Here is a 113,017-nt window from a genome sequence, read left to right as displayed (position 1 = left end):
ATTCATATATCAATGGAAAACGTACACAGAAGGGTCCGCTAAATTCATATACTCCCCCACCCTCTCCCCTGTTCAGAAAATGCACTGTTCGTACAGTACTTAGTATGTATTCCTCCTGTTGCAGATGGTTCGGTAATATGGATCAATCAAATACATGTACTTATTTACCGCCTATATACATTTTTGCTGTGAATATAGCCAGCCCTCGTTAGTGGAGGCTATAGACATGGCCTTCGTATATATAGTTACATCGTATATAAACACCGTCTAGTTCAGAGTATTTTTTTAAAATGTAACAATTCCTATCCCAAGTCAGCTGTTATGGCATATTTTGTATAATAATGAATTTGACAAGGTGAAAAATGACGATGTTTGTGACGATGATCCAGATGTTTAGTTTTTCGCGTACGACTAACGATAAATTTACCTATAGATGCAAAGGCCTAACTAGTCAGGATTGTCGACGTTTAACATGCTTCTGTTACTAAAATAAATTAATGTATAAGTTTATTATCATTCAGTACATATTTTTATTATTTTTTAATAACTTATTTTCATTTTTTTTCTTTCTATTTAGCCTACGTCGCAGAGGACGGTCAAGCGTTCTCGTTACACGAGCTTGGTAAATCGTTTTGGTCCGTCACGTGACTCAAAATAATACGTCACACCAGAATTATGGACCGTACCCATAATTCAATTATTTTTATAAAATATCAATAATAAGTGTGATATGGTGGTTATGTTCAATAAAGTACTTTTAGGTACAAATCAAATGTATATAGGTAGTACTAAACCAAATAACTTCCGGCCATAACATAAGGTCGTGGTATGTGCCATCCTGTCTGTGGGATAGTGCATATAATAATATACTAATAGAAAAATGAAGCGGGTTTCCTCTCTAAAGACTGTTTGTCAAACCAATAACCGATGATAAATAAATCAAGGTGCTCTTATGGTGTCGTTAAACAAAAACAAACTTTACCTTTTAAACTTATAATGGCAGCCAGTGTGTCTGTTTCTTTACTTCCAGGTTAGTGACCACGGAGTGGATGTTATCAAACGCCCTGTGACGTCATCTGACCTGACAACCGAAGTACATGTCCTCTTTGACAACACTGTCGTTAAGTTAAGATTCGTCTACTGAAGAGCAGCGAACTCGTGAACCGCCTTACCTACACGCAGAGCTCACACCAACTTCCTCTGATTAGTGCCATCCTTTTCCCACCTTGTTTCATCTTCTTTACCCCCCCCCCCCCCATATGACCTTGTATTCCTGGGCCCCGTTCCACGAAGCGATCTTAGCACTAGTAGTAGCAGTAGTAGTAGTAGTAGCAGCAGTAGTAATAGTAGTAGCAGCAGTAGTAGTAGCAGCAGCAGCAGTAATAGTAGCAGCAGTAGTAGTAGTAGTAGTAGCAGTAGTAGCAGCAGTAGTAGTAGTAGTAGCAGTAGTAGCAGCAGCAGAAGTAGTAGTAGCAGTAGTAGCAGCAGCAACAGTAGTAGTAGCAGTAGTAGCAGCAGCAACAGTAATAGTAGCAGCAGTAGTAGTAGTAGCAGTAATAGCAGTAGCAGCAGTAGTAGTAGCAGCAGTAGCAGCAGTAGTAGCAGCAGCAGCAGCAGCAGTAGTAGTAGCAGCAGTAGTAGTAGTAGCAGCAGCAGCAGTAGTAGTAGTAGCAGTAGTAGCAGCAGCAACAGTAATAGTAGCAGCAGTAGTAGTAGTAGCAGTAATAGCAGTAGCAGCAGTAGTAGTAGCAGCAGTAGCAGCAGTAGTAGCAGCAGCAACAGCAGCAGTAGTAGTAGCAGCAGTAGTAGTAGTAGCAGCAGCAGCAGCAGTAGTAGTAGTAGCAGTAGTAGTAGTAGTAGTAGCAGTAGCAGTAGTAGTAGCAGCAGCAGTAGTAGTAGCAGCAGTAGTAGTAGTAGTAGTAGCAGCAGTAGTAGCAGCAGCAGCAGCAGCAGTAGTAGTAGCAGCAGTAGCAGTAGTAGCAGCAGCAGCAGCAGTAGTAGTAGTAGTAGCAGTAGTAGTAGTAGTAGTAGCAGTAGCAGTAGTAGTAGCAGTAGTAGTAGTAGTAGTAGTAGTAGCAGCAGTAGTAGTAGTAGCAGTAGTAGCAGTAGCAGTAGCAGTAGTAGTAGCAGTAGCAGTAGTAGTAGTAGTAGTAGTAGTAGTAGTAGCAGCAGTAGTAGTAGTAGCAGTAATAGTAGTAGCAGAAGTAGTAGTAGCAGCAGTAGTAGCAGCAGCAGCAGCAGCAGAGCTCACACCAACTTCCTCTGATTAGTGCCATCCTTTTCCCACCTTGTTTTATCTTCTTTACCCCCCCCCCCCCCCCCCCCCATGACCTTGTATTCTTGGGCTCCGTTCCACGAAGCGATCTTAGCACTACTATAGCCGTAAATAGCAACCATCGCGATCTTAATTATTTTCTACGATTGCGTAGCTTACTATCGTAAATTTCGGTGAAAATTTATAATTGGTACAAGGCAGTTGTAAGCCACTAGTAACGTAGATGTCAAATGGCACTTTAGATGATAATTTCATCATTTCTAAGAAGGATATTTCTCAAAAATGGATCTAATATATCCAAGATGTTCCGAAAAGTCGGCAACCCAGCAGATTTTAGTCATTAAAGGGGCACTTTGTGGAACGGCTGTTTACGGTGCCAGTTGTAAAACTCACCTTAATTAACCGTAGCTACGATTCTGATACACAAAATATATAATCTTTTTTTTTTTTTTTGGACGGCTTTAATTTGAATAATACTAGAAAAAATTAAGAAAAATCAGAATGTACCTTTTTGTCCGTCAATTTGAGTAACACAAAACAACTCCAAGATTTTCGCCATTTTGCACAACCATGTTGAATATTTTAGTGATCACACGATACAGTAAGAACAGCACGTATAATACTTAGTCTAAGTGTATGATGTTTCATCAACATAATAAATAGTGGTATAACAATACATCGAACTATCGATATATTGCGATAGTCAGTGCCTCGATATCAATGCATCGATACTTAATTCAACTATTCAATTATTGCAACTATTTTCTCAACTATCGATAGTTTCGATAGTATGCATAATGAAATATGGTCTACAACCAACGCATAATTTTACTACCTAGTGACATTATAACAAATAACTAAGAACAAACACACACACATACAAGCACAAAAATACGTACATACGCACACATACTCACACAGACAAACACATACCTACCTACATACTTTTTTTAACGACGCCACTGGAGCAGATTGATTAATTAATCATCGGCTATTGGATGTCAAACATTTGACAACTAAGACACAGTCATCAGAGGAAACCCGCCACATTTTCCCAACTCAGCAAGGGATCCCCCATATGCACCACCATCCCATAGACATGATAGCATATACCACAGACTTTCATATATCAGTCGTGGTGCACTGGCTGAAACGAGAAATAGCCTAATTGATCCACCAACGGAGATTGATCCCAAACCGTCTGCGCTTCAAGCGAGCGCTTTACCACTGGGCTACGTTCCGCTCCATACATACATACATACATGCATACATGCCATGTCTGCCCACTGTTTTATGCACGTAAGCGGGATCGACAGCGTAAGACCCCATGCATATGGCTGAGTTAAAGAACATCCTTTTTATGCATGCCTCCATAGCTCAGAAGGTACAGTATCGTTGCAAGTCTGTACTTTGCGGGCGATTCGGTGCCATAGGTTCGAGTTTCAGCAACGAGAAAATTTGTGGGGCCAGAAAGGATTTAATTATCCCCTACACCAGTGCGTTGACACATATGTATGTAACGGTCATCCTCGACATGCATACCAGGGCTGGCCAAAAGTGAAATTTACAATTCAGTCGTCCAGCGGGCTACCGAAATTTACGAACACAAACTGCCTCTTTATCCCTTTTGTACACTTGCGTAGTCTGCAGTAAACGTCGTCCATTTCAAAGCTTGGCCAAGGCCGTTCTGGTCTTCAATTGATTGTGCAAGTGAGACATCTATAACTGACCCCAACCCCCTTTCTATCTCTCTCTCTCTCTCTCTCTCTCTCTCTCTCTCTCTCTCTCTCTCTCTCTCTCTCTCTCTCTCTCTCTTGCGCGCTCTCTCTCTCTCTCTTGCGCTCTCTTGCGCGCTCTCTCACTCTCTCTCTCACGCTCTCTCTCTCTCTCTCTCTCTCTCTCTCTCTCTCTCTCTCGGCCTTTATTCATAAATAATGGCATTCCATGACGGTGTCCGTAAAATAAATTGCCAAAAAACGTTGAAGAATCAAGAAAAAACTGATTAGAACGTTACGACCAAGCACGTTAGTAAAATGAATAAGTAGACTGTGAAGTTTTCGCTTTATCTATGTGAGCTCGTGCAACACACGTGTGACATAAAACGAGGTCAGGAAATGTCCACCGCACGGTCGGCTTTTCACTATGGTAGTAGTGTTTCGTATTACAAATTCGAAATTAGGTTGTTCATCTGCACATTTTCGCATTTGTTTCCCAATTAAATGGACGTATTGAATGTATATGCAAATTAACATATAATTGACTAAACGTTAAAGAACAAATGAGTAGGCGCACGTGCAGGAAAATTTCTAACGGGTTCTAAGCAGTCTCTGACTGTGTCTGTGTGTCGGACTCGCATCAAGATTTCTAAGGAAAACCGAAGGTATACTCCCCCTAAAAATTTCACAATTAAATGTCCTGAAATGCAATGTCCTGCATTCTACATGTAAAAACCGGCCTTGACGGCGTCGTGGTTAGGCCATCGGTCTACAAGCTGGTAGGTACTGGGTTCGGATCCCAGTCGAGGCATGGGATTTTTAATCCAGATACCGACTCCAAACACTGAATGAGTGCTCCGCAAGGCTCGATGAGTAGGTGTAAACCACTTGCACCGACCAGTGATCCATAACTGGTTCAACAAAGGCCATGGTTTGTGCTATCCTGCCTATGGGAAGCGCAAATAAAAGATCCATTGCTGTTAATCGGAAAGAGTAGCCCATGTAGTGGCGACAGCGGGTTTCCTCTCAAAATCTGTGTGGTCCTTAACCATATGTCTGACGCCATATAACCGTAGATAAAATGTGTTGAGTGAGTCGTTAAATAAAACATTTTTGTCTTTCTTTCTTTTCTACATGTAAAATTCCTACTGAAAAATAGAGGGGTATACTTTATTTTTAATATTTAATCAAATGTATATCTCTTCCGTACACTCGTCCATTATGACCCCTCCCCCCCAAAAAAAAAACCCTCGCCAAACAAACAAACAAAACGTAATTAATGCTTTTCACTGTGATATCATTAACTCAAAGTAGCTTATTTTCTATGAACATTCTAAAGTAAAGGGTTAAAAAAATTTTAACAAGTCATACATTTTTCTTTCATTTAGATAGAACCTTTTTTTTTTTTTTTTTTTTTTTACATTCACAAATTAAGGGAAATAAACCTATATAGTAATACAGGGCTTACAAGTGCTTTGTATGATGTGAAATTGTTTGACACGTACAGTTTAAATTTTGATTTAAACTGCTTACGTTTTGTGATTGGTTAATTTTTTTGTGGACAAGTGAAATTTGAGTTACTTGTCCGGCGGGCAATTGAAAATTATAAGATATGGCCAGCCCTGCATACAATATATAGATATTCATACATCAATACATACATACATACATATTGGAAGACTGAGGTAAATAGTTTTGCGAAATATCTGTTCATATTATTGTTATCAAGCGATTTAAGCATTCACGATAACATTGCAATAGTACTATCACTATTGCGATACTACCATGATAGTATTTTAACTATCGCAATACTATTGCAATAGTAAAACTGACCGCAGTAGTCACCCCTAATGGAAACTAACACCGCGAGGGAGACCTTTCAAAGACATTCGTAAAGGGTTTAAAGTTGAGTTTGTTTTGTTTAACGGTACCACTAGAGCTCATTGATTTATTAATCATCGACATTTGATAATTTTGACATATAGTCTTAGAGAGGAAACCCGCTACATTTTTCCATTAGTAGCAAGGGATTTTTTTTTTATATGCACCATCCCACAGACAGGATAACGGCCCTTGATATACATCGGGGTACACTGGCTGGAACGAGACATAACCCAGTGAGCCCACCAACGGGGATCGATCCCAAACAGACCGTACATCAGGCGAACGCTTTACCACTGGGCCCTTTGGGCTATTTCTCTTTCCAGCCAGTGCTCCACAACTGGTGTAACAAAGGCCTTGGTATGTACTATCCTGCCTGTGGGATGGTGCATATAAAAGATCCCTTGCTGCTAATCGAAAAGAGTAAATCCATGAAGTGGCGACAGCGGGTTTCCTCTCTATATATCTGTGTGGTCCTTAACGATATGTCTAACGCCATATAACCATAATAGTCCGGGGACTGAGGGGAGTCCTGTGTGCAATCATATGTCCCCTAATTTTGACACTCTTGATCCTAGTAGAGGACAGGCACAAAAAAAAACTAATTAGAGAATGGGTCCATTGAGGTGATTCGAGCCCACGATGCAGAGACTGAACTAAATTCCGCCCCAGAGATGTCGTCAAAGAAGGAAGGAAGGAAATGTTTTTGTTTAACGACGCACTCAACACATTTTATTTACGGTTATATGGCGTTGGACAAATTATGGTTAAAGACCACACAGATATTGAGAGGGGAAACCCGCTGTCGCCACTTAGTCCAGGCCCTTGGGGATATTATTGTGCAGATTTGTCTACAAGCATGAGATTTGGCACAGATGTAGATCAAGACATGCTGAATTCATTTTTTGAGGGCGCCAAGGCCGGCGCTCGTTGTGTCAGCCATATTGGCGAAATCCAAAATGGCCGCCGTTCGTTACTTGATTTGGTCATAACTTCAAAACTATAAGTCTCAGGATCATAAATAATGACTCTTTGTATAGGTTTTCGATGGCAAGGAATCCAAATATGAACCCTGTTTTGAGATAGGATGGCTATTTAGACAATTATGTGGCAATAATATCTCTATGGGCATAAGTTTAGGCTAACTTTTACAGCTTAAAAGCCCTTTGTCCCGCACGAATTAATTTGTTTTCAGGCATGGAAATGTATACCTTCCACTAATTGCTTGTTAAATGTTTATTTATTCACAGCTTCCCCCATATATATTCATCAAAGGTGAATAACTACTCCATATTATTTTGGTTCGCGTAATTGGTGGTGGCTAACATGTTTTTCTGGGTTTTTTCCAGGTGTGTGTCACAGTAGAAATAGCAAGCTAGAGTAACGATAGCAGCTGGATTAGTGGTGGTACTACAGTATTGGTGGTGGTGATCTATAAAGAAAACACTCACCTGTGATATTGTCAAAATGGTTCTGAATTGGGAACTTTGCTGTCTTTGTCAATCTCAGAAAAACGAACAATTGCAAACACCAAAGGAGGAAGGACTTTTAACTCTTGAAAGAGACTTGAATGACTTTCGGGAAATCAATGCTGTCCCCTCTGGTACTACAGTCTCGTTTGATGATCTAAATGATGGTTCGGGTATTGCGGCAACGCTCCGAGCAAATAATGCAAAATATCACAAAACATGCAGGAGTTACTGCAGCAGTTCACGTGTGAAAAGGCTGCGTCAAAAGCAGGAGTCCGGTGCCAACAGTTCCCCCAAGAAACTCAGGTCAGCTACGACATCAGCTGGAAAAGATCGTCATATTAACTGCTGCATTCTCTGTGAAGGATATGACCAAAGCAATTTACGTAAGGTCGCAACTACCAACGTAGATGCAAACCTAAAATGTTGGGCAAAGTCCAATAACAATTTTACCTTATTGAATAAACTGATAACACAAGCTGCTGATGCCCATGCTGGTGATACTTACTATCAATGTCCAGTGTTACCTGCATCTGCGAGATACAGCACGTGCCAGCAGCCGTCGAGAAGCCACAGGCTCTGCTCCACCTCAGTTTGATCCACATGTCACAGTGCAAATAGTTGCTCTAGTTGAGGATTCTGAATCAGTATTTAAGCTATCAGCACTTCGGCAGATGTATCGAACATTGATGAAAGAACAGGGAAGTCCGTGCCCTGATCCTAGGGATCCTCATTCAACACGGTTCAAAGAACATCTTCTCAGTTTTCTTACTGAATGGGCTGAATTTTCACAGGGGAAGGATGTCTACTTAACAAATAGTGCAAAGGTCGCTGCTGATTTACTTGCGAAAACTCGTGATTTCAAAATTGACCAAGATGAAGCTCTATTACTGATGCGGGCAGCAGTGATTTTGCGCAAGCGATGTACAGAAGAGAAATATGACTTTGATGACACAACTCTTCTTGTCACTACAGTCTCGTCCAGATGCAGACATGGCAGAGTTCTTTCACTTTGAAAATCAACGAGAACCACCAAGTTTGGCAGATCATGGATCTCTATGGTCAGGCTGCAAATCTGACATTGTGGAGTGCATTAAAGCACCAACCGGACAACACGTTGTAGCGAAAACAGCCACAGTTGTTGTGCTGGATATGGCAGCCGTTGTGCATATGGTGCGTCCTACATCAGCAAAAACCTTTGCTGAGTATGCTACGAAACACATGATACCATTCTTGAAGTCTCAGATAACCCCAAACCTTGAACGTTTAGATGTTGTATGGGACAACTACCCAGATGTCAGCCTGAAGTCTCTGACACATCAGCGACGTGGCATGGGTGCACGTACAAGGATTGGGGATGGCCGCACGTGCATACCAAAGCATGACTGGAACAATGGATTCCTCAAAAATGAGGATAACAAAAAAGAGTTATTCACTTTCCTCAGTGAAGAGATTGTCAAGAATGATCTTGGTGGATAACTCCTTCTCAGTACCAAATACGAGAGCGTTCTCTGTAATAGGCCATATGATGTGTCCGGTCTGCAACCCTGTAACCACAGCGAGGCAGACACAAGGATATTTTTGCACTTGAAGCATGCTGTTGCACATGGACACCAAAGAGCCTGTATTCGTACAGTTGATAGTGATGTGGTTGTCCTTGCGATACGCTTCTTCTCCACACTTGGTCTCTCGGAGCTGTGGGTGAACTTCGGTACTGGGAAAAAAAATCCGTGATATTCCCATCCATGACATCTCCTCCAGTCTTGGGCCTACTAAGTCTCTGGCATTGCCACTTTTCCACGCGATTACAGGATGTGACACGACATCTCAATTCCTTGGATGTGGTAAGAAGACTGCCTGGGCATCTTGGCACAACACACCAGGTCTTACTGAAACACTTGTGGCACTGACCACTGACCCAAACATCAAGACATGTGGATTGGCCAAAGTGAATGAAGCGAGGCATCATCGTTTTACAAGTGGCAAAAGGACTCTGGAGAATATACCACCCACACAGGCTGCTTTGTTTGAGCATATTAAGAGGGCATTGTTGCAGCAGGGCTTTACTGGAATCAGGCAACGTCAGTTCAGCAGGAAATTCCAGACTTCAGTGAATGGGGGTGGTACAAGGATGACCGCGGTGTCTGGATGCCACATTGGACAACTCTTGAAGATGCTAGTAAAGCCTGCTCCATCATTTTGCATTGTGGTTGTGAATCATCATGTACTGGGAACTGTAAATGCAGTAAAGCTGGAGTCCACTGCACATCTCTTTGTAAATGTGAAGGTGGATGTGTGAACAATAATGAATAATTTGGCATAAATTGAAAGCTTCAGTAGCTAAACTGGCCATATGACTTTTTATATCAAAACAGAGTTCATATTTGGATTTCTTGTGGTCGAAAACCTATACAAACAGTCATTATTTATGATCCTGTGACTTATAGCTTTGAAGTTATGACCAAATCAAGTAACGAACGGCGGCCATTTTGGATTTCGCCAATATGGTTGCCACAACGAGCGCCGGCCTTGGCGCCCTCGAAAAATTAATTCAGCTTGTCTTGATCTACATCTGTGCCAAATTTCATGCTTGTAGACAAATCTGCACAATACCCCCCCCCCCCCCCCCCCCCCCCGTAGCTCCCCAAGTGCCTGGACTAACTTGGTTAATCTACAAACCGGTAACACATTTGGATAAAGTTACATTAGAGTGTTTGTTTAACGACACCACTAGAGCGCATTTATTTATTAACCATCAGCTATTGGATGTCAAACGTTTTGTCATGTTGACATATTATAGTCTCAGAGAGGAAACCCTCTACATTTTTTCCATTAGTAGCAAGGGATCTTTTATATACACCATCCCACAGATAGGATAGTACATACCACACTCTTTGTTTCACCAGTTGTGGAGCACTGGCTGGAACGAGAAATAGCCCAACAATAAATCAAGGTGTTCTAGTGATGTCGTTAAACAAAACAACCTATTTTTTTAATGGTTTGTATTAAATGTCGTGGTTAATAGTCATTAATAATTATTTGTGATGGAACTAATGTAGATATATATATATATATATATATATATATATATATATATATATATATATATATATATATATATATATTTTTACTATTGTTCAAGTATAAATGCAAAAATTAAATTTTTACACTAAACGCCTGAAGATGGCATATCAACAGCCACATATTGGAATTGTTAAATATTATGCTTTTAGAGCCAGAAATGTATGAAGGTTTCTATGTTTATGGTAAAGATTTTCTGCATTGTGGATTTATAATAAAGATATTGAAAAAAAAAAAAATGTCACATGCGTGGGGGAGGGGGGGGGGGGGGGAGGGGCAAAACAACCAAAACAAAGTCACCCTGGTTTAATGTACATGCTCACATTTTACATATTCAAGACCCTTATGATGTTTACTTTGATACAATGTAAAGTTTCAATGTAAATTTAGTGAATGTTTTGTAACAATTTATTCAGACAATAAAACAACGATTTTCTGCATTTTTCACAACCATGTTGTTGGAATATTTCAACGACCACAGAATGCAATAAGAACGGTGGATATAATACCTAGATATTCTAACGGTATGACGTTCCATCAACGAAATAGATTAGTCCTACGCACAGGATATTAAAGCATGTAACATACACACTCTATTCCTTTTTCACACACACACACACACACACACACACACACACACACACGCACACACGCACACACGCACGCACGCACGCACACACATTAAAAAAAAAAAATGACTATCATTTATTCTTTACAAAACTTCTTTTCTCTTCGTATCTATGCATATTTGAATAAAGCACATCTGTGTTTTAACAGTTTCAGTGTTTGTGTGTTTATGGGTTTTGTTTTCACTCAATATGTTAGTCAGAGGCGGATCTTGGGGGGAGGGGCCGCCCCCTAAATTTTGCGATAATTTACGATCCCCCTCCAAACCTCCCCCAGATTTCCACCTCATGCCATTGGGGGACCCTAAATCGATTTTCTGGATCCGCCACTGTTAGCTATTCACTTTTAAAATGTCAACAACCTAAACATGTTCCACATGAAAAGTGTTCAACGTATTTCATTGTTCTTGAAGGATTTCGGTTGTCGCATTTCTGATGGATAGAAAAAAGAAGGAAGGAAATGTTTTATTTAACGACGCACTCAACACATTTTATTTACGGTTATATGGCGTCGGGCATATGGTTAAGGACCACACACATATTGAGGGAGGAAACCCGCTGTCGTCACTTCATGGGATACTCTTTTTCGATTAGCAGCAAGGGATCTTTTATATGCAGCATCCCATAGACAGGATATCACATACCACGGCCTTTGGTGTACCAGTCGTGGTGCACTGGCTGGAGCGAGAAATAACCCAATGGGTCCACCGACGGGGATCGATCCCAAACCGACCGCGCACCAAGCGAGCGCTTTACCACTGGGCTACGTCTCGCCCCTTCTGAGAGATAGACAATCTAGCGTAGTGCATATTGTCATACCTGAAGGAAACCGGAAGCATACTTCGGAAGGAATAAATGTACAGATCGCATGATAATTCATAATGAGCTCTAATGTACAGTAGAAAAATGTACACTATTTTCATATACTGCCACCAAAAACTGTGCATTTGACTCGTTTGGACAGGCCTCGGTGGCGTCGTGGTTAGGCCATCGGTCTACAGGCTGGATCCCTGTAGAGGCATGGGATCTTTAATCCAGATACCGACTCCAAACCCTGAGTGAGTGCTCCGCAAGGCTCAATGGGTAGGTGTAAACCACTTCCACCGACCAGTGATCCATAACTGGTTCAACAAAGGCCATGGTTTGTGCATCCTACCTGTGGGAAGCGCAAATAAAAGATCCCTTGCTGCTAATCGGAAAGAGTAGCCAATGTAGTGGCGTCAGCGGGTTTCCTCTCAAAATCTGTGTGGTCCTTGTCTGACGCCAAATAACCGTAAAATAAAATGTGTTGATAGCGTCTTTAAATAAAACATTTCTTTCTTTCTTTGAGTTGTTTGGAGTGGGACGACAAAAGCAAGCATATGACCGTGGAATCATTTAGTCAAAAGAATGTTGACCAGTTTTATAAAAATGATAATGTGATAATTTAATATTTAACAGGTTCACTTTGAGAGCAGTATCGTATTCTTCTATATATTCATCAAGTTGTCAAAGCAATACTTGTCACAATGTATGTTGTTAAAGTTAATGTCTGTGTTGTTTAATGACATCACTAGAGCACACTGATTTATTAATCATCGGCTGTTGGATGTCAACCATTTGGTAACTTGGACATGTGATTTTAGAGAAGAAACCTGCTACATTGTTTTCATTAGTAGCAAGGTATCTTTTATATGCACCATCGCACAGACAGGATAGCACATACCACGGCCTTTGATATACCATTTGTGGTGCACTGGCGAGAAGGAGAATAATGTATGTTGTGGTGTGATATTGTGTATCCATGTAGAGTGTGCATTTGCCTTGCCTCTCTTTGCCTGATCTGCTTCATTAGTTCCTAGAATACTGTTCTAAATTTACACAGCATCGAATATGTGCTTTCAGAAAGTTCCCAGAAAATTCATAGCTTCATAGAGACCACCTAAGCTCGGAATAAGCATTTCCGTGTACTTGTTTACAAAGTAAACCAAAATCAAATATCCAGGAGTCGCGGTAGTCCGAGTACTGCGCCGGAGCTAGACGAACATTTGGAGGGTTATGAGCCATTCAAATCCCCGACTATCTTTCGAACGACAAAAGAAAAGAAAGAGATGTTTTATTTAACGACGCACTCAACACATTTTATTTACGGTTATATGGCATCAGACATATGGTTAAGGACCACACAGATTTTGAGAGGAAACCCGCTGTCGCCACTACATGGGCTACTCTTTTCGATTAGCAGCAAGGGATCGTTTATTGGCGCTTCCCACAGGCAGGATAGCACAAACCATGGCCTTTGTTGAACCAGTTGTGGATCACTGGTCGGTGCAAGTGGTTTACACCTACCCATTGAGCCTTGTGGAGCACTCACTCAGAGTTTGGAGTCGGTATCTGGATTTAAAATCCCATGCCTTGACAGGGATCCGAACCCAGTACCTACCAGCCTGTAGACCGATGACCTAACCACGACGCCGGTTTCGAACAACAAAGTATTCGGGCTAGAATCGCGGAATAGTGGGAGGGGTAGATGGGCCATGCATAAATAATTATTTTCTAACCTTCAGCTAACTTGCAAACTGTTCACCATTAATTATAATGTATAACACAGTACTTAAAATATCCTGCATGGCCGCCATTTTGTTTTGAATTTTAAGGGGTTAAAAAAATTTAATCGAGCTGAGTAAACAACATATTTGAATTCAGCACTCCTAAAATATGGTTTAAAAATGTGTTTGCCTACTTTTAACATAAAATGCCTACATCATTATTTTAAAGCACATTTTGAGAAATTTGGACTAGGAAATCGTTTATTTAACGACGCACTCAACACATTTTATTTATTTTTATATGGCGTCGGATAAATTTGGACTATGACTAATAATGTCTGAACACTCGCATTCCCGTCAATATGATGTAAATATGATTTTACAAGGGATGGGACTGCGTGTTCGCCAAGAACGGTGACATCCTTAGGAAATGAAATTACTTATATGAAATAAATGTTCAAGTAGGCTTATTGTGGACTTATCGCCTTACTTTGGCAAGGCATTGTACCCAAACAAGAAGAGGGTGGATTAAATAATGATAATGATAATAATAATAATAATAATAAAAAGAGGTTTCTGCCAATTACCATATAAATTTTGAAGAGAAAAAACATCAGGTAATTTTGCTTAATACCAAATTCGTAAACTTTGTTTAAAGTTTGTTTTGTTTAACGACACCACTAGAACACATTGATATATTAATCATCAGCTATTGGATGTCAAACATTTGGTAATTTTAACTTTTAGTATTCACAAAAAAATCGCTGCATTTTTCCATTACAAGTAAGGAATCTTTTAAATGTTCTTTCCCACAGACAGCACAACACATACCACGGCCTATGAAATACCAGTCGTGGGGCACTGGACGGTACGGGAGAAATCTCAGTCAGAGAATGGGTCAACCACGAAGGTTCGACCCTGTGACCAAAGTACCTCAGGCGAGCGCTCTACATCGGTGGTGTCGTGATTAAGGCTGGTACGTACTGGGTTCGCAGCCCGGTACCGGCTCGCACCCAGAGCGAGCTTTAACGACTTGGTGGGTAGGTGTAAGACCACTACACCATCTTCTCTCTCACTATTCACTAACAACTAATACCTAATCCACTGTCCTGGGCAGACAGCCCAGATAGCTGAGGGGTGTGCCCAGGACAGCGTGTTTGAACCTTAATTGGATATAAGCACGAAAATAAGTTGAAATAAATACATAAATACCGATTTAGCTAAAGCCCCCTCTATATTTTATTATCAAGACGCACCTTTCACCCCGTGCCATGTGTAACAGTCGTCTCAGTAAAAAACAACCCTTAATTTGCTTACAGTAAATATTCCTCAGAAAGGCCACCAAAGCATCCGTATTAGTGAGTTAGTAGTTTATTGTTCGTTTTGTTTGATTTCATCAAACCGAGGTTTTGCCTCAAGTGTATACGGATGGGTTAACAACATTTGTATCACGGAAACACAAGAGCTATTACTTAGAAATATTTGTTATCACCCGTAAATTGATGTTGATCATCTTTTCAGTAGTAAATACTAGGATATATTTATTTCCATCCCGGATGTAATTGGTTAGTTAGTCTTAACCAATCACAAAATGTATTCTACAATACAAACTTTCATTGGGTGAAAATGAAAGTGACGCTAGTCTTGATATTTTTCACGGGTGAATTGTGTCGAGTGATAAAAAACAGTTATTAATAATATAAAAGCCCACGCAACCCATGTTCTTCTTACATAAAAGACAGATATATAGGTGTAAGTACCGCAGATAATAACTTGCTAGTCATGAAGTACCTTGTTGTTATTCTGTTCGTTCTTGGCTGCTGTCCAAGAATCAATTCCAGCGCAGACGAGAGTTTTGATGAAAATGATAACGAAAATGAACTTTTCAGAGAAGAACGAGCTATTCCCATTCTAAGCGAGGCAGGAAAGAAGATCGTGGGGAAGCTGTTTAAATTCGCCAACTTGACAAAAGTATCTGGCGGTGTGACCTTAACATTAAATAAAAAGGTCTTAAACTTTGCCAATCTACGTATTGACAAAACAACGGCTGTAAGTATTTTTACAAATTTATTGACATTAAAATCGGCCGAAAAGTGATCGACCTGCCTTCTTTATTTCGCAATCCAAAGATACAAGAAATTAGTGGCATAGCTTTTGTCTTCCTTTCTATTGAACTATGACTACTTGCTTGTAATATACATGTAAAAAGACACTTAACACACACACACACACACACACACACACACACACACACACACACACACACACATACACATATATATATATATATATATATATATATATATATATATATATATATATATACTTGCTTGTAATATATATATATATATGACTACTTGCTTGTAATATATATATGCTGTAACCTATGAACTACTTGCTGGCCAATACAGCACAAATAAGTTTAGAGTAAAATTCGGTGTTCGTAAAATTCTGTGATAATTTGTAGACAGTTCTTTACACTGTTTTGTGTTTAAACCTTGAATTTATATATATGATGTTGATCACTTTATTTATTTACATACCATAGTTTGACACCCAATAGCCGATGTATTTTTCGTGCTGGGGTGTCGTTAAACATATATATTCATTTTCTTACACACATGTGGTGAGAACTTTACATAATTCGTATATATCGGCTTATTTTTATATAATATAATATAATTTCTTACACACCCGTGTGAGACATGTTTATTTTTTGATAGCACATACATGTTAACAGATATACGTGCGATTACATTTCACCGACATATGACTGGCTGCACCTAGGTGATGACCAGGTCACCGATGCTATACCATCCAGTGGAAAAGCACGATAGAAGTCGATCACTAGATGTGACGTACAAGTTAACTTTAAGCGCTAGGGCCGTATATCGGTTTTAGTTGGAAAAGGCGTTTAAATTTATTTTAAAACTCGTTTAAAAAAACATTTCGGTCCTTGGATACGTTTTTAAACAACTCGTAAGATAAACGGTATCTAACGGCCGCACAGGTAATATTCTCAATATAATGTAATGTAATGTAATATATGAATATTTATTTATTTATCCTGCAATCACTATATATACTGTTAAGATACATTTGTATATTTTCGGTCACTGACCATAAATTTGGACTATGACTAATAATGTCTGAACACTCGCATTCCCGTCAATATGATGTAAATATGATTCTATAAGGGATGGGACTGCGTGTTCGTCAAGAACGGTGACATCCTTAGGAAATGAAATTACTTATATGAAATAAATGTTCAAGTATGCTTACTGTGGACTTATCGCCTTACTTTGGCAAGGCATTGTACCCAAACAAGAAGAGGGTGGATTAAATGATATGATAATAATAATAATATTAATAATAATAATAATAATAATAATAAAAAGAGGTTTCTGCCAGTTACCATATAAATTTTGAAGAGAAAAAACATCAGATAATTTTGCTTAATACCAAATTCATAAACTCTGTTTAAAGTTTGTTTTGTTTAACGACACCACTAGAACACATTGATATATTAATCACTGACCAAAAATATAGATTTTTTTTTTTTTGGACAGAACAACTTTTACACTAGTTATGATCAGCAAAACAATGTTATATTGTTCAAAGTTACTTATTCTTTTATTTTCAACTGATTATTTTATTTTTAAAACCGTTTTGGATACATTTTTTAAAATTTACAAATAAGAAATAAATTGTTGTTATATAAGAACGATTTTGTTTTGGCATATGGATATTATAGGCGACAAAACCATTACACTAATTAACTGATTTCTAACAAGACTTGGCTTCAGGAGTCTCACACAACTAAAATTGAAAAAGAACAGATGACATTTGTTAATTTCTTATAGTTACATCACAAGTGTATTATGTTCATTCAAATTCAGTCTAGATAATATTTTAATCCCTTATTAATTATTCCTAAATGAAGAATTAAACTCAAATAAAAAAGACTCTTGCAGGCTTCGTTTGATTTTTTAGACCCCTCCCCCCAAAAGAAAAAATATAAAAAATAAAATAAAAACGTGATCATAATTATCAACATAAAATTATTTAAAATAATGTTTTCATTATCGTTTAACGAAATTTATTCAGATTTTAATTATTAATAAATTAAAATAAATATACATATAATAATATATGAAAACAGAAATTATTTCTCCATAGAATAAATACGAATTCCATACGGAAATTAAAGAGATGAATTTGAAGAAGAAAACTTAGAGGCATAGTTTCTGTACGTTCCTACTTTTATAAATGTGATTCAGTTCAAGATTATACGATTTTCAACTTTAAAATTTTATACATTATTTAGAATCAGCTGATCGATGTGTTGAAATTTTCAGCTCTCTCTGGACAAGTACCTGAAAGATGAACCCCTGTATGAAAGACTGTACGTATTCAACAAGCTGGCCGCCATTGAAGCCAACATCACATCCAGGCAAGGAGGGAAGCTGGTAAGTTTAGCCATAGATAATCACTAAACACACGTGCTTGGACGTGCAGGGGTTGGGCATATTCGTCGTTTCGCCCGAGCAATTTTCATTATTGAATCTTCAGTTTGTCCAAATATTATATAATGAAGAAAGAAAGAAAGACAGAAATGTTTTATTGAACGACGAACTCAACACATTTTATTTACGGTTATATGGCGTCAGACATATGGTTAAGGACCACACAAAGTTTGAGAGGAAACCCGCTGTCGCCACTACATGGGCTACTCTTTCCGATTAGCAGCAAGGGATCTTTTATTTGCGCTTCCCACAGGCAGGATAGCACAAACCATGGCCTTTGTTGAACCAGTTATGGATCACTGGTCGGTGCAAGTGGTTTACACCTACCCATTGAGCCTTTCGGAGCACTCACTGAGGGTTTGGAGTCGGTATCTGGATTAAAAATCCCATGCCTCGACTGGGATCCGAACCCAGTACCTACCAGCCTGTAGACCGATGGCCTAACCACGACGCCACCGAGGCCGGTATATATAATGAACATACCCGGAAGTTAAAATATATTCCGTAATATTTTTCAACAGATTCAACGGAAATTGGGGTTTGGTGTTTTTCGTAATTCACCGCCTTGTACACCTTTGCAGATAGTGCAGATAGATGCTCTTTATTTCATCCATATTATGAAGATTTTTACACGCACACGAACAAAATCAAGAACATAAACAAATAGATTAATGAATTAATTTCACGGGATTATATACAAATGTAATATTACGCTATTTGTGCACTGAGCTTTCACTATAAATGTAACTATATATTTGAGGCACATAATATATATACCTTTTGCAATATAAATTGGACCCCACAGATGAAAGTCAATGTCATTGATGCCATTATTGTCTCCACAAAGAACGCAGTTTAAAATATTATCATCACTTTGATCATAGAAGGTAACATATTCGTGTACAAAAAACAATTATTGCTATTTTATCAAAATACTTTCTTTTTCCTGATTTGTAATAGTTGTTCATAATGTATTGAAACATGTTTTGTATAGTCAGTCAACTTTTTCTTTATCTCAGACAAGGCATTTTCTATCTAACAATTTCATGCTGCCTATTTTAATTACGGAGAATATTAGGAGTGTCAACTTTGGATACATGTAGGCTATTTTTCAAAGAGTGTGAAACCGTTATGTCTGGATGGAAGGAAATGTTTTATTTAACAACGAACTCAACACATTTTATTTACGGATATATGGCGTCAGACATATGGTTAAGGACCACACAGACATATTGAGAGAGGAAATCCGCTGTCGCCACTTCATGGGCTACTCTTTTCGATTAGCAGCAAGGGATCTTTTATATGCACCATCCCACAGACAGGGTAGTACATACCACGGCCTTTGATATACCAGTCGTGGTGCACTGGCTGGAACGACAAATAGCCCAATGAGCCCACCGATGGGGATCGATCGCAGACCGACCGCGCATCGAGCGGGCGCTTTACCACTGGGCTACATCCCGCCCCCCCCCCCCCCCCCCGTTATGTCTGGATGGATGTTGTAAAAGCAAAGAAGTTCACTTGTGTCCCTAAGATGAGACTGACGTCTCTCAATTTCCGAGTGAAGAAGTGTTCTGTATACCCTGGCTGTCCATCGCTCCTGTCTATATTAATATATAATAACAGGTTATGGACACATGGATCTGCTCATAATAATAACAAAACATAAAGTATGTAACGCGTCACAGAATTGTTTTCCGACCTCTGATTGGTCGACCGATATATTAGAGAGGAGAGGAAACATAACACACAAAAGTGTCTTTTTCACCCATCCCTAACGTCTTCTGTCATGTCATATAATGTGATCAATGGAGTAATAAAGTGTTTTGTTGTGGCTGTCAGTAACCTATGTAATAATGACGCACCTCCACAAATAAAAGCTGATAACAAAACCGCTTTTAATGTTTTAACTTTCAGAGTAAAGTGAATCTGGTATCTTCTTGAGCGAACCGATCGTATCAAGTTCACCGATCTGGAACTAACTTATATAGTGAAAGTATTTGTTCTGGGTCAGGCGTTAAATGCAAATAATAAAATGATGACTTGTATACTGGTCTTGGTGGCTGTCACTGGGAGTTCATACACCTCGAGGTAGATTTAAATCAGGTGGTCTATCTAAAGGAAGAATGAAATGTTAATATTTAATGACTCACCCAACATATTTTATATTTACGGTTTTATGGTTATGGACAACACAGATAACGAGATAGGAACCCGCTGAGAGTTCAGAGAGCTTTAGGTAGATTTCAGTCAGGTGGACTTTGTCAAGGAAGAATGAAGAAATAAATAAAACGAGTCATAGGAATCTTGTTTTTGAATAAAAGCATCCATGGGCTATAGAAGTATTTTGTTAAACACAGAAGTATGTTGCCAATGAACTCTTTGTTGTTGAATACAGAAATCTGTGACTATTGGAGTCTCGTGTTTTTAGTGCAGAAAGCTGTGACTATTGGAGTCTTGTTTTTGTTTTTAATACAGCAATGTATAGCTATCGAACACTTGTTATCTTGAACACAAAAACATATGTAGCTACTAGAGTCTTGTTTTTTAATAGCTCAAAACAATGTTGCTATTTGAGTCTTGTTTTGTTTTAAACACAGACAGCTGTGCCTATCGAAGACTTGTAGCTATAGACATCCCCGGGTTTTTTTTTATACAGAAAGCTGTGGTTATCGAAGACTTTTAGCTATAGACGTCCCTGTTTTTAACACAGACAGTTGTGGCTATCGAAGACTTGTAGTTATAGACGTCCGTGGGTTTTTTTTTTTTAACATAGAACGCTGTGCCTATCGAAGACTTGTAGCTTTAGACGTCCCTGTTTTTTTAACACAGAAAGCTGTGGTTATCGAAGACTTTTAGCTATAGACGTCCCTGTTTTTAACACAGACAGTTGCGGCTATCGAAGACTTGTAGTTATAGACGTCCCTGGGTTTTGTTTTAAAACATACAACGCTGTGTCTATCGAAGACTTGCAGCTATAGACGTCCCTGTTTTTTAACACAGAAAGCTGTGGTTATCGAATACGTTTAGCTATAGACGTACCTGTTTTTAACACAGACAGTTGTGGCTATCGAAGACTTGTAGTTATAGACGTCCCTGGTTTTTTAACATAGAACGCTGTGGCTATCGAAGACTTGTTGCTATAGACGTCCCTGTTTTTTAACACGTAAAGCTGTGGCTACCGAAGACTTATAGCTATAGAAATCTAGTTTTTTTTAATACAGAAAACTGTGGGTATAGAAGTCTTGTTTTTTAATGCAAAAAGCTGTGGTTATAGAAGTCTTGTTTTTCAATACAAAAAGCTGTGGCTATCGAAGACATGTGGCTATAGAAGTATTGTTTTTTTTTACACAGAAAGCTGTGGCTATAGAAGACTTGGTGGACACGGACGACGATATTGTCTTGGACAAGGAAGACGTCGACGAGATATGGCAACAGATACAGATAGAACCGGAACTCCTGGACCTGTCTCCTAAACTGACCGGTAGGTGGTGCTCAGTAATACATGAACAATAACAACAATGAAATTCATTTCTTACTTTGATGTACATCTCCGATTACACAGTATTTGTCAACACGTGACAGTTACAGAATCGACACTGTTGCTATATAAAACTATACTCTTAATTCAGTTTAATTACGAAATAATCTATTCTGTCTACAACTGATTACAAAATAATCTACTCCGTTTAAAAATTATTCTAAAATAATTTATTATTAAAACTATTGATATAAAATAATCTACTCTTTAATTCAGTTTAATAACGAAATACTGTATTCTGCCTACACCTGCTTACAAAATAATTTTCTCTCAATGCGGCTGATTTCAAAATAATCTCCTCTTTGTGATGATTATTATGAGATGATATAATCTTAATACTGTTGATTAGAAAATAATACAAACTTCATATAGCTGAAAACAAAATAGTCTCATCTTTGTACATCTTATTACCAAATAATGTACTCTTTATACTTTTGATGACAAAATAATTTACTCATGGTAAATCTGATTACAAAATACTCTACTCTCTGTACATCTGATTACAAAATACTCTGTTCTTTGTACATCTGATCACAAAATAATTTACTCTCAAGACTTTGTACATCTGATTACAAAATAATCTACTCTTAAGACTTTGTACATCTGATTACAAAATAATCTACTCTTAAGACTTTGTATATCTGATTATAAAATAATCTACTCTTAAGAATTTGTACATCTGATTATAAAATAATCTACTCTTAAGACTGTATATCTGATAACAAAACAATCTGCTCATTGATCAGCTGATTACAAAATGACATACTCTTTGCATACCTGATTATAAACTAATGTACTCCTTCTACAGTTTTGAAGCCCAAGATTAACCCTACATTGGAGCGAGTGAAACGGAAGGTCACGTCCAAGTCATCTCGGAAGTGGAGCAGTTTGGTCATACCCTGGAAATACTCTTCAAGTTTCTGTACGTTACAATATTAATTCAAAACCAATTTATCTGAACCAACCTCTCATTGGCGGATCCAGTAGTGGTGGTGTTGGTGATGGTGATGGTGGAGCAGTTTGGTCATACCCTGGAAATACTCTTCAAGTTTCTCTACGTTATAATATTAATTCAAAACCAATTTATCTGAACCAACCTCTCATTGGCGGATCCAGTAGTGGTGGTGTTGGTGATGGTGGTGGTGGAGAAGTTTGGTCATACCCTGGAAATACTCTTTAAAGGGACATTCCTGAGTTTGCTGCAATTTTAAAGATGTTATCGACTAACAGAGACTTTTTAACGATTGTAATTACATATCAAATATATTTTCTGCATAAAATATTAGTGGCTGTATATTAAACGTATTTTTCTGATCGTTCTAATATTTGTACTAGGTTAAATTTCATTTTATTTCTTAAAATATAGTTTTTTCGTACGTACGAAATTATTTGAAGACAAAATCCATTTTGGACTTCTTACAAATATTAAGACGACCAGAAACACATTGAATATACAGACGCTGATATTCTAAACAAGAAAATATATTTAATATGTAAGTTTAATCGTAGAAATATTTTATTAGTCTGAAACATCTTACAATGCAGCAAACTCAGGAATGTCCCTTTTAAGTTTCTGTATGTTATAAGATTAATTCAGAACCAATTTATCTAAACCAACCTCTCAATGGCGGATCCAGTGGTGGTGTTGGTGTTGGTGGTGGTGGTGGGGGGGGGGGGGGGGGGTCACATGGTTCCCGTGACCCCACGCGCCCGTTTGAATATTTTTTTAACGTCATGATCCACAATATACAACACTAAATATTGTCCTGAAAATGAGTCTCTGAGCATTTTTATTTTAAACTCCCCCCCCCCCCCCCACACACACACTACCCTCACCCCTACAGATCTTGCTTCCTTTGGGTGCTCAGCTCAGTTGCTTTCAACAATATATATATATATATATATATATATATATATATATATATATATATATATATATATATATATATATTTATATATTTATTTATTAAACCGTTGTCCTGCACAGACATTCCAGATTAATGATATCTGAGGTGTGTGTGTCTAACCAAGTGAAAATAAAACGAGATTTGTTGTTATCAGCTACGTCTTACAAGAACGTGATCGAGTCTGCCATTCAACACTGGGAGGCGGAGACGTGTTTGGACTTCAGAAAGAACGCCTGCTCCATCTTCAAGTGTATCAGGTTCAAGAAAAACAGCGGGTACGTACTGCAACACACGAGCTATTTATTTCTCACTCGTCTGGGTTTTTTTTTTAATAATTTGTGTCTACGCAGATTCAAATTTGAGCCATTGACTTATCTATGATTTTATATTGGACACTCACATTATCTATAAATCGTGTTATGTAGAATAGAATAGAATAGAATAGAATAGAATAGATTAGATGTTTAACGATACCCCAGCACAAAAAATACATCGGCTATTGGGTGTCAAACTATGGTAAATGTAAACATTAAAAATCGTGTTATGAGGCGACAGACAAATAAAAGTGTGGTGGGGGAGGTGTGTTTGGGGACTAGGGTATCCCCCGTCTATGCCACCCACCCCGGCTACGCCAGTGATTTGAACACTGTCTTAATATCCTTACAAAAAGTGTAAGTGGTTTCAGTACGTAGACTTGAGGTTGTAAATAGATTGTGAATTATACATTCACATAGTATTCATTATTAGGGTCTGTACTTTTAAGTGTTTTGTGAACTTTGGGTCACGTATACTTCAGTATAACCTAGGTGCTGTAAATGGTTTGTGAACTGTAGGTGCACGTATTCTTCAGTATAACCTAGGTGCTGTAAATGGTTTGTGAACTGTAGGTGCACGTATTCTTCGGTATAACCTAGGTGCCGTAAATGGTTTGTGAACTGTAGGTGCACGTATTCTTCAGTATAACCTAGGTGCTGTAAATGGTTTGTGAACTGCAGGTCCACGTATTCTTCAGTATAGACTGCAGTCCTTCCCACAGACAACGCCTTTTTTCATGTTATGGAATTTGTACAAGTTATTTATTTCTGAGCCGATTGTTTTCTAATTTGCACACAAACATAGTATTTGTTTTGTTATTTCCAAAACGGAGAATGGTTTTCTTTTGCAGGTGTTACTCAAAAATAGGGAAAAGGCTCTTTGGACAAACTATTTCAATTGGAACTGGCTGTAACACCGTGAGTATTTTACTGATATACATGCTGCCCACCCCGTACTATAATTTTAATATACATGCACTCATGCATTCATACATAAAAATACACATATATGTGCGTGTATGCGTGCGTGCATACCTGCGTGCATGTTTGCGTGCGTACATACGTCCGTCTGTATCTACGTCCGTACGCACGTACGCATATACGTATAAGCATGAATGCACACAAACATATATAGTATACATACATACATACGATTCGGTGCCATAGGTTCGAGTCCCAGCAACGGCATGGGACAATTTGTGAGGCCAGAAAGGATTTATTATTCCCTGCGCCAGTGCGTTAATATCTATGTATGTAACAGTCAACCTCGACATAATACAATATATAGATATTCATACATCAATACATACGTACATACGTACACACATACATACATACATACATACATACATACATACACACATACACACATACATACGTACATATGTCATACATATGGATGTCTCGATAGCTCAGAACATGTCGTGGCAAGTCTGCAAGTTGCGGGCAATTCGGTGCCACAGATTCCAGTCCCAGCAACGGCATGAGACAATTTGTGAGGCGCCAAAGAATTTAATTATCCCCTGCGCCAGTGTGTTAATATCTATGTATGTAACAGTCAACCTCAACATACATATAATATAGAGATATTCATACATCAATACATACATACATGTATGTAATGTAATAGTTAATACATACTTATTTGATATGTCCATATGTGTGATATGTCTGTAAACCGTGTATTGTAGAAAGGGATTGTTGCTCATGAGATTGGTCACGCGCTCGGGTTTTGGCACGAGCAGTCTCGACCGGACAGGGACCGGTATATCTGGATCAACTCGGCAAACATCAAGACCGGGAGGAAACACAACTTCATCAGGCGATCGTGGAAAGAGGTCTTCTCTCTCGGAGTTCCATACGACTACTCGTCTGTCATGCACTATGGGTCAAAGGTCAGCTTAATACTATTTTCATGAAACGTATACCTCCTATCAGCCTATACAAAACATGTTGTTTTGTTTTCTTTTGTTGTGTATAATATTGTGTTGTTGGTTTTTTGTGGGTTGGTGTTTGTTTTTTTTGTGGGTTTGTTTGTTGTTGTTTTTTGTTGTTGTTGTTTTTTGTTTTTTTTTTGGGGGGGGGGAGTTTGCTGTTTGTGGATTCTTTTTTTGGGGGGTATGTGTGTTTTGTTTCTTTGGCAGCTATGTCAGACAAAAGGAAAGTTCGAGGGTTTTTTAGGGTTGTTTTTAAATAACAGTTTGTATTCATAACAGCTATTTACGTCAAAACAAGTGGAAAACAGAAGCAAACTACATGGATACAAAATGGCTATGCTTACAAGCAGACATGTTTTGAAATTGACGATTCACAGTCTGTACAGCCGGCGTGTGTGCAAGTGTGTGTGTGTGTGTGGGGGGGGGGGGGGGGGGGTCGGGGGGGGGGCAATCTCCCTGCTGTTATTTTTCCTAATTTAAAAATATTTTGTTACAGGGAGAATGACCCGAAACCACAGTCTAGACCCTCCCGCTACACAGGCGCCTGTTATAATCCATTTTTTTCAACCATTACTAGAATTAATTTTACTAAATGCACTGTGAAATTGGAGACATTAACGGACGAATTATTGTACTGTTTTATTGCAGGCTTTCTCCAAGAACAGCGGGAACACGATCACGACTAAGGAGTCGAGGATGTTGAAGACGATAGGTTCGCGACACGAACTGTCTTTCTACGATATCAAACTGGCCAACCTCCATTACTGCAACAGTGAGTGAAATTAATTCGGTGTTTGTTTAACGACCCCACTAGAGCACACTGATGTAATAATCATCAGCAGCTATTGGATGTCAAACATTTGGTAATATTTACATATAGTCTTAGAGAGGAAACCCGCTACATTTTTCCATTAGTAGAAAGGAATCTTTTATATGCACCATCTCACAGACAGGACAGCACATACCACAGCCTTTGATATTACCAGTCGTGGTGCACTGGCTGGAATGAGAAATAGCCCAATGGGCCCACCGACGGGGATCGATCCCAAACAGACCGTGCATCAAGCGAACGCTTTATACCACTGGGCTACGTCCCGTCCCGCTCTGGTGAGATTGAGTGGATAATTTTATTTACGTGCCTATACTCAAACTATAATCCTTTCCACAGAGAACGCCCTTTTTTATACTATGAATTTATTTCTGAGCCGATTGTTTTATAAATTGCACACAAAAAATAGTAATTTTTTGTTATTTCCAAAAAAACTTTTAATTTTCTTCTCACGTCAAACCAAATTAATTATTTACAAAACAAACCCCAAACAAAACAACACAAACCCCAACAACATCTTTATAGGAGGATGGGACGGACTATAGTCTATCCCATGCCCAGTCTTCGGCAAGGTCCGTTGCTGAGCATGGGACAGAAGTGTATTTACATTATGGGACAATTTCAAATTTGTTTATAACAGGTGAGGTGATGTCGAGATTTTGTTTTGCGTCTCCCAAAAAAATTAATTAAAAATAATAATAATAATAATAATAAAATAAAATAAAATAATAATATAAATTTTAATATAATTAATAGTTGACGCTAATTTTTTTTATTAGGCAATCTAACCAAATTATAAATATTAAAAAAAAAAACTGCTCTGGTAAACTCTCTTGTAAATGATGCACCGTCGTTAGTAAGACATTTTCACACTGGGTGGGAACCGATACCGGGATCCGAACTCAGAACCTAACAGAGTTAATTTCGATGTCTTAAAATGACATTCCTGAGTTTGCTCCATTGTGAGATGTTTCCGACTAATAAAATATTTCTACGATTAAACTTACATATTAAATATATTTTCTTGTTTAGAATATCAGTGTCTGTATATTCAATGTGTTTCTGGTCGTCATAACTGGATTTTGTCTTCAAATAATTACGTACGTACGAAAAAAATAATATTTAGGAAATAAAATTTAATTTAACCTAGTACAAATATTAGAACGATCAGAAAACACGTTTATACAGAAACATATATTTGATATGTAATTACAATCGTTAAAAAGTCTCTGTTAGTCGATAACATCTTAAAAATTGCAGCAAACTCAGGAATGTCCCTTTAAACAATATACCATCAAGCAAGGCCATTGTATTTTGGTTTTATAGGACGGTTTAATACCATCATGTGACCGGATGTGATTTTATCGTAAGGTACAATTAGCCTACCACTTAAGACATTTTAGTGTTTAATATTAGCATAATATTAACATAATAGTCTAAAGATGATATTCTAAATATACATTAAAACATACTTTCAAAACAAATGTAGCGTGTCGTGTCGTGAGACAAGAATTTCAGTTTTCAACCGGACACTCAGTTAAGAATAATATCTGACGGGTGTGTGCGTGTGGGAGGTGGGGGAGGTGGGGGAGAAGTCTGCCTAAACGTAAATTAGACCAATCAAAAGTTTTTTTCTCTCGAAAGATTACTACTAGTGTAAACGCACCGCAGGAAATAGCCCTACGTCACTTCTTTAATAGACAGAGTCACACATGAATAGGTCCCATGAGGAAGAGTGGTGTAAACTAGTGACAAAGGCAATAACTTCGACAACAACAACACAGTTGGATTATCTTAAACCAGGACTAGTTTTCCTGTCTTGTTGTTTTAGGGAACTATTTAAAATAGGTTAATCGTCATTCCATTACCTACTATTACAACAAATATAGTTTTTATTTCTTTACCCACACCACTAGAGCACATTGATTTATTAATTATCGGCTATTGGATGTCAAACATAAGGCAATTTTAACATAGAGTCTTAAAAAGGAAACCCGTTACATTTTTCCATTAGTAGCAAGGGATCTTTTATATGCACTATCCCACAGACAAAATAGCACATACCACGGCCTTTGATATACCAGTCGTGGTGCACTGACTTGAACGAGAAATAGCCCAATGTGTACACCGACGGGGATCGATCCTAAACCCGCTCATCAGGCGAGCACTTTACCACTGGGCTACTACGTCCCGCCCCTAACAGGTAAATATTACAGCGTGACCTCTCCCAACACTTTATAATTCTAATTTTGTATGTATCAACACAAACATGTCAACGATAAGAAAAATAATATTTATGCATTATATATAACATTGAAACCTCTTTAAACCGGACACACTAGGGATCAAGAAAAAAATTGTCCGGTATTAGAGGGATCCGGTTTAAAGAGGTTAAGTTCTGTACTGGTTTTAAAAAAACTGACTGCAAAACGTTTACAGAGAGCGTCCGGTTATAAGAGGTTTTACCACACACACACACACACACACACACACACACACATACACACATATATATATATATATATATATATATATATATACATGTAGTGAACCCGGACATATTTGTTGGTCCGAAGTGTGTCCGGAGAGAGAGAGAGAGAGAGAGAGAGAGAGAGAGAGAGAGAGAGAGAGAGAGAGAGAGAGAGAGAGAGAGAGAGAGATGTATATGTACATATATATGTATACATACTGTGTGTGTGTGTGTGTGTGTGTGTGTGTGTGTGTGTGTGTGTGTATGTGTTTGAATATACAGGTTCAACTCCTCTGCTCCAAACGAATATTAGTTTATCAATATATTTTCCGTGGTAGCATGACTCCATTCCCTAATCATGTAGCTCGCCACAGTACAGACCCCTCCTGCACAATTTCTAATCACGAAGGGGAAGAAGACTGGGCATTGACAATAGTATCGATAATTCACAACTGACTTGAATAAACAGATTTTCAATTACATTGTCATTAAAGACAGAAAAAACTAAACAAAAACTAAAAACAAAACAAAACAACAACACGACACAACGACACACCATTCCAAAAACAAATAATTTTAAAATCCCCCAATAGCAAAATCAACAACAACAGCAGCAACAACAAACATACAGAACCTGTGGGTTTTTTGTTTTGTTTTGTTTTTCAATGCCACCTTTACACGTTATAGTTATTAACACACGAGTCCACATGAAATTATGCATTTTTTATTTCTTTAAAAAAACAAATATATATTTTCATACTTACAACTCGTTTTAGGTAAGTGCAGTGGTGGACTTAAGTCTTCTATGTGTAGAAACGACGGCTATAAAAATCCAAAGAACTGCGCTGTATGTAAGTGCCCGGATGGATGGTCCGGAAAATACTGTACCGGTGTTAAACCCAGTGTACACGGTGAGTACTGACAACCTTTATATATTATATAACATTTAGTGAAATATCTTAAAATATCAGTGAAATAAAAGTGTTATCAGTCACTCAGTGAAGATAATACATTTTAGAGTGAAAATTTCACTCTAAAATGTGATATCGTCACTGTAGAAAGTGTTAACTTCACTGTAAGAAAGCCGCTGCTGGCATTTTCATAATAAAGGTAAATTGCCAAAAGTTATGTAATAAATAGAACATTTCATGTGGGTTTTTTTTTGTCAAATATGATTTATATCTCATCTCGTGAAGTTTGCAGTCGTATCACACTCATACAATGTGATTAATAATTAACCAGTGGAGCTAATTTTAATTAGACTCGTGAGATATGATTGCAAACTTCACTCGATGAGATATAAATCATATTTTACAAAACAAACCCATATATATGGGGTTAAAGTGGTGGTCTTAGTATTGGAGAATTTGTTTTTATATTGAACCACCAAAAAACCCCACGAATATTTTAATATATATGTATGTTTTTTCTGATACAGTTAATTCGATAAATAGACTGTCAAAATGCAGCTACAAATTTCACATTTTAATACACCCAAACTGAATAACTTTAATTAAATTAAAGAAAACAATTTATATTTGTGTTTCTTTTGCTGTGCAGTGTATCATAACAAAATAACACGGAAATTAAAATATTCAAAAAATTCAAATATTCAAGCCAATTTCACAAAACGTCGAATTTACAAAGCCTGTTTATGTCTTACACGCGTGTAACTACATACATTACACCTGGGTTTAATAAAACAAACAAGCTACGTAAATGCTCCTCTGTAAATTTACGTTTGCGACTAGCTTGTGAATTTATATGGTATCCATATGGTAATATCTTAAATGGCTCCCCATAATCTAAGTTAAGGGAGCAGTCAAACACTCCTCAATTTAGTTGGGTTTTTTCATGTCAAGGTCTGGTTTTCGTGCAAAATTAGATTTACGATGTTTTGTGAAATTTTGTGAAATTGGTCCAAGGGTCTTTCTAGTGGGGTGGCCTTACAACCGGGGTGGTCGTTATGTGGTGTTTCACTGTATATCTTTATATTATTACAGCCAACTGTGGAACCGCGAAGCTGACGGCGTCATCCTCGTGGAAGTACATGTCATCACCAAAGTACACGACCAGTGGTTACCCCGGCAACTCCGAGTGCACGTGGCTAATACAGGTAAACTGGGGACAATTTCACAAAACATCGTTTACGGTAGCCCGAGTTCTCTGACGATAAGAGAGCTAGACGGACATTTGGAAGGTTATACATTGTAATGAGAGCGTATAACCTTCCAAATATCCGTCTAGCTCTCTTACAGTCAATCTAATTAAAATTAGCTCCACTATTACATGTGGATCTAACACCAGCCAGTTGGAGCTCATGTCCACCAATCAAAACCTTACTTGCAGAATCCTGCCAGTGATTTAAAAATAATTTGAAAACATTCCGAATTATCCTGAGGGTATACGACATGTTTCGTGTGAATTACGAATGTCTTAAAACATGTTTTATTTTATAAAATAAATAATTTGTGATGTAAAACTGAAGATTGATTTAGGTTTGGGTTTTTTATAAATAAAATTAGTAAAATTGAAGACTGATAACCCATCCCGTACGTATTGGTATGGTTCGCTGTACTGCGGCCACTAAAATAGACTCGCCCGATATTTTTAGAATTTTTATGCTCCCAAATAACGTTATAAAAGGCGAAGTGTGATTGGTCAGTATTTAAATTATTATCGCATTCTGTATTATTCATCGATGAAGACGGACGTTAGCCCTTGTTCTCTCGATCTGCCCCCCCACCTGGGGGGATTGCTCAAATCCTACGGAATGCTGTTAGAGTACCGGGTATCGTGCACCGGGTCACGGGCCTCTGTGACCTTGGTGTACGGGGACCCGGTACCACCGAAGAAAGGAAGGTGGAGGAAGAGGAGACGTGCGCCAGCGGCGGCGCAGGGGGAGACAAAACCGGCGGCTAAACCGCCGGCAGCGACTCCGTCTGCTGGACCGCCCAACGCCGCCCAACTGAAGAGGAAGACGAAGATGGAAGTGGTCTCGGCCCCAGTCATCAACGTCCCCTCTGCAGGAACCGAGGAAAGTGATATGCCGGACTCAGAGCTCTGTACTTCGTCATATAGCCGACCCGATCCGCCTGCCTTTACTTCTGGGTTTCCGGACTTGTCGCCGATTAAACCGGTGGCATCCGTTGAGACCCAGGCCCGGAAGACGGCTGTTGTTAAGAGGAAGGCGACCACTCCCCCGAGTGCCACTCCAGCCAAGCCAAGTCGCCCGACTCAACCGCCGAATCCAGTTGAACAACCAGAGGGACCATGGACACTGAAGGCCGGCAAACTCCATCAGCGGTTCCATCAGATAATGAAGATCAACATCGAGGACGTGCGCCAGCTCATTAGTGAGCCGCAACATAGCGTTTACCGTCCGCTACCGACCGAGCCCGATGAAGGGGAATATGCTGTCCATCGAGTCCAGGTGGACGTGGATATCACCGCAGTTGCGTTACCGTTCGCCGGAAGGGAAGATACAATCAAGCGCTGCTACTTAAAGAGATGGACAACCCGTCACTACATCGCGTCCTCAAAATCTTGGCGGGGACAGAGTACAGTCACATCACAAAGATGATAGCAGCCTCTCCCTTCCGGCGTGATCTTCCACTACTGGACGCCACCGACTTCATCGGCTCGCCGTAGCCCCCAACCTCCTAACAACCTTTACCTCCGTGAGTACTAACCTCTTTTATTGGGCTAGTTAGACTTTAAATGTTTTGGAATCCAGTTCAAAATTTTTATGTTTATTTTTTTATAAATAGTCTAACGCATTTGTTTTGGCGCCCGTTCAATTGCTCAAAATCACCTTAAAACTTTTCGGCCGAGCAGTCTTAACCATTTTTGGCTAAAATTTTAGAGTCCAGACATGTATCGGTATGCAGTACTCTTTGTAAACTTAGGTAAAAAACAGGCTTCACCGAGGAATCGAAATTCAGCCAATCAGAACACGGCTCCCACTCGGTGTTACTTCTTGTTTATGAAGTGTCTGCTAGTCGGTCCGCGCTTACTAAATGGCTTTTTTCCAAATTCCGCCCACTTCAAACTTACCCCCCCCCCCCCCCCCCTGCTCCGGAGTCAGTCACTGGCGAAGTCAGAGGCTAATTCCGCAGTGGGCGTGCCTGAACCTTCGTGGATAGGGGCACGTAAATATAGTTACCCATACCCATAAATTATTATTCATTCTGTATTATTCATCGATGAAGACGGACGTTAGCCCTTGTTCTCTCGATCTGCCCCCCCCACCTGGGGGGATTGCTCAAATCCTACGGAATGCTGTTAGAGTACCGGGTATCGTGCACCGGGTCACGGGCCTCCGTGACCTTGGTGTACGGGGACCCGGTACCACCGAAGAAAGGAAGGTGGAGGAAGAGGAGACGTGCGCCAGCGGCGGCGCAGGGGGAGACAAAACCGGCGGCTAAACCGCCGGCAGCGACTCCGTCTGCTGGACCGCCCAACGCCGCCCAACTGAAGAGGAAGACGAAGATGGAAGTGGTCTCGGCCCCAGTCATCAACGTCCCCTCTGCAGGAACCGAGGAAAGTGATATGCCGGACTCAGAGCTCTGTACTTCGTCATATAGCCGACCCGATCCGCCTGCCTTTACTTCTGGGTTTCCGGACTTGTCGCCGATTAAACCGGTGGCATCCGTTGAGACCCAGGCCCGGAAGACGGCTGTTGTTAAGAGGAAGGCGACCACTCCCCCGAGTGCCACTCCAGCCAAGCCAAGTCGCCCGACTCAACCGCCGAATCCAGTTGAACAACCAGAGGGACCATGGACACTGAAGGCCGGCAAACTCCATCCGCGGTTCCATCAGATAATGAAGATCAACATCGAGGACGTGCGCCAGCTCATTAGTGAGCCGCAACATAGCGTTTACCGTCCGCTACCGACCGAGCCCGATGAAGGGGAATATGCTGTCCATCGAGTCCAGGTGGACGTGGATATCACCGCAGTTTGCGTTACCGTTCGCCGGAAGGGAAGATACAATCAAGCGCTGCTACTTAAAGAGATGGACAACCCGTCACTACATCGCGTCCTCAAAATCTTGGCGGGGACAGAGTACAGTCACATCACAAAGATGATAGCAGCCTCTCCCTTCCGGCGTGATCTTCCACTACTGGACGCCACCGACTTCATCGGCTCGCCGTAGCCCCCAACCTCCTAACAACCTTTACCTCCGTGAGTACTAACCTCTTTTATTGGGCTAGTTAGACTTTAAATGTTTTGGAATGCAGTTCAAAATTTTTATGTTTATTTTTTTTATAAATAGTCTAACGCATTTTGTTTTGGCGCCCGTTCAATTGCTCAAAATCACCTTAAAACTTTTCGGCCGAGCAGTCTTAACCATTTTTGGCTAAAATTTTAGAGTCCAGACATGTATCGGTATGCAGTACTCTTTGTAGACTTAGGTAAAAAACAGGCTTCACCGAGGAATCGAAATTCAGCCAATCAGAACACGGCTCCCACTCGGTGTTACTTCTTGTTTATGAAGTGTCTGCTAGTCGGTCCGCGCTTACTAAATGGCTTTTTTCCAAATTCCGCCCACTTCAAACTTACCCCCCCCCCCCCCCCCCTGCTCCGGAGTCAGTCACTGGCGAAGTCAGAGGCTAATTCCGCAGTGGGCGTGCCTGAACCTTCGTGGATAGGGGCACGTAAATATAGTTACCCATACCCATACCCATAAATTATTATTTACAGACGAAATGTTACCTGGACATTGGGGACTACGCAGTGTTGTTAGTTTTAAATCACTGGCAGGATTCTGCAAGTAAGGTTTTGATTGGTGGACATGAGCTCCAACTGGCTGGTGTTAGATCCACATGTAATAGTGGAGCTAATTTTAATTAGATTGTCTTACAGTCAGAGTACTCTACTCGGGCTACGTTTACGTCTGCCACTAGCTGTTATGTTTGGCATCTATTTCACACGGAAAATTACATCATTAAGGAAAATGGAGCATTTTAAAGACAAAAGAAAATGAAATATGTGTTCTTCTAACTATATTTGTTGTACTATAATAATAAGAAGAATTGTGATTTAGTCGTAGATTTACATTTACGTGCAAAACTAGGCTTACAATGTTTTGTAAAATTAAGCCCAAGTGGGCGGATACTGGAATGTTCTAGTAAATGTTAACAATGTTTAAGAATTAGTGATGGGAATCGGTTGGAATTTCATGATCGATCATTGGTTATAATCAGTTGGCACCAACCGATCAACTTTCAATTACACAATCGGTATGAATTGTACGAATTTAAAAAGGATTTCTGAACTAGAATCACCATGTACTTATTGTCGTATTCACAGGGATAGACCCACCAAATAACTATTATATTTATAGGATATTAAACAAGCTTCCATTTCATATCATGTTTATGGTTTATGTCCCGAGTGAAATAATTTTCAGTGACAATGCAAATTATTTTACGAAGGACATAAACATGAGACGAAATGGTAGTGAGTTTAATATCCTATTTATTACCCATAATCGATCTTAATTTATATCACTTAGCTCGTTTGGTTGACGTTCCTGTAAGGTTGTAGTGCGTCAATCGATGACATCACGAAGTGTTACGTCCCGCTTGGACGTATCACTTTGATATGTACCAAGATATTTTTAACTATATGGGTAATAAATCTACTTTATGTACACATGAAAACAAACACCAATCCCAACATATTTTATATCAATTCCAACATCTAAACTGGAGGAACATTTTCCCACACAATCGATTTTGCATTTTGTAGAGCCAAACTGATAAATGTTCGACTGTAATCGATCATTGGAACACCTCTATTAAGAATGGCACGTTCGGCAATCAAACATACATGTATTATATGTATGGCAATATTTCTCAAAGACATCAAGCCATCATATTACATGTCTCCGACTTAAAACAAATACATTTATTGTATTCATCTGTACTTTGATATTCCGGGAAGGGGGGGGGGGGGGTCTACACCCCCCAGAAACCTCTCCCTGGATCCGCGTCTGGTAAGCATTTTAGGTTTATGAGGCGTTGTTTTTATGACATAATTTTTTAACTGGGCTCACATATACAGTCAGTGTTTTCCCCGTTCTTACCTTCTTAAATCCTCCTTCATTCTTTCCTCTGACTTTTCCTACCTTTTCTGTTTGCAATTTGTATTTTCACACATTATGTCTAAAATATAGAATGTATTTGAAATTTAACAACATGATATTATACCGTTTTCCTAACATAGCGATTGATTGAGCAGCATTAAATTAAATGTATTTCACTATTTCGTGTTACAGGCACCATGGGGTAAGCGAGTGATTATGCGGTTTGTCAGCACCTTTACAATCAGATGCCACTCAACTAACTGCAAAGATTACGTTGAAGTCAGATACACGGACCTAGCACGCACCGGTGAAAGGTTGGTCATGCGCTTTACCTGTTACTAAGAGGTTATTTCATGTCCATATTTTAAAGAATATACTGAACATGAATTCACAGTAATGTAAAGTATACACTAGTAAATGTGTTACATGTTGTACTCAACTCTCGCTAGGGGCGAGACATAGCCCAGTGGTAAAGCGCTCGCTTGATACGCGGTCGGTTTTGGATCGATCCCTGTCAGTGGGCCCATTGGTACATCAAAGGCCGTGGTATGTGCTATCCTTTCTATGGGGTAATTCATATAAAAGATCCCTTGCTGTTAATCGAAAAGAGCAATCTAATTAAAATTAGCTCCACTATTACATGTGGATCTAACACCAGCCAGTTGGAGCTCATGTCCACCAATCAAAACCTTACTTGCAGAATCCTGCCAGTGATTTAAAAATAATTTGAAAACATTCCGAATTATCCTGAGGGTATACGACATGTTTCGTGTGAATTACGAATGCCTTAAAACATGTTTTATTTTATAAAATAAATAATTTGTAATGTAAAACTGAAGACTAATTTAGTTGGGTTTTTTTTATAAATAAATAAATAATTTTTAATGTAAAATTGAAGACTGATAACCCACCCCGTACGTATTGGTATGGTTCGCTGTACTGCGGCCACTAAAATAAACTCGCCCGATATTTTTAGCATTTGTATGCTCCCAAATAACGTTATAAAAGGCGAAGTGTGATTGGTCAATATTTAAATTATTATTTACAGACGAAATGCTACCTGGACATTGGGGACTACGCAGTGTTGTTAGTTTTAAATCATTGGCAGGATTCTGCAAGTAAGGTTTTGATTGGTGGACATAAGCTCCAACTGGCTGGTGTTAGATCCACATGTAATAGTGGAGCTAATTTTAATTAGATTGTCGAAAAGAGTAGCCCATGAAGTGGCGACAACGGGTTTCCTCCCTCAATAATTGTGTGGTCCTTAACCATATGTCCGACCCCACATAATCGTAATTAAAATGTGTTGAATGCGTCGTTAAATAAACCATTTCCTTCTTCTTCAACTCTCGCTAGGGATATACCAAATATATGTCACGATGAACAGTTTGTGTACATCTTAAATTTGAGCAACATGTGATCGGTGAGACTATTCGATTTGGATGTTCCATACATCGCTTAATCTACTTTTTTATATGTACATTTTCCCTGTTCGTTTTCCGTGAATTATAGAAATAATGTGTCTGCCATGTCTGTCTTTCCGTGCTATCCGTGAATTATAGAAATAATGTGTCTGCCATGTCTGTCTTTCCGTGCTATCCGTGAATTATAGAAATAATGTGTCTGCCATGTCTGTCTTTCCGTGCTATCCGTGAATTATAGAAATAATGTGTCTGCCATGTCTGTCTTTCCGTGCTATCCGTGAATTATAGAAATAATGTGTCTGCCATGTCTGTCTTTCCGTGCTATCCGTGAATTATAGAAATAATGTGTCTGCCATGTCTGTCTTTCCGTGATATCCGTGAATTATAGAAATAATGTGTCTGCCATGTCTGTTTCTCCGTGATATCCGTGTTCCGTGCACATGAATTTGGAATCGCTTTTCGAGCGATTTTCCCACGGATCACGGAAGCGCGATAGCCCACAAGAAATGATATCAATCAAAATGGAAGGAAGGAAAGAAATGTTTTATTTAATGACGCACTCAACACATTTTATGTAGGCCCCCCTACGGTTATATGGCGTCAGACATATGGTTAAGAACCACACAGATATTGAGGGCGGACACCCGCTGTCGAAAATTTCATGAGCTACTCTTTTTGCTTAGCAGCAAGGGATCTTATATATGCACCATCCCACAGTCAGGATAGTACATACCACGGCCTTTGTTACACCAGTTCGACCGCGTATCAAGCGAGCACTGTACCACTGGGCTACGTGCCGCCTCCATTATCAATATGGACAAGAAGTCTAAACTAACCGATATTCTTGCCGTGTCGTTATCAATATGGACAAGAAGTCTAAACTAACCGATATTCTTGCCGTGTCATTTCGAAATTTATTTCTGTGATTTTGTCATGTTATATTGCATTATACGTGTAGGTACTCATAATTTTTAAAAGCAAATATTTTTATAACCAATGGGCCAAGTAAGTGGTCTGCAAATCAAATTATTAAATGTAAAATAAAACTCTAGTATGGATTTATGAATATAGGTATACACGGGTGTGGATGCTGAATTGTTTCCATGAACAGAATTCAATTATTTTATGACCGTAAAGAAAGCACATTGACACAGAACCCATTAGAACATCAATGTCTTGATGGGGCTATTATATACATTCTCGGGATTGGCCTGTAGCGCAATGTTCAGTTATCTGCACACAATATAATGTTTGTCAATGAGGAGTGCGTATTTACTCGAGAGATATGTCCTGTCACAGTTCAGTGAACTATTACTGAGAAAGGTTTCGTGTGTTACACACGTGCGACACATTAAACCTCTCCCCCGTGTCACACATTTGTAGTTTACGTTTTACGTTTAACTAACATGTATTTTTTATTTATTTCTTAGACATGTGCACATAATGTTATGTGGGTTGAGTTTTTAGCCACCTTTAGACTATTTTGTATGACTGAAAATGACTGCAAGAGAGCGGTTTTTTTTTTTTTTAGGTGTCATACAATTCTTGAAAAGTAGGGCGAGACGTAGCCCAGTGGTAAAGCACTCGCCTGACGCGCGGTCGGTCTAGGATCGATCTCCGTCGATGGGCCCAATGGGCTATTTCTTATTCCGGTCAGTACACGACTGGTATATCAAATGATGTATTGTCTGTGAGATGGTGCACATAAAAGATCCATTGCTACTAATGGAAAAATGTAGCGGGTTAACTCTATATGACTATGCAAAATGTTTGACATCCAATAGCCAATGATTAATAGATCAATGTGCTCTAGTGGGATCGTTAAACAAAACAAACTTTAACTTTTAACTGTTGAAACGTCTTTAGACTCTCAGAACATTACTTTCGTACAACACATATTGTTTTTAATCATATTTGTTTTGAAGAAGAAAAAGAATTGAAACACGAAAACAAACCCCTCTACAACAAAGAAACCAAAACAAACGAAAAACTCATTTCATTTACCAAATATCTCCTGTTTTGACAATTGTACAACGTATGCAATTTTGGATTTTCAGATACTGCTGCAGTAGTAGGCCAACACAGTATTTCCGTTCCCATGGCAACAAAATCATGATTTTGTTGCGCGTTCGAGGAAGTTCAAGCTACAGAGGTTTTAAGATTCAATACAAGTTGGGTAAGTATGTCACGTCATTCCAACATCAATTTGTCCGTCCGGCGTCAGTCGATTGACTCTTGCCTTTAAGTCTGTGTCTTCTTATATAGTTTGTGACGGAACGTAGCCCAGTGGTAAAGCGCACGCTTGACGCGCGATCGATCTAAGATCGATACCCGTCGGTGGGCTCATTGGGCTATTGCTCGTTCTAGCCAATGTAACACCATTACCATATGTTTGACATCCAATAGCCGATGATTAATAAATAATTGCGCTCTAGTGGTGTCGTTGAACAAAACAAACAAACTTCTTATATAGTTTCGATTGGATTGTTCTGTAATTTGGTAATATGATCCTCTGGGACATTCTCCACAAATTAGTAAAGAACATATTTCGAATATTTAAAAAAAAAAAAAAATAATAATATTATTAGTCTATCTTCTCCTAGAGGTTTCATTGGATAGTTCTGAAACTTGGTACTATGATTCTATAAACTAAACATTTTTAAATTCTTGGATGTCCCTTTAATTAAAAAAAATAACATTACAGGACCGTAAGCCGTTGCCGCCACCCCCACCCACCCACCCACCCCCGAAAAAAATCCGGAAAGCATTATAGAAACTTAAAGAAACTTCTCTTCTTATCCGTTTAAGGAGTTTTAGACTATTAACAACTCAGTTGCCCCTCACCCCCCCCCCCCCCCCCCCCACACACACAAAATTCTAGCTACGACCCTGCATTAAACCCTAACATCTCCTGATGAGGGCTTTTTTCCAATTCAGTAAAAGGTTATTTTACAAATCTCAAAATATGCCTCATACAGTTTTAATTCGATAATTCTTAAACTTGATATTCTAAAGTTGTCTTTATAAAATTAATGAAATTAATAAATTAATAAAAAAATTTTTTAGTGGAGCTCTGTAAGCCGATAGGCCCCATGTTTGAGATTATTTCATTTATTTTATTTTTAAATGGGTTTAATCTTTCAGAAGGGTGTGGGGGCTGTTCCTATGGCGCTCCGAGTGTCGAGCCTGTTTGCTACGAAACACAGAGATATTCCTGTCCTGGTAAATACAAGAAGAGCTGTGGATTTCTGGGACTTGGCCGGTGTACCAGGTAAAACTAGAACGTGTGCAGAACTCTATGTATTCCCGTCCAAGAGAAGAGCTTAGCTGATGTACCAGGAACAAATCTATGTTTAATAAAACATCTGGTTTTAACGAGAACACTATTTATTCACCAATCACAAACGATGCCAATGATATCAATCATTTTACATAACAGTCTATATATTTGCATAAACATTACGAATAAAATTGTAACAATACAGGCCTAAAATATCGCATCCAAGTCAAATATTTAACACTTAATAAATAACATTTCAGCATTTTGACCTTAGTCTCCAGACTTCTTTTCAAGTAGGAATTTCAGGACATGTTTCTATTAATTTTAGTATTCTAAAGAGTAATACCATATGTTTGTGTTATTTATTAGTATAATGTGCTTATAACGATCTTTAATAGTTAAAAAACACTGGGTTTTTTTTTTATAGATACCGCACGAATACGTGTTACAAGAAAATATCGAAGTGCTGCTCCAACTACAAACGAATTGGCAGTAACTGCTACCGTAAGTAAAAACAGTGGGATTTGTTTGTGTTTACTAGTACATGAAACTATGCAAAGCATTGATGCCGAATGCCTAATTTGATTTCCAAAAGTCTTAAACGGAATTAATCTAATCACATACTGTTGATTTGTGTTGGATGTAATAACCTCCTGGCTATTTTGTTTAAGAATCTGAAAACCTATTACATGATATGACAGTATCTGAAAAACTATTACGTGATATGACAGTATCTGAAAAACTATTACATGATATGACAGTATCTGAGAAACTATTACATGATGTGACAGTTTCTAAAAAAATAATCCCTATTACATTATATGACTACAAACCGGCACAGAAAGGAGTTGTTAGATTAAATGTGAATGACATCATTTTCATGGACGTCCTTAGCGGCAGAGGCAAAGCCATTTATTAATCGAGTAAGGGTTTTAAGCCGAGTATGTAACCGGCTTTGATAGTGTAGTGGTTAAGCCATCGGACTTAAAGCTGGTAGATACTGGGTTCGCTTTCCGGTACCGGCTGCCACCCAGAGCGAGTTTAACGACTCAGTGGGTAGGTGTAAAGCCACTAAACAGACTTCTCTGTCACTAAACACTAACCACTAACGCTCTGTCCTGGACAGACAGCCCAGATAGTTGAGGTGTTATGTGTGTCCAGGACAGCGTGCTTGAACTTTAATTGGATATAAGCACGGAAATTGATATAAATGAAATGGCGATGTCAGAGGTTGTGCCTATAACAGGCGTGCTTGAACAGTTTTTGGATGAAAACACGCACAAATGTCCCATACCTATATCAATGAAATTAAATGTGCCAATGGTTAGGGTATAATGTTAATGAATTACACCGATTGTCTTAGCCAACTGTCGATAGCGGCACAAAATCTGCTTCAATAAAAACTATAGGATATATACTGCCAAATCAAATCCCATAGACGACAATAGTGACATATGGGGCTAAATCTCCTATCTGCTGTGTATCAATCGACATAAACACCACTGATATAAATGCTACCACCCTCACCTTTAAAGTGAATTGGGACATATTGGAGGTCAAGCTGCTCATTTAGAGATAATAGAGATAAGGGGTAGCGTCCATAACTTCCCTAGTTCCGCACAAAATTTTAGTGCTTATTTTTACAGATACCCCATACATGTTTCAAGCATAAGGCTACTTGACAGTGGTACTAGATGAAATAAAATTGTATGTACATATTTTGCACAGATAAAACTAATTGTTTTTACAACCAACATACTCACATTTATCACCGTTCACAAGACTTGTGATATTAACTGCTTTATCAAACGTTTGACCCAGCCGGAAGTTATTTGGTTTAATATTAAAGGCTAATAATGTTATTTCGTTTCAGGTTATCTATCTAAATGGTCGTCCTGGTCAAGTTGTTCGGCGGCCTGTGGTGCTTGTGGGACCAGGAAACGCACGCGAACGTGTATTAAACCACCGTGCAAGTACGTTAAAATATAAAATAGCCTACACTTTAACTTAAAGGGACATTCCTGCAGGTTGCTGCAATTTTTAAGATGTTAACGACTAACAGAGATTTTTTTACATATCAAATATATTTTTCTGCATAAAATATTAGTGGCTGTATATTAAACGTGTTTCTGATCGTTTTGATATTTGTACTAGGTTTTTTTTTTACGTACGAAATCCAGTTTGGGCTTCTTACAAATATCACGACGACCAAAAACAGATTGAATATACAGACACTGATATTCTAAACAAGAAAATATATTTAATATATAAGTTTAATTGTAGAACTATTTTATTAGTCGGAAACATCTTACAATACAGCAAATTCATGAATGTTCCTTTTAGCCTATCGCACACGAGAGCTATCTGGGCCCGGTAACACAAAGCACTCGTAACACTTACGTCAGACGTACGTCACACATTAATTATGTATGGTGTACGTCTGACGTAAGTGATACGAGTGCTTTATGTCACTGGACCCAGCTGAGAAAAAGGTTACTTGAGACTTTTTGCTTAGCTGATAACTCTCGTGTGCGGGCGATTTTGCTGCGTATTTTTGCCTCCCGAGGTCGTGAGGAAAATGCCAGTATCGTGTTTGATCTTTTTTGGCCATGTGTGACTAAAAATGTCACCGTGTGCGAACAATACTATGGAAATTAATGACTACCACAACAGGGCATATTGAGAATGTCTCCAATCTTTAAAATGGTCTTTATGATGTCTTTGATGTATGCGCGAAGTCTCATTTTTAAAATTTAAAACGTCGGTCATTTTTGTGCATATATCCTCTAAACTATGGGATGGTGCATATAAAAGATCCCTTGCTGTTAATCGAAAACGAGTAGCCCATAAAGTTCCTCCCTCAGTATCTGTGTGGTCCTTTACCATATGTCCGACGCCATATAACAGTAAATAAAATGTGATGAGTACGTCGTTAAATAAAACATGTCTTTGGTTTCAGAATGTGAGCTGTAAAATTATACATGTATTATCGTTTCAGAGTGAGTCTTGTTCAGAATGTGAGCTGTAACATTATACATGCATGTCGTTTCAGTGTGAGTCTTGTTCAGAATGTGAGCTGTAAAATTATACATGCATGTCGTTTCAGAGTGAGTCTTGTTCAGAATGTGAGATGTAAAATTATACATGCATGTCGTTTCAGTGTGAGCCTTGTGCAGACAGTGAGATGTAACAGAAAGCTCTGTCCAGGCTATGTTGGCACGATGACAAAGAAATGCTCATATAAATCAAAATGTGGATGGTGGTTTTTAAAGAAAACCTGCACGAAGTACGTTTTTTTTTTTTTTTACTTCTTTACAATCCAAAGGATACTTCTAGGCATATTTCACTTCGCATGATGGTCACGCAACTTCCAACACATGTCAAGAATAAACTAGATTTTTATTAAAATAACTAAATAAAGTTTGTTTGAAGTTAAAAGTCACTCTTATTCAGAAACACTACTAAAAAAATGTTCCATCTGTTTAGTTACGGAGCTCGCCTTCATTTATCCAACCCTCCACCCACCCCCGTCCCTAAAAGATTGGGGGAGTTTTCTGTAACAATAAGAGCTCCACAACTCAACAGCGTACATGACAGAGGGGGAAGTCGAGGGGAACTGCTCCCTCAGTGCTGGAGCAAATCCTAGAATTCGATCAATAAAGATGGAGATATTCTGGCAAAAATTAGCTGGCCTGAAACCGTTTTCACAATGTATTTCTATCATTATATCCACAATATTGGCTGTAATCCATGTAAAAATGCGAAGTGATTCGTTTGCAACCCTATATAGCTCTTTGGTGGTATTGCTAATATGAATAAATGTTGTTATCCAGATTGGGGCATTTTCATTTAATTCGAGCAAAAATCAGCCTCCATTACCAAAATGGGAGCCCGTACGCTGTTTCTCTGTTCCAATCAGTGCTCCACGACTGGTATATCAAAGGCTGTGACATGTAGTGCCCTGTCTATGGGAAATTGCATATAAAAGAACCCGTGCTACTAATAAAAATAGGTAGCGTGATTCATATGAAGACAAGTGTTACAATTACCAAATGTTTGACATCCAATAGCCGATGATTAATAAATCAATGTGCTTTAGTGGTGTCCTTAAACAAAACAATTTTTTTGTTCTATTGATGTTAAAAAAATCTCTTCTTTGTTTCTAGTACTTGTGCCTTCATTGTCAGTATACATGATTCACATTCATATATATATACGTTAAATGTGTAGAAAAAAAAAGAGTTCAAAATTACATAACTAAATCCCTTTGTTTTCACACTGGGCACCCCATGTAAGCTTGATACCTAATAACCTTGTTCACTGTTAAATAATATTTTGTTTTATATTTCAGATACAAGACTTGCACCGTAAAAAGCCGCTGCTGCACTGGTTTCAAGCCAAGTGGTAGCTATTGCTATTAAAGGCGCAGACGCTAGTTTTAACCCGTAAAAAATGGACACTAAGTTTAGTTAATTTACAAACCTGCAACTCGTTTGGATAAAGATACAATAGAGTGAAAGAAATGTCTGTGACGTTAAAACAGAATATTTTTTTAAAATATAGACTAGAACTCGAATCAATAAACCACTACTTCTCAGACGCACGTGCGTTTTTAAAAATATGAAAAATGCTATTTTAGGTACTACAAACACCAGGATGACCAGAAACACTTCGGTTCTACGGAAATGGACAATCTAAAGAATAAAATATAAGTGATGTTTGATCTCAGTGATCATAAATGGCTGTAATAGTAAAACAATATGTTGTAGTGTTTAAAAACCAGGGTCTGTCCCTTTAACAGGAGTCGAGGATAAGGGAGAAATAACTTCAAAACATCGAATTGTCTATGTATTTATTTAATAACATTTTAAAATGTGATTTTTAGAACTATATTTTTTATACATTTGTAATAATAAAAAATTACCTACGATTATTGTTTTGTTATATTTAATAAACTATCTGTCAATCTGTCTATATTAGCAGAAAAACAATAGAAACTGCCTCAATTCATTGGGGTATCCATGAATTCATAAGGGTGGGGGGGGGGGGGGGGTACTGTCTAGGAGTAAGGAAAACATAAAAGGTAATAGGGGAAAAAGAGGTGTGATTTTTTTTTTGGGGGGGTGTCTTTAACTCAATGTTCACAATTAGTATCGTGTAAAAAAAATGTTTTATCTCAATGTTTGGACTGTACTATTAGTTCCATGCGATAGTCTTGCTCGTGCATGTAATGTGTTTATATGCGCGCGTGTGCTTTTACGTGCGTTCGCGAGTGTGTGGTTGGCCAATCGATATGGAAGTGTAGAGTTAATAGATTTTCGTCTCTCCCTATCTAGACGGTGTTAAACAAATCGTGCGGAGATGTCGGTAAAACCCCCCAATTAGTCCACCGAGGGGGTTTGATCCATTAGCAGTAAGGGATATGTTATATGCATAGACCGGACAGCACATACCACGGCCTTTGATATACCAGTCGTGGTACACATGTTGATACGATCGTAATAACTATCGGTACCAGGCATTTGATATACCAGACATAGTTGTGTCGGGAAAACCCAGTGGGTAAGCTGGGGGGGGGGGGGGGGGGTGAGGGGTTAATATAATTTACGGGGACAGGATGTAGCCCAGTGGTACGACTGGTATATCAAAGGCCGTGGTATGTGATATCTTGTCTGTGGGGTGGGGCATATAAAAGATCCTTTAATACTAATGGAAAAATGTGAGTTTTCTCTTTTAAGACTAAATGTCAAAATTACCAAATGTTTGATATTCCAATAGCCGATTATTAATAAATCAATGTGCTCTAGTGGTGTCGTTAAACAAATCAAACTTTAATTTTAATATCATTTACTGACCAACACGATTGCTGTGTAAACTTTATTTGCTATTCATATCTGATACAATGCACACAAAGACAAGCTGCCTGTTATAATTGCTGGCAATATTTCCACCAAGAGATTGTTATCCCCTGGGCACGAGCTCGCACCTCAAGGGTCCATTCTCAGGTCCTCGCTTACACTCGAGCAAAGAACAGCACCGACTGCCTTTGCAGAATTCGCCACTTTTCTTACACTGTAAAGAAACAAAACACATGAAAAGGACGCTTGTTTGACAATCCATCAACATATTTCAAACACAGGCACTTCCTCAGCCCCTGGATCAGGAACTGAAAATATTTTGGACGTATTTAATCCGTTGTTCCAATGAAAACATTTGTTGTAGAAAGCTACCTGTTTTCATTAATTCATTTCAACTTATTTTCGTGTTTATATCCAATTAAGGTTCAAAAACGCTGTCCTGGGCACACACATGACAGCTATCTGGGCTGTCTGTCCAGGAAAGTGGGTTAGTGGTTAGTGAGAGATAAGTCTGCACAGTGGTCTTGCACCTACCCATTGAGTCGTTAAAACCTGCTCTGTGTGGGAGCCGGTACCGGGATGCGAACCTAGTACCTACCACTACCAGCCTTATGTCCGATTGCTTAACCACGACACCACCGAGGCCGGTTTACCTGGGTTTTTTTGTGTTTAAATGTTTAATGCAAAATGCTAGCTCGTTCCGTATGGAAGCGAAGAATGGATATAATTTAATGTTATTACGGGAAGAGTAAATGTTATATTTATTTATGCAGTTCAACAATTAAAGGATGTTTGAAAAATGAGCAAACAACCAACCTGAAAATTGAGCATACAACGGTCATGCGCAGAACTCATTTCCAACTAACATGCTATCCCATCAGCAAAGACAAATTATTATAACATCTTTAAACGATTTTGAACCAATTAATCTGCAATCGATATTAAACGGTCGAAACACGTTAAATGCAGGGCCGTAGCTAGGATTTTTATTTTTTTTGAGGGTGGTGGGGTGTGTGTGTGTGAGGGGGGGTTGGGCAACTGAGTAGTTAATAGTCTAAAACTCCTTAAACGGTTAAGAAGAGAATTTTCGTTAAGTTTCTATAAAAATATTTCCGGATTTCGCTAGCTACGGCCCTGAAATGATGATACCAATAAACAAATATTTGAGCATATTCACATGCATCTCGTGCGGAATCATTTATTTATTGTTACTATCACTATTGCCATTACTTACCAGTTGGGCTGTCTCAGAAGATAAACACATTGTTTTTGCATTTACCATAGTTTGCCATCCAATAGCCGATGTATTTTTCATGCTGGGGTGTCGTTAAACATTCATTCATTCATTCATTCAGAAGATAAAATGTTAATAATAAATACTGTTAAACCATCGATTACTTCTATTTCTTTTCTGTTCTTTTAGTTTATTCAATCGTTTCTCACAAACGTTAATTATTAAATAATTAATTTATTAATTTATTTAATTTATTTAATTTATAAATTTATTAAATTTATTAAATTTATTAATTTTATTAAATATATTAATTTATTAATTTATAAATTTATTAATTAATTAATTTTATTTATTTATTAAGTCACAAATTTATTAAGTTTAACTAACATGTTTTTAACAAAAAACTTGAAAAGAAAATGTAATCCAAACTTGTAAACGATGGTATATAATATTATAAATCAAAATGACAGGCATTGATGACAGATGGCGGATCATCGGCAATTCAAAAATGATCTTATAAATAAAAATCTTATAAATAAAACAGGAAGGAACATTTGTTAAAGACAGATCAGCATATTTAAAAAAAAAAAAAAAAATACTACACTATTTGTGACCATAACTTAATGTGGTTATTTCGACACTTTGTCAAGACAAAAAGAGCCAGAGAGGAAAGACGCTGCCGCCACACAGGTTACTACAAACTACACATTTATATACATTATACATACACGCTGCCGCCACACAGGTTACTACAAACTACACATTTATATACATTATACATACACGCTGCTGCCACACAGATTCTTACAATCTACACATTTATATACATTATAGATACACACAGGTTACTACAAACTACACATTTATATACATTATACATACACACAGGTTACTACAAACTACACATTTATATACATTATACATACACACAGGTTACTACAAACTACACATTTATATACATTATACATACACGCTGCTGCCACACAGATTCTTACAATCTACACATTTATATACATTATACATACACACAGGTTACTACAAACTACACATTTATATACATTATACATACACACAGGTTACTACAAACTACACATTTATATACATTATACATACACACAGGTTACTACAAACTACACATTTATATACATTATACATACACGCAGGTTACTACAAACTACACATTTATATACATTATACATACACGCAGGTTACTACAAACTACACATTTATATACATTATACATACACGCAGGTTACTACAAACTACACATTTATATACATTATACATACACGCTGCCGCCACACAGGTTACTACAAACTACACATTTATATACATTATACATACACGCTGCCGCCACACAGGTTACTACAATCCCCACATTTATATACATTATACATACACACAGGTTACTACAAACTACACATTTATATACATTATACCTACACACAGGTTACTACAAACTACACATTTATATACATTATACATACACACAGGTATACATTATATACATACACGCTGCCGCCACACAGGTTACTACAAACTACACATTTATATACATTATACATACACACAGGTTACTACAAACTACACATTTATATACATTATACGTACACGCTGCCGCCACACAGGTTACTACAAACTACACATTTATATACATTATACATACACACAGGTTACTACAAACTACACATTTATATACATTATACATACACGTACACAAACTGCACATTTATATACCACACAGGTTACTACAAACTACACATTTATATACATTATACATACACACAGGTTACTACAAATTACACATTTATATACATTATACATACACGCTGCCGCCACACAGGTTACTACAAACTACACATTTATATACATTATACATACACACAGGTTACTACAAACTACACATTTATATACATTATACATACACGCTGCCGCCACACAGGTTACTACAAACTACACATTTATATACATTATACATACACACAGGTTACTACAAACTACACATTTATATACATTATACGTACACGCTGCCGCCACACAGGTTACTACAAACTACACATTTATATACATTATACATACACACAGGTTACTACAAACTACACATTTATATACATTATACGTACACGCTGCCGCCACACAGGTTACTACAAACTACACATTTATATACATTATACATACACACAGGTTACTACAAATTACACATTTATATACATTATACATACACGCTGCCGCCACACAGGTTACTACAAACTACACATTTATATACATTATACATACACACAGGTTACTACAAACTACACATTTATATACATTATACATACACGCTGCCGCCACACAGGTTACTACAAACTACACATTTATATACATTATACATACACATAGGTTACTACAAACTACACATTTATATACATTATACGTACATCACTGGATCCTCCTCCACTGAAAATCCACGGCTATGGGTGTGGCCCATCGTGAAGGTAGACAAGGCAAGAATCAGCACAAGAACCGGTAACCACAACATGGTGTAATATCCTGAAGACAACAAAAACAACATGACAAAACTAGAACCAGTATACAGGTAGGTAGGTAGGTAGGCAGGCAGGCAGGCAGGCAGGTAGGTAGGCAGGCAGGCAGGCAGGCAGGCAGGCAGGCAGGCAGGCAGGCAGGCAGGCAGGCAGGCAGGCAGGCAGGCAGGTAGGTAGGCAGACAGACAGGTAGGCAGGTTAGGTAGGTAGGCAAACAGACAGGCAGGCAGGTAGGTTAGGTAGGTAGGTAGGTTATACATACACATAGGTAGTACAAACTACAGATATACAGGCACGTACATCACTGGATCCTCCTCCACTGAAAATCCAGGCTAGGGGTGTGGCAGGAAGGCAGACAAGGCAAGAATCAGCACAAGAACAGGTAACCACAACATGGTGTACAAGGCAGGCAGGACAAACCAGGCAGGAGGAAGTTATTTTCATGGGAGCAGACTCGACAGGCAGGCACCGACAACCAACTTTAGTAGGTAGGTAGGTAGGCAGGCAGGCAGGCAGGCAGGTAGGTAGGCAGGCAGGCAGGCAGGCAGGCAGGCAGGCAGGCAGGCAGGCAGGCAGGCAGGTAGGTAGGCAGACAGACAGGTAGGCAGACAGGTAGGTAGGCAGGCAGGCAGGCAGGCAGGCAGGCAGGTAGGTAGGTAGGCAGGTAGACAGACAGGCAGGCAGGTAGGTAGGTAGGTAGGTAGGTAGGTAGGTAGGTAGGTAGGTAGGTAGGTAGGTAGGTAGGTAGGTAGGTAGGTAGACAGAAACAGGCAGAGACGTTGATAGATAGGTACTGTTTTATAGTGAAAACAAAAGGATCAGACATTAGAAGCGAGGGGTGGGAGCAGCTCTGGACATACCCACACCTTTGAAAATCAAATTAATATATAGCTGCCCGCCTCTCCACCACATCGCTACCATCACTAATAGTTTGTGTGCACGGTTGTATATGTGTGCGTGTGCGAGAGCAGAAATATGAGCTTAACTACGGGTACGCAATGCACTCCACGGAGGACACATTAAATTTCTTCAGAGGAAAACCTTTACTCTTTTTTTTTTAAATCAGCAGCAAAGAATATTTTTAAAGTTAAAGTTTGTTTTGTTTAACGACACAGAATCTTTTATATGTACTTCTGATGGGTAGGACAGCATATACCATAAGCTTTGACTTTAGGACCAAACCAGGTGCGTGTGTAGTGGAGGGGGGGGGAGGGGGGGGGGAGAGTTGGGGTCGAAACCTTTCAGCTCCAAGAAAAAAAGAAGTTATTTTCCATGGGAGCATGACTCGACACCCCCCCCCCACCCAACAAAAACCCCCCAAAAAAAAAACAAACAAAAAAACAAACACCGACAACCAACTTTAGAAGGGATGACGCGCATCTGTAAAAAAAAAAAATAATAATAATAAAAAAAATAAATAAAAAAAAAATAAAAAAAAATAATAATAATAATATAAACAATAATAATATTTAAAAATCCATATTGTGATGTTTTTGATATACGTATACCAAAAATTAATATTAGTACAAACTGCAGTCAAAAGAACATTCGGACAGAACGCTGCTGACCTTGCTCGATTCAGATACTGACATATACTCTTGAAAAAAAGAAACGCAAAAGGGTACAAATGGGTTATAACTCCGATTTTATGTTTCCTACCGGTTCATGCTTTGTGAATATAAAGTCATTGCATGTCCCAAACACATTCCCACGGTTACATTCGATAAAACGCAGCTACTGTACAATAAAGTTCCAAAATGTGAATATTCGCAAAAACGCAGCCACGTGCAAACCATGTCACCACTGCACGTGCGTTGTCTGCACGTGCAACATGAACACCGACAGTATAAAAGTGCAGGGTGTTCGCTTGCCTGGCCTCTGTATCTGGCCGACAGTTGACAATCCAGGACATGCCACGTCTCAGTGAACCGCAGAGAAACAATGCCATCGGCCGACTAGACGCAGGCGAATCCAGAACGGCCGTTGCCAGGGCATTCCATGTGTCCCCAAGCACCATCTCCAGACTGTGGGACCGTTACCAGCAACATGGATCAACACGTGACCTCCCTACATCCGGTCGACCACGGGTCACTACCCCCGGGCAGGACCGCTACATCCGGGTACGCCACCTTCGGGAACGATTGACTACTGCCACCTCCACAGCCGCAGCAATACCAGGTTTGCGCAGGATATCCGACCAGACCGTACGGAACCGCCTACGTGAGGTAGGAATTCGTGCCAGACGTCCAGTTCGAGGTGTCATCTTAACACCACAACACCGTCGACTCCGACTGCAGTGGTGCCAGATTCATCGACAATGGCCTCAACTGCGATGGAGACAGGTGTGGTTCAGTGACGAGTCCCGATTTCTGCTCCGACGTCATGATGGAAGATGTCGCGTGTATAGGCGTCGTGGTGAACGTTATGCGGCAAACTGCGTGCAGGAAGTGGACAGATTCGGCGGGGGTAGTGTCATGGTGTGGGCAGCCATCTCACACACTGGCAGAACTGACCTGGTCCACGTGCAGGGCAACCTGAATGCACAGGGCTACATGACCAGATCCTCCGGCCACACATCGTTCCAGTTATGGCCAACGCCAACGCAGTGTTCCAACATGACAACGCCAGGCCTCACACAGCACGTCTCACAACGGCTTTCCTACAGAACAACAACATTAATGTCCTCCTTGGCCATCGATATCACCGGATTTGAACCCAATTGAGCATCTATGGGACGAGTTGGACCGACGCCTCCGACAGCGACAACCACTGCCCCAGACCCTGCCCGAGCTGGCAGCAGCCTTGCGGGCCGAGTGGGCCACCATCCCCCGGGACGTCATCCGTACTCTGGTTGCTTCAATGGGCAGGCGGTGCCAGGCAGTTGTCAACACACGCGGAGGCCACACCCGGTATTGACTCCAGATGACCTTGACCTTGGTGGTGTGTCCTATCACTTACTCACAATGGACTAGAGTGAATTGTGAACAATCCTGCAACATTTGGTAATTATCGGACTCACCATTCAATAATTAAATCAATTCTCCAAATGTTACGACAATGTGGTTTTGCGTTTCTTCTTTTGAAGAGTATATATATGAAACAAGGTGTGTCAGTTACTCAGAGATACCTATCTGCTTGACACGCGACTAATGAAATATCCTTTAATATTAAACATATACCACAATAAAGCCTTTGTTATTAAATGGCATACTAGTGACTTATTATATTGTACGAAATGAGGAATGATCAAACACACACGCACGTAAACATTGTGGTTTAATTTGACTTTAATATTAAGCAATTTTAACATTTTGGTTTAAAATACATGTATATCACCCAAAACATTGTGTAAGTACTTAGAAAGGAATTCAATGAGGTTAATTCCTATGACCACTGATTTTAATGATACAACGCAATTTATTCTATGTCTTTTGTAAAACATTTTCAACCTGAAACTACTCGAAAATCAATTTTAGTTGAAGTTAAACACAAGTCTACTAATGTCTGTAGTTACTACTAGTATCATAAAACAAAAAGTTTGTTTTGTTTAACGACACCACTAGAGCACATTGATTTATTAATCATCGGGAATTGGATGTCAAACATTTGGTACTTGTGACATATAGTCTTAAAGGGGAAACCCGCAACATTTTTCCATTAGTAGCAAGGAATCTTTTATATACACCATCCCATAGACACACATACCACGGATTTTGATAAACCAGTTGTGGTGCACTGGCTGGAAAGAGAAATAGCTTAATGGGCCTACCAACGGGGATCGATCCTAGACTGACCGCGTTACTATCAAATGTTTGAAATGTGAATGGCTGTAGTATTCGTGCATGTATTAAAAAAAAAATCTTCCACCATGCTGTCCTGGGCACAACATCAACCCCCCCCCCCAAAAAAAAAAAACCTAAAAAACCCCCAACGAAACAAATAATAATAATAAAATTAAAAAAACAAAAAAACAAAAAAAAAAAAAAAAAAAAACCACACATAAAAAAGAAGGAAAAAAGTGACCCCGCCCCCAGATAATTTAATTTATATTTTCTTCTTGGTGCAATTTTTCGGTAAACTGACTGTAATAATGGGTCTATAATGTGCACAAGACATTGATAATTGTAAGAGACACCAAAAATAATGGGATTCAAATTGACTAAACTACACCACCACCAACGCTGTGTTTAATCACCTGACTCTATTTATGGGGAGACAGGAAGGCAAGAAATGTTTTATTTAACAACGCACTCAACATATTTTATTTACGGTTATGTGGCGTTAGACATATGGTTAAGATATTGATATTGAGAGGAGAAACCCGCTGTCGCCACTTCATGGACTACTCTTTTCGATTAGCAGCAAGGGATCTTTTATATGCACGAACCCACCGACAGGGTAGTTCATACTACGTCCTTTGATATGTCAGTCGTGGTGCACTGGCTGGAACGAGAAATAGCCCAATGGGCCCACCGACGGGAATCGATCCCACACCGACCGCGCATCAAGCGAACGCTTTACCACTGGGCTACGTCAATACTGTTTCTTAAGATTTCAATAACCATGTATATATCCATCTTTATTCGGACTCTAAATTCACGTACAGAATTACATATTCTTACACTCTGGTTGAAAATAAAAAATGACGATACCAGTCACCCCAAACCCCCACTAAATGTAAATAAAAACAAAGTAAAAAGTTTTTAAATCCCATTTAATCAAATTTAAAAAACAAAAAACAACCCCAAAGGTTGGTTTGAAACACTTTTATATTGGAAGAGTCAATTAAAGGTTCACGTAAAAGGTTAATCTTTCAGTTTTCGTCACAACGGATGTTATTGATATTTAACTAATAGGTTTGTGTGACAGGGCCATGCAATTTTTCTGACAGGGATATGTAAGCAGGCCATATTTGGTCTCTTATTTGTTGGTGCGGACTGCAATCCTGGAGGAAGTGGGTTGTGGTCTCTCATCCCTGTCCACATAGACACATTGCTGACTTCGAGAGCTTGAGTTTGTGTAGATGGCTATCCAGTCTGTCATGTCCTGTTCTCAGTCTACAAATGATGACTTGCTCCTCCCTTGTCAACCCTTTGATTGAATCATGTCCTTGGTTTGTTTCTGTCCTTTTGTTTTGATTTTTGTTGTTGTTGTTGTTGTTGTTGCTTCAGCTCATTTTCCCCTGTAGCCAATCTTTGCTAGTTCATCTGCTGCTTCATTTCCCATCACTCCACAGTGAGCTGGTATCCACTAGAGGCACACCTCGTTGTTGAGCTGATATGGCCTTGTGCATTCTCCAAAGAGATGATTCTTTCATTTTAGTTCTCTAGTGCTTGAAGAACGGAGCGTGAGTCGGAAATAAAGACGATCTTTGCTTGTTGGAGTCCGCTATTATACATAAATGATGCTGCCATAATCAAGGTCTGCATATCTGCTTTGTAGTTTGTGCAGGGTTTTCCTGTTGCAGCCGAGAAATGCTGTGCGTCTCCTCCTGGAAGTCTTATTTGAATTCCTGCTTCACCTTATTGCTCCGATTTATAATCCATCAGTATATGCCTATACCCACTTCTCTTCTGGGTACGAGTCTGTAAGGTGAGCCAGGGTCAGCGCTTTGTTGACGAGTATGCTCTATTAATCTTTTTCATTCATACCTGGAATATGTGTAACCACTTCATGTGCTCTTTCGGTTAGCAGCAAAGGATCTTTTATATGCACCATCCCACAGACAGGGTAGTACATACCACGGCCTTTGATATACCAGTCTGATGCACTGACTGGAACAAGAAATAGCCCAAAGGGCCCACCAACGGGGATCGATCCCAGATCGACCGCGCATCAAACGAGCGCTGTACCACCGAGCTATGCCCCCCCCCCCCCCCCATTTTTGGGAGTCATTGTCTTTATTTCTGATTAACTTCCTTATGTATGACAGAAAGCTTACACTTTGTAGTCTACCTCCTGTGAGCCGAGATGTGATGCTGATCAATGGATGTTGCAGCAAAAGTTTGAATTTTTCAAGCTGAATTTCTACTTTTGTATACGTTCTCTGCTGCAGAGGTACTACGTTTGTAATATTAAAGCCTTGATGGGTGTCGTTTCCATGCCCCCCTCCCTGTGATGATCGTCATTGCCTGGTTTTCGTTCTGATTTTGTAGACAAAGTGTTTGAATGATCACAAGTGTTAGATATAAAAAAGCTGTAAGTTAAAAAAGTGCTAAGGCGTCATTAAACAAACATTCCTTTATTTTCCCTTTCCAGTCCATCGATTTATTATCCGCTTATATATATATATTTTTTTTTTCTTTTTCTTTCACAGACCTTTTAGGGGGTCGGGTTGTATTAAAGCTGTATTTATTCATTTGTATCAATGTGTTTATTGTAAAGTGCACTCGTGGTTCTTCGCACGTAAAGTCTGTCATTCTGTCACAGCCACTTGGCAGTCCAGTAAAGGCACAATAATTTTGAAGAAAAATGTTTTAATGTTACGTCTGAACCATTAGGTATTTGGTTTAGGTTTAGCTACATATAATAAGCAGCTGAACAGTTCTTACAATAAAAACGCGTTAGCCCAAATCATTGTCAAATTCTGTCACGTTAATGTCCATTAATAAATGTAAATAGAGGTCGATTATTAAAGAAAATGTGGATGATACTTAGTTATACTAGTCACATACATTGTACTTTATACTTTACTAAAGAAAATCACTGCCATCAATATTTCATGTAGTAACGTATTTCGCAAACACCTGCTATCATTAATGTTGTGATAGTGATAGATGAGTGCACATCACAGCTGTACTTACTATACTGAAGGCCAAAAGAAACTTTACCATTTTCAATTTGGAATTTAAGAAAAAACGATTTGTTTTTAAAAAGTAACTCAATCCAAAACACATAGCCCAAACACAACAATAATGTATGCAGAAAATTATACCCGCCCACTGCACGTTTTGGGTGGAACACACAGAAAAGTGAAAAACTCGTGCACTATGAACAACAGCAATTGCACGTGCAATAAGGGTATAAAAACGGTTTAGACGGCATGTCAGACATCCAAACAGATAAAAAAAAACCCACCATAGGAATGCCACGACTGACACCAGAACAACGCGAGAGAGCCCGGGGTATGATACAGATGGGAGCCACTCATGCCCACATCGCCAGAACCTTCGGTTGTTCCCGTGTTACTGTTACAAACTTGATGCAACGCTACAGGCAAACAGGGCAGACATCAGACAGGCCAAGAACAGGCAGACCCAGGGTGACTTCGCCCCGTGATGACCGGTACTTGCGTACCTTGCATCTACGAAATCACTTCCTGACAGTGACGTCATCAGCAATGAATGCCTTAGGTCACAGGGTTAGTAGACAGACCGTGGCCAGGCGACTCAGGACTCATGGATTAAGGGCTTACAGACCATATAGAGGGCACTTACTGACACCACAACATCGTCGTTTGAGATTGACATGGGCTAGGACTGTACGACGTTGGCAGCGACGTGATTGGCTGCGGGTTCTTTTCACTGATGAAAGCCGGTTCTGTTTGTTCAGAGTTGACGGAAGACAGCGTGTGTACCGCCGTAGGGGAGAACCAGTGGCGGCTTCTTGCGTTCAGGAGGTCGTGCCATATGGTGGAGGGAGTGTCATGGTGTGGGGAGGTATCTGTGCACAGGAAAGGACACCATTGGTCATCGTTCACGGAAACTTGACAGCTCAACGTTACAGGGATCACATTCTTCGTCCAACTGCAATACCACTTCTCCAACGGCAGCCACGTGGTGTCATTTTTCAGCAAGACAACGCCAGACCTCATACAGCCAGAATCGTACATAATTCCTTAGAGCCAACAACGTAAACGTATTGCCGTGGCCTGCACGCTCCCCAGACATGTCCCCCATAGAACACCTCTGGGATGTTCTGGATCGCCGTGTTCGACAACAACCACACCCTCCAGCCAACCAACAGGAACTGATCCAGGCCCTTCAAGAAGAATGGCAACGCGTCCCACGTGACCTCATCAGACGACTGATTTTTTCTATGCGTCGAAGAATTATTGCTTGTATTGGGGCAAGGGGTGGTCACACACGCTATTAATGTGACTTGTTATTGGACTCAGTGATTGTCTGTATGCTTTGCATGTCATCCATGAAGTTGAAAGCTCGATTTGTGTACACCACCTCGCTTTGGGAAAATGTGACGTCATTATCAGATGCTGAATGACACTCAATTTTAGTTATGTTAATGTTGACATATTGAACTAGTCAATATATTTTACCTCATGCGACTATTGTTTGTTGTTTTTACACCAGAGTGATTTAAAACTATGGTAAAGTTTCTTTTGGCCTTCAGTATATAATGAACTCTGTTCGGTGCTAGTTTTGATTTAGTAACCTAGTATGGGAAAGGCAGTCCTCTGGTGCAAGAGAGAAATCTTCAGTAAAGGATCTCATCGGTAGTGCCTGTCCTACAGACGAGGCACTCAATAGTCATTCATGGAATCAACCACTATTTTGCAAATGCCCATTCGACTCTGCACTGTGAAGAGATATGGCCTTGGGCCCAGTTCCACGAAGGTGATCTTAGAGCTAAGATCATGCCATACGGGTTTTTCGTTCAGATTTAGAAATACCATTCCAAAGTCAACAATCTACGTACAGGTGACGATTCCATCACGCTGGAATTCATGCAACGCGTTGGGATGCACGAAACAACTAGGTATACCTTCCCCCCCCCCCCCCCCCCCCACACACACACACATTGGACTACATAAATGTGTTAACAACCTACACAAAATAGATCATGAACACCAAGAATAACCAGTCCACCGTATCGTTGAGACAAAGACAGGGCTGCACAACTTTTAACTGCTAAATGGCTCCCCAAATGTGTCCCATAAAGTATTTACCCTACCACCGGCCTCGGTGGCGTCGTGGTTAGGCCATCGGTCTACAGGCTGGTAGGTACTGGGTTCGGATCCCAGTCGAGGCATGGGATTTTTAATCCAGATACCCGACTCCAAACCCTGAGCGAGTGCTCCGAAAGGCTCAATGGGTAGGTGTAAACCATTTGTACCGACCAGTGATCCATAACTGGTTCAACAAAGGCCATGGTTTGTGCTATCCTGCCTGTGGGAAGCACAAATAAAAGATCCCTTGCTGCTAATCAGAAAGAGTAGCCCATGTAGTTGCGACAGCGGGTCTTCTTTCAAAATCTGTGGTTCTTAACTCCATATAACCGTAAATAAAATGTGTTGAGTGCGTCGTTCAATAAAACATTTCTTTCTTTTTTTATTTACCCTTCCAAACACTTAATCGCCAGATTCCATTTTATTTCAATTTTTGATAGTGTGTGTGTTTGTGCGTACGTGTGTGTGTTTGTACACACACATGTACATATACATGTAGCTGAATAATGGCTATATAGTCATAATTCGGCGGGGAGGGGACAGTTGTTTGAAAACAGTTTATTGTAATTAGTTGAAAAGAAAATATAATTGTGTTTACCATCGGCATATGGATGTCAAACATTTGATAATTCTGAGTCTTTGAGGAATCCAGCTACACTTTTTTTTTATTAGCAGTGAAGGATCTTTTATATGCACTTTCCAACAGACTATACAGCACATACATTTATCATTGCCTTTGAAATGCAAGTGGTAGGAATGGACCTACCATGGGGTTCGATCATACAATCCAAACACCTCTGACAAGAGCTCTACCGACTGAGCTAAAATCCTACCTCGAACATTATATTTCAAGTCAAGATATCCGAGTGGCTCTGCATTTAGTAAGTTATCTGCTTTACGACATTTCCTTTAAACCAAAATGTCGTTCACAATCACTGAGACACAAAACATGAAATAAACTTTAAGTCTTGTTCCTAATGTTTAATGAAGTCTACACCATTATGCAACTTGATGCATACATACACAATTCATAAATTAATATATGATCGATTACAAATAATATATTACTGATATTTAACAATTATTATTGGTAACATTACTAGGTTCATAAAAATCTTTCAACAGAATACCAGTATTTGTTTTTAACAATTCAGCACCACGTTTTATGATATGCAATTCTTAAGTGTCCTAATGATGAAACCGTAATAAAGCACTAACAGAACACATTATTAACAAATAAATCATGAGGGGGAAAATATGCTGCCATGGTGTCGAATCTTAATTTGTTATATAATACTTACAGAATAGAAGAGGCAGGATAATAAACATCAGAAATATATATAAATGCACAGCAAACTCATATTAAGCAAACTTTGGCAACAGTAGTAGAACCACCAAATCTAGAATGATCAATGAAGGGTTTTAGGAGGTGGTTAAAGAAAGAAAACATAATGGTGGGGGGGGGGGGGGGGGGGGGGGGGGGGGGGTTGAGAGAGAGAAGAGAAGAGAGATTCTGAAAGCGTATTTTCTGCTGTTAGACCACTTTTCACAAAACCGCGAGGACGTATATATCAGAAAAATAGGCAAGATTTTGTACAGAATTCTTTTCAACATGGACCAATGATATTAACATGAGGTTTCTTAATATACATCATATAGGTGGTTTCACTACATACTATCTCTACATGTATACACAGGAATGTTAATTTGTTATTTGTACACACTAAAACTGGGGCCATCTTTACCACAGAATGTTATAAAACCAGTCATCATTGGGCTTATTAACATATAATTTAAACTAATCCTACTAAATTATACTTTTGGGCATAACACCACAAGATCAATGAAAATATTTAATTCTTTTCACTGAATTAATAACATTTTGCTCAGAACAAATCTATTGTAGCACTAGCTTAGATACACAAATAAGTTGTTTTTATCTCCAGCTGCCATGATCAAACAATGGAAAACAAAATTACAAATCAGATTAATGGCAATGAATAACAAAGGGGTGACTTCTATTTGTTGGTTAAAATGAGGTGACTTCGAAATTCATATAACTGAATTACACTCAAGCATAGCCATATCCTAAAAATGTGATACAATAATTGGAATAATAAAAACAATTTACAAAAGGAAGGTGGTCACCATGTATTAGCAATTTTTTGTAAAAATTAGCCAATGGCTAATTTGGCTACCGACAGCACAAGCCCTGATGGTGGAGTAGGAGTCATTTAAGGAGCATTTATTTTTTAAATCCTGGTAAAATACCAATGTTAAAAAAAAGAAAAAAAGAAAGTCATTAACATTAACGGTGTAACCTTAATTATTGAGTTCCAGTTATGGTTATGAATTTAAGAAATCAAGTAACTGCTAGAGGGGAGAGGGAAAAGCACTTTCAAAATCCTGTTGTACATAATACCCACTTTTCCTCAATTTGATTGTTATTAAAATACTTTTGTATTCTAACTTTTATAAGTATACATTACTATTATATAACAACTAAGAAATTGTCACCATATATTGTACGTAGTATATAAGAGAGGGCCTAGTAAGTTGTCAAACTTATACCCAATGCTTTTGTTGTTTATGCAATAAAATATGTTTTCAATCAAACAGCACCGCGAAACCCAGTACAAAAAGGTTTACTTTTCTCTTAAAAACTTGCAAAATAATGTTTAAATTTTAAAGAAATCTTTTTACAAGGATGCTAACCAAAGTGAATCCACTGATGCTATCATATAGTGTGACTTCAATCTCAAGCTTCACATACCATCAGTGTAAGAAACATCACAAATCATCTCATCCTTCACACATGTAAACACACGTTAAACAATATTTTGATCTTCTTGACCACCCTACAACTTCAAACAACAAAGTTATGATGAATATACACGTCATTAATTAAATGCTAGATAGTAAATGAGGATAAGCATAAATAAGTAAATAAATGACAGTACTTGAGTTATGCATAAATAGTTTTTAAACTTACATAATTTTCTTAACCTGCTCTACAGTATCTATGCATGTTACAGGAATCAACATATTTTACGTTGAACGAGTAGGTTAAAATGAGATCACATTATGTCATGAAAGGCTGTTCCAGAAATGAGAATGGATTGGTTGTGAGCCAATAATAAAAAAAATCATAACATAATGCAAAAAATCTTTTTGAACATAACCTGCACTATGCATTAAAAGTGGCAGTCTCAAAGCCACATAAAAAGATATATATTATTTTATTTTTCTTGTGAAATGTAAACGTTATACCTTGAATATGCCTATCAAAAAATTACAACCAAATAATTTAATTGTCTACCATTTATTTACATTACTGAAAATAAAAATGAACAAGTGAAAGTCAGGTTAACACATCTCTTTGAATGTTATTTTCCCACCGACAGGAACTGGCTGCCATTTCAGTAGATACATGACGACGATTTTCTACATGTAATAATGTATGTACTAAATAGCCATGGGAAAACCACTATTTATGCCAAGATGCAGCAGTTAATGATATAAGTATTATATAATATTCAAAGTTTGCTATGGATTACATATATTTTTGACCATGGAAGAAATTAGATCTAATTTTGCCTAGACTAATCATAATTTCAGATTGTGCAAAAGGGTTGGTGAACCATACAAAGACGCCTACATTGATGAACATGAGAAACGATGACCTTTTTCTGTTACAGATACGACATACTGCATCCCTACGTTTCACCATATGAGATGCTTTAGATCCTGGTTTCATTCTAATGAACGTCAATTGATGGCCATACCATGCTAGGGTCATTAATGACCATCGTCAACAGTGTGAATGTAGTGGTCAGTTTTGTCTCTGCACCTCATTCCAATTGAACATGTACAGCACATGCTACAGGTAGCCATTGTACACTGCCAGGTCCAGCCACAGACACTGCAGGACCTACATGTAGCAGTTGAATTTTTGAAGGAATGGAACGATCTTCCACAAAAGCACATTCAGAGACTGATTAGGAACATAAAACGACAATGCCAGGCAGTTATTGTGGCAAGTGGTTCTCACACTCGACGTTGACATCACTGAGCATCAGTCGGGAGACCTTCATTGTTGTTCCTCATCTGTAATGACCGTCACCCATGATTGTCAAAAATATTTTCAGAGGTGCATTGATCATATGCCTTGTAGCTAATTTTCCCCCTCTCTAAATGGGTGGTTTCTAGCAATTTCCATTCACTAAGCATTTAAATATTAGACATTAGTATTATTTGGTGATTAATGTCGACCACATTAACACTATAGGATCTGAAATTCATGTTAGCAAACTTTGAATAGTATGTATGTAGTATTGATTAATTTGCAGCAAAGTATCAGAAATAAACATACAGGGTATGACAAATTCACTAGCCCTCGGTTCTGGCTAAATGTTTAATTTGGGCTAGTGGAAAGTATAAACTGTATTACTATACTGCATTGGGCAATAGCCAAAGGTTTTGTGAGGGCTAGTGACTTTCTCAAACATTTGTCTAACACTAATATAATAAAGAAATTTTACGCTTGCTATTTGGAGAATGCAGCTTATTAATATGTAAAGTACTCAAGTAATAAAATGATAATAATGACAACCCAAGTTTATTTTTTAATTCCATATAAAGAAAGAAACCCACAAATAATTATAACTCATTCTATGTAATAATCTCTGGATAAACTCTTAACAATATGACCTCTGCTACCTACTACAGTGTAAAATAGAAGAAGAAAGAAAGAAAGAAATGTTTTATTTAACAACGCACATCGACACATTTTATTTACGGTTATATGGCGTCAGACATATGGTTAAGGACCACACAGAGTTTGAGAGGAAACCGATTAGCAGCAAGGGATCTTTTATTTGCGCTTCCCACAGGCAGCATAGCACAAACCATGGCCTTTGTTGAACCAGTTATGGATCACTGGTCGGTGCAAGTGGTTTACACCTACCCATTGAGCCTTGTGGAGCACTCACCCAGGGTTTGGAGTCGGTATCTGGATTAAAAATCCCATGCCTTGACTGGGATCCGAACCCAGTACCTACCAGCCTGTAGACCGATGGCCTGCCACGACGCCACCACGGCCGGTCACAGTGTAAAATATTAACACCCAGCAACTAAAAGCACATCTCGAAAATAGGGTACCGGTATTACATATATCACTAACATGCAAGATAAAATACTTGAATAATAACCAGTACTGGCCTCGGAACATTGTAAGTATGACTCTCTAGTTTTAACAAATTATTTTGTGCAACCCATTTTTTATTTGCGCTTTTTAAGACATAATTTACATCATTTTGCAGCCTTATTGTGCTTGGTTCACACAAATTAAATGAGTTACTTGAATTTGTTTATGGGTAACCAATAAACAGTCTAAAGCAAATTATCAATTCTCTAACGCCTAGACTAGTGTGTGTCCAGCATTTTGAGTGGTATGGTGACATTACACTGGATATAAATTTGACAATGGTGCATCATGGTGGTTAAAACAATAACCGAGAGAGAAAACTTGAAATAACAATATAAAGATGTTGAAAGAAATTAATAAATAAAAGGTTGCATGCAGTTTGATCAGATTATTATTTTTTAAGTGCATTCTCTCATTCCAATTTGGTATCTTATTTAAGTTGGTATTTTTAGATTATATTGCAAGAACCATAACTCTGGGTGAAAAGTTAAAGTTTGTTTTGTTTAACGACACCACTAAAGCACGTTAATGTATTAATCATCGGCTATTGGATGTCAAACATTTGGTAATTTTGACATAGTCTTAGAGAGGAAACCCGCCACATTTTTCCATTAGTAGCAAGAGATCTTTTATATGCACCATCCCACAGACAGGATAGCACATACCACTGGTAAATCTGGATGAAATCCATCTATACAGGCACTATGTAAACCAACACATTTGATCAGTCCCAGTTTAGACAAAGAGTCCACTGTATATCTTCTTTCAAAACATGTTTTAATGCCTTAATTTTGAATGGAAGATTACTACTGCTTATGTTATGGACTACTATTTATCTAACAAGTAATAGGAACCTCTGGTTCAAAGAAGCATTATTTATTTTCAAATTTCTCCAACATCCTACCATGTACATTCATGAAATTTCACATAAAGGTGTAAATTGATCGACATTAGACAATCATACAGTGATTTTAGTTGAAGAAAACATTTCCAAAGAGTGAGTATTTTTCAACTGCAAAAACAATGTTTCCCTATGCGACACAATTCAAAGTGGAATTAGCAAGTAAAACAAATTAGGACAGATCATGTGACGACTCATTAAAAACATTAACAAATGGTTGACGTGTTCAGCTGCTTCGATATTGATGATCATCAGTTTTCATAAAAAAGAAAAATTCATCACATTTTCATTTCCGTCTCTGTGCGCTATTCAGAACAAAAGTAATGAAACACCCAAAATAGTAATCGATCTACTAATAGTGATCTTTACACACCCAATAACAGTACTGTTACCAAACTATACTCTTAGAGTACATTTATGTAATCGTACTTAACGTGGTACACTTCATCACTAAAAACTGCCGTTATGTTTTGACATGCATGTATTCTTCATTTTGTCACAACCATGAAAGTATCAGACACCTAAGCATATACTGAATTTTTATTAACTTTGAAAGCAAGCCAAAAACTGATTTCAATAGGCATTTTCTTTTCCGACTGACATATCAGCCCTCTATGCAGAGCCGTAGCTAGGATTTAAAAAAAAAATGGGGGGCAACTGAGTAGTTAATAGTCTAAAACTCCTTAAATGGTTAAGAAGATAATTTTTTTTATGTTTCTATAATCACCGTCCCCACCCTGCTAGCTACGGCCCTGCTGTGTTAACTTTAACGTCTAGGAGCCTGATGGTGCCTACTGTTATTTCGTATATTCATGTAGGTAATATAAAATATTGTAGTCACCAAAAATTTTTTAAAAAATTGTTGAAATGTAGTGGGCTGCATTGAAAGAGTGTTTTACAGGTACATGTACTTGTAAGAGCCAACAAAGATACAAAACAGGATTTTCATAAAGATGTTTTGAAAATGACAAGGTTAAGTGGGTCAGCAGCTGGTTATTGGGATAAACGCTGAACGTCACAACCAATGTGGTACTAAGCCAAACCACTGCCAGACTGCTAGGCCTTTATGACCAAAGCCTGACGATCATCGATTCAACATGTCTGAACCAAAAAAACCCAGTTGTTTTTTGTTTTACGATACCACTAGATCACATTGATTTATTTATCATCAGCCATTGGATGTCAAACATTTGGCAACTAACAGTTTTAAGAGTGGAAACCTGCTAGATTTTTCCATTAGTAGCAAGGGATCTTTTATATGCACCATTCCAGAAAGTATAGCACATACCACGGCCGTTGATGGATGTCTGAACAAGACAGATTAGCATGTGGCCACTGCAGTAGGCTAAAAATAAAGTCATTGTCGGTGTTACTTTTCATGGACTCACTAGTTTTTAACATTAACATGAGAATGAATGAAATGTGTCGAGCTTAAATCAAACACTACATTGTTTGTTTTGGATTCTGAGAGAGCTTATAGTTATACTGGTGTATTTTCTGAAACCTACTCTTGGCATAATGCACCTCATGTTTTAATCTCACTCAGAACAAAAGTAATGAAACACCCAAAATAGTAATCGATCTACTAATAGTGATCTTTACACACCCTATAACAGTACCGTTACCAAACTATACACTCTTAGAGTACATTTATGTAATCGTACATAACGTGGTACACTTCATCATTAGTTTTACTGGATAATTAATTAATTGTTTTAGACTTTCAATATTAAATAATTACTCCATTGATGTACACTGACAATACCACTAAAACAGCAACACAAATATATCTTTGGTCATCTACAATGTAGCGGTAATGCAACAAATTAAGATCCTGAAGTCATTTCAATGGATCTGCAAACTAAAATTCAACAAGTTGTTTTTAGAACAAGGGAACAGTTTACAATGTAGGCCTACTAAACAGGCCTACATGCATAATAACGTAATGGTGATAAATGAGTTAAGGTTTTTTTGGTTTTACAAGAGGGTTCTGCAGTGGTGGTTTTACATCATTATCTAGTAGTAGTAAATGAAAACATATCTTTTGTGAACTGGGCAATAATTCTTTACTATTTCATGTTACCGAACTCCCCATTACACCAGCAGGGTGTTCAGTAAGAACTGAACCCTACCCCCCCATCCCTCCAAAACTCAAATTTCAAAAGCCCATTATATAACAAAAATAAAATAAAACAGAAAGGCATTTTGACGAAAACCGAGTTGGGTGGTTTTATCCAGTTTGTCAGGTTACAGTGATTTTGTTTTAAGCTGGCTCGGGTGATTCTGTATTTTACTAGCCCAAACGTAATTAGTACAACTACATGTAAAATAAAATTTAGTGGGTCATGTATAAAAAAAACCCACTGCTGGACTAGCAAGTAAGTGGATTGTAGAATATCACTGGTTCCAATACAGGACTAGCTCTGGGTGAGCAAAATATTTGGCCAAATTGTCTATTAAACTTCAAAATCGACAGTAATAAAAAAAAATCAATAAAAAAAAATCAATTATTACATGAAATTAGTTTGCAAATTAAAATAAAATTCGCAATTGGTGAATTTGGGGAGTGCCAGAGCTAGACCTGCAATATTTCCTACACTTCTCTTCCCAGTCCATCAATCACTGACAACCAAACATTCTACAAGCAACAAGACTGCACCAAATATGGAGAACTCCTAATCACATCACAATTCTCGTTTCTTTTCAAGCCCTCTTGTAAAAAAGTATGTAGGCGTTTTCCCTCAGTTCTTTGGTTGTCACTTCATAATCCATGTTCACCTGTGCAACCTTTTCATCGTCAAACCTGTACCAGTTGCCGTCGCCATGCAAAGCGTAGGACACATAGTGCCCGTTGTGCATGCTCTCGGCTCCCAGGTGGACGCACAGGCTGTAGAGATCATAGGTGTGACTAGCTGCCGTCAGGTCCTCCCTCTGTGTGACCGAGTCGTAGATGATGTGCGTCAAGTCGAGGCCCTTCAAGCGGATGCTTACCGGGTTCTTGATCTTCCTCGTCTTCCCCACCTGCTGGTTGAAGGAAAACCTCATCAGCTGAATAATCAGACACTCAGGCAATTGTCTCAGAAGGCACCTTCGCTCAATCTCTCCTTGCTGCCGATTGACAATGTTCCCGACCCCCGTGGTCGTCGCGTCGAGTACCGGTGTCGACGTTTTGAACAGGTGATCGTGAAACCCACTGTCGTCTATGTCCGGTGCACTGGGTATCGGAGACATGAACTGGTTCAGTAAGGTGGTGTCGGCCGTCAACGAAGATTTTGACGATCTCGTCAACATGCGCATTTTCGGGGTGCTCTGGTCAACGGGATTGATAGTCCTTTTTCGTTTCTTGTTCACAGTGGCAGTGTCTTCCGCCTGATCCCTGAGGATTCCGTTGTGTCCGAAGACGTGCTCTATGTGGCAGAACGTCGTGAAGCAGTCCTCGAGGTACCCCACACCGGACAGCTCTCGAGGGGCCGCTATCGGCACGGGCAGAACGTTGAATGCCTGCAGGTTCACCGATATATTGTTGTTGGAGAGGCAGTGGTAGGCCTCGACAAGCTGCCCAGTGAAGAGGTCGTCGATTATCGATTCATTGTTCTGTTTGTGAGTTAACCACTCCAAATCAGAAAGCCTCTGAATTGGCTCCGCATAAGAATCATTCTCCAGCCCATTAGCACTTTTAATCTACAAAACAAAGGAAACATTTTATCAGTGTGACCACTGAATATTGCACAATACCAAATGAAACCAGGAACTGAAACATATATTATTTACCAATTCTGACGAGAGTAAGTTTCCAAATTAAGCATACATTCCAACTTACTACAGCTAAAGCAATATGTGTCCTATTCTTAACGACCTCACTGCTAGTGACAAATACGAATGCAACTGCGACACAGGTCGCTGTTCAGTGCACCGAATATTCAAGTATACCAACATCCAAAAGAAACTTTACAGTCATATAATTTTAATAATTTGATAAATATTGTTGCCAATTGAAAAGAATCAATTTAGAAACCATCTTAAAAACACTTTGCATGTATCCCGTGACATTTAGATGTGAAACTTCATGATACTTTCATATCCCACTGTACCATTTGTTGGTTTCCTATAATACAATTTCAAGCCTTTGTGAACTTTCTTTTGGACGTCAGTATACATTGTTACACCCTTACAATACAGCTACATAATCTATTTCTTCCAATTAGCATGTGTGTAGGTGTTTTTTCCCTTTGCATATATATTCACTCTAGTTTGATAATTGCAGACATCTGACACATTCACTGTGGAGATGGGTTAAAACAAAAATTAACCAACAAATGTCAGGAAACCCCAGATGGAATTTTCACCACTCAGCTCCCTTCTAAAATAGCTCATTAAATAGAAAAGGAAAGAAATATTTTATTTAACAATGCACCCAACACATCTTATTTAGGGTTATATGGCGTCAAACATATGGTTAAGGACCACATAGATACTGAGAGAGGAAATCTGCTGTCACCACTTCATGGGCTACTCTTTTCAACTAGCAGCAAGGACTCTTGTATATGCATCCCACAGACAGTATAGCACATACCACGTCCTTTGATATACCAGTCGTGGTGCACTGGCTGGAGCAAGAAATAGCCCAATGTGCCCACCGACGGGGATCGATCCCAGACCGACCGCGCATCAAGCGAATGCTTTACCACTGGGCTATGTCCCGCCCCTCATTAATTAGAGAAAAATGTCTAGTACACAATACAATATGGCTAGGGCACAAATTCCATTTGTCCGCAATCTGTATGCGTGTACATATACTAATTCCTAATGCCTAGTGTGATTAGATATGCTGGAGATGCATGAATGGAATCTACACAACCTATTTCAATAAACGTGTTACACATTAGGCATACGGATTATGGACAAATGGAATTTGCATCTCAAGACTAACCTCTTTCCTGCAGGCATCTTTTAGATCCTTAAGGTGTGTGTGATTGAGATCGCCATAGATAAACTTTAAAACTGAAAATGTGGATGTGGGAAACCCCTCCTCTCCTCGCTGCCGAGAAACCTTATCTGTAAAAAAACCACAATAACAAATCACTTACTTTAAAACAAGATTAATACGTGTATATTGTGCAGGCAGCAAATTTAGCAGGATTCTGTTCTTAATTGAACCCCAGATTTTGGGACAGAATCGGACAATTATGATATAGAAACCCCAAAATATCTATCCAGCATTTTTAAAATTCTGGCGAAATCCTAATTCAATGGCTGTTTTATATATTTTCGTATATCCTTCACAGGCACTGAACTTGAAGAAGTTTTTTACTTTTCTGGCTCAATTGTAAAAATGATCTAATCTAGATATTTTGGAATTCCATCTCATATTACCAAGGTTTCAATCTAAAATCCAATATCACAGAAGCATTCTTAATTTGCAGCCAGCTCCCATAAAGAAAATAAATTATTTACAAATTGCAGCTCCTATCCAAATCACATCAAGATTTTGTTTAGTGGTAAATGAGAGTAAGTATATTATAGAATCAATTACTGTAAAAAATTATAACTTAAGAGAGAGAGAGAGAGAGAGAGAGAGAGAGAGAGAGAGAGAGAGAGAGAGAGAGAGAGAGAGAGAGAGAGAGAGAGAGAGAGAGAGAGAGAGAGAGAGAGGGGGAGGGGGAGAGAGGGAGAGCGAGAGAGAGAGAGAGAGAGAAGAGTATTAACTTAGTAGACTATGTACAGGGCAAGCATTAAAAAATTAATTTCTAATGTCCCAAAATTAGTTTTCTTTAAACTCGTTTTACACACGCACACACACACACAGGTCACTTGCTATTTATCCTTCTTCTATTAATAGTAAAATAATAAAATATTTTAATAAAAATAATATAATAATGCAAACATTATTAATATATAAAGTTAAAAATAAGTAGGGGATATTTCATTTCAAATATTAATAATTATAGAATGTAATGAGATATAAAACTAAAAATAAGTGCACAATGTGTGTTAATGTTCCCACTCAAAAGAACATGAAAAAGTCTGATTGTTTTGATCGAGAAGCATGTGACGTGACGCTGCATGTGCGAAGGGTGTGATTTGAAATTGAACACTTTGTGTGCACACTGGCTTGTTTGTTTGTTACTGGAAGGAACACTAAAACATAACCTTGCTGTCACATACTTTACAACATTGTGTAACTTTTCAACAATGCAAAGTCTCCAACGTCACAGGGCTGTTGGCATGCTCCAAGTTGGCACCACCCAGCAAATTGTGGCCCATATACTTAATGTGTCACAATCAGTCATTAGCTGATTGTGGGCCCGATATCGACAAACCAGAAATGTGGATGATCGTCCCCGTTCAGGACAGCCAAGGGCCACAACTCCGGTTCAGGACAGCTTCATTGGGACTTGCACGTTGAGGAATCGAGGTCAATCAACCAATCAAATCCCTGAGAAATCTGTTTTACAACTGGCGTTACAGTGTCTGGTCAGACTATTCGTAACAGACTGTATAGAAGTAACATCGACCCTATGTTACCCCACATTTGACTGCGAAACAAATTGCTGCCAGATGTCAATGGTGTACACATTATAGACATTGAGCTAACAGGCGTTCAGATTCACACTAGATTTGCATGATCGATGACCAGCGTGTCTGGTGACATTCCAATGAACGCTACACCAACGTTCGTCCTCATGACCGATTGATTTGGAGGAGGGTCCATTATGGTGTGGAGTGGCATCACCATGACTGCCAGAACCCAGCTGCATATTGTTCGAGGGAGGGTCTCTGGGCAGTACTACTGTGACAACATCCTTGCACTGATCATTGTGCCATTCACACATGAAGCTGGACATTTTATTTTTCAGGACAACGCCCGTGCTCACCGGAGTCTACAGGTCACTGCATATTTACAGCAACAAAACATCACCACACTACTGTTGCCAGCCCTAAGCCCACACCTTTCATCCATTGAGCACACGTGAGAACATCATTGGACAGTGTCTCAGATAATGTCAACATCACTGATCAGTCAACCAACGTGGCTGAATTAGGCACCGTTCTACAAGAGGAATGGGACAGGATCCCCCAAAATGTTATTGGACGTTTAATCAGGAGCATGCATGCTTGGCGAACCGTGTGGGTTTTACCCGTTACTAGTGCAAATAAAAAAAGATTTAACGACGCACTCAACACACTGTATTTACGGTTATATGGTACCACGTCAGACATATGGTCAAGGACCACAGATATTGAGAGAGGAAACCCGCTGTCGCCACTTCATGGGATATTCTTTTTGATCAACAGCAAGGGATCTTTTATATGCACCATCCCACAGACAGTAGTACATACCACGGCCTTTGATATAACAGTCGTGGTGCACTGACTGGAACGCTAGTCAAATAGTGAAAACCTCTAATTGACAAGCACCACCCCTGTTGCCTATCTATCTCCTCCAGACCTACATCTCTATCCTGACTATAATTTTTAATGCCAATCCCTTGTCACATGAGTGCTTGTGCTTTACAATTAATATTGCAATAAAAATTAATACGTAAGATATATTGTGTTATATTTGAATATCCCCTACTTATTTTGATTATTATATATTATACATTGACTACATGTATACATACACACACACACACATATATATTACTATGGAAAACAAGCATAACCAATACAAATGCCGACGCACACACAAAAAAGAGAGAAGAAAATATTAGTGCAAAATGCATGTGTACACACAAATTCAAGCAATGCAGGGGTAAGGGTGAGATTTCAAGCATAAATTTACATGTATATGTGTGCTATTTAAGTACAAGTACCATTTTGCCTTGCTTTTTTGTTGTTATTGAGCACGGTGTGCACTTTGTCTAGCAACCACATGAGGAACTCGGCCGCATCCTGCTGATCCTGCAGCTTACCCATCGGTGCGAACAGACTGCTGTTCAGTGTCGAGGCAGCCTGTCTGAACGACGTGGGGTCAAGGACGCCCACACTGCTCTGACCCGGGGGCAAGCTGCACTGGTGTAGCACTTCGGCAAGCGTGGACAGGAGGACGCTCTCGGCTACCCCACACTGCAGCTCGTCTCGGCGCGAGTCGACCATCAGACAGGACACCAGGTGGGGAGTCCTGGCCAAGGACTGGAGGACCGCGTTCATGAAGCACAGATTCATGCCGTTGTTCCGCAGACCTGGAGGCAGGTTCGTCGGGGCGTTCATGCCGAAGGCGGTCATGAACTTGGTCTTTATCGACGGTTTCGACGAGGCTGCTACCGACGCAGAGGGTAGCAGGGACTGAGGTTTCGAAATGTGCGTGATGGCGGTAGTGTTTTCCTGTCGGAGAGGTCGTCTTGTTAACCTCTCCCCGCCAAAACCGAGGGGTTTTGTCAAAGTTTGATGAAAGTTTTCCTCGGGATTCCTAACCAGCATTCCGCGAGCATGTTTTTGAGACACAAACATGCCTTCGTGCTGCCTCTGATCGGGAATCAGGTGATCGATCTTTGGCCCTCGCTCACCGATCGATTTACCTGGCAATGAGAAAAACCACCCACTGTTACTGTGAATGGGTTTTGGACTTACGGAGTAGTTACTGTTATTTGTCAACGGCTGCAAGACGCTCCCCGGCGACACCTGCTGGTAGAAATGGGGGTAATTCACATTGGGCGGAGGGAGGGTGTTCGCCTGCCGCTGCCGCAACAGCTGCTCCCGAATGTGTCCCATGCTCTCTTCGTGCTGCTTGTACTCATCCCATCGCGTCTGCACACCGTTCCACAACTGTCTCAGATCAACCCGTCCACAAAGCTGTGTGTAAGCAAATGTTACAGCGGTAAGTGGACCCAACAGGTATGGAATGTGATGGAAGTAGCACAGGAAACAGATGACCAGCAGGCAAGCTGACTCAACCAACCAGATCCGCCTTTTCTCTTCATTTCTAAAATAAAAAAGGAACAGCTTTATACAAATTCAGCATGAAATGCAAATACATTAAAAGAAAACAAAAAAAAGAGAGGATCTCAAATTTTTAGTCCATGAAACAATTTACTCAAATCAAAGTTAATTTACCAAAACAAGTCAGATTACAGGTATACCCCCAAAAAGAGATTAAACTGTTTAGACCCCCCACAAAAAAACCAACACAACCCAGGGCTACCTCTGAGTGAGCAAAACTATTTGCCAAATTGTTTATTAAACTTAAAAAATTGCAGAAATTGTCAGTTATTTTCTAAAAAATTACAATTATTCCATGAAATTATTTTGCTAAACTAAATTAAAATTCGCCAACTATTTTCAAAATTTGCATTTTGCGAATTTGGCGAGTGCCAAAGCTTGCGCTGACAACCAACCAACCTCAGAATTGGGACAGGGTAAAACCCAATCAGATAATGGTTCACTGAGGTGGTTTGAGATCCAAACACATCATGCAAGCACTCTACTGACTGAGCTTGACCCTAGCAAACAGGTAGTCTATTTAATTTAGTTGTTATGCTAAGTGTTAAAGAATACTTCACCATGCAGGTTATCAAAGTAATGATTCCAAATGTTGACAATTTTGTGGAATAACCAGTACTTATGGATTGAAAATTGATGGTGAGCAACAAACTGCTCTCCTGAAATTATGTAGTCCCAAGCAAGAACAATTGCTCACGTCAAACCATAACGACTGAAAAACTGCACAGCCATGCTGAAATGTTGGAGAACCAAGACTCAAACGCAGGGTTGAATAACAACAACATGAAAACCTTGATCGCCAGGCAGCGCCAATTGATAAAAAAAATTACTGGCCCTTCTCAAATTCAACTAGGCCTCCAATTATCACATTGCAATTTAACTGTACAGCCAAAATCAAACCTCAAGTGTTCTTTGTTGAATATTAGCCACATGCTCACGGTACATAGCCCATTTGCGTCAAAAGGAAACCAATGAATTGGCATGTAACTTCATAATTAATAATGTTGAAATACACATAAAAAATATGGTATTAAGTTTTAAACCCATACCAACTTAAATAACATTTTTTTTAAAAGAAACCCAATATAAACAAAAATGTTTCTTTACACATTAACATTAAATTATACAGATTAAATCTAATTTTTAATACAGAGGTGAAAACAAAATGCTAGAACCACCAAGGTATGCAGCTTGACTTGCATTGTCTTAGTAAACTAGTCTTGGAATGGCAGGCCTCTTTGTGACAGTGCAAAAGAGATGACATAAACTTTATGACAACGCAAGAGGGATGAAATCTCCTGTAAAGGATTTCATAGGAAGTGGCTGTCCTCCTATTGATGAGGCACTAGATAGAGACCCGTTGAATCCACTATTTTGCCAAAAGGCCATTCGATTGCATTGTGCAGATATGGAATGCTGAGAGAAAAAAAAAAAAAGTATTGTGGAGAATTAAATAAAAATTCCACTCTCTCTGTAGTTCGAGGGAACGTAGAATGTTTGGTTCTTTTACGTCCGAACCATGTCACATACCCTATATCATAGTATATGAAACAGGTATTCAATACTTGTGCCACCATGTTTCAAACGTTTCTCAACCGAAATAGTGCAACAAACGGACACACAAACCAAAAATGTATAACCTATCGCAGGCATCGAAATAAGCATTGTCTGGTAACCCATTTACAGGTTACCACAAAATATAGCCTGGTAACCCATAGGTTACAACTATAATTATGAAAGTTAGAATTGAATTCCTGTTACTATTACTTTTAACGCCCTTACATGTGTGCCAGATGATTATTGTAGTATACATGTATAAATTATTTAATAACTGAACAATTGAATAAATAATTTGATGAAAATAAAAGTGTTCTGTTTTTTATTTTCTCTTATTTTATCATACAATGAAAGATAATTTTTTGGAAATGTGAAATTTTGAGTGCAACTGATCACGTTCACATTACTATTCAATCCCTTAGATGTGTACAGGATGATTATTACAACTAGTAAATTTGTTATTCATTTATTACTAGTTAATAGGTAGGGCTATCATGGTTACTCACATTTAATAATGGGAGTTACTGAAGAAACTAAATTGATGACAATATGTGTTGTTATTTCTCACTCAGTGTTACTTGTTTCATTACATAATAATAATGATTGCTAGGTAATCTGAGCTTCATTTATTACTAGTTATGTCACCGGTCACACGTAACACTAACCTTGCAGGACTTAATGCCCAATAAGGCTAATTCTTTGATGTTTCCACCTATCCCATTTACTTGTTTATTTAACACACAGCCTCCTTCGTACGCGTGGACGATTTGACGTGGGGACATTATGACTGGTCATCGTCTACAGTACCCAATTCAGATGTCTCTGTCTGGGTCTGAAGTGTTATCAGTTTCTGCATCACTTAAGTCATCAAACTTGATCAAAGCGGATGTTCTCAAATTGTATCGGTGTGCGCGAACATAGGTACAAAAAACTAAATCCGGAAGTAAATTTATCTAGTGGGCACTTCTTAAACGCGGATTCACAAAATTGCTTTGCAATTGCACACAAACATCAGTACAATTCCATACGAGAAAACGAAATGCTGAAAAAAATTCATCTAGTGGACGCTGCTTAAACGCGGAATGACTATAATTGCTTGCAATTGCACAAGTGTGTGCGAACATCAATGCAATTCTTTATGAAAAAATTAAACACGGAAGTCCGGAATGAATTATCTGGTTTACGCTCGGAAACGAAACTTTTATTGAATTTTTTGTCGAGACCGAAACACTGTTCTCGACTTATTTCAATGCCTGCTACCATACTCATTTTCTCATTCGTTGTTTTTGAGAGATATAAAAGTATTCCGATGTCTGGGTTCAGGATTCGCACATTCTTTAAAAACAAGTAATATGTAAATAAAACAGTGTTTAGGATGGCCCGATTCACGGTCCTTAATTTCTAAAAAAAATTAACGTTACCGCAACGGTTCACCACGTAACATATCGGCAGTTCACGTAAATTCAGGCAAGATTTCCCCCACTTGATCCCCTAACAAATGTTTTAATTATCTTTATGATGGCTCTATCACTGCTATACACCCGACAAACAAGTTCACTTACGATGCATCTTTTAATTGCAGCTTCACAAAGACATCAACAAAAATGAAAATTACGAAGTCAATCAAACAATAACAGACTAAATTGTAAAATTCTGAAAAAATCCACAACATGCTGACCGAGTAAAGTTAATAAAGGGTCAACAGAATACAATAAATATGTTTATAATTAAGTTGTGAAGACATGACTTGTGATGTAAAAAGCTGCACAACATAACTTCAAATTTCGGCTCCAAAATGGCGTCCTCGTAGAGCGCTTGCGCACCGGAAATTGAGTTTTTGTAGGACGAATTCGAGCGATGTAAAGTAACTAAACTTTCTAAAGTGTTTAATGGCCTGAAACAGTACACCAATAACAAGACAGTGTTACAAGAAAATTAACGTTTTTATTAGCAACTGGGGCGAAACGTATTTTTACTGAAAATCACAGTTCCTCTTTTTTTCATTTTTTTTTTTGGGGGGGGGGGGGGTTTCCCCAAAACGACTGTGCATGCCCCATGCCCCCTCCAGATAATATGGTTCCTACATTTGTAGGTTGTAACTGTACGACTTCCCCTACAGTTATAATAATTACAGAAAAAAATAACGTATAACTTTTGTAATACTGTTTAGCCATATTGACTCATATTATAGGTTGTAGGCCTAGCGGGTTTTTTCTTTCTTTTTTTTCTCTCCTATGTTAGGTTTGTTTCTAGTCGTCAATATTTTTATTTATTTATTTATTTATTTATTTATTTATTTATTTATTTATTTTCAAACTTAGCGCGCAGTGTAGCTCTGAATGAGCAGAACATTTTGCCCAATCAAGTATTTAAACTTCAAAAATTGCAAAACCGAGTTATTTTTTAATAAAATAACAATTATTATATAAAATGTATTCGCCGAATTAAAATAAAATTAGAATTTTTTTTTAATTTGCAATTGGTGAGTGCCAGAGCTAGCCCGGCCGAGGTAGCTACAACAGTGTCATCTGTACCAAAATTAATGCATCAGTCGCACACACCCCTCCCCTCTGCGCGTGCCGTCTTGGTCTTTGGCCTTAGTGTGATTTTTTTTCAAATTCAGGTAGATCGTAAATAACTATTACAATACCAAACAGATCTTCAGACCTTTAGTTAAAGTTTGTTTTGTTTAACGACACCACCAGAACACATTGATTTATTAATCATCGGCTATTGGCTGTCAAACATTTGGTAATTTGTTTTATATAGTCTTAGAGAGGAAACCCGCTAAAAAAATTCCTTTAGTACCAAGGGATCTTTTATATATATACCATCCCATAGACCGACTAGCAAATACCACGGCCTTTGATATTCCAACCGTGGTGCACTGGCTGGAACGAGAAATAGCCCAATGGTCCCACCGACGGGGATCGATCCCAGACGGATTTCGCATCAATCGAGCGCTTTACCACTGGGTTAGCTTACATCCCGCCCCTTTCAGACCTTTAGGTACAAGTTACATTCTATCCCGTTTAATGCTTTATGATACGATACTACTGTGTAATCTACTAATAGATTGTTGTAATAGTAGGTAATGGAATTTCATTTCCATTGCAATTTATTTTCTTGCTTATATCCAATTAATGTTCCAAGCATGCTGTCCAGGGCACGCACCTCAGCTATCTGGGTTGTCTGTCCAGGACACCGGGTTAGTTGTTAGTGATACAGGGCTTTTAGATTATGGTAGCCCCACTCCCATGGCTAGTGATATTTAATGTTGGGCTAGTAAATAACTACTATTGCCATGCCCAACGGCTAGTGAATATTTTGGGTCAAATGTTGCAGTTTTAAAACTCCATTTTGTAAATATGAATATCCTGCCCCCACCCCAACCCCCTAATATTAGTGGTTTTAAGCTCTATCTCCAACTTTAGGTGACATATTTGATTATTACTAATATTATTTAGTAAAATTGTATTAACTTAAAGAAAAGTAGGGCTAGTGAATTTTTAATCGTGGCTAGTAAATGTGTTAAATCACTGATCTCATGGCTAGTGGATTTTATAAAAATTCTAAAAGCCCTGAGTGAGAGATAAGAGGGTGCAGTGGTCTTACACCTACCAGCCTTATGTCCGATGGCTTAACCAAAATCAGTCACGGTACTACGGCAGTACATATATTGCAAATTACATCCTTGCGATATCGCCCATTTCCGAGCAGGTACGACGATTTCCGATAATTACCGAGTTTCTTTTAGTATGGTTGACTGTTACACAGCTGCATTAATGGAATGTCGTTTTAGAACATATAAACGTAGCAGACAATAAGAAGTGGTTACGGCATCTTCCCAAGATGGCAGCTTTCGTTTGGGCTTCTTCCAAGTTTCGGGATTTGGTGTTTTTGGTGCGTTGTTGTTTGTGTTGGTGAAATATTTACACCGCTGAAATATTTACACCGCTAAATATTTAGCACTTATATGTAGTGATATTTTTGAAGGTATAGTTTGTTGAATTGATTAACTCGTTGATTTTCCACTTTATTTTGTCTAAATGTCGGTGATAATATCAGGTCGGTTCGACCTTGTTATAGGTTGGACTATACCAATTCAAATCCCATAGGCGACCATGTTAACGTTTGTGTTTAAAAACACTATATGCAATATATCAACCAAACTGTGACCCATAAATATCAGTACTACAACCCCTACCTCAAAGTATTAACTTCAGAAAATGGTACCTTTCATGGCTCATTTTCGGTATAACCAGATGTTTCTGCAACACCCCTAGTTTTGCACAAAATTTTAGTACTTTTTTTTACAGGTACCCCATACATGTTCCAAGCACAAGGCTACTTGACACGGTGGTACTACATCAAATAAAATTGCATAAATTTTTAGCCCAGATGAATTTTTTTTTTTTTACAACCAACACACTCACATTTATAACCAATCACAGGACTTGTGCGTTGTGGTGTTAACTTCTCTATCAAAAGTTTGGTACACCTCGAACTTCGACCCAGCCGGAAATTAATTGGTATAGTGCAACCTATACTGATAACATACATGTTTCAAAAGGTGGTGAATCATGTGTTTTTATGACAACCAGGAACTGGTGTCTTCTGACATAAACTGACAACCTCACTGAAACTGTTGTTTCTACAGTGCAACCTAATTTAATGTACACCTCACAAAACACATGTATTTTGTACAAATGCAATATGTCATATTTGAAAAAATATTTAAAAAAAAAATAATACTCCTGAAGATATTTATTGTCAGATGTGTGTGTGTGCTCAGCTATATATGTAGAGACAGCATGGCTATTCAGAGTACCTCAACTCCTTAAACTTATTCCATTGAAACACATGTACTTGACTGACCCCTAGATTATGAAGACCTCAATAGGCACATCAAAGAAATATCAGTATTAAAAAAATACAATGTCTGAGGAAGGAAAAACCAACATGACTGCATCTGTATGAAGTAATGACTTAATGTCCTGCACATCACTGTTGGAAGAAAATCCTGTATGCTGAGTGTGGGCATCTTCAAGTTACCATGTGCGGGAATTTCAAATCCATCAGCTATGCAGATTTTCAAATTGGACCATCAAAACCATTGGCAGCCACCAATATTCCTGACTATATTTTATGTATACCCTACTGTAGTTGGAGGTTTTAAAAATTTGTGATATCTGGAATTATCATGCAGCTTTCGCATATTTATTTTTGATTCATTACTAAAAAAAACCTGTTTTTAAGTGACATAATTACCCGAACATCTATTTTATTGCATTATTTTCTAATCCAGATCAATACAATATATATATTGGATGTATTCCTACAATCTGTAATCCAGCATATCATTTAGCTATTAACATTGGATAATACAGCATTAACAATAAAATAAATCATCAAATTACACCAAGGTAGATAATCAAATCTGGAAAAATTGGTTCCAAATCTAGTATACACTTAAAATACACTTCATGGGAGCAAACTAAGTGATTATTTTAAAAAAAGATTTGATCTGGAGACCTAAAGATATGTTTAACAAGCTTATTGTTATGTATAAATGAGAACAGAAGGCACAATAGTGACAAAATTTTTAATTATGGCTTTGGTAAAAAAATTCTTCAAAGTAAAAAAATGTTTCCCCTAAAACTACAAATTTGTCTAAAATATGACTTAGCACCCTATAAATATGCCAAAAGGACAATAAAAATCAAGGTCTTTAAAAAGTTAAGCTATCAGAAGTACACACATGAAACATTAACTATGTTTATAGAAGTTAAAGACATTATCCCAATATTGGCACATGTTATTTTTAATATAAAAATAAATTGCTATTAAAATCTAAGTTCAGACTGCCTAGATATATTAACATATTTAAGAGCAGTTGTATATATGGCAAGTCAAACACCATGTAAATAAGAACATTCAAATCTGTATAGTATGAATTATAGGCCAAAACCAACTTTTTCTCAGTGCTAATTTTTGTTCAAACTCCATTCAGAGCTATGTACAGTAATTATTGTCAAGGTCAAGGTCATTGTGAACTTGCATGGCTGAGTGACGGCTAATTAATCAAATAGTGTAGTTTAATTTAATTAAATCACAAAAATCATAATCTTTTTTATTATGCACTGAATATGTGCTATAGGTTGGACTATACCAATTCAAATCCCATAGGCGACCATGTTAACGTTTGTGTTTAAAAACACTATATGCAATATATCAACCAAACTGTGACCCATAAATATCAGTACTACAACCCCTACCTCAAAGTATTAACTGCAGAAAATGGTACCTTTCATGGCTCATTTTCGGTATAACCAGATGTTTCTGCAACACCCCTAGTTTTGCACAAAAGTTTAGTACTTTTTTTTACAGGTACCCCATACATGTTCCAAGCACAAGGCTACTTGACACGGTGGTACTACATCAAATAAAATTGCATACATTTTTAGCCCAGATGAAACAATTTTTTTTTACAACCAACACACTCACATTTATAACCAATCACAGGACTTGTGGTGTTAACTTCTCTATCAAAAGTTTGGTACACCTCGAACTTCGACCCAGCCGGAAATTAATTGGTATAGTGCAACCTATAGCATAGAGCAAGCATTTTTTTAAATACTTTTTTAAAAACTTTTTTTTATGTAAACTGAAGCAGATGGACCTAATTAGAAGGAAAATAAACAAAAAGTTTTAATTTTTTATAGAAAAACCTTTTTTATAGTCGGAGGAAAAATTACGATTGGCAAGAGCTTCACCCGTTCCCCCCATCATTTATAATAGTTTAGGGTTAGGGTTAGGGATAGAGTTAGGGTTAGGGTTAGGGATAGATTTAGGGTTAGGGCCCCATGCCCCACTTTTCTATATATACCCCATCAAAAAATCCCTCTTTAGATCGATAACTAATGGGGGGAACGGGCGGTACACTTTCCGTTTATTTATTGGTATATATGTCTACGTAATGTGAAACCATACTATGGGACAAATCAAACGTTTATGTATGTATTTATTGAGCTGAAAGACTTTCGCATCACCAACAGTAATTGTATTTGCAATTCGGTTGCACACAGTAATTTATATATAGCTATTCACACACACACACACACATAAAACATGCATTAAACAAGACCGAATATGACAAATGTTTTGAAAGGTCACTAGCCACAGGGCTAGTGGGTTTGCAAAAACCACTAGCCCACCAGGAGAAAGCATTAGCCCAAATTCCTGATCAATTATAACTGGAATTTTTATATAATTTGTAACATTACAAATTTACAAATATTTACAAACAATTAAATCATGTTGTAACTTTCATTTTAGGCCAGACAAGCAAGAGCATAAAACACACAAGAATATAAACCATGTCATTAAATTTATCCAAAGGTCAAAAATTATTAATCAAGTTCCACCAACTCTTCCACATGGCCACCACAGGAATTCACAGTAGGAAGACTGTGTCCATTTACATGGTGTATACATTTTGCACACTCAATCTAGTGTTGAATACTTTCTTCTGGATCAAAACTTTCTATTTCAGGGCCAAGAAGCATAATGCACAGCAGAGGCTGAAGAGTTTTCTGAGACATTCTATTTCTTTGCTTTGTTTTTAGCTGGTTCAGTTTGCTGAAAGACCGTTTACAAGCAGCAGTTGATTGTGAAAGCATCATGTTACAAGATTATGAATCGAGTTTTGATATCAGAATTATTTTAAAGTCCTAGTTATTATGACTTTACAGGATGAACAAATAAAAATGGTTTCAAAGTTTAAAGTTTGTTTTGGTTAACGACACCACAAGAGCACACTGATTTATTAATCATCGGCTATTAGATTTCAGACGTGGTAATTTTGACATATAGTCTTAGAGAGGAAACCTGCTACATGTTTCCGTTAGCAACAAGGGATCTTTTATATGCACTTTCCAACAGACAGGATAGCACATACACAGCCTTTAAATTTAATATACCAGTCGTGGTGCACTGGCTGGAACGAGGAAATAGTTTCGATACCTAAATACAACAAGCATGTTTTTAGTAGTGAACAGAAATGAAACAAGAATCACAGTTTTGCTAGTTGTATGTATGAACAATTGTTTTGTCATTTTAAATAATATGTTAAATTTTTTGTCTTGAACATTAAATATGATGATTATATTCCTGATGTTCGTATCTTAAATAGTTTGTTTGAAATGCACCAATTTGTATTTTGCAAAATACATACAAGTGCAGGTACAACAATGACAAACAAAATAATACAAGCTACTCATGAATATAGAAGTATTTTGTTTAATTATTAGTTGCTTGAGAAATTTTCAGTGAATCCCTCATGATCAATATCAAAATGTTCATATCAGTCTGTTACCAAAAATCATACGAGTATCTCACGATCAAGGAGTACGGTATGATAAAAGACATACATTTGGCCATGTTGGTGTATTACATATCAATTTCTGAAACACTATGCAACATGTTTTTGCCACACAGTGACTGTCACTCAGTAATTTGTTAGTGTATACAAATGCAACTAAAATGACTAATATTGAAATTTTTGGCCAATTACTATATTGGATTTTAATTTATGTAAAAAAATCTACAATTTCTTTTGTTCACACTCAGTGTTCCAAAGACCCCCCCCCCCCAAAAAAAAAGAGCGAGAGGGAGAGGGAGAGAGAGAGGGGGAGAGAGAGAGAGAGCGCGAGAGAGAGAAAAAAGGAGTACATTTTGAACCAAAGTGTGCAATTGTGTTCTACAACTGTATCACTGAAAACATTCGGCTAATGGCTGTATATTATATTATTTTTATTTCTGTTGAACATTATACAAAAATGTTTTGTCCTCATTTGCTCAATATTTTTTCAATGTGATTTATTCTTCAAAAACAAACTAATTTGGTATTAATTAAACTTATAAAAGCTTTATTGAATGTCTACCACGTTATTTATATATAATTTACGGAAGTATACAGCTATTATCAAGAAACAACTACCATTAGTGGCGTGTACGTCCAGATAAGTTATGTCCCTTGCACGGTATTCCAGAGAAATTATGTCCCTTGCAAGGTATTTTTCCGGTCACCATAACTACTCGGTACCAACGTTTTATAAATAAACAAACTATGAATACGGTTGTTTTAAAATATGTCACTGGTGAATATCATTTGTTAAAAGTATTTCCCATCATATTATAAACATATGAAATTGCGCCTGGAAGTTTAAATGCCTTTAAAGTGTTTATCAATGTTTGTAAAAATTTTTTTGTCAATATCTACTTCACATTAAAATGGCAGAGTCACATGATTTAATGCATTCATCACCCTAGTTTACATATTCGGCACAATTCCCATGATTACCCCAGTCGTTAATGTACGTAAGGCTGGAGAAAAATGCATGTAATCTGAGACGCGATTTTGTCAAAACAGTAAAATGCATTTAGAGTAGCGGCCCTTTGCTTGCTCGTCGCTACTTGTTACCTCATCTGTTACCTCATCTGTTCACTGGAAGCTGAGTAATTTGTAATGAATCCACCTGAAAGTCAAAAACAGGAAAGTTTTCTTTGATACTGTTAAAAAACATCAAGAAATACTATTTTCTAAAATCACATGACATACAAAGTTACTAACTTGTTCTAATGATTATGATGTAATAATAATAATAATAATAAAATTAATATTTGTTTTAAAATAAAATAATATTTAGCAAACAAATAAAAGCATCCCCATGTGAAATATAAGCCATGACACACTAGGGATTAAGGGCATATTACTGAATTGGCAATCTGATTAAATAGCTCTACTGGTCTACCAGTAACTCTAACAGCGTTGTGTGGACTCCCATGTCCAGGTGACATTACATCTATAAATAACAATTTAAATATCGACCAATTACACTTTGCCTTTTATAGCGTTATTCGGGAACATACAAATTCAAAAAGTATTGGGCGAGACTATTTATGCAATTGGCGAACTTGTTGGTCTATTTCAACATTGAAAAAAAAGGGGGGAAAGTGCAGTAATAAACTCTGGATTGTATACTTGTATAAACAAATTTTATGGCTGTACCATCAGGTTTTTTTCCGTCTTGAAACAAATTTTATATAAAATTTTATATTGAAATTAGTTTCCAGCATACTTCGTAATTCACCCGAATCATTTCGTATACCCTTGGCATAATCCCGAATGTTTTCAAATTCTTTTTAAATCACTGGCATGATTTTGTAAGTACGGTTTTGATTGGTCGAATGAAAGATCAACTGGACATGAACTCCAATGGGCTGCTGTTAGATCCACATGTAATAGTGGAACTAATTTTAATTAGATTGCTGAATTGGTTATGTTAGCAATTGGAGGGCACAGTAATATAATTCACCTTTTACTGTTAGCCAGGAACAATATTGTTATCATTTTGGCTCCCATTCACTCCCTTTAGCCAGTGAGTTTAAGACAAAAATATCACTACAAAAGGATCACATGTAAATATAAGTTTTACTCGATATGGTAATACCTTAAATGGCTCCCCCATAATTTAACTTAGCGTATCAATTAATCACTCCCCACAATTGTTGTCATGGTGAGGTCAAGACAGTTGTGGCTGTTAACTTGTGGTTAAAAGTGACCAATTGATGTTATTGCCCCAACATGACCTCCTGTAATGTAGCATGTAATGCTGCCACATGCCCCGATGACCTGCCTTAACCATCCTCATGCCAGTAGTGAGATCTCTGATCAATGCTATTCTTAATGTGATGCTTGTTCCAGTTCATGTAAATTCTTGTTCCTGTAGGTTGGCTTCTGGTGGGTCCAGTGTCTCTGACACAGGATATCCCACCTGTGGTCCAGCAAGTTGAGATCTCTATGAATTCTTGGAAGGCCAAGGGATGGTGGTAATAGCAGGCCAAGAGATGGTGGTAATGACAGGCCAAGGGATGGTGGTAATGACAGGCCAAGGGATGGTGGTAATGGCAGGCCAAGGGATAGTGACAATGGCAGGCCAAGGGATGGTGGTAATAGCAGGCCAAGAGATGGTGGTAATGGCAGGCCAAGAGATGGTGGTAATGGCAGGAGGGAGAGCGAGAGGGAGAGGGAGAGAGAGAGGGGGAGAATGAGAGGCCAAGAGATGGTGAGATGGCAGGCCAAGGGATGGCATTTTGAACCAAAGTGTGCAATGGTGTTCTACAAGGTATCACTGAAAATGGCAGGCTAAGGCTGTATATTATATTATTTTTATTTCTGTTGAACATGGTATACAAAAATGTTTTGTCCTCATTTGCTCAATATTTTTGCTCAATGTGATTTATTCTTCAAAAACAAACTAATTTGGTATGGCAATTAAACTTATAAAAGCTTTATTGAATGTCTACCACGTTATTTATATATAATTTACGGAAGTATACAGCTATTATCAAGAAACAACTACCATTAGTGGCGTGTACGTCCAGATAAGTTATGTCCCTTGCACGGTATTCCAGAGAAATTATGTCCCTTGCAAGGTATTTTTCCGGTCACCATAACTACTCGGTACCAACGTTTTATAAATAAACAAACTATGAATACGGTTGTTTTAAAATATGTCACTGGTGAATATCATTTGTTAAAAGTATTTCCCATCATATTATAAACATATGAAATTGCGCCTGGAAGTTGGTAAATGCCTTTAAAGTGTTGGTCAATGTTTGTAAAAAATTTTTTGTCAATATCTACTTCACATTAAAATGGCAGAGTCACATGATTTAATGCATTCATCACCCTAGTTTACATATTCGGCACAATTCCCATGATTACCCCAGTCGTTAATGTACGTAAGGCTGGAGAAAAATGCATGTAATCTGAGACGCGATTTTGTCAAAACAGTAAAATGCATTTAGAGTAGCGGCCCTTTGCTTGCTCGTCGCTACTTGTTACCTCATCTGTTACCTCATCTGTTCACTGGAAGCTGAGTAATTTGTAATGAATCCACCTGAAAGTCAAAAACAGGAAAGTTTTCTTTGATACTGTTAAAAAACATCAAGAAATACTATTTTATAAAAAATCACATGACATACAAAGTTACAGCATAACTTGTTCTAATGATTATGATGTAATAATAATAATAATAATAAATTAATATTTGTTTTAAAATAAAATAATATTTAGCAAACAAATAAAAGCATCCCCATGTGAAATATAAGCCATGACACACTAGGGATTAAGGGCATATTACTGAATTGGCAATCTGATTAAATAGCTCTACTGGTCTACCAGTAACTCTAACAGCGTTTTGTGGACTCCCATGTCCAGGTGACATTACATCTATAAATAACAATTTAAATATCGACCAATTACACTTTGCCTTTTATAGCGTTATTCGGGAACATACAAATTCAAAAGTATTGGGCGAGACTATTTATGCAAAATGGCGGCAAAACAATGAACGAACTTGTTGGTCTATTTCAACATTGAAAAAAAAGGGGGGAAAGTGCAGTAATAAACTCTGGATTGTATACTTGTATAAACAAATTTTATGGCTGTAAATTAAGGTTTTTTTTTTTTCTTGAAACAAATTTTATATAAAATTTTATATTGAAATTTTACTCCAGCATACTTCGTAATTCACCCGAATCATTTCGTATACCCTTGGCATAATCCCGAATGTTTTCAAATTCTTTTTAAATCACTGGCATGATTTTGTAAGTACGGTTTTGATTGGTCGAATGAAAGATCAACTGGACATGAACTCCAATGGGCTGCTGTTAGATCCACATGTAATAGTGGAACTAATTTTAATTAGATTGCTGAATTGGTTATGTTAGCAATTGGAGGGCACAGTAATATAATTCACCTTTTACTGTTAGCCAGGAACAATATTGTTATCATTTTGGCTCCCATTCACTCCCTTTAGCCAGTGAGTTTAAGACAAAAATATCACTACAAAAGGATCACATGTAAATATAAGTTTTACTCGATATGGTAATACCTTAAATGGCTCCCCCATAATTTAACTTAGCGTATCAATTAATCACTCCCCACAATTGTTGTCATGGTGAGGTCAAGACAGTTGTGGCTGTTAACTTGTGGTTAAAAGTGACCAATTGATGTTATTGCCCCAACATGACCTCCTGTAATGTAGCATGTAATGCTGCCACATGCCCCGATGACCTGCCTTAACCATCCTCATGCCAGTAGTGAGATCTCTGATCAATGCTATTCTTAATGTGATGCTTGTTCCAGTTCATGTAAATTCTTGTTCCTGTAGGTTGGCTTCTGGTGGGTCCAGTGTCTCTGACACAGGATATCCCACCTGTGGTCCAGCAAGTTGAGATCTCTATGAATTCTTGGAAGGCCAAGGGATGGTGGTAATAGCAGGCCAAGAGATGGTGGTAATGACAGGCCAAGGGATGGTGGTAATGACAGGCCAAGGGATGGTGGTAATGGCAGGCCAAGGGATAGTGACAATGGCAGGCCAAGGGATGGTGGTAATAGCAGGCCAAGAGATGGTGGTAATGGCAGGCCAAGAGATGGTGGTAATGGCAGGCCAAGAGATGGTGGTAATGGCAGGCCAAGGGATGGCGGTAATGGCAGGCCAAGGGATGGTGACAGTGGCAGGCCAAGGGATGGTGACAATGGCAGGCCAAGGGATGGTGACAATGGCAGGCCAAGGGATGGTGGCAATGGTAGGACAAGGGATGATGGTAATGGCAGGCCAAGGGATGATGGTAATGGCAGGCCAATGGATGGTGGTAATGACATGCCAAGGGATGGTAGCAATGGCAGACCAAGGGATGGTGGCAATGGCAGGCCAAGGGATGGTGGTAATAACATGCCAAGGGATTGTGGTAATGGTAGGCTAAGGGATGGTGGTAATGGTAGGCCAAGGAATGGTGGTAATGGCAGGCCAAGGGATGGTGGTAATGGCAGGCCAAGAGATGGTGGTAATGGCAGGCCAAGGAATGGTAGTAATGGCAGGCCAAGAGATGGTGGTAATGGCAGGCCAAGGAATGGTAGCAATGGCAGGCCAAGAGATGGTGGTAATGGCAGGCCAAGGGATGGTGGTAATGGCAGGCCAAGAGATGGTGGTAATGGCAGGCCAAGAGATGGTGGTAATGGCAGGCCAAGAGATGGTGGTAATGGCAGGCCAAGAGATGGTGGTAATGGCAGGCCAAGAGATGGTGGTAATGGCAGGCCAAGAGATAGTGGTAATGGCAGGGTAATGGCAGGCCAAGGGATGGTGGCAATGGCAGGCCAAGGGATGGTGACAATGGCAGGCCAAGGGATGGTGGCAATGGCAGGCCAAGGGATGGTGATAATGGCAGGCCAAGGGATGGTGGCAATGGCAGGCCAAGGGATGGTGACAATGGCAGGCCAAGGGATGGTGGTAATGGCAGGCCAAGGGATGGTGGTAATGGTAGGCCAAGGGATGGTGGCAATGGCAGCCCAATGGATGGTGGTAATGGCAGGCCAAGGGACGGTGGCAATGACACGCCAAGGGATGGTGGTAATGTCAAGTCAAGGGATGGTGGTAATGACAAGCCAAGGGATGGTGGTAATGACACGCCAAGGGATGGTGGTAATGTCAAGTCGAGGGATGGTGGTAATGACAAGCCAAGGGATGGTGGTAATGACAAGCCAAGGGATGGTGGTAATGTCAAGCCAAGGGATAATGGTAATGACAAGCCAAGGGATGGTAGTAATGACAAGCCAAGGGATAATGGTAATGTCAAGCCAAGGGATGGTGTTAATGTCAAGCCAAGGGATAATGGTAATGTCAAGCCAAGGGATGGTGTTAATGTCAAGCCAAGGGATAATGGTAATGTCAAGCCAAGGGATGGTGGTAATGTCAAGCCAAGGGATAATGGTAATGTCAAGCCAAGGGATTGTGGTAATGTCAAGCCAAGGGATGGTGGTAATGTCAAGTCGAGGGATGGTGGTAATGACAAGCCAAGGGATGGTGGTAATGACAAGCCAAGGGATGGTGGTAATGTCAAGCCAAGGGATAATGGTAATGACAAGCCAAGGGATGGTAGTAATGACAAGCCAAGGGATAATGGTAATGTCAAGCCAAGGGATGGTGTTAATGTCAAGCCAAGGGATAATGGTAATGTCAAGCCAAGGGATGGTGTTAATGTCAAGCCAAGGGATAATGGTAATGTCAAGCCAAGGGATGGTGGTAATGTCAAGCCAAGGGATAATGGTAATGTCAAGCCAAGGGATTGTGGTAATGTCAAGCCAAGGGATGGTGGTAATGACAAGCCAAGGGATGGTGGCCAAGAGATGGTGGCACTGGTAATAGCATTATTTTGGAGGAATCCTTTTACCTGTCAAGAACAGTGTGGTCTTGTTGTTATGTGCTATCCTGTTGTGGGATGGTGCATATTAAAGATCCCTAATATTTAATGGAAAAATGTAGTTAGTTTTCTCTCTACGGCATTATGTTATAATTACCTTGATGAATGTTTGAAATCAATGTACCCTAGACTAGTAGTGGTGTCGTTAAAGAAACAAACTGTCTTGTTTTCCATGTAGACAGATCTGGAAAACAGAGGGTGGTTAGCAAAATGTGTATTTTTACACCTAAACTTGTACATATATTTTTATATACACATGGAAATAAGTCCCCCCCCCCACCCCCCCCCCCCTAGAAAAACGATAACCACTGTCCTGCAAATGCAAATATAATTGGTAAAATCCTTAGCTAAGATGAGAATATTTGCTAGTGGTGCAGAGCAACCTGTGTCATAGTTTGAAATTATTCTCAAGGGTATATCATCATATAAAGACTCAGGTTGTCTAGCAAATTTGCCTCAAATACCTTTGATCATGTATTAAGAACTTTCTAGTGCTCATTTATTGTAAAATTGAGGATGGATAACTTGGTGATTAAAACTAACATAAGTCTCGAAAAAATACCCACCCCAAAAACCCTATATAAATTCAGTATTTACAGACACATGTTAAAAGTACTCCAGGACATGATTCCTACATGAATATGTATCCTTTTTATTTCTTGTTCAGTTGGTATTTGACGTTTTTTGTTTTAAATCATCAGGTACGAAGAGCTACACCTGGAAGAGGTCAAATGTGAATTCAAACTCCCTTGGTTTCCTAATTTCGATACAAACACAAAAAAAACCCCAAAATGGCTGACGATCCAGGTCACAAGGTGATGTTGCATTTTTTGGAGACTTTAATGTACAGTTCGGTCCCCTTGACCATTAGCCAGCTAGCAGGACGATTTGGCAGTCGCAATTTCACGTCGGAGATGCGCACGGCCGCTGGAGGCAATGAAGCTGGTCTGAAGAAATTTCTTCTGAAATATCCTTCACTGTTCACTGTAAATGGAAACCTTGTGAGTTTGAATGATGGAACTGCTCTTGGGGAGGACTTTCGAGAAAGCAGCCCAGCTTCATCAAGGACAAGCACCTCCGATGTGTCAGTGGAGACCGAGGCTGTACAGTACTTTCGCAACCGGATGATCAAGAAAGGCGAGACCACCATGCCAGTTGCCAGTCTGGCTGGCCACCTGTCGCAGGCATCGCAATCAATCCGCGAATGTGTTGGACCGCAGAATAAGTTTCTGGAATGGCTTCTTCGTCATCCGTTGATTTTTGACATCAAAGATGATATGGTCAGTCTGAAAGATAATGTCACGTTCAATGCTGTGAATCCCAACTCAGAGCCAATCAGAGATCTGAAAATGACGTCATCTGCAAGTCAGAACTTTCTTCTGCTGCCTAATCAGCACACCCCTAAATTGAAGAGGCGGCCAAAGTCTCTGGATGTGTCAGACAGTTACAAGACCCAAGCAGCAGTAAAAACACCATCCAGTTCGAGTTCCAAGCCAGGTCCTGTCACTATGACAGCTAATGAGTACAAAGCTGTCATGTTTATTAAGAGCATCATTGAGAAGAAAGGTGACATGAAAGTTAATGTCTTGTGCACTCATTTCAGCCAGGCTCCAGAAAGTCTTCGCAATACCATAGGATACGGTAAAGCTGAATTGGAAAAGTTTGTTCGTGCTCACTCCAACTTGTTCCTGGTGTCAGATGATGGGTTGATATCTCCTATTAAAAACACTCGTTTGAATGTCATCATCACTGGCAGTCGCCCACAGACGGCAGGCCGTCCTAATTTGTCTGGTCGGAAGGGTAAGATTTATCATGTTGCCAAACTGTGGGGAATCATTGACCTTGGCAAGCATGAGCATGTCTTCATAGACCGGACGATATTTGGTAAAGCAATTGATGATTTATGCAAAGTACTTGTGGTTGGGGAGACTGTCTGTTTTGATGCAATTCCTGCACCTAAGGGTAGTCGGGCTCGATGGAGGGCAGTCAGAGTGTGGAAAGAGCACGAATCGATTGAAGATTTAATCGAGAAAGTTGCGGCAAAGCTAGACTTAAAACTTGATGGTATTCCCAGAGAATCGGCCAAGCCTATGAACAACATTGAAGAAGAAATGCAGAGAGAGATTCCACACATGAATGACTGCAATGAAGCCACCACACCACTCAGCATTGGAGGTGTGAAGTATTCGTTCTCCGATGCAGCTCCCAGTGGTGCAGGCATCGTTCCTGTGTGGAATTTTAAACCAGCGGAACTGGCAGGTCTTCAAGACGTCGACGATGACTTCAGCGATGGTGAGGAGGCTGCACCGCAGCTGAACATGGTGGCGGAGCGCTACTACATGAACCAGTCTGTGATCAGTGACAGTCCCCGCAGCAACAAGAGCAACAGCAGTCCAAGGACAGATGAAGAAAACCTGATGAATGGGAATGGGATCAAAAAGTCCAAGCCGCAGTTTTGCAGCGTATCCTGCCAAACAATAGTCACGGGAGAGATCTTGGCCACTCAGCTATTCCACGAAGATATTGAAGTCTAAGATAGTTTGTTGATAAAAACCTTTTTTGATATCCTGGGTTACCATTTGTAATCTATGGTACAGTTAAGGAACCTTGTTAATGACATTTGTAATCACTTTATGCCAAAGTTTGCCAATACCATTTTTTAAAATTCATACCTTCGATTTTGTAGCTGTTCCAGGTCTTTGCATGACCTCATTATGTCCATATAAATTTGATTTATATTTGTCTTTGGGATTTTCTATAAAAAAATTGTCTGCAGCTAAATTTAGTATAGAGATTTGCTGCAACTTGGATTTTTTATTTAAGCTTATTTGGATAATTTCAGAATTTTTATTTAAAATTTTAGTTTTCATGCTGGCATGCAGTTTTAATCTCAGTATTCAATTTAATGTCTACTTTTTATATTTTATGTCTGCTATATTTGGGATATTTGACATAAATTGTGTACAACATCTTAGCAGTAAGAGAACACAAAGGGCCGGATTTACAAAGCCTGTTTTTCTTAAGTACAGATGTCTAAGCATTGTAAATGTATGTAGCTACACATGTGTAAGACATAAACAGGCTTTGTAAATTCGATCCTTAATTTTGATCTAGATTTTGTACATATAAAGATACATTTTCCCATGAATTTATACACCTGTGTACACCAGTATATAATATATAATTATGCAGAAGTTTCATAATAAGTGACAATAATTTATTGGAAGTGTAGTGAATGTTTTACATGTATTAGCTATTACATGTATGTCTTAGCTCGCAATATTTATTTGATTTCATGGTGGTGAAGGTATATGTACTCATATATCATAAACATAACGGGGTGATTGTAACTTTTGTAAAGGAATATTTATCAAGTTAACACAAAATACGTCTCTTAGACTGTTATACAGTGCAGCCTGCCTAAATCAGATCACCTTGGGAACCGAGTCAGCTCAACATTTATCCAGTTTAGAGAAGGTTCTGGCATTTGCATTTTAGTGACTATCAGTATTTCATAAATACATTTGACTACTTCTTAAATACATTTGACTACTTCTTAAATACATTTGACTACTTCTTAAATACATTTGTCTACTTCTTAAATACATTCTTGTCAGAAAAAAAAGAGAAATCTGAATCTGAAATTCCAAGCTATCCCAACACTAGAATGTCTTTTACAACAGTAAATAAATTAATTAAAAGTTACATTTGTTTAACCATTCAATGGCACTACCATACAAATATATACATGTACTAAGTGTACATTTATAATAATATAAAAGGACAACAATTTAACCATAAACAATAAAAATTTATTTTGCCATTACAAATTATGAAAAATCTTAATTGACTGTTGCAAGTATGCTGTTCATATATATAAATTTGTTTTTCAACTTTTATTATTTTAAAATTTTAATTTAATTTTTTGAAGTTTTTTAATATGCATTGAGATGGATATCTACAGATGCACTATCAATGACACTGAATAAGTTTATGGTAGGCAAGACATTTAATTCTGTAGAATTCTTGTTTGCAATTTACCATATGTTTTAGAATGAAAATATATTATATTTTGCCTTTTGCTGGTATTTTTATGATCATCTGATTTAATTGGAATTCAAAATATGAACCCCAGTCAGTATAGAAATTAGTTTTTGGACAGTTTCTTCTTTCTGTTTATCATTATCTGATAGGCCAAACTGTCAACAATGTATATTAATATAAACTGTTGATGGTTGACAATACCAAAAATCTCAACGACACAACTGATTTGAATTCCTCCAACTCAAGTTTTATGATCAACATGTATCTTTACCAATTACATGTACATCCTTCACTGGAGGAATGTTGGTTTATATAATGTAATTCATGTTTGGATATCCGTATCTGCCAAGGAATAAACTTAAGATTTTAGCAGAACATTCTATTTGAAGAATTCTTTGACACAATATTTATTGTACATGTGTGTACACCAGTTTGGATTCACAAAATGGAACATTTGGTGTAAATACAATATTCCTTAAATTGGTAGATTATCAATAATTCACTGTTTGGTCAAAACATAGCAGCATAGAATTAATTGATAATAGTATTTTTTTATCTACATAAACCCACGTTAAATATTTGAATATGCTCCCCCGAACGTCCAGTTTCTCCGTTTCTGATTCTTAATGGTGATGACAAAACTATTGAAAATAAAAGTTATTTCTTTTAGGTACATGTGCATTATCTAGTCAGTGTCACGTCCTGGCTCAAAGTTTGAGGTGGTTATTTTAATAATTTAATACAACCAGTCATTATTATACCTTTTATTTATACTTGGAACATAGGGAAGGAGGAGGATTAAAAAGGATTTTTATTTCTGAAAAATAGTTTTTAAATAAGATTAACTTTTATATGTCAAATCAGCCAGGACGTGACATTATATATTTTGAAAAATAATTTAATATACTAATTATGATATGAAAGAAGGCAAAGTAGTATTTTCATATGCAGTATATTTTAGGTATGATGTCCTGATACCTAATTTTTAAATTTGACATGACAGTAATGAAATATTACCAAAAAACAAATGTCACGTCCTGGCTTACAAAAATTCTTTTTTCAAATAAAACCATCATTAAAACCCATAAAACATAAGTAAATTGGCAATAAAAGTATATTTGTATGTGCTTACAGCTGTTAACTTTAAGTTATAATAAAAACTTAGTTTAACAGATCATTTTGAAATTTCCACAATCATGGACCAAATACCATGGAATGGCCCATATATACATGTACATGTGTATGTGCAATTTTAATTATTTTTTAAATGTTAGAACAATCAGTCCAATGTTGTTTTTGCAGGTTAATTGATTAAGAATCTATAAAGTTTTGATGCAAATATTCATATGCTTTCTGGACACGTTTTGGTTTATTACATTGAATACATATAGGAAAAAATTCAGGAGAGAAATATTGGCTGGTTTTAATAGGAATGCAATTTTGTCATGATCTGGTTTAGGCAGGTTCCACTGTGCACATAAGTTGTTTTTCCACATGGTTCTTGTGTGGCCAAGTTAGTTGATTTATGATTATAATATAATGCAGTTTTATTGTTAGAATTAAATTTGAATTCTGTTTACTGATGATGTGCATATATCTACATGTACTAATCCAATCATGTTATGAAATTGGTTAAATAGTATCATCCTGAAACAAGTATTGTACATTAAAAAACAAAATACAGAAAACAAAACCCATTTACAGAGATGGTGTCATTCATGTCGCAGCTAATAATCTGTTTAACAATTAAATGACGTATTACTTTTATGAAATTTTATTTGGTTAGATTTCAGTTAAAATATATTCAATGTATTCTGGTTATGAATCCTAATGTTTGTTGGACTTGGCTCAAAGTGAATTGTATTTAAAAAGCAAGAAAACATATTAATTTTGTAATCCACTGTGAACTACTATAAGCATTCGTATGAAACACATGGAATATATAAAGAGTTCCATCACAAAATGTGATAAACGCCACTATACACTCCCAATCCTAAAAATGTTTTATTCCAAACCACCATAAACACTACGCCAGTTTCTCTGCAATCTGCCATTTATTCTCAGACAATCGTATTGCGTTTTGCTGAAAACTGAATTTGAACTTGTTTTTGTCAACGTGTAAATGGTGTCTGAGTGGTGTTCGCACAATAGTTTTTAATATGGCATTTTGTGATGAAACTTCATATATATACAGATACATGTATTGATATTCCAAGTAAGGAAATGCAATATTATTACATGTAATTTGTACATGCAGTTTTAATCAGTCACAAATCTTGTGAGCTGGAACCATTTACAATGACTACAAAGTAAGGAACGATGCCTTAATAATTTGCTTGCTGTAACCCGACCAATAGAAAAACATGACTGAGTTTTGTTGTATCACCACCACTCACTGAGCGATAATTTTATTCTCCGCTTTTTAATTGCTTTTAATTTTTCAGTATAATATTTAACATTTACATTCAATTAGTCGTTTAGGTTACAGGAAACAAATTTGTTTTAAAGAATGAGATTTATTATAAATAATGACCGTAATTTAATTTTTCCATGTTGTTTTTGTATTTTTCAGCATTAGTTTTGATTCTTATGGATTGATAGTCACTAAACTGCCAAAAATTAAGAAGTTTTGTTTATGTTATTTAACATTTAAAAACATACATGTAGCGCAAATTAGTTTAGCTTTAGTCTGGAATCTTCGTATATAATACATTTTCAAATAATTCTTTAGAACCTTTATTTCTGATATTTCTTGCTATCAGAATCTACAAATGTTTTGTATAATATGTACTGTGTAATATGTCTCTATAATACAGAATGCTGTCTACATTGAATTTTTAATTTTGACATATTAATTACGGAAAGAAAATACAAATTCTTTTTTTTTGTTTTTTTTTTTTTAAACTTTGTAAGGGATATGTACATATACCTTTTTATGTGCCTTGGTGATACTGTTGAATTAATTATAGCCAAAAGAATACACAAAACATTTATCTTGTCGTGTATTTTAAATACACAGAGAAATGGTATCGCACTGAAAGTGTCTTTTTGAAGCAATAGTAAAGCTAAATGTTATATCTAGGCTATTGGTGTATGGTATTGTGCTATAATTGCTCAAATTGGTGGCCTACGGTATCAAGCTTTTACTAAGTAAAAACTAGTTCAACTTTAAAAAAAAAGATTATTACTATTAATACAAGACTGAAAGAAGTTGAAGTAGGATATGTCTTGATATTGGCTCAGAAAGTTTGCAATTTTTGATGAAGTTAATAAAATGTTTTAGATTCAGTCTAATGAAAACATTTACATGTAAACCCATTTTCACATGTTTACATCAGTTGATAATCTAAAAGGATCAACGAGTCTCCAGGGCTAGCTCTGGCACTCGAAAAATTCGCCAATTGCAAATTTCAAAAACAATTGATGAATTTTATTTTAATTTGGCGAAATAATTTCATGAAATAAATGATGTTTTGTTAGAAAATAACTGGCTTTCTGCATTTTTTTTAAATTTGATAGATGATTTGTCGAAATTTTCTGCTGGCTCAGAGCTAGTCGTGAGTCTCTTTGTGTGAATATACGAAAAGCCAAATTGTAAAGTAGGTTACAGGAACTTTATAGATTCTTAATCAGTTAACCTACAAAAACAACATTGGACTGATTGCTCTTACATTAAAACAACTATTAAAATTGCACATACCCATACACATGTACATATGATATGAACAGGTTACTACAATGTCATGATATGAACAGGTTACTACAATGTCATACACATACAATGTACATGTGTATGTACAAATTATTTGAAAATACACTGTATAAGACTGTTTGTTAACTTATATTGCAACTACAGTAGGAAACTGTAGGTACATGTGAGCTGTGAATGCAGTAGATATTTTAAAAAGAAAAATGTATTTTTAAAAAAGAAAAGGTTAGTGATTTGTGAATGGGTAGGTTTTAATTGTTTTAAACATTGGGGTGATAGAAGCTGATAACTGTTACACAAAGGATTTGGAATCAAAATGAACATTTATTTTTGAGCAGATTGATTCTTGGAAGTGATAGTTGTAATAGTAGTTAGCATCCCTTTACCTACCACTGGTGCCAAGACTTGGTGCTGTTATTATCATCACAAGATTGACAAGCTTAAAGGCATACTGTCATGGATTTAAGGACCTTATTTTCTCTAAAAATGGATAATAAATAAAAATTACATTAATTGTTGGAAACCAAATCTAGCTATCGCATCATCTTAACTGAACCATGATGGAGTGAAATCCATGTCATCTCTCTCGGCAATTTTAGTTTTTGAATTATGGACCATTGCCATAATTCAATTATTTTTACAAAATGTCATTAATAAATGGAGTATGGTGGTTATGAAGATGGTTGAATAAAGTACATTTAGGGACAAATTAAATTATATTTGTTCAGGTAATACTTTATTAGACCATTAAATAGGTCAGTGGTCTGTGACAATATGCCTTTAAATGAAAAAATATGTGATTAAGTGCCTTTTGACCATAAAATAAGCTTTCAGTAAACTGTGTATTGTTCATATCCACAGCGGAACATAAAGCATTTCAACCATTTGTGAATTACATGTCTAAAAATATGTTTTATGATAGTTCGAACTTCTGTGTTTATGTACATAATTGATGATGAAAAATTATATTGCATTGTTTTTGGAGATATCTCGACATATAGAATTGATTAATTACCTAATACAAATACAAATTATCTGGGGGGAAAAGAGAAAAAATACAAACAGAAACATTAAAATTGTTCCTATGCATATGAATTTCATTTATACAAAAGATAAAAATGTTGTTAATCTTTTATTTAAATAATAATTTAAAAATGTGGATGTTGTGTATATCAAAGAGTGCAAAACAATATTTGTAAGATTGTAGTTAAAAAATGATTTAATCCCCTTGTTTTCCTTTTTCTCACAAAGGGGTAAATACCTAGCTGCACATTAGAGAAATTACCCGTCATTGACAAATAGTGAAAGGTATTTGTAATAGAATTTGTTAGTTGCAGTACACAATTTGTATATATTCTCCAAAGTGCCAAATAACACAGCTATTGAGATTTTTTGTCATGACGTTTTTGTAGATCTGTAAAACGTATGTCTGTAGGTATATGTTTATTTATAAAAGTTGTTGGTTCAAACTGATATTATGTATATTATAATGTAGTTATTATCTCAGTTCAGTGAATTATGTGTAATTTAACAAAGAAATGGCAATAAAATTAAACGGAAGAAATGTTACGAAAATCAGCTTGGCACTTTTAAATGAAGTTTTATGTTCACTGATTGCTGGTTTAAAACAGTACTTATTTAGACAGTCAGCTGTATATTTAATGTAGTTACCTATTATTTTGTGTAATATTTAATATATATTCAATATTGCTTACATATTTGCAAGCTAGACAAGTATTTTAGTTACGGTTAGAGAAGCATAGACATTAGTAAATACAGAGTAAACCAGAGCCATAAATTTGTCTTAGCTAATTTGAATTAGAATTCAGTTGGCAGCATAATATGCTAGAACTGAGTTCTGTAATTGTCATTTTACAGCATATATACAATTCAGTAAATTTCAGTATTCAGTATAATGTTTTGTAAAGTGTTGAATTTAATAAATTGTAGATTCGAAACTTTACGTCATGTGCTGTTCAATGATGTATTCTAAAACACCACTGCAACAGACTGAAATTGACAATATCTAGAATTCAATACTTTACAGCATATTATATTGAAATTGACTGGATTTTAAAAATTTAATTCAGTACATTGCAGCACATTATACCGAAACTTAAAATTTGTAGAATTCAATACTTCAGTATGTTATACTAAAACTGACATTCTAGATCTGCATTGTACTGTATTCAGTTTTGAGATTTGACATTTAACTGTATTGTAAGTCTGATTTGAAAAAGTTGTCTGTATATGTACATGGAAAGTGTTGTGTACCATTTACCTAAATTGTGATAGTTCACAACACAATGTGCTGGAATTTAGTGTTGATTAAATTACATGTATAAAATTTGTACAGCCTTAAAAGTATGCACAATGCTAATTGAATGTAGCATAATATTAATATTAGTTTCCTGATTGCATTGGTTCGGTATATTTTAAGAGCAAGAACTTAATAAAAGCAAGGCCTCGGTGGCATCGTGGTTAGGCCATCGGTCTACAGGCTGGTAGGTACTGGGTTCGGATCCCAGTCGAGGCATGAGATTTTTAATCCAGATACCGACTCCAAACCCTGAGTGAGTAAACCACTTGCACCGACCAGTGATCCATAACTGGTTCAATAAAGGCCATGGTTTGTGCTATCCTGCCTGTGGGAAGTTCAAATAAAAGATCCCTTGCTGCTAATCGGAAAGAGTAGCCCATGTAGTGGTGACAGCGGGTTTCCTCTCAAAATCTGTGTGGTCCTTAACCATATGTCTGACGCCATATAACCATAAATAAAATGTGTTGAGTGCGTCGTTAAATAAAACATTTCTTTCTTTCTTTAATGAAAGCAAAGACAATGTTTGTTTTTGTCCCATTACAATTGTTGGTTATATTCAGAAATTGTGAGATGTGTCATAGTTTAGTTAACAGTGCTTAGTAACAGATAGTATTCCATAATACCCAAATGGCTTTTAAGTTACGACTTATTTTCTGAATAGATCTACAACAAAAAATAGTTTTAAAAATGTAATTATAAGTAAAATAGTTACATGTACCCGGTAAGTATTTTTTTTACTTCTAAGCTGCCATTTTTGTTACAATCGCAGTAACTTGTATTTTGAAATTGTATATGATAATTTTACTTTCCGTGTATCAGATACCATACACAATGTTGAAAGAGCAGTTTCTATTTAACAAACACGTATGTAGTATTATTCAGTTCAAAACCCATAGAATGATGTCTTGTGCTTTAGTGCTATCATAGATGGCTTAATATTGCTTAATGTTAGTCACTATAATTCTAGTTTGAGTTATTTATTAATGTTACCAGTAATTAACTTTAAAATTTAACTTAATTTTAAGTGAAAACTCTTCCAAACACTGTAGTCAATGTTCTCAGGTCTGTCAGTCGGTCAGTATTATACAATGTTTTATGTAGGTTCTGTGACTATTAAATTTCAGCCATATCTTGATGCCCTAGCTAATATCAACACTGTTGGTCCAGTCTGGAGTCAAAATGCTGATCTTTTCTGATTGTGCAATCTGTGTCCATGTTTAATGGCAACAAGATAGAATGTTTATTGTCATTATACATATTTGAATATCTGTGGAAATTAGCATACCATAGTATTTTAAAATTGTTATTTTAAAGAAACTATGCATGTATATGTTTAAGAAGTTGGCTCAAATGTACAAAGCCTGTTTTGTCATAAACACATAGTACATTTATTGTGCTTAATACAATTACTACATAGTACATTTATTGTGCTTAAACACTTGTAACTACATAGTACATTTATGGTGCTTAAATACATGTAACTACATAGTACAATTATTGTGCTTAAATACGTGTAACTACAGAGTACATTTATTGTGCTTAAACACTTGTAACTACATAGTACATTTATTGTGCTTAAACACACATAGTACATTTATTGTGCTTAAACACTTGTAACTACAGAGTACATTTATTGTGCTTAAATACATGTGCTTAAGAAAAACAGGCTTCATACATTTGGCCCACGGTTTTTAATGTTGCACCCAATGTAACACAAGTTTTATTATTTAAATTGGCCAGAAGGTTGTTTGATAGATGTAGATACCAGTTGAATCATTGAAATTCTTTTCAGTTGATGTTGACATCCAATTGTTGTTCTTGCATGCTCTAGTGGGCATGTAACTTGGTTGCCTAGGACAGAGACCTGTTAAATCGTTGGAATTGTTTTCATTGATGATGGCATCCAATTGCAGTTCATACATGCAACTTGGTTGCCCGGGACAGATGCCAGGAAAGTCATTGGAATTATTTTCAGTTGATGATGACATCCAATTGTGGTTCTTGCATGTTGTGCTGGACATGTATCTTGGTTGCCTATGACAGGGACAAGTTGAATCATTGGAATTGTTTTCAGTTGACGATGACATTCAATTGCAGTTCATGCATGCAACTTCATTGCCCAGGACAGTCCAGGACAGTAGTAGTTTGTGCATGCTATACTGGATACGTAACTTGTTTGCATGGACAGTCCTCTTGAATCATTGCTTTTGGTTGATGATGACATCCAGTTGCAGTTCATGCATGCTGTTCTGGGCATTTAACTTGATTGCTTAGGACAGAGATTAATGGGTTAGCCAGATAATGGAAAAATGTTTCTTCCACCATCTCAACTTGGGTTTCCTATAAGAACATACAACACCAGGGATGACTGTGTCTGTGGAGATTGAATACATTTTATATTGAACATTTGAGTCTTCCATTACATTGTTTTCAGTGGGACAGCTGATAACATGCATGCTTTATTTGCTCTTTATTTCAGAGTGTACCTCTACATGGAGACTGTATGATTCAATGTTTTTACTCCCTTTAGCAACTTTGTTATTTATGAGTATTCAATATACACCACATGGTCTGCAATCACTTTCGATTTTGAAGTTAAATATTTGTGTTTGTGTGTGTGTTTTTGTGATGGCACATTGTAACATGCAGTCACTTGTTCTGTATCAGATATATTAATACTCATGTATAGTACTGCTTTCCTGTGTGGTGTCTTGAGTTATTTATTGTTGTGGCACACCATCTGTATAGCAATATTGTTTTGAATGCATTGTCAGCTCAAACAAAACCAATATTTACTTTTCTGAGAAGCAAGATCTGAATCTGTTGTTGTTAATAATTGGAAAAAAACTACAACTTCATAATATGGTCGTATATATCATTGTAAACTTCAACCAGATACTTATTTAATTTTAGTTTTTGACTTTCGATGTTGAAATTAAAGCCATACATTTTTATGCTCTATTTCGTTTAATACATTGAACCATAAATATCTGGTATGCTATAACAAGAACATATGTCACAAAATGTGTTGATAAACAGGCCATGATGTTTGTGAATCTGTAATGCAGCTTGTAAAATTAAATTAGTAACATAGATGAATTTTACAAATTGTTAGCATGCATTGATGTTAAAGTATTGTATGTTGATTTTAAAAATTGTATTCAGTGTTAAATTATTGAACCTGTTTTTATTAATTTTTACAAATAATTTCACTTGGTACATGGACTCTAAAACCATGCTTGCTTTATAAATAGTGTTTGTGGATAGTGGTGTTTTTTGTATGAGAGAGAGAGAGAGAGAGAGAGAGAGAGAGAGAGAGAGAGAGAGAGAGAGAGAGAGAGAGAGAGAGAGAGAGAGAGAGAGAGAGAGAGAGAGAGAGAGAGAGAGAGAGAGAGAGAGAGAGAGAGAGAGGGGGGGGGGGGGGGGGGAGGGGGAGAGAGAGAGGGAGAGAGAGAACAATGTTTTTTCTTTTTTGTATGTAAATTGTAAACAAAGATTTATTTTTCCAGCATAGATGCCATTTTTATTGTGTTTTGATAGGATATATGTTTGTGAATTTAGTTTGGGCAGATCCAAGATTTAGGGAGCATTCCCAGAAAGGACACATCAGTCAGTTTATTGCAATTAGTGGTGGTTTTAATTTTTAAAAATGTTCTTTTCTTTTTTTTAAAGAAGAAACTTAAAAAGCATCAGTTGTGCGAGAGGCTGCCTTTTCTAGGCCCCCACCCCTTGAATCTGCTTTTTCTAGGCCTCCACCCCTTGAATCTGCCTTTTCAAGGCCCCACCCCTTGAATCTGCTTTCTCTAGGCACCCACCCCTTGAATCTGCTTTCTCTAGACACCCACCCCTTGAATCTGCTTTCTCTAGGCCTCCACCCCTTGAATCTGCTTTCTCTAGGCCCCCACCCCTTGAATCTGCTTTTTCTAGACACCCACCCCTTGAATCTGCTTTCTCTAGGCCCCCACCCCTTGAATCTGCTTTCTCTAGACACCCACCCCTTGAATCTGCTTTCTCTAGGCCTCCACCCCTTGAATCTGCTTTCTCTAGACACTCACCCCTTGAATCTGCTTTCTCTAGACACACACCCCTTGAATCTGCTTTCTCTAGGCCCCCACCCTTGAATCTACCAGGGAATATTTTTCGGAAACTAAAAAACTAAATATAAAATTAAATATTGTATATTTTCTAGTTATATACACTTATACATACCCCCCCCCCCCCCCAATATGTTCATATTTTATAAATTTGTGTTTTAATGGATTTAAATATTTATTGCATCCATATAACAATTTAATATTTATAAAGAAAAATATATATGTCATAAATTTAAATACATTTGATACTTACTTATTTAAATGTATGTTATTTTAATTATATTATATAATAATGATATATATGGAAATTGACACAAGTATTAGAAAAAGTATCCTAAGCAGAGGAGTCCGTTAGTATTTTTTTTTCATTTCATCAAATCATGCATATTTCGCAGTAGCATAAGTGAGCGGTAAACCGGTACATATATCAGTGTATAAAATATTTATGTGCAATTTTTATGCTTTAAAGTCACATGTACATTGTTTGTGAGCATTTACCCACATAACTTACAGTGTATTCATGTGTTTTAAACTTTTGTTTTGTTTGTGCTGTTTGTTTGGTGTTTTGTACTATTTAGAAAAACGAGCATATCTTGGTTTTACGTATCTCTTCTCTCTTTTTTTATCTTCTGTATATCTTCTATCTTTTTGATTCCTTTTGTTTTAACGGTTGACACCACAGCATATTACTGAGCACTACAACCATGCTAGTTACATTGAAAACTTGCATGAGAATTAAATATAATTAGAAAATGTTTGGGTTGATTTTTTCATAAATGTAAAAATTTACCTCGGACTGAGTCTATTTGGACACACTGCAAGCCTGAATGGAAAAAATCACCCCAGACTGAGTCTTTTATGAGAAATGCTGTCATTTTCCTTTATATTTTGAATAATGTATCGTAGAGTTCTATTAATAAATGGAAATATTTTCTTTCTATTGTACTTAATCATGAATTTTTCAAGATGCCAAATTAAGTAATGGTTTTGGAATTTAATTACATCTTTTACTGTCGTATCTACTGTCTGTTAGTAAATCTGACAAAAGCCAATGATATTCTGTATCCAGGTGACTTTCTATCAACCAATCACTGCACAGCTGCCATAAATCTTCTAACATCTTAAATTATTCAGAAAAGAAAACCATGTGGTATTCTAGAATTTAGCGCTACTTACAAAATTGTTCCTGTCCATGTTGTTTGATGAAAACATCACAGTATAACTTGCTACTTTTAATAATCTTCACAGTAATCCCCTCCTTTTTAGGAATATATAATGTTTCTCAGCTATTTTTACCCCATACCATTTTCATCTCCAAATATTTAAAACGGCTGTTTGCTAGTCAAAATGTCATCTGGACATGAAACCTCATTGACTAATGTGAGATCTTATGGAAAGTGAAGTTTAATATCTAAGGTCATAGACTGTTTCCTTAACAAACACAAATCTGTTTTGTATGATCAGTCTGTTTGTGCTTGGGCCCGCTTTCCATTAATGCAATTTCATGTGTGATTCTGCTCGTGAGATTATCGATATAATGCATACACACAGTACCTTTTCCACACAAGAGTTTCCACACATAGACATGACAAAAAAATTAGTCGATCCATGAAAAACATTTCTGCTCAGTGACATAACGAATTGTATTTACTAACAGCTTAAAAGTACACTTTGACGACATGAAATTTTGTAAAGTGATTGTCTTGAGAAAACAGATATGGAAATAACATTTTAGCATGCGGAAAATGCCGTGGAATTGCGTAAATTGAAAGCGGGAGTTACTTTTATTTTACTTATTTCTCTGGTCAGTTAGTGTAGTATGTCTCCTCTAAACATTCTCTAACTGAAATGCATTTTGTCTAAATGGTGCTCGTATTGGCTTGGTGTTAAGGGAGAGCAGTGCTTTCTCTCTATGCCAGTAGTATTTTTGTAGACAATGTGGGATAAACATGTATGTTGACAAAATTAACAACCATGCACAAAGTATATATGCTAAATGAATGCTATTTTTATTATTGCACATAGTGGAATGTGAATTTTTTTTATATGCAGTGTTGAAACAAGTGTGTATTTTTTTTGCTGCATTAAAAGTATAAAACATGTTTTATTATCTGTTGTTGGTTTACTAAAATACTGACATTTCATTTTGTCAGGCCTATAAATACAAGACAGTCTTAGAGTGCCCAGGCTGACAAGGAAACTAATTCCTTTAATTCATTCTTTTAATGTCCAAAGTTAAAGTTTGTTTTTGTTTAACGACACCACTAGAGCATATTGATTTATTAATAATCGGCTACTGCATGTCAAAAATGGGTAATTTTGACATGTAGTCTTAGAGTGGAGACCTGCTATATTTTTCCATTAGTAATGAGGGATCTTTTATATGCACCATCCCACAGATAGGATAGGACATACCACAGTCTTTGTCATACCACTTGCTGGAATGAAAGTGCAGCATATGACATTTCAACAACTGCTTCATATACAGTATGTTATATCACAGCAAAATCAAGATTTTTTTAAAGTGACTTAAATGGATATATTGCGTTTTGAAATGAACTCTTCATTTGATCTTAATATTAGAATTATTGAATTGTTGTTTATCCTTTTGGTGCTTTTGTCATCCAGTTTCCCCCTGACTTGGACTAAATACAAATACGAATGAATGAGTGAATAAAAGAATGTTTAACAACACCCCAGCACAAAAATACACATCGGCTATTTGGCGTCACAAATGGTAAGTAATTACAAATACAGTCGAACCAGTCTTAAGCGGTCACACAAGGGAGGAGATAAAAGTGGCCGCTTAAGACAGGTGGCCCGGCAGCTGATTACAGGTTGCCACATAGTCTTTAAAATATTTGTTCCTTGTTTTACCATCTGTACTGCTAATTAACAGGCGTGTGCTTCAGAGCGGACTATAAATCAACTTCAGAAAAAATGCAACGGGAATGTATTAAATTAACTGTTCTCAACAAGTTTGTTTTCTTTTTCCATTTAATTCCTACTTCACGTGGTGTATTATCATAGTAAGTAAATCTACATATGTCATGTGTAGCCTGCCCAAAGACAATTAGATGCATTCCAGAGTCATACTTTCTTAACTGATACGCGGTTGAGATGTTGGGACAGAATCGCAGTACTGTACTGGTATTCCTGAAGGTGTGAAGATCGGTTCTTTGAGCACTGCACCTTATCGCTGTTGTTAAAATATCCCTTTTACATAACAGTAAACATTTACTGTGGCTGCTTAATAGACTACAGATATTTTAGCAATTTGGGATACGATTTAGGCGGCCGTTGGCCGCGTAAGACAGGTGACTGCTTATTACAGGTGCATTTACATTATAAACTGCTTGGGAGGGAAAAATGTGGCCGCTTAAGGCAGGTGACTGCTGACTTACAAGTGGCCGCTAGGACACGTTTGACTGTAATGTGTTGGAATTTACATTGTAATTTTGCACGAATGGCATTGTTTATCATTGTTGATTGTAGAATTGTATGCATTACTTTAGTTGTTGACATCAGAAAAAACAAACAATATTTCGTAACATTTGTAAGATTTAATAAAGATTTTGTTACACAAGTTTTAACTGAAAACCAGTTTTATATAGCAGATAATCAACAAACAATGGGAATGAATTATATACAAAATTTATTAAGATTTTCAGAATCTCTTAATGGCTATATATTTACACACGTATATCTCTATATCTAATATTATTCAAATCATATATATATATCTACAGTTTTTTTTTTTTTTACACGTATACTATGAATATAGTACTTTACATTGCAGCGGTTGATCACATTGTATGAGGGATATAACCAACTGAATGCTCACTTACAGTTAAAAGTCGGTTTTGTTTAACAAGTACAAAACCAGAGAAGTTTATAACCAGAGAAGTTTATTAAGTAATCATTAGCTATTAGATGTCAAACATTTAGTAGTTCCAACACGAAAAAGTTTTTTTTTTAATGACATCATCCAGTCAGTCCACCACGACTGGTATATAAAAGGTTGTGGTATGTGCTATCCTGTCTGGGATGGTGCATATAAAAGATCCCTTGCTACTAATGGAAAAATATAGTGGGTTTCCTCTCTAAGATAATGTGTCAAAATTACCAAATGCTTGACATCCAATAGCCGATGATTAATAAATCAATGTGTTCTAGTGGTGTTATTAAACAAAGCAAAGTTTAACTTTAATGACATCACTAGGGTACATTTATTAATTCTCGGCTGTTGGATGTCAAACATTTGGTAATTCTGACATATAGTCTTAGAGAGGAAACCAGCTACATTGCTCCATTAGTAGCAAGGGATCTTTTATATGCACAGACTGAGCAGCACATACCTTTAATACACGAGACATGGGGCACTGGTTGGGATGGGAAACATGCATTCTGAGAGTATTGCCAAAGCATTTCATTTCAACTTATTTCCGTGCTTATATCCAATTACGGTTCAAGCACGCTGTCCTGGGCACACACCTCAGCTATCTGGACTGTCTGTCCAGTACACTGGAATAGTTGTTAGTTGTTTAGTGAGAGAGAAGTCGGTGTAGTGGTCTTACACCCACCCATTGAGTTGTTAAAACTTGCTCAGGGTGGGAGCCAGTACCGGGCTGCGAACCAAGTACCTAGTGCCAAAGAAACACATTTCTCCAACTAGGCCCAATAAATTTTCGTATTTCCTAAATTCAAGGGCCGTCACTCGGGTGAAAATGGGTAAATCTCCATAACAGTCAAACTTGATCTGTAACTGAAGTACATGTATACACAAAATTTAACAAATTTGTATATCTTGAGTCAGGAATTAATTTTTTTCCACATCTTGCAAGTTCTAGGGCCATAACTCTGTCAAAAATGGGTAAATTACAATAAAAATCAAACTTGGACCAGACTAAAACCCCAATCAAGAGCAGTTGAAATTTCTGCATTACAACAATAGCTGCAATTAACTTACATACATATGTATGTAGCCATAATTCAATTATACATACTAAATTAACAACAACAAATGGGATCATATGATGACTTTTTAACATGTTAAATTCAAATAATGTAATGGCTGCAACAAATTAAATACAAGTTTATAAATAAAATTTTGTAAACTAAAGAAAACCCACCCACTGATAAAACCGTATCAGTAACACTGAATTTCATGATTCATCTATTGTGTTACCGTCACTTAAATAATACCTAATTACACATGTAGTGCTAAATTTACAAAGCCCATTTCAGACTTACACGCGTGTAACTACATACATTTACAATGTTTAAACACCTTCGTTTAAGAAAAACAGGCTTCGTAAATTGTGCCCATGGTCTCTAATTTATAAGGCTTAAAAACAGTGTTTATGGGTGCCAAACCCTACCTAGAAAAAAAAAAGGGCCAACCCTAAAGTTCTTTTAAATATTTTATTAACATATAGAAAAAACCGAACACATACATAATATTTTATTTGGACCCATAGGGGTGAATGTAGTTTAAAAAAGAAAAGAAAATGTTGACCTACCCTACCTAACGTTTTCTTGCATGTTCCCTGAATCAATTTTTGTTAAGGCCTAATAGTCTTAAAAGGCTTTTCATGTTATAAGCCTTGTATTTTTACAGGGCTTCTAGATTATGGTAGCCCCACTCCCATGGCTAGTGATATTCAATGTTGGGCTAGTAAATAACTACTATTGCCATGCCAGGCCGGACTTCTAGATTATGGTAGCCCCACTCCCATGGCTAGTGATATTCAATGTTGGGCTAGTAAATAACTACTATTGCCATGCCAGGCTTCTAGATTATGGTAGCTCCACTCCCATGGCTAGTGATATTCAATGTTGGGCTAGTAAATAACTACTATTGCCATGCCAGGCAGGACTTCTAGATTATGGTAGCCCCACTCCCATGGCTAGTGATATTCAATGTTGGGCTAGTAAATAACTACTATTGCCATGCCAGGCAGGACTTCTAGATTATGGTAGCCCCACTCCCATGGCTAGTGATATTCAATGTTGGGCTAGTAAATAACTACTATTGCCACGCCAGGCAGGACTTCTAGATTATGGTAGCCCCACTCCCATGGCTAGTGATATTCAATGTTGGGCTAGTAAATAACTACTATTGCCACGCCAGGCAGGACTTCTAGATTATGGTAGCTCCACTCCCATGGCTAGTGATATTCAATGTTGGGCTAGTAAATAACTACTATTGCCATGCCAGGCAGGACTTCTAGATTATGGTAGCCCCACTCCCATGGCTAGTGATATTCAATGTTGGGCTAGTAAATAACTACTATTGCCATGCCAGGCAGGACTTCTAGATTATGGTAGCCCCACTCCCATGGCTAGTGATATTCAATGTTGGGCTAGTAAATAACTACTATTGCCATGCCAGGCAGGACTTCTAGATTATGGTAGCCCCACTCCCATGGCTAGTGATATTCAATGTTGGGCTAGTAAATAACTACTATTGCCATGCCAGGCAGGACTTCTAGATTATGGTAGCCCCACTCCCATGGCTAGTGATATTCAATGTTGGGCTAGTAAATAACTACTATTGCCATGCCAGGCAGGACTTCTAGATTATGGTAGCCCCACTCCCATGGCTAGTGATATTCAATGTTGGGCTAGTAAATAACTACTATTGCCATGCCCGATGGCTAGTGCATTTTGTTTTTGTCAAATGCTGCAGTTAAGTCTCTTTTGTAAATATGAATATCCTGACCCCACCCCAACTCCCTATGTTAGTGTTTTTAAACTCTGTCTCCCTCTTTATGTGACATATCTGATTATTACTATTATTTAGTAAAATTGTATTAACTTAAGTAAAGTAGGGCTTGTGAATTTTTAATCGTGGCTAGTAAATGTTTTAAATCACTGATCCTATGCTAGTGGATACAATTTTTCCAGAAGCCCTGATTTTTGATACATTAAAAAAAGAGAATATTTTCCCAAATAACATGTTACAATGGTCATATTCTCAGGTACGACCATTGTATGTACATGTACGCTAATGGTGTAACCATTAAATGTAATATACATGACATTGTATGCCCAAGACAGACCCTTTAATGAAGACTTGTAATTGCAGGTCATTGGTAATGCTTGATAAGCTATACACACAGGCCCTCCCCCTATACATCTATATACACAGTCAAATAATGTCATTCTTTATTTGCATTCACGCTATGCACAAACGAATCTTCCAATAAAAAAGGTTATTTTAAAAAACAAATATATACCTGAAAGGTAAATAATATAGAAACAATACCAATTACAGAAACATACATACACATTGCTGAACACTTAGCTATAAGAAAGTACAAGCAAAACCTCAAAATACGAATCAATGTAAACAAGTATTATATACTGATGGAAAGAAATAAGGGAACACATCGAATTGTAGACCAAATTTAATTCACTACTAGCGTAGTAATGTCTGTATTTCATACCATGTTGTAATGTGGGATTGAATGTCTGTAGTGTTGAATGTGCTG

At 37.7% G+C, this 113,017-nt stretch overlaps 4 protein-coding genes across 6 annotated transcripts; 2 read left to right on the top strand and 2 right to left on the bottom strand.

Annotated features, from left to right (window-relative positions):
• Positions 1-15,332: 15,332 nt before the first annotated feature.
• Positions 15,333-45,419, top strand: LOC121391930 (zinc metalloproteinase nas-36-like). Its single transcript, XM_041523383.1, has 17 exons — positions 15,333-15,624; positions 17,934-18,044; positions 21,456-21,585; positions 22,451-22,564; positions 23,704-23,824; positions 24,715-24,781; positions 25,555-25,758; positions 26,449-26,572; positions 29,876-30,010; positions 31,103-31,215; positions 36,384-36,505; positions 39,673-39,791; positions 40,760-40,886; positions 41,323-41,399; positions 42,769-42,868; positions 44,056-44,181; positions 45,247-45,419. The coding sequence occupies exons 1-17, from the start codon at positions 15,358-15,360 to the stop codon at positions 45,314-45,316; spliced, it is 2,127 nt and encodes a 708-aa protein (XP_041379317.1). The 5' UTR covers positions 15,333-15,357; the 3' UTR covers positions 45,317-45,419.
• A 1,339-nt stretch (positions 45,420-46,758) lies between these two features.
• LOC121368834 lies at positions 46,759-77,833 on the bottom strand. 2 transcript variants are annotated; one of them, XR_005957530.1, is made up of 6 exons: positions 77,587-77,833; positions 73,342-74,450; positions 70,455-70,579; positions 68,516-69,205; positions 50,408-50,519; positions 46,759-46,967 (listed from the first exon to the last, which is right to left on the bottom strand). XR_005957530.1 is itself a non-coding variant. In XM_041493580.1 (4 exons), the coding sequence occupies exons 1-4, from the start codon at positions 77,694-77,696 to the stop codon at positions 68,228-68,230; spliced, it is 2,322 nt and encodes a 773-aa protein (XP_041349514.1). In that variant the 5' UTR covers positions 77,697-77,833; the 3' UTR covers positions 65,484-68,227. The 2 variants fall into 2 exon arrangements, 1 of the variants encoding a protein (XP_041349514.1); XM_041493580.1 differs by lacking the exons at positions 46,759-46,967; positions 50,408-50,519 and having other exon boundaries at positions 65,484-69,205.
• Positions 77,834-79,861: 2,028 nt separating this feature from the next.
• On the top strand, positions 79,862-99,650 carry LOC121368832. Of its 2 annotated transcripts, none has more exons than XR_005957529.1 (2): positions 79,862-79,927; positions 83,580-83,798. XR_005957529.1 is itself a non-coding variant. In XM_041493577.1 (2 exons), exon 2 carries the CDS (start codon positions 92,146-92,148, stop codon positions 93,886-93,888), a length of 1,743 nt encoding a protein of 580 aa, XP_041349511.1. In that variant the 5' UTR covers positions 79,874-79,927; positions 92,056-92,145; the 3' UTR covers positions 93,889-99,650. The 2 variants fall into 2 exon arrangements, 1 of the variants encoding a protein (XP_041349511.1); XM_041493577.1 differs by lacking the exon at positions 83,580-83,798 and adding an exon at positions 92,056-99,650 and having other exon boundaries at positions 79,874-79,927.
• LOC121368796 lies at positions 88,925-91,746 on the bottom strand. Its single transcript, XM_041493544.1, has 2 exons — positions 91,738-91,746; positions 88,925-91,324 (listed from the first exon to the last, which is right to left on the bottom strand). The coding sequence occupies exons 1-2, from the start codon at positions 91,744-91,746 to the stop codon at positions 89,174-89,176; spliced, it is 2,160 nt and encodes a 719-aa protein (XP_041349478.1). The 3' UTR covers positions 88,925-89,173.
• Positions 99,651-113,017: the final 13,367 nt, after the last annotated feature.

This window comes from Gigantopelta aegis, chromosome 3, assembly GCF_016097555.1.
Source record: "Gigantopelta aegis isolate Gae_Host chromosome 3, Gae_host_genome, whole genome shotgun sequence".
Taxonomy (NCBI): Eukaryota; Metazoa; Mollusca; class Gastropoda; order Neomphalida; family Peltospiridae; genus Gigantopelta; species Gigantopelta aegis.
Note: the sequence above shows the minus strand (reverse complement) of the source record. Positions and strands in the feature narration are given on the sequence as shown.

Excerpts from the sequence above, each read along its gene's own strand:
- LOC121391930 (XM_041523383.1), top strand. The coding sequence starts at position 15,358 with ATGAAGTACCTTGTTGTTATTCTGTTCGTTCTTGGCTGCTGTCCAAGA. Across the intron at positions 23,825-24,714 it reads AGGTTCAAGAAAAACAGCGG|GTGTTACTCAAAAATAGGGA; the intron begins GTACGTACTGCA and ends TTTCTTTTGCAG. Across the intron at positions 39,792-40,759 it reads TAAGATTCAATACAAGTTGG|AAGGGTGTGGGGGCTGTTCC; the intron begins GTAAGTATGTCA and ends TTAATCTTTCAG.
- LOC121368834 (XM_041493580.1), bottom strand. The coding sequence starts at position 77,696 with ATGTTGTGGATTTTTTCAGAATTTTACAATTTAGTCTGTTATTGTTTG. Across the intron at positions 74,451-77,586 it reads CTGCAATTAAAAGATGCATC|AAATGAAGAGAAAAGGCGGA; the intron begins GTAAGTGAACTT and ends TTTTTATTTTAG. Across the intron at positions 70,580-73,341 it reads CAAAAAAGCAAGGCAAAATG|ATAAGGTTTCTCGGCAGCGA; the intron begins GTACTTGTACTT and ends GTTTTTTTACAG.
- LOC121368832 (XM_041493577.1), top strand. The coding sequence starts at position 92,146 with ATGGCTGACGATCCAGGTCACAAGGTGATGTTGCATTTTTTGGAGACT.